The sequence below is a fragment of the Giraffa tippelskirchi genome, chromosome 4, assembly GCF_054371585.1.
Source record: "Giraffa tippelskirchi isolate mGirTip1 chromosome 4, T2T-mGirTip1v1.2.pri, whole genome shotgun sequence".
NCBI classification, from domain to species: Eukaryota; Metazoa; Chordata; class Mammalia; order Artiodactyla; family Giraffidae; genus Giraffa; species Giraffa tippelskirchi.
This window is the reverse complement of record NC_137278.1, coordinates 198,579,356-198,720,937: the sequence shown is the minus strand read 5'-3', so window position 1 is coordinate 198,720,937 and position 141,582 is coordinate 198,579,356. Positions and strand designations below refer to the sequence as shown.

Here is a 141,582-nt window from a genome sequence, read left to right as displayed (position 1 = left end):
ATTTTATCTATAATAGTATACACGTGTCCAGCTCTTTGCAACCCCATGGACTGTAGTCTGCCAGGCTCCTCTCTCCATGGAATTCTCCAGGCAAGAATACTGGAGTGGGTTGCCATTTCCTCCTCCAATAGAAAATCTCAAGAAATCTAAAAACAAACTGCTAAAACTAATACATGAATTTAGCAAGGTTATACTGGTCAATATACACAAATACTTACATTTACTTGGGTTATATTTATAAAAGTTATAACATATTTTAATATATAGCATTCAGATACAATCTAAATCAAATCCCTTATGATTATACAGTGGAAGTGACAAATAGATTTAAGGGATTAGATCTGATAGACAGAGTGCCTGAAGAACTATGGCGGAGGTTTGTGACATTGTACAGGAGGCAGTGATCAAGACCATCCCCAAGAAAAAGAAATGCAAAAGGCAAAATGGTTGTTTGAGGAGCCCTTACAAATAGCTGAGAAAAGAAGAGAAGTGAAAGGTAAAAGAGAAAAGGAAAGATATACCCATTTGAATGAAGAGTTCCAAAGAAGAGCAAGGAGAGGTAGAAAGCCTTCCTCAGTAATCAATGCAAAGAAATAGAGGAAAATAATAGAATGGGAAAGGCTAGAGATCTCGTCAAGAAAATTAGAGATACCAAGGGAACATTTCATGCAAAGATGGGCTCAATAAAGGACAGAAATGGTAGGGACCTAACAGAAGCAGAAGATATTAAGAAGAGGTGGCAAGAATACACAGAAGAACTGTACAAAAAAAGATCTTCATGACCCAGATAACCACAATGGTGTGATCACTCACCTTGAGCCAGACATCCTGGAAGGCAAAGTCAAGTTGGCCTTAGGAAGCATCACTAAGAACAAAGCTAATGGAGGTGATGGAATTTCAGTTGAGCTATTTCAAATCCTAAAAGATGATGCTATGACAGTGATGCATTAAATATGCCAGCAAATTTGGAAAACTCAGCAGTGGCCACAAGACTGGAAAATGTCAATATTCATTCCAATCCCAAAGAAAGGCAATGCCAAAGGATGTTCAAACTACCACACAATTGCACTCATCTCACATGCTAGCAAAGTAATGCTCAAAATTCTCCAAGCCAGGCTTCAACAGTACATGAACCATGAACTTCCAGATGTTCAAGCTGGATTTAGAGAAGGCAGAGGAAACAGAGAGAGTTCCAGGAAAACATCTACTTCTGCTTTATTGACTACACCAAAGCCTTTGACTGTGTGGATCACAACAAACTGTGGAAAATTCTTCAAGAGATGGGGATAGCAGACCACCTTACCTGGCTCCTGAGAAATCTGCATACAGGTCAAGAAGCAACAGTTAGAACTGGACATGGAACAACAGACTGGTTCCAAATAGGAAAAGGAGTACGTCAAGGCTGTATATTGTCACCCTGCTTATTTAACTTATATGCAGCGTACATCATGTGAAATGCCAGGCTGGATGAAGCATAAGCTGGAATCAAGATTGCCAGGGGAAATATCAATAACCCCAGATATGCAGATGACACCACCCTCATGGCAGAAAGTGAAGAATAACTAAAGAGCCTCGTGATGAAAGTGAAAGAGGAGAGTGAAAAAGTTGGCTTAAAGCTCAGCATTCAGAAAACTAAGATCATGGCATCCGGTCCCATCACTTTATGGCAAATAAATGGGAAACAATGGAAACAGTGACAGACTATTTTTTGGGGCTCCAAAATCACTGCAGCTGGTGACTGAAGCCATGAAATTAAAAAACGCTTGTTCCTTGGAAGAAAGCTATGACCAACCAAGACAGCATATTAAAAAGCAGAGACATTACTTTGCCAACAAAGGTTCATCTAGTCAAAGCTATGGTTTTTCCAGTAGTCAGGTATGGATGTGAGAGTTGGACCATAAAGAAAGCTGAGCACCAAAGAATTGATGCTTTTGAACTGTGGTGTTAGAGAAGACTCTTGAGAGTCCCTTGGACTGCAAGGAGACCTAACCAGTTCATCCTAAAGGAAATCAGTCCTAAATATTCATTGGAAGGACTGATGCTGAAACTGAAACTCCAATACTTTGGCCACGTGATGTGAAGAACTGACTCATTTGAAAAGACCCTGATGCTGGGAAAGATTGAAGGCAGGAGGAGAAGGGGACAACAGAGGATGAGATGGTTGAATGGCATCACCGACTTGATGGACATGAGTTTCAGTAAGCTCTGGGAGTTGGTGATGGACAGGGAAGCCTGGTGTGCTGCTGTCCATGGGGTGGCAAAGAGTCGAACATGACCATGCAACTGAACTGAACTGATAACATATAATATGTTATAGTTACATATTATGAAATATAAATATATTTTTATATATTTATAGTTATTTTAATTATATCTTATTCATAATGATATAAATAATACTTTATACATATTATATACTCTATTTCTATATTTTCCATGTACCAACAGTGAATAATCAGAAATTAAAACTACCATGGCATTAAAAAAAATCAAATTCCTCGGAGCAAATCTAACAAAATATGGAAAAGTGCTTGACACTGATAACTTTTTAATATTTCTGAAGAAAAAAGAAGACCTGAATAATTGTAGATATAGGCTAAGTTCATGGATTAGAGTGCTCACTATTGTTAAGACGTCAGCTTGTCCCAAATCAATCTATGGACCTCTAGAGTCAATGCAGTCCCGGTCAGAATTCCAGCAGTAGCCTTTTGGAAGAAACTGATATGCTCCTCCTAACATGGACATATATGACTGACTTCCTTGGCTAGCACGTCATTAATTTCTCATCATCATAAAGTTGTCAAGATAGTTCATCTGTAGATTTAATGTCATCCCAATAAAAACAGCAAAAGGGCATTTTTGGGGGGAACTAGACTAGCTGGTTTTAAATTTCATAAGGAAAATTACCAAGAACAGCCAGGAAAAGTTTGGAAAAATTAGAGTAATAAAGAGGATTGAGGCCGTCGTATATAAAAACTTATTCTGAGTGCTCAAAAATCAAAACAACATGAATGGAAACGAAGATCACTAACACCAAGTACAAAACTCTGAAACAGATTTAAGGTTTCATGAGAATTTTGCATAATAAATTAAAGTCTTGGCTCACAGGAAATCCATCTGAAATAAAAAATAAAGGTGATCTGACCTCACAGCTGATGCCAAAATAGATTCTGATAGATGAAAGATTTAAATGAAACCACAAATTGCTAAACATGAGAATAATTTTATAAGCTAATATGAGAGAAAGTGTGATGCAAAATCTAGAAGCATAAAAGACAAGAGAGATGAATTTTATCCTGGAGAAACTACTTACAACCTCCGTGAATCACAGATGCAATTATCAGAACAATAGTAACAACACCTCAGACAAACAAAAAGATAAACAACAAACTGTGACAAATATTTGAAACTCATATGACAGGCAAGTGCTACATTCCTTCATATAAATAAATAAAAGCAAGAGAAAATTTAGCAATCTAATGGAAAAATAAAGAATAGGAACATACAGGTCACAGAAAAAAAAAAAAAACATGGATAGTCCCCAACTTAGGGTGGTTTGACTTATGATTTTTTGACTTTATGATGGTGTGCTTTCAGTACAGTATTCAATTCATTATGTGAGATAGTCAACACTTCATTGCAAAGTAGGCTTGTGTCTGATGGTTTTGCCCATCTGTAGCTAATATAAGTGTTCTGAGCACTTTTAAGGTAAGCAGGGCTAAGCAATGGTGCTAAGTAGGTGAGATACATTTTAATTTCAGGAAATTTTCAACTTATACTGGGTTTAGGGGGATGTAGCCGCATCATGAGTCAAGGATCTGTAGCCTTTGAACATATGAAAAGATCTTCAACTCCATTCATTTTAAGAAAAATGCAAACTTAAGGTACAATGAAATTCCATCTTTTCACCTGTAAGGTTGGTAAATTTTTTTTTAACTTTTATTGAAGCACAGTTGATTTATAATGTTGTGTTAGTTTCAGATGTACAGTAAAGTGAACTAGTTACACATACACATATATACACTCCTTTTTAGATTCTTTTCTCATATAGGTCATTACAAAGTACTGAGTAGAGTTCCCTGTGCTCTACAGTAGGTCTTTATTAGTTATCTATTTTATGCGTAGTAGTTTGTGTAAACTCCGAGAGTTGGTGATGGACAGGGAGGCCTGACGTGCTGCGGTTCATGGGGTTGCAAAGAGTCGGACACGACTGAGCGACTGAACTGAACTGAGTGTGTATCTGTCAATCCCAATCTCCCAACTTATCCCTCCGCTGCTCCTTGCCACCTGGTAATCATAAGTCTGTTTTCTACACCTGTAACTTTATTTTTGTTTTGCAGGTAACTTCATTTGTACCCTTATACTTTAGGTTCCACATATAAGCAATATCATATGATATTTGCTTTTATCTAACTTATTTCACCCAGTGTGACAATCTCTAGGTCCATCCACGTTGCTGTAAAAGGAAGTAAAGATTTTCTTAATTTGATAACTGCTAATGAGAATGTGAGAAAACAGGCATTCACATATTGCTGATATTGGTCCATCTTCTATGCCACGACTTTTGCCAATTTCTGTCAATATTACAGATTCACGTACCTTTTGAATTAATTTCATCTCTAGGCATCTAACCTCTAAATATGCCTGCACATATGAAAAATGACTGTCAGGAACACTCACTGTTTGTAGCAAAAAGCTGTGATGTTAAGTTGGAAACAACATAAAGCCTTCACCATCAGTATCCATTTTGATATATCCATGTAATGAAATACTATGCATCAGTTAAAAAGTGGGTGGCAGCTATTTATCCTGATGCTAAGATACATTATCAAGTGAAGAAAACAAGACAAAGAACAATGTATACAATATGCTACCACTTGTATTAGCCTAAAATATATTCTGTGTCTGGCGTGTGTTTGTGTGTGTGTGTGTGTAGAGGCCGGTAACTGAGGGTACCTCTAACGAAAGGAACCAGGTAGATGGGGGCCAGGAATGGACAGAAAGACTTTCTTTTCAGGAAATATCTATCTTGTATACCATGAAAATACAGAAGCTATTCAATAAATAAATATATATTCACTGTAGAAAACAAAAACCTTGAGGAAGAAAACTAATACACTCACCACCAAAGATAACTTAACATGTTTGTGGGTACCCTCCAACCTCTTTTTGTTTTCTGAACATATAATTGTTTTTAGTAATGTGTGTGTTAACAGCATACCCTGTCTCCTCTTGGTTTTCTCCCTTTATTATTTTACAATGAACATTTTCCATTTTGAAATGTATTCTTCTAATACAGATTCATACAGATTTTCCTGTGTTCAAGCAGGGGCGGCATTTTTTTGACATCATCTTGTGTGTCAATACATACAGATCTGTCTTATTCATTTGAAACTGCTGTGTAATATTCCAAGATATGGAGCTGTCATGCTTTTTACATAACCGTGTACTGCGTTAAAGAGAGCTCTGTGCCATCCGTGTGCGGGAGCTGCCAGTCCTCCAGTCCATGTGCAGTGATGCAGTGCTCCAGGCTCATGGGCCTCCTAACAGGCTCCCCTCTCAGTCCACCAAGACCACTCAAGGGTTAAGAACCTCTCTCCTGGTACTGTGAACCCCTACACTACCGTTTCCTTCACTCCACTTGGTCTGGCCCAAGATTTCTTTTTCAGCTGAGGTCCATCTGATTAGAGCCAAGGTGCTAATAACTGGAATGAAGGCCAATTAAACAGTACCAGATACAATCTGCATTTAAATAGGGGCTCCCCAAGGGCCAGAGGTTGGAATGTCAAGCATCTGGGTAAGACCAGAAGAGTGAAGCTTGTAGAGGGGTCCCTTCCCTTAGGTAGCCTCCCCACATCTCTCTGGTGCTTCCTAGGTGGCTCAGTGGTAAAGAAAGGATCAGTCGCTTAGTCGTTGAGACCCCATGGACTGGAGCCCGCCAGGTTCCTCTGTCCATGGAATTCTCCAGGCAAGAAAACTGGAGTGGGTTAGCCATTCCCTTCTCTAGGGGATCCAGGGATCGAACCTGCATCTCCTGGGTCTTCTGCATTACAGGCGGGTTCTTTACCCACTGAGCCATCTTCAGGAGAGGCTAGGAAAAGTCATGTTCTAGGTGGGCCCATTAGTCCCTCCAACAAAACAGGGATTCAATGAGTCAAGATGGGAGGCTGGCTGCTGAGGGGCCAATCAGCAGCCTCAGCTACATAGAGAACTGTCTCCTTCCACAGAACTGCCCCTTTTCCATTGTAACACTTCCCCAAGTTCAAAGCTACACCCTCATTAGTTTGTTTGTGTCTTGTGTTAGTATCTGCCTTCCCACCTGGCTGTAAACTCCGTGAGAGCAGAGTCCACTTTTGATTTTGTTCACGATTGAATTGCCAGTGCCCAGCATAGCCCCGGCACCTGCTCTACAGATATTTTTGAAAAAAATGAATGAATGAAGAGCATTAAACAGAACAGAGGCATTTTCTTCCTGCAGGCATTTCTAGCTTGACTTTCCAAAGGTGACTCTGTAGGAATGAGAATAAGGTAATGGCTTAGTTCTTACATATTCAGGATTCTACTGGCAAATGGAAAGAAGCCTGGGACCAGAAAGCAGGTTATGGCCTCACCAGAAACTGCTGGCAGAGACAAAACATCAGTGGCCCCAGATGTTTGAATAGGTGACTAACTGGTCCCGGATGCTGGTCAGTCCTGTTGGCTCGCTGTGTGGTATTTTGTAGTCTGACGTAAGAGGCTAGAGGCGTGTGAATTCCTGATCTCGTCACCTCATTCCCATCCAAGGCTTAACTTGAAAGCAGCAAATTAATACTCCTGAGATGTACACCTTGTCCAGAAGCTTCGGCCACATGGAATCTACAGAAGAAAAAGTCTAAATGATAACTGTCCAAAAAGACTCTTTTCATAAATACGTACCATGGGAAGTAAATCCTAGACTGTCCTGTGAGAAACCTTAGCACTGAACTTGCCAATCGCTCTGTCTTACAGACAAGGACATGGAGGCTCATGAAGGGCTTCATCCCGCAAGTTCAAGGCAGCTTGATGCCAGGACCCCCGGTTTCACACTGAGCCACTCAGGACCCTCAGAGCCGTGATGCTGGGGGGCCCACTGTGAGAGCTGAGACTCCTCCCCTCCCCCCACATCTCTGCCCTCATCTCTCCAAGGATGTTAAAAAACCAAAACCAAAATAAAGCCAGAAGACAGAAGTGCCCAGCAGTTCCCTGGCAACCCTCTATTTTCAGCCCTGCAGACTCCCTAACAAGCGATATGATTCTATTGTCAGATCCAAGTACAGCACACCTGTGGCTCTGGGCTTGTCCACCCACACGTCAATAGACGAAGCAGCCTCTTCAGGCACGGACTCACAAGCAGAGGCTCCCCAGCTTCTGCTCTCAAGTAGCTTCAGTTCTATGGGGACTTCCGGGCTGGTCCACTGGTTAAGACTTCACCTCCCAATGCAGGCCGTGCTGGTTCAATCCCCAGTCGCGAAGCTAAGATTCCACACGTCTGGAGGCAAAACAACAACAACAACAACAACAAGAAAACAGAAACAATATTGTAACAAATCCAATAGGGACTTTAAAAATGGTCCACATCAAAAAATAAAATTAAAAGAAACTTCAGTTTTACCCCAGCGCACAAGACCCAGGGCCAAAACAGATGACGGTGGGTGGAGGCAGTGACCTGACCTGTGTTCAGAGAGGGCTCCCTTCAGCCCACCTCACTCTGGGATGCAAGGGAGACCCCCTTGGTGGAGGTCAACTGATTGCTGCAGAGTGTTTTCCTCTGAAATTCTAAGTCCAGGTGTCCTGACATAATTCTATACTTATTAATCTCATTAGTTAGTGTTAGTCGCTCAGTCTCGTCCAACTCTTTGTGACCCCATGGACTGTAGCCCACCAGGCTCCTCCGTCCATGGGGTTTTCCAGGCAAGAATACTGGAGTGGGTTGCCATTTCCTTCTCCAGGGGATCTTCCCAGTCCAGGGATCGAACCCGAGTCTCCTGCATTGCAGGCAGATTCTTTACCATCTGAGCCATGACTAATCTCATTACTGTCTAATAAACGCTTTTATAAGTCAGTATTTCTTGATGGACTGCCTGAATGGATTAATTAACAGCCCACATGTCATAACAACCTGTGAGGAGCTGTTGCAGAAAGCTTCAACCCAGATTGCTGTAATTATCGTGTATTTAGGTCACACTAGTTCCAGGCACTCTACATACATTAGCTTTAATCCTTACAACAAACACGCCAAGAAAGTATTTAAAGAGGAAATCATTTGCCCAAAGGCATGCAGCTTCCTAAGCCATCCAGATAGGATCTGAACTCAGTTCTGCCGGCTACAAAGTCTATACAGTCTTTGTTTTTCCAACACCTGCTTTCCAACTTCCAACTCTGCAGAACAAGCCTGTCCACATAGACATGGCTAGCCCCGTCTTTTCCACTTTGGAAGTCAGACAAAAGGTGCATTTATAGTGTTCAGTCTAGCATTGGAGTGTGTGCTCAGTCGTGTCTGACTCTTTATGACTCTTTATGACCCCAAGGACTGTAGCCCACCAGGCTCCTCTGTCCATGGGATTCTCCAGGCAAGAATACTGGAGTGGGTTGCCCTTTCCTTCTCCAGGGGACCTTCCCGAGCCAAAGATGGAACCCTCATCTCCTGTGTCTCCTGCATCGCAGGTGGATTCTTTACCCTCTAAGCCATTTGGTGCTCTGTTTTAGGGGCCAGTAGACAAGTGGTTATTTGCAAGAATGGACATTTAGGGGTTAGGGTAGGGTGTGGGAAGGATACTGACCTCTGCAAACAGATAGGCAGCAAGCTGTGGGCGTTTGGAATCTTCCCACCGGGGAGGTATGCTTAGAGTGATAGAACTGCTTTAAAAAAAAAAAAAAAAGGCCAAGATAAAAGGGATTTCTCATCCTCTTTACAGACCCTGATCTGTTAGGCTTCCTTAACTCGGAGGACAGAGGCCGATCTTTCATGTGACAGATTGTTTAGACAACCTTGCCTCTCTGGTGGAAAGGGTCCTGGGGTTAAACCTCCTGTAAGGACTCTCCCACCGTCTCATGTGGCTTGAATCACTGGAGAGGGACACAGAGATTGGTGTCAGTGTGGAGCCAAGGATGCACAGAACGGGGGAGTGGGAGGGAGAGGAGGGGAGGGGTGCAAGATTCCGCTCGAAACTGATGCAGAGTTATCCGTCAACCTCTGTCCTTTCTGACTCCAGGCTGTTTACAAAACCCTCACCCTAGTCCGGACCGGCTGCCTGATACAGTTTCATGCTCCCTCCTTGAGAAGCAGGCATGGGCTTCCCTGATGGCTCAGTGGCAAAGAATATGCCTGCCAAGACCAGAGATGCAGGATCGATCCCTGGGTGGGAAAGATCTCCTGGAGAAGGAAATGGCAACCTACTCCAGTATTCTTGCCTGGAAAATCCCATAGACAGAGGAGCCTGGAGGGCTATAGTCCATGGGATCGCAAAAGAGTTGGACATGACTGAGCGACTAAGCAACAACAAGAAAGCAGTGCTTTTGTTACAGCAAAAATAAAAAGCCTTCACAAAGCCTACACGCAGGACACACCCCTGAATGCGTCCTGGACCTGTGACGCTGGACCTGGGAAGATGTGAAAATTCAACATCCATGAAGATTGACTGCTTCCTCTAAATATCCTCAGACATTCTCTCTCCCATCTCCCTCTCTCCCTCTCCACTCTTTACGTGTTTATCTATGGGATGGGACCCCCTGAGTGTTGAGGAACTTACCGAGTTCAGAGCCCCTAATTCAAAAATACAAAGTGGAGAAGGACTAAGGTTGGCAAAAAAAAAAGAAACAGCATGGAGAAGGAAATGGCAGCCTACTCCAGGATTCTTGCCTGGGAAATCCCGTGGACAGAGGATCATGGTGGGCTGCAGTGAAAGTGAAAGAAAGTGAAAGTGTTAGTTGCTCAGTCATGTCTGACTCTTTGCGACCTCATGGACTATAGCCCACAAGGTTCCTCTGTTCATAGGATTCAGAAAAAAAAAAAAAAAGCGGATTCTAAGTCATTTCACAGAGACCTACATCCCTGTAGCGCTTCTTAGGCCGAAATGTAAGGGAAGGTCGGGGGAACTGCACTGAATAGCCACCAAGACCAGTAGCCCCAGGGCAGCACAGAAGCCTGCTCCCCTAAACCCTGTTCACATAAAGGGCCCAGGCACAAGTAAGCCAACTGGTCAACCCAAAGTCAGAAGCTGGGCATCTTACTCCATCACAGGATAAGTGGTCCCTGATGGCCTCAGCATCAGCCTCTAGCCCACGAACCAATCTCATCCCACCCCTCACACAATGAATGTGTGATCAGGGAATGAAGATTCATTTTAATATTTAATATGACCTCAAAGAAAGCAGCTGAGGGTAGGTCCACTGCCTATCTCCAGGGGAAAACTCAAAACTCTCAAATATTCTAAGGCTTTGATCAGGGATACGAGAGAATCTCAAGTGACCAGTGAACTGTTGGTAGAGTGTTTGGCATGTGTGTATTTAAAAGAATTCAGTTGTAAACTCTCTCGTACAAGGTGACCATCACCCCTTGCACCCTTGGCTCTGACAGCTGCGGGTGTGAGCCCCGGGAGGTGGCTGATGAGGCAACACCGGGCTCTCCTCCTGTTGCCCGCTGGCCCGCTGGCTCCTGCAGTGGGCGAGGAGGCCAGCAGGGCTCCAGGCTCAATGAAGCACCCCTCATGGATTTACTTTCTGCAGGAGCTTGAACTGGCAGAACCCCAAAAGGATTTTGCCCCCAGCATGTTCTCTGATTTTCATACCTTTCTGGATTTCAAGGGTAATGTAATTTGAGGGTGTCTTATTCAATGAAAATAGCTCAGCAAAGTCTGGTTTGTGAGAGCTATTTGATGACTAAGATGCTGAGATCCCTTTTTCTCCTCATGGTCTTCTGAGTCCATCTACTCCAAACCTTTATACTGGCTGGAATCTGGAGAGACACAACCCAAGTTATAGAGAAGAGTGTACCAAGGCATCGTGAGGAAGGGTATCTAATTCTTCAAAATCTTTCATGATTCTTTTTTCCTTTTTTCTGCCACACCACTCAACATGAAATATATTAGTTCCCCAACCAAGGACGCATGCCCTGCAGTGGAAGCATGGAGTCTTAACCACCAGACCACCAGGAAGTCCAGTTCCATGATTCATACGTCTATTTCACAGATGGGGACACTGAGACTCAGAAAGAGCCTTACAGTTTGTAGGTGAAAGAACAGAGCTATGAATAGGATCCACTTGACTCCAGAAACTGCCCTTCCCACTAGACCACCTCACATCCTTAGGAAGCAAGCTACCCAGCCCCAGTGATCCCAGCCAATATCTCATGTTTCCCCTGGTTCTGGCCTCTGATTGCTCATTTTAAAGCCCCTTACCATTAAGAATCTAGAAGAACCATCTCCCAGTTCCCAACAAAACAGCTCTGATGTATACTATACTTTTGGCATTGAAAGTTTTCGATGTCCTGGGACTTCCCTGGTGGTCCAGTGGTTGAAACTTCACCTTCCGATGCAGGGGGTACAGATTTGATCCCTGGTCAGGGGGCTAAGATCCCACGTGACTTGCTGCCAAAAATAAGTAAACAATAAATAACATAAAACTGAAACAATGTTGTAAAAAATTCAATAGAATTTTTTTTTAATGGTTCATATAAAAAAAAAATCTGAAAAAAAAATTTGCCATGTCCTTAGCCACTGATCCTAGCGGCTTAGGGAGTAAGTGTTGTACACGCTGTGTACAACAGTGCCATGAACATCTGATCGGGTCCCGGGAGGCCAGCCCTAACTGTGTCCACCATTGGGGGGCTATGTCATGCCAGGCCTCGGGTTCCCCACCTGTAAAACAAGAAGACAGGGCTGCTGATCTCAGAGAATCCAACCTACTGACAATCTGCCAGGGTACGTCAATATAACTACCTTGGTGCCATAGGACCACACTGAACTACAAAACGTGTCAAGACAGAACAAGAAGTGACAGAAGGCATTAGTCACTCAGTCGTGTCTGACTCTTTGCAACCCCATGGACTATAGCCCGCCAGTCTCCTCTGTCCAAGGAATTCTCCGGGAAAGAATACTAGAATGGGTTTCCATTTCCTCCTCCAGGCGATTTTCCTGACCCAGGGATAGAACCCAGGTCTCCTGCACTGCAGGTGGATTCTTTACCATTTGAGTCACCAGGGAAGCTCCAAGAAGACAGAGTGATCTGGATAAGAGAGACACCTGACACATCACTAGGCATGGTGGGAATTCCAATTTCTTTCCTGGAAAACATACACCCATCACCCTAGCTAGGAAGGACTTCCTTGGGATGACAAACCCAAACCTTTAGGGCTTTTTTTAGCCTGGAAAGACACAGCTGAGAACAGACATGAGTCTCATGCGGAGTTCTAGCTGGGAGAGCCAGCCAGAGCGGCCCCCTTGGCGGAGCTGCCAGCCTCCAGTAAGATAATATCTCTGAAAGCATTTTGTCAGCTGTTTGGTGCCAAGGCAAGGACAAGGGATTTGAATTGTGTACAGGAGCTGGAGTTCCTCTCTTGAGGCTTTACAGATAAATAAAGGCATTGTTACTTGACATGGAAGGGAGCAAACCACCCAACGGACAAGAGTATAGGCTGAGAAGTACCAGAGACTCCAAACAAAACTCTTAAGATGTTTCATGAACATCAAAGGCTTTGAATTTAAAATCCAGGGGCCCCTCTGTGGCTTACCCCAACAAAGAGCTCCTCTTCCTCTTTCTCATCATCAGTCTATAGGTGCAGCCCTGGTCTCATCCTCAGCACTAAGATGGGCATTTCAGGGAGGTATTACCCCCATCTTCCAAGTGAAGAAACAGATTCAGAACAGTTACAAGAGTTGTCAAAGCCACACATCTAGCAAGCGGTATAGCCTCTAACTCGAGCCAGAGGTCAAGGTCCTTTCTGCTATTAACTTAGCTCACTCCTGGGATTCGTTCTTCTTTCATTTATCTGTTCATTCAATTAATAGACGTCTAGTAAGTAGCTTCAAAACAGAAGAAACAGGAAATTGGAGGATGTTTTCTTTCCTATCTCCTGGCAAGATTGAGACATTTTCAATGAAAACAGTAACATTTTGTCTCTTTTCTAAAATCACTTCTGTCATCTCATTGTCTTCACTGATTCTCTTCGCAGCTGACAAGATCTTAAAGTTCCAACCGTCTCTCTGACTGGTCCCCTGCTTCTTCCCGGCTCCTTTCCTGGGTTCAAACTTCACTGACCTTTCAGTCCTTAATGATACCAGCCAAGCATATGCTTTCTCAGGGCCTGTATACAAGCCATTTCTCCCATGCACATGCATCCACATCCTTCCCATCATTCAGGTCTGGGCTCAACTGTCCCATCCTGGCTTCTGCTGTCTGACCCGTCACAGGCCCTCAGCACACACCAGCCCTGTCTACCACAGTGCCCTTTACTTTCTTCATCGCGCTTACCACTACCTAAGATTTTCTAATTTATCTTGTTTGCTGCCAGTCTCCCCCCACTCTCAGGAATGAGAACACCAGAAGAGTGAGGACCTTGTGTGTCTTGTTCACCAGAGATACCCCCTGTCCTGTGTTTAACACATAAGAAACTCGCGGTAAGTATTCATTGAATAAAATCGGTAATCACTGGTCACGGTGTCAATATTTACTCCACTGCATCCAACTGCACTGTTTATACCACAGTGTCATTGTTATAAGTTGGAGATGAGGGACCTCCCTGGTGGTCCAGTGGTTAAGACTCTGTGTTCCAATTGAGGAGGTGTGGGTTCCATCCCTGATAGGGGAGCTAGGATCCCGCAAGCCTCGAGGCCAAAAACCCAAAACATAAAACAGAACCAATATTGTAACGCATTCAATAAAGTCTTTAAAAATGATCGACATCAAAAAAAATTCTTTAAAAAAAGTAGGAGAAAAAGAAAAGCCTTCTTTGCACTGAAATCAGATAGGTTCCAGGGAAATCTAATCTCTTCTAAGGAAAAGTTTCAACAACCGTCAGATACACACACACACACACACACACACACACACACACAGTATGAACCTCAATTAGAAGACTCCCTTTGTCCTTTTGTTTTGGTTGGTTGTTTACACATGGCATCAATTTATGAACAGCTGTTTCAGCTTCCAGGCTTGGGAAAAGTATCAGTAGTAAGTTCAAGGCAGTGGACAGCACCTCTTCCGAGTCACCATGAAGCAAAAATTATGGACGGCTCACAGAGGGGGCTATGTTGTCCAGTCAGAGCTGAGACTTCCACCTCAGGCTCAGAACTAGACCCACAGGAAACAAAACTGGCATGTTTTTAGCTCCAGGGCCTCCTCTCTCTGCAGCCTTTCCCCTCACAAGCCACCTGCTTTCCTCAGTTACTTCTCATCCTTATTTCCCTCTTCCCTTATGTCACATGCTCTGATGAAAGGAGCTGAAGAATGCATTCACACTAAGGTGTAAATGATATAGATACATTTATATTCTTTTCCAGATTCTTTTTCCCTTATAGGTTATTACAAAATATTGAGTACATATAGTCGGTCCTTATTGGTTATCTCCTTTATGTTTAGTAGTGTGTATCTGTTCATCGCAACCTCCTGGTTTATCCCTCCCTCCACTTTCCCCTTTGGTAATCATTAGTTTGTTTTCTATGTCTGTGAGTTTATTTGTTTTACAAATAAGTTCATTAGTATCTTTTTTTTTAGATTCCACATATAACCAACACCTTATGATATTTGTCTTTCTCTGTCTGGCTTACTTCACTTAGGATGATCATCTGAAATGGACATCACTATTTTCATTTTTCAGAAGAGGAGAAAGCGAAGGCCCATAGACATAAACTAACCAGCCCCAGTTCAGATAGGTAGGAAACAGTAGAGCCAGGATTCCTTCTGATTCTGAAGATCTTGATTTTCCCTGTAGCTTCCTTCTTCACATGTGTAAGACAGGGTAGCCCACTGAGGTATGAGCTCATAATTCCCAATATAACATATGCACTTACATGTTTAACTTCCCAAGTTAGAAGTGAAGGTTCACACTAAGTGTTGTGTCATTTGCTTGAGCGTTAACAGGCTCATCTATGCACTTTTTCTAGATTCCACATATATGCATTCACGTACAGTTTGTTTTTCTCTTTCTGACTTACTTCACTCTATATGACAGACTCGAAATCCATACACGTCTCTCAATATTTTTAAATTTAAAAGCTGAGAGGGGTTCTCGTTTTTCACTCCAGTCTCTGAAATTACTTATGTACAAGCTGCATGACATCAGGATCTTTAGTGCACATTGCAGGATTTCTCCTTTGCCATCCCTGCTCCAGAACCGCTCAGAAAAGGGACAGCTTCACAAAAACAGGGTTCAGGTCCTTGCTCTACCACCTGGGGAGACTGGATGATTTTCTCTGGAACTGAATTTCTAAACTATGAATCAGGGCTAGGGGGTAGCATCCACATTACTGGGTTTGGAGAGACCGACCGTTGCAGGGAGAAGTCAGTTCTGACTCCATGTTGGAACTGTCTCTTTGACTTGCTTTCCCGTTGTTCTATTATTATAATCTTACATAAAGGCCTGCCTCAGAGAAGCCTGCCCCTCTGCCTGTTAAACTCAAGTGCTTTTGTTCAGAACCCTGTCCACCTGAGGATGGCAGGAAGGAAGAAATTAACACATCCTCCTGCCTGAGGCTTGCCATTCTAGGAGATATTTGCAAGACTAATTGCCTTTTTTCCTTTGTTTCCTCACTTTCCCCTATCTCTGATCCATAAAAGAACCTGGCATCCAGACTCTGACAAGATGGTTATTTATTTGGTTTTCTGAATGAAGTCGTATTCCTTGAGTCAACACCTCATCTCTTGGATTCACTGGCCTGTCAGTGTGGTGAGCAGATAGACACAAGGTATCGTCTGGGAAATTTCTCCTTGAAAGTGAGACCCAAGACATCTTACTTATGGTCATAAGCTGGGGTGTAGCCAGTTCTTGCTGGCAAGTGCCTGCGGGGACTCTGTGAAGTTGCTCCTACTTGGGCTTTGTGGCTGTTTGCTTTCTGCCATCTCCCTCGGCTGCGTATATTACAATTACTTTGCTGTTGTTGTTGTTCAGTCATTGTCCAACTCTTTGCGACTCCATGGACTGTAGCATGCCAGGCTTCCCTGTTCTTCACTGTCTCCTGGAGTTTGCTCAAACTCATGTCCATTGAGTTGGTGATGCCATCCAACCATCTCATCCTCTGCCGCCCTCTTCTCCTCCTGCCCTCAATCTTTCCCAACATCATGGTCTTTTCCAATGAGTCAACTTTTTGAATCAGGTGTCCAAAGTATTGGAGCTTCAACTTCAGTCCTTCCAATGAATATTCAGGGTTGATCTTCTTTAGGATTAACTGGTTTGATCTCCTTGCTGTCCAAGGGACTCTCAAGAGTCTTCTCCAGTACCACAGTTCAAAAACATCATTTTTTCAGCACCTAGCCTTCTTTATAGTTGAACTCTCACATCTGTACATGACTACTGGAAAAACCATAGCTTTAGCTAAATGGATCTTTGTCGGCAAAGTGATGTCTCTGTTTTTCAATACACTGCTTAAGTTTGTCGTAGTTTTTCTTCCAAGGAGCAAGTATCTTGTAATTTCATGACTGCAGTCACCATCTGCATTGATTTTGGAGCCCAAGAAAATAAAATTTGCCATTGTTTCCATTTCTTTCCCCATCTATTTGCTATGAAGCGATGGGACTGGATGCCGTGATCTCAGTTTTTTTAATGTTGAGTTTTAAGCCAGCTTTTCACGTGGGATCTTAGCTTCTTGACCACAGATTGAACCTGAACTACCTACATTGGAAGGTGACATCTTAACCACCAGACCGCCAGGGAAGTCCCTTAATAGTTATTTTAAAACTAAAGAACAAATCAAGAAAATCATGATTCTTTCATGAGAATTATGGGAAATAATTTTGGGGAATAAAGGGAGGAAGTGTAAAAACTATAGTCTATCCAAGGAGCTAAATACACTAAGGACACCGAAGAGTGTGTATCGTTCAACCAAACACTGAGTGAATTGAGCTGGACATATTTAGCTCTCAAGCTCTGTGTACTTCTGTGTTATTATTGTTGCAACTTTCAGGATAGTTTTAGCTGCTGGGAAGAAAGGGGATGATGATTACCTACAAGAATGCTGCCCTGATCCATTCATTCAAAAAGGCACTTATCAGACACTTTTACTGTGACTTCGGTTTATTCAGAGCACTGTACTTGACCCTGGAGAAAGTTCCAGGGCCGAGGAAGCCACGATTTCCCTATTAATTCCAAAACTGAGAAAAATAGATGGAGATGAAGGTTAAATATCTTGGTCTTTAAATGACTACAATTATGGTACCATTTCCAAAACACACTTATTAAAAAGGCAGGTTTATAGGAGGGAGACACACACTTAGAAAGTAGTTGATAAACAGAACGTCCGTTTATGCTATTATATATTTATAAAATGAGTCCCGACCTGCTGTGGAGAGACAAGTAATTGGAGAGGACCTCCCTTCTGTAGGAGCCCAGCGCAAGCTGTAACAGCAGCCCAGCGTTTAGAGCCTCTCGACGCGCCCCGGGAACATGTTATAAAGTGCATTTTCCTGATTTATTTAATAAAAGCAATTCTTACTCATTATTCCTCTTATTATCATTGGTAACAATAATAACAGGGTGTTTGAACTTGTTACTTTTTTTCGTGGATTGGCTGGAAGGTCAGGTTTATTACTCATCTAATGGTGAGCCTGGGATGGGGCAGATGCTGCCGGAAGGGCAGCGGGCAGTGGGGGTGGAAAGTGTGCAACCACCTGTGTTGCTACTCGGCATTATGATGCTGAGATGGTCCCTTTGGCTCCTCGGTCACTGTCTGGAGGCTGTCAAACACCACATGAGGAACAGGCTCCAAAACTGTCTGTGATCTTGGCTTTGGAAACCAGTCCTTGGTATCATGGAGGCAAGAGCCCAGGTGTATTCTGTGACATACATGAGCCATGGTGGCCTCCTTCATTAGACCCTTGAAGAGATGGGTTAACAGAAACAGTCACAACATATAAAGAAGATTGCTGTTGCTTCTTTAGTCGCAAAGTCATGTCTGATTCTTTTGTGGCCCCATGGACTGTAGCCCACTAGGCTCCTCTGTCCATGAAATTTTCCAGGCAAGAATACTGGAGTGGGTTGCCATTTCCTTCTTCACAGCATCTTCCCAACCCAGAGATCGAACCTGGGTCTCCTCCTCTGGCAGGCGGATTCTTTACCACTGTGTCACCTGGGAAGCCCCCATAGAGGGTTGTTGCTGTTGTTCAGTCACTAAATTGTGTCCGACTCTTTACTACCCTATGGACTACAGCATGCCAGGCTTCCCTGTCCTTCACTATCTCCCAGAGTTTGCTCAAACTCATGCCCATTGAGTTGGTGATGCCATCCAACCATCTCATTCTCTGTTGCCCCCTTCTCCTCCTGCCCTCAATCTTTCCCAGCATCAGAGTCTTTTCTAGTGAGTCAGCTCTTCACATCAGGCGGTCAAATATTGGAGCTTCAGCTTCAGCACCAGTCCTTCCCATCAATATTCAGTGTGATTTCCTTTAGAATTGACTGGTTTGATGTCCAAGGGACTCAAGAGTCTTCTCTAGCACCACAATTCAAAAGTATCAGTTCTTTGGCACTCAGCCTTCTTTATGGTCCAACTCTCACATCCGTACATGACTACTGGAAAAACCATAGCTTTGACTAGATGGACCTTTGTCAGCAAAGTGATGTCTCTGTTTTTTAATACTCTGTCTAGGTTTGTCACAACTTTCCTTCCAAGGAGTGGGTGTCTTTTAATTTCTTAAAAAGATACATATTTTAAAAAAGATAAATTTCTTTTAAAGATAAAGATGGAACCTCTTACTTTGGATACTGTTACCTGAAATACAGGGTGGCAAAAACCATCAGATGCTAAAGCCAACTTCGTCCTCGTAGGAGCAGGGGTGGAGATATTCTCCTTGGTGTGAACTTAACTATTAGCAGTTTCATCAGGTGCTAGAGGCTGGGACGGGCTCACCCACCTGCAATCTCACCTGGACCAGGTATCTCGACTTCCTGTCCACCATAGGTGCAGTTCTCCAGGCCTGCAAAGCAACTGGACACCAGGAAAGCAGGCTCCAGCACTGACTGGGGTTTGAAGTTTGCTCTTTCATTTCCTAGAAGTGGAACCTTTGAGAAGTTACTCGAACATTCTGAGCCAAATTTTCCTCATCTGGAGAGCATAAACCATAACACCAAGCCTGTAGGTCTATGATGTGACTGGTGCAAACTCTGTTAAAACCCAGTAGACACTGCACTTAATTAAAGGAAGTCATTCAATGGCTAAGTCAAAGAACTCTCTTGGTAAATGTTATTTTGCACTTGAAAACACATGGGTTATTTTCAAATATCTTTTAATATTGATTTCTAACATAATTCCACAGTGATAAGAGTTCAGACTCTGTATGATTTCAGTACCTTTAGACCATGAAATTTTTGCACCTTGTTTTATGTCCCTGGATATGTTCTAGCTTCTCCAGATTTATGGTCTCTGGGAACTTGAATTTGTATCCTGTTGTTGTGTGAAAATTGTATAAATCTCTATATTGAATTGGTTCATACTGCTTTTCAGGTCTACTGTATCCTTCTACTTCTCTGTCTATTCATTCTATTAATTTTTGAGAGTTTGATATATCAAAACTCCAACTAAAACTTCTGACTCTTTGGAAAAGACCCTGATGTGGGGAAAGATTGAGGGTCAGAGGAGAAGGGGGCAACAGAGGATGAGATGATTGGCTGGTATCACTGACTCAAAGGACATGAGTTTGAGCAAGCTCTGGGAGGTAGTGAAGGACAGGGAAGCCTGGCGTGCTGCATGGGGTTGCAAAGAGTCGGACATGACCTAGTGTCTGAACAATAACAACAAAGTAATAGTAATATATTGTGGAACTATATGTAACTTTGTTCTGTATTTTTTAAGTCTCGTTTGACTGTTATCATATTTTCATAATTAAAAAAATAAAAAAGAAAGAAAACGAATAATTAAAGGAAGCCATTTCTACATCACCCTACTACATCCCTGTTCCCATTCTTATCACAATCCAGCCCACATGGGGCTGTGGTTCCCAGGCTCCTGTCTGCTACTGAAAGTCGGAGAAACTCTCCTTTCTATATTTTGGTAAAGGTCAGAATAAGGATAGAGAATTGGAACATGTTCATTTATTTCCTCCCAAGGAACTAAAAGCTCAGTAATCAAAACATTGCTTCACTGCTGTTTAAAAACTGCACCATGGGCAGTTGTACACGGAGAAACTGAGGTTTGCAGGAGTGATGGGAATTGCTGAAGTTCATGAAATAAGCAGAGCTGTTATCTGGGGAGTCCCGGGGTTGTCTGTCTTCCTCTTAGGGCTCTTTTCACTCTCACTGTGTTCGTGAACAAGGAGATCCTTTTTGCAGTATGAGGAAAATGAACTGGAACCAGTATTGATTAAACAGAGCTTCTTACAAGGGGCTTTCACAAAACTATCTCCCGAATTTGGTGCAATAGGTATTACTGTTCGCATTCACAAATGAAACTGAAATTCTGTGATGCTACCGAACCTGTCCAGGGTCATGGTACCCAAATAAGCAGAACTCAGGTGGGTGTGGCCCCAAATGCCCATTCCCCAATTATACATTCTTATTATTCTTGAGCATGCAACATGAAAACTATACGAGTATTTTTTGGAAAGTATACTTTCCCACCTTCACATCCCTCACCACCTGTCCCCTGCATCTTTTCTCCCAGTCCACCCACTTTCTATTTTTCAAATCTTTGCTCCACCGTGAAGCTGTCATGATCAATACCTTTCTTTTGGATCCAAGGAATCCTGATTCTTCGCTTCCTCTACCTGCTCCTGACACTCATCTGAGAGCACGAGATGTGAGACGTGCACTTGTAGATTTCTATTTTATCATATGACGTTAAAACCTAATCCCCTATGAAGGATAACCCGAGGTTCATCAGCCTTGAAGCTTGTGTGGTTGAGGAGTCCTCTCTAGGAAAGAAAAAAAAAAAATTACAGAGCCTTAGAAGAAGCCCATGTAAGTGGGGGGGCGGGGGGTGGCACTAAAGTTCACGATCCACAGCCTCTTTGAAGTCCGTTTCCAGGTAAGATACAGTTCCCTCTGGCTACCCTTTGAGGAGTCTACTTTGAACCAAAGGCTGAGTTTGGAGGTTTAGCCCACTAAACATTCACAACAGTCAAGAAGGTGTGACATTTCTGTTTTATAATTCAACTCTTCTCATTCACTGTTTTCCACTCAAGCCCAAGTTTCTTAACCTCAGGGGTCCCAGCTTGCTATTTCTTGGTGGGACCATCCATCAAACCCAACACCATTCTGAGTTCATAAATAGTCTATGAATGAGTGGATATTTGAACAGACAAATGAATAAAAAGTACATGTTCAACAGCGACTCGTTGAATTTATAGCAGAAAATTTAATGATTATAATAATTGCCGTGTCTGTTATGATCCGGTGGGAATTATTATCTCAGATTTATAGCTGAGAAAATCAAGGTTTTTATGTGGCAAGTTGCTCACGCAAGGTCAGACAGGAAGTGGCAGAACCAGATCCAATTAGCCGCAAAGCCCAGTTCTTTCCACCACATGCTACAACTCGGAAGTCAGAACCAGGATGCTTCAGTCATGGGAACCGTCTGCCCTGGCTGGTGACTGCTCATCCTGTCTGCCTCACCTGTCAGTGAGGAGGTGACGAGAGACCGCTTCTTGCTTTTACTCACTTTTTCTTCTCCTGCCTCCCCTATACCCACAGTTCCTTGGACATGCTTGGCCTATGCAACATACAAGTCACATGAACTTAAACAGTGGGCAAAATTCTCTTAGTGGGTCTGCGGCAGGAAGTAGAATTCAATAAAACTCAGCTTGGCAAACAGAGTGAGCATGCCAAGGAGACCGGGGTGCTGAGGAATAAACTTGGGAACCAGAACCTGGGCCACAGGAGAGGGGAGGAGATGAGCAAGAACCACTGGGGCTTTTGCCTGGTGCCCCAGACTGCTCTGCAGATAAAGCCAGCAGAAAGATGCTCTTTGCGGTCTCTTTGGACCAAACAGAAGCTGTGATCATAGGGGAATGTGAGGGTGCATGCCAGATTCCCACCAAGCACTGAGAAGGAGGAGATCTCTCTTGGGCAATTTTTATGGGATGAAAATGTGGTGGTGCTTTTAAGAGGTTTCAAGAGCCGGAGGCAAAAGATGCTCTGATAACTTTGGAATGATATGCTCAAAAGCTCTCACCTCCATTATCTCATTGAAGTCTCTCTTATCCTTTAGGGCTGGAAGGGAGGCAGTCCTAGTCATTCCCATTTCAGAGAGGGGAATTTGGAAGTCCAAGATGAGAAAGCCCAGAAGTTCACTGTGTTTATTCTGTTTGGCTTGGCATGGGATGGCCCTGAATACTAAAAGCTTCTAGAAGACAGGACAAACTAGACTCTTTCTTTTTCATTATAGTATAGTTCAATCCAGCATTCTGATATTTGTTGTTATTTAGTCACTCAGTCATATCTGACTCTTTCGAGACCCCATGGACTGCAGCCCACCAGGCTCCTCTGTCCATGGGATTTCCCAGGCAAGAATATTGGAGTGGGTTGCCATTTCCTCCTCCAGGGGATCTTCCCAATCCAGGGACTGAACCTGCATCTCTTGCATTGGCAGGTGGATTCTTTACCGCTGAGCCATCTGGGAAGCCACATTATAGTATAGTTCAATCTGTTTAAAAATGCTGTCTGGGAACTTCTCTGGCAGGCCAGTGGTTAAGACTCCATGCTTCCTCTGCAGGGGGCATGGGTTCGATCCCTAGTCAGGAAACTAAGATCCCACATGTCTGGATGGATAGCCAAAAAGTAGGAAAAAAAAGCAATGTTGTCTGATGTTGGGGAAAATGGTTATAATGAGGATGGTGACAATGATGGTGACGCTGATAATGGCCATCACCTGAACTCATTCAGAAATCAGAGCACCAAGAACACCAGGGTAGCTGACCTGCTCCCAGGTCCCTGTGTACTGAGACCCAGAGACCTGGCAGAGTCCTCCCAGACTGGTGACAAACAACTCCTGACATGAGCTGCAAAAAACATAGGTGGAGAGGGGCAAGGAGACTGTAATTACCCAGCGCTACTGTGCATAGCCAGGTCTGTCACCTATGGTTCTGCAACTCCAGATGGTCTGTTTTGTTTTTTAGATTTTTGTTTGAAAATTCATGGCCTGAAGCTCTGCAGTCACTTTGTGACCATGAGGGGGAAATCCTAAGGGCAAAAATCAACATGCTTAGAATGGCAGAGAGGGCTTCCTTGGTGGCTCAGACTATAAAAGAATTCACCTGCCAATGCAGGAGACCCTGGTTCGACCCCCGGGTCAGAAAGATCCCTTGGAGAAAGAAATGGCACCCCACTCCAGTATTCTTGCCTGAAGAATCCCATGGACAGAGGAGCCCGGCAGGCTACAGTCCATGGGGTCGCAAAGAGCTGGACACGACTGAGCTTGCATGCACACATACACACACACACACACACACGCGCGTGTGCGCGCGCACACACACACACACACACACAAGGTGGCAGAGCAGAAAGATGGAGAGAAGCTGGCTCTCTGATGATACTGGGCCGTCAGACTGTCCAACCGCAGAAACAGGCTCAGGACTCCTCACTGTGTGATGATAAATGTCCTCTTTACTTACGCCCCTTGAGTCGAGGTCTCCGTCCTTGCTGTACTAAGTATTTCAACCAGTATACCACCTGTGCAGAGGAAGAGCTACATGACAAAGGGGTCAATAAAGCCAAGGAGTGTGCAGGGAGGAAAAAACAAAGGGGAGGCCAATGGTTAAGGAGTTAGAAGGGAAAGTGAGCAGTGAGACAGAGGAAGAGCATCACTGGGGGTGGGAGAGAATCAGAGCCTGTGTCCTGAGAGTCCACGGAATGGAAGGGTCCAGAAGAAGTACACAGGAGTGGACTGAAATCAATGACAGTAGAAGGCAGAAGTCTATGGGAAGAGGAGGGTGGGGTGGGTAGGGGGAATCACTCTTTGTCGGTTGACTATCTGTATGATAGATAGCTACCCCACAGAAGCTTAGATGCCCCGGGTGTCCAGGACTCAGGAAGCTCTGATCCTCAGGATGAGAGAGAAGTGTCATCGTGCAGATATGAACTCCCCAAGCCCAGGGCCTCCGGGGCAGAGGCTCTGCAGAATGCTGCCCATTGTCAGACCAGGAGCCCAGACACCTGGTCCCGACCTATCTTCTGTAGACAGAAAAGGCAACACAGAGTCGTGTTTATCGCCTGTAACTCCTGGGAAGTCACTTTGTTGCTTTCTTGTTTCCAGTGCCCACAGCTCCTCAGGTCCCTCCTCCCTCCCACTTTCTTCCTTCCTCCTTCATGCTTCCTGCCTTTAATCACAGGGTTCCCTCCACCCTGGTGTCCTTCCTCCCCATCCCATCTCTACTTGTTAAAGTTTCTCTTCCTGGCCTTCAAGGCCGCCACCTCCTCCAGGAAGCCCTCCAGCAAGTCCTCCCAGTTCTCCTGTATGAAAGTTATCCCGGGCTCTTAGGTACTCCCATTTCACCTGGCTTGAACCTTTGTTCTTCTAAGCTTGAGGGGGACGTATCTGGGGGCATCTGTGGTCTCCTGGGAGACAAGGTAATTCACCTGCACAAGTAAACGCAGGACCTACACACAGTCTGGCCCAAGTGTGAGCAGAATGTGGGTGACCCATCCTCTCCACCCACCTTCAAAGTTGCCCCTCCCCCTTGCCTTCTCAGATGACCTCCAGGGTGACGACCTTGGCAAAGCAGGATGTACACCACTCGCCTTCCCAACTCTGGAGGGTAGGTGACCGCACTGGCCCCCAGATAAAGGTCCACTTCCTCTGGGGCTACCTCTCTCCTCCTCGGCTGCCCTCTCCTGGGCTCCAGGCCCAATATCTAGGCTCTCTGTTTCTCCTTATCGCCCTCCGCCTTTATCTGGCATTGTTTCTTTCTCTGTCTGCCCACCTCTCTCAGACGCTGTCCTTGCCCTTCCCCACCCCTCCTCCTCACTCCCTCAGCCTCCTGGACTGGAAGGATCTTCCTAGGTTGGCTTCCGGTACACGAGGGGAGCTGGGATGAAGACCCAAAGGACAGGGGGCTTCGGGGTCTGAAACCGACCAGCAGAAACTTACACCGTGTTTACCAGACCTGACTGGACCTTGGCGCAAAGTCACTGGGCAGGGTCCCAGAAGCCGGGGCCAGAGCTGCACACTGTGGCCTCGCTAGCATCTTAGACGGTGACCTAAACAGTTTTGATTGCACACCCCAATCAGTTTTTAGAATTGAGCAGTGGTTAAACTAACACAACGTTGTGAAGTGACTATACTCCAATAAAAACTAATTTAGAAAATTGAGCAGCGGCCTCAATCTAAGTATATCTTAGTTCATTCGCTCAGACATGTCCGACTCTTTTGACCCCATGGCCAGGCTTCCCTGTGCATCACCAACTCCTAGAGCTTGCTCAAACTCATGTCCATCGAGTTGGTGATGCCATCCCACCATCTCATCCTCTGTCATCCCCTTTTCCTCCTGCCTTCAATCTTTCCCAGCATCAGGGTCTTTCCCGATGAGTCAGTTCTTTGTATCAGGTGGCCAAAGTATTGGAGTTTTTGCTTCAGCATCAGTCCCTCCAATGAATATTCAGGATTGATTTCCTTTAGGATGGACTGGTTTGATTTCCTTGCAGTCCAAGGGACTCTCAAGAGTCTTCTCCAACACCACAGTTCAAAAGCGTTAGTTCTTCGGTGCTCAGCCTTCTTTATGGTTCAACTCTCACATCCATACATGATTACTGGAAAAACCAGAGCTTTGACTAGAAGGACCTTTGTTGGCAAAGTAATGTCTCTGCTTTTTAATATGCTGTCTTGGTTGGTCATAGCTTTTCTTCCAAGGAGCAAGCATCTTTTAATTTCATGGCTGCAATCACCATCTGCAGTGATTTTGGAGCCCAAGAAAATAAAGTCTGTCACTGTTTCCACTGTTTGCCCATCTATTTGTCATGAAGTGATGGGACTGGATGCCATGATCTTAGTTTTTTGATTTGTTGAGTTTTAAGTCAGCTTTTTCACTCTACTCTTTCACCTTCGTAAGAGGCTCTTTAGTTCCTCTTCACTTTCTGCCATAAGGGTGGTGTCATCTGCATATCTGAGGTTATTGATATTTCTCCCAGCAATCTTGATTCCAGCTTGTGCTTCATCCAGCTTAGCATTTCGCATGATGTACTCTGCATGTAAGTTAAATAAGCAGGGTGACGAAATACCGCCTTAACGTACTCCTTTCCCGATTTGGAACCAGTCTATCTACCTACTTCTATATACTTCCAATACTTTGGCCACCTGATGCAAAGAGCCGACTCATTGGAAAAGACTCTGATGCTAGGAAAGATTGAAGGCAGGAGGAAACGGAGACAACAAAGGATAAGATGGTTGGATGGCATCACTGACTCAATGGACATGAGTTTGAGCAAATTCTGGGAGATGGTGAAGGACAGGGAAAACTGGCGTGCTGCAGTCCATGGGGTTGCAAAGAATTGCACAAGACTGAGCAACTGAACAACATTTCCTCCGTTATTAACATCTTCCATAGTAGTGGAATTGATGAACTAATGCTGATTTTGTTATGATTATTTTAAAGCCCCTGCTTTACTGTGTTTTGTTTTGTTGGGTTTTTTGGTCACACTGTGTGTGGCATACAGCAACTTAGTTCCCTGACCAGGGATTGAACCCACACCGCATGCAGTGGAAGTTCAGAGTCCTAACTACTGGACCACCAGGGACTTTCTCCACAGTGAAATTTTTTGAAATAAATAGAAGTGTATTATTTTTCTTCCTAACCCCATGCATCTGGCATACCCCCTGTGTCTGGTGCCCCCTGTGGTGACCATTGCTTTAGGAGGTCCCCTGTTAGTCCCCTCGCTCATCAGATAGCTCAGGAATGAGGCTGAGAGGAGAGACCAGGTGAAGGGAGGTCAAGAGTGTGAGTGCTGAGCAGATAATGCAGAGTTGGAGGGACTGGTGGCACCAAGGATCAGTCCAGAAAGCATCTTGGAAGCTCGGTTTAGCCGGGGAGGTCAGAGATTGCTAGAGAGAAGGGCCTGGGATTTCCAGGGTGGAGAGCAGCCCCAGTGCAGACCCCAGGGGAGGCAGGAGCGGAGGCAGAGGGGGTGGCAGTGAGGTGGAATCTGGTTTACATGAGGAGCGTGGCCTGGCAAGTGACACTTGGGTCTCGGGTACTTTCCTTCTCCAAGAGCCTGTCTGCATTATTTTTGAGCCCAAGGTTCTGTCTCTTCTGCTGAACTCTGTGTGTCCTGTGCTGTGTTGTGCTGTGCTTAGTTGCTCAGTCGTGTCCAACTCTTTGTGACCCCATGGACTGTAGCCCCCCAGGCTCCTCTGTTCACGGGATTTCCCAGGCAAGAATACTGGAGTGGGTTGCCATTCCTCCTTTGGGGATCTTCCCAGGGATCAAACCGACATCTCTTGCATTGGCAGGCAGATTCTTTACCACAGCACCATGTGGGAAGCCACTGTGTGAACTGTTTCCCCATTAAAACAGTGGGGTTTTCCTTGACCCTTGGGAGTCCATGTATTGGGTTGGCCAAAATGTTTGTTCTGGTTTCTATAACAGCTTACAGAAGAACTTGAACAAATGTTTTGGCCAACCCAATATCTGGAGGACAGCCACGATCTTGGAGAAGAAAATTGTAACAAGACCCCCACCCCTCTCTTCAGGTCAGGCCATGAGATAAGAGCTGTCTGGGGAAATCAAGGCCTTTCCTGGCATGTATACACAGAATGCACCCACGACATACAGTACTCACCCACTCACTGCTGGCTTCTGTTCACATTCTGATTCCCAGGTTTTCCATGACTATAGATTGAAGGAGGTCTGGAAGCAGAGCTCCTGGGGTCCTCTGCATCTGGACAGACATGAGCCCATGGACTTGTACCCAGTGGCCCAGCACCCTGGCCATCACATAGGCCTAGGGTGTAGCAACGGGCACAAACCAAGATCACAGGTAGGTAGGAACATAAGGATGACTGATGTGGTGCCGAAACGACTTCACCATCTGTGTGCATCCCTGGAGGTGGGACTGGGTCCCTCCCCTCTGCATTTCCGTGTCCAGCTCAGGGCCTGGTGTGCAGTCCGTGTGTCAGATAATTTGTCCATCCAAACACGCTTACCTCATTCACTGTAGAACCAGGAAAGGCCTGGGGACCCTGAGCCTTGGGTCTTGCTATTCCTTTCATGGTACCAAGTTACCAAATTGCTTCTGGACCTTGATGCGGCTGCATTTTGGTTCTGCCAGCCACCTTGCTCCTCCACCCCAAGTACGCCCACCCCCGTTCCTCTGCTGGTTCACCTGGGCTAAAGAGCACATGTGGTTCACAGAGACAGCTGTGACAACAGGGCCATTGAACACCCGGGCTGGTTAGCTTCAACCAGTCTCAGCCCTGGCTCTAGGCAGCCTTCTTGGAGAAGGGAAGGTGCACGTGGGGACAGACAGTGGTGCTCAAACCCTTAACACTCAGTGGGGCCACAGTGCCTGGAGGATAAAAATCCAAAGTTGTTAGGGTCAAGTTAGTCCTCCATCATTTTTCTGGAACCTTCTGTCTCTCCGCTACCAACTTCTACACTCTCACTCTAATCCTGACTCTACTCACCCAGCTCCCCAGACATCCATGGCTCAGTCACATTTAATATTTGCCATTCCTTATACGGGGCTTCCCTGGTTGGCTCAGATAGTAAAGAATCTGCCTGCAATGCAGGAGACGCAAGTTCGATCCCTGGGTTGGGAAGATCCCCTGGAGGAGGGCATGGCAACCCACTCCAGTATTCTTGCAGTCCAAAGGACTCTCAGGAGTCTTCTCCAGCACTACAGTTCGAAGGCATCAAATTCTTCAGTGCTCTGTCTTCTTTACAGTCCAGCTCTCACAACTGTACATGACCACTGAGAAGAGGCTGGCGGGCTACAGTCCATGGGGTAGCAAAGAGTTGGACACGACTGAGTGACTAACACTTTCATTCCTTATACGTATCCTTTGTTCACCATCTCCACTGGCACAGAGGATTGGTCCAGTGAATGTTTAAAACTGCTTCTTCTATGGAAGGGTCTCCCCACAGCAGGCCACGAGGATTCTGGTTTTGGCAGTTGTTCTGTCAGACAAGGCTTGGGGCACCACCTCCCCACTGTCTACCTCATCCCTCCTCAGAATTTCTCCAGAGAAGCACCCAGTGGCCCCCAGAAAGTCACGGAGCCCAGAGGCCAGCACAGCTGGTTCCCAGCAGCAACCTCTTCCAGTATCTGTCCTTCATGGCACCCCTCCCCCATTTCCTCTGTGCCTCTTGCAACCACACATGCCGCTGGGATCCTCGGATGGAAGGCCCTCTGCAGCTCCAAGTGTTCCCCAGGCTGCTGCTCCTCCTCTGGACTCTTGAGTGTTGGTGACCTTCATCCCGATGCAGCCATGACCCTTGGGCTTGGAACCAGAATCATCCAGTTCATCTTCCTCTAATCTTTCAAAGATGGGCAGGGCGCGTGGGCTTCTGGGAAGCCCCTGGACTACCCAGCATCCCATGCGATGCTCAGCCAAGAGCAAGGAAGTAGCGTGGGATTAAGTGCCCCCTGCTTTCCTAAGAAGGGCCAAACTCATGCCCGTGGACCATACAGCTTTTCGCCTATCACCCTTCATCAAAGTCCTGTAGCATCTCCGCCATCCTAAGGAAGAATGGGCTCCAGTGACATAAAATCATAAAGGATCTCAAGCTTTCCCCGTGGCTCAGTGGGAAAGAACCCACTTGCCAAGCAGGAAATGCGGGTTCGATTTCTGATTTGGGAAGACTCGCTGGAGAAGGAAGTGGCAACCCATTGCAGTATTCTTGCCTGGGAAATCCCATGAACACATGAGCCTGAGGAGGGAGGGGGGCTGCGGTCCATGGGGTCGCAGAGTTGGACATGGACTGAGCACAGCACACACGTGAGGGATCTCAGACCCGTTCTGTCCAGTTTGGGAGCACTAGTCGGTTCTTATCCTGCAGGTGACTTTCCCGAATCTATTGAATATTAAAATCCACGCGTCGCCTGGACAAGGCTGGAGGGAAACTGGCTTCTCATGGAGAGCTGGCCACGAGCAAGTCTGAGCGGTTGTTCTCCAAGAAATCTTTTAAAAATCACAGGAATCGCCGGAGAGTCTGAGTGCTGTGTGTGTGCAGTATCTTCTCCGCTTTGAAAACCAACCCACAGTCATAAATTAGCAACACTGGGAGGGGTCTTGAGACCACTGCCTGAGTCCCCGCTCCGGGTGAGGAAGCCAGAACCCACAGGGAGGTAGGGCCCGCCTAGTGGGACAGCCCGTCTCCTCCTCCTTCTCTTTAAAGCTTTGACTCATACGCCCTTTTACCCAGAAACCAACCCACTCGCCCAGCTCCCCTCACCCAACAGCAACTTTGCTCCACACTCTGATTTCTGCTCAGCTGCTATTTTTATGCACCTGCTGGGTGTGTCCTTTGTGTATGTGTCATTATGTACATTTTAATGACTTATTTCCCCTATTAACCTATAAGCTAGGAAACTACTGATTCATTTGGGTTTCTTCTTGTAAACTACATGCTAACACCTCATTACCAAGTGACACTCAACTAACGGCCCCCAGCACCCATCTTGAGGGTCTCTGGCTCCCACCAGATCCCGACTCGGCTACTTTCCAGCCACAGGACTCAGTCCATCTAGAGGTGGCACCAAGGGAAGGCTTTAGTCCTCACAATTGTCATGGGTATTTGTGTGCTCAGTCGCTAAGTCATGTCCGATTATTTTGCGACCCCATGGACTGTAGCCCGCCAGGCTCCTCCATCCACGGGATGTCCCAGGCAAGAGCACTGGAGTGGGTTGCTTTTTTTTCCTCCAGGGGATCTTCCCCACCCAGGAATCGAACCTGTGTCTCTTATGTTTCCTGCGTTGTCAGGCAGACTCTTTGTCACACACCCAAACACACAAGGTACAAAGTGAAAACAATGCATTTTGAAACCCAGCTTCAGGACTAATCTCCCGGTGCCCTGCATCCATAAATTAAAATGGATAAATTAAATTAAATGGATAAATTAAACTTCGGCAGCTCCCTCGTTCTGTTTCCATCATCTGCAAAAGGGAGGAAACGATATCCAATAAGGTCATTGGGTAAGTTCAGTAAGATAATCCATGCAAAGCACTCAGCACTTAGAAAACTTTAGTACATGTGCGTGCACATACTCACTGGGGTTAGAGGTCCAATGACCAGCAAACCCTGGTCCGCATCCTCAGATGCTCACAGAGGCAGAGAGGAGGCAGACAGGAGAATCAGTGATGACTCTGTGGGACTTCCCTGGTGGTCCAGTGGTTAGGACTTCTCGCTTCCAATGTAGGGCTCGTGGTTCGGCCCTTGGTCAAGGAATTAAGATCTCACATGCCACGTGGGGCAGCCAAAAATTGAAAAATGATGACTGTGTGATGAGATGGATGGAATAACAGAGGGGTGAAAGGAACAGTGTTAATCGCGGGCAGGGGGATAATACCTCCAACTGTGGAAAGTGGTCTGGGGAGATTTCACAGAGGAGAAGAGAAAATGCCTGAGCAAGAACGTGGAGCATGAATAGGAGTTTCCTGGGAAGACAGGTATCTCACTGGCCCCAAGGAACATCTTGTAAGAAACCAGAGGCTATAAATATCACAGTGCCTCCAAGGTGCATGAGTGACCAAGTGGGGGCAGGGAGAGGCAGTGGGCAACACGTCAGCGAGACGTGGCTTCCGCCCACAGCTCCATCCGTGACCAGCTGCACAAGCAAAAGCTTTCACCTCTCCGAGCCTTAGTTTCCTCGTCTGTAGAAAGGCAGGAGAACAGGACAACCACTCCCGATAATTACCACCCATCGTTTGGCAGTGGTACCTAGTTGGTAGCCTGGGCACGGGGCAGCTGCCAAGTTTTGGGGTGTGGAGAACACAGGCCTCAGAAAGAGCTATATGGGTGAAGGTCACCACGGTGGAGATGAGAATCCTCCAGGCAAACACCAGAAGCGCTGAACCACTAATGGCAAGGGTTGCTATTGTTCAGTCACTCAGCTGTGTTTGACTCTTTGCTACCCCATGGGCTGCAGCACACCAGGCTTCCCTGTCCTCCACTCTCTCCTGGAGTTTGTTCAAACTCATGTCCATTGAGTCAGTGATGCCATCCAACCATCTCATCCTCTGTGGGTGAGGCAGGGGGCGGGGATGCCAATGAAAGGAGCAAGTCAACAGATGAGAGGGGTTTGGAAGAGAAATGGAGAGTTTGTGAAACTTAAGATGAGTGATAGGAAGAGGCATTTAAGGTGAAGACTTTACCGACAAGAATCATACGTGTGTGTGTGTGTGTGTATTAAAGGAAAGAAATGCAGGGTACATGGCAAGCACAATGGACCTAGCATCATTATTCCTCTTATGGAAAACCAGCCCATCTCCCTCCTTTCCAGGTGAATAACCTGAGGCCCAGAGAAGCAAAGCCATCCTCCTCCTGTGACCCTGAGTGGGGCTGGGGTGGCCATGCCCAGTGGAGGGATTGAAACAAATACTGGGGACTCCTTGGGCCTGTGAAGCCAATGGCCTTGGTTCAATGGCTCCAAGTAGACGCTACCATACGTTTGGGTTTTTAAAACTATCTTGTTTTGTGAAAGTATTAGTTGCTTAGTCATGTCCGACTCTTTGTGACCCCATGGACTGTAGCCCTCCAGGCTCCTCTGTCCATGGGATTTTCCAGGCAAGAATTCTGGAGTGGGTTGCCATTTCCTCCTCCAGTGGATCTTCCTGACCCAGGGATCGAACCCACATCTCCTGCATCTCCTGTATTGAAGGCAGATTCTTTACCCTCTGAGCCACCAGGGAAGCCCTAAAAACCATGGTATGTGCCATTTAAATTACGAGAGGCCAGCTGATGTCAGGGACCAGGATCTAAACACTGCTCCCCAGTGCCTAGGCGGATAAAGCTGTGTCTGGACGGCTGGCCATGGAAGCCCAGAGTCCTGAGTGGCCGTGGTCACACCTCGGGTAGACATTTCTGTGGCCTCCATGTCACTGGCCTGCCCTGTGACGTGTGTCATTGGGACACAGGGAGGTTCCTGCTTGGCTGGGGGGTTAGGAAGGGGGTGCAGGGGAGAGAGAGAGCGAGCGTGCTTGTGTCCACCTGGCAAACTGGAAAGTCCTCTCCACTGGGTGTCCCCCAGACAATAGAGCCGTGGGAGAATGTGCACTGGGGAGGCAGGAGTGGGAGTGTGGGGGGATGTGTCTGGAGGGGGGGTCTTTAGACACCAGGAGCAGCAGGCAAGTGCACGGTCTTTCATGGGATTCTAGCCAAGTGAGAGGAGGAGGAAGTAACCAGGAGGGCCAGGCTGGACTCCACCGCCCCTTTGGTCTCCGCAGGCAGCACACACCTGGGGAGTCCCCAGATTGCTCCGACCTCCCCTACACAGGTTCCCGGAGCCCCACCATTCCCCGACCCGGGGTCCCTACACCCACGTGGGTTGTGCTGAGAGCAGGCGGCAGTGCCCGGGCCTGGCAGGACTGGCAGGGGAAGGGCTCCAACCCGCCCCCCCCAGCTCTCTACCCTCCAGCTGTCGCTCCCCCTCCAAGCCCACCATTTGGCAGAGCGCAGCCCCACCCCCAGCCCAGTCTGGTCCAGCAGGCACGGCTTAAGTTGCCACAGAAACTCTGACTTTCCTGGGGTTTGGAGCGGCCCCGGCAAGGAGGGTGGTGGGCGGTGTCTGCGGCCACTGTTCCAAAGGCTGCTGGCTTCGGGACCCCTCTCCTCCCACGGCTTCTGGCGGGCATGGTCACTGCCTGGACCGAGGCCTGGCAGATCCTGGCCCGAGGGGCGGGTGGCCTACTGTTGGTTCCTATTCCTCGCCCCCTGAAATTCCGAATAGCAAACATCACCCTTAAGGGTCCATTTCCACCTTTCAACGAACTTTCTAATTTTTTATTCCACATGGTCCCCATAGGTTCCCCAGGATAGTTAAGACTAATCTCGTTTGGCCAAAGGAGAAGCTAAGACCAGAGAGGATGAAATGACTTGCCCAAGGTCCCATGTTGGGGTCACTGGCATGGAACCCCTGGCGTCCTCCCCAGGCCACGTCGTTAGCTCCACACCCTCTCTGGGTGACAGAGCGTACTCCCAGAAGTCATGGCAAAAATGTCTTTGCACTTTTCACAGCCTCCCTTTTGCAGAAAAGACCCTGGAGGTGCCCCATGTAGGGAGCTGGTGGGGCGGCGAGGAAACAGTAATTCACTCCCTCTTGGGCAGCCTCACCACGTCTGGGCACCAGGACCCACCCCCGCCTCCCCCACTTGCTGGAAACACGTGTTCTGTGTCCTGGGCAAATCTCTTGATCGATGTGAAAAACCCCCAAAGAAAGATGCTTTGTCTGTGTTTTTCCATAGGAGGAATGGGAAGCTTCAGAGGGTAAAGGAAATTAAGAGAACTGGGGGAGGAAGAGGGCAGAGGAGGAAGAGATGTGCACTTCTGGGCCCGGAGACAGCAGTTGCGGGGGCTTGCTCCCGCGACGCGTCCACCTCTTAGCAGTTTTTTCGCGTGGACTTGTTAAGTTGACCCCAACTGGCTTGAGAAGAGACCCCTCCAAGGCAGCAGGCTCATTCCTGAATCCACAAGACTGAAGTCACTGGGCCCAACGCAGTCCTAAACTCCACCAGTGGTGAATCTGCACCTTGGTCTTGCACGTTTCCAGAGAAGGGGGTGCCTTGATCAATTCTCAGGTTCTACTTAGAGTCTAGCCTAAATCCTTCCTGCTGCATTTTTTTTTCTTTTTTTAAAAATATGGAACGCTTCACGAATTTGCGTGTCATCCTTGCGCAGGGGCCATGCTAATCTTCTCTGTATCGTTCCAATTTTAGTATATGTGCTGCCGAAGCGAGCACCCTGCTGCATTTTAAAAAGACCTTCGAATCTCAGTGGAGGAGAGAGCAGGCGGGATGCCAACAGGTAGGAAATGAAATCTGGAGGCTGATGGTTTCCCTCTTTTCTTTCCTCTCCCCTCTCCTCCTCCAAGTCCATCACCTCACTGTTGTCCACCCGTGGGGCCGTTTGTCAGATGCCCCCACTGTGATGAGCAGCGCCTATGTGGAGGGTGCCCTTATGAGTTACAGATTTTTGCCGTGAGCCTTCAGGCTCCTCCTTGCAGCCCGGACAAGGGAAATCCCATAATGAAGGATTTCATGGGGCTCAGAGGCTGGAGGCGGCTTTTCTTTCCATCTGTCATTTTACTTCATGCCTTGACCTTTCTGTTCCCATGTGGGGCAGTACCAGGAAGAAGCCTGGGCTGGGGAGTGAATGTCTGGGGTGGGCTGTGGACTAGGGAGCAAATGAAACTAAACAAGTAGACTGGGATCAGGTAACCTTGAAAGGGTGCGTTAAGGACCAGAGCACAGCCTTCAGGGCTGTGGATGGAGGCAGGTGGGGTGAAGAGAAGGATTTAAAGAGAGGAGAGGGGCTTTCCTGAGAGTCCAGTGGTTAAGAATCTGCCTACCACTGCAGGGGGACATGGGTTCGATCCCTGGGCCAGGAAGATCCCACGTGCCACAGGGCAACGGAGTCTGTGCACCACAACTACTGAAGCCCACGTGCCCTAGAGCCTTGCTCTGCAACAAGAAGCCACTGCAATGAGAAGCCTGCGATAAGAAATGGTGCTCGCTTGCCACAACTAGAAAGAAAACCTGTGCAAAGTAGCAAGGACTCAGTACAGACAAAAGTTTCTTTGAAAAATTAAATTTAAAAGAAAGGAGAGGATCCAGTGAGAAGGAGTCCTGTGTGGAAGTGGGATCACAGAACAGCCTAAGAAGCCCTGCCTGCCTAGCCGCCCTGGCTAGACACCCAGTGATGCCACTTTTATCAAAGAAGCCAAGGCTCTTTTGTTGTTGTTCAGTCCCTAAGTCGTGTCTGATTCTTTGTGATCCCATGGACTGCCGCATGCCAGGCTTCCCTGTCCATCCTGGGATCCCCCAAATCTGGGTTTTAAAGGCTGTCTTGACCCCTTGCTTGCTAGGACCTTGGGTCAGTCCCTGAACTTCCCCAAGCTTCACTTTCCACATTGGAAAGCCAAGGGTGGGGACTCAGATGTCACCAGCTGCTCCATGCTGATGGAACAGGCCACCGCCCAGGGCCCAGCCTGGTACCTACAGGTGGGCAGTATGTAACCAGGGATGCTGGGCGTGCTTCAGGGCAGGAAAGGACCCTAACACCTCCACCTGGAAGATCTCAGAAACCAGAAAGCCCAGCCGTGGCCTCGGTGCTCACAGAATACCTGGAACCTGCCCTACTCCACACCCAGTGGGGCCTTAGCCTCAGACAAGCAGCAGTGAGAAAGCAGCTGGGGGCTTTGATGCCAGTGAAAAGGCCACCTTCTGAGCAACTTTCCCATGTCGGGTCCAGACGGGGCTGAAAAAACTCCCAGTCTCCAAGTCTCCACTACCACATGCCCGGCTGGCCCTCAGCTTTGCAGAGGCCAAAGCCTCCGAGATGCACAAGGATTGTGATTGTTCGCAACGCTGGTAACATTTCATCTTCCCAAGGACCTTGTTCATTTATCAGGGTTCTTAAAACCCTTTTGTTCCTAGGCGCGCGGTGAGCACAGAAAACATTCTATCTAATATCAGAGCACAGCTGTTCCCTGACAGACAGACTTGGGGGGAAAGCCCTTAAAAAAAGGGAAAGGGAGGAGGGGTTTATCCTACCAGGGACAAAAACGTGGGAGAAGCAGCCAGGGCAGCTGCCTGACCAGAATAAGCTGTGGGGGGCCCCGCGAGAAAGTCACCCCAGCGACAGTGAGCCCCTGGGCGCTGAGCCCCGAGACAGAGGCTAGGCCCCAAGTCGGGGCTCCACCCCCTGTAGGGTTCTGGCAGTCGCACCCGAAGCCCCAGCCAAGGCCCCTAAAAATGTTTGAAGTAGGTGTGGAGTCTTGAGTAACATCTTCTTAAGGGCCAGTGTGGCTGGAAAAAAAAAAAAAAGGCCTAGTGGAAAACTCTGTCCATCCAAGGCCACAGACGACCAGGAAATATTTTCTAAAAAGGGCTTTGATTGCTCCTAAAGGCCCAGGACAGAGTAATCGGGGCCTGGCCATGGCGGGGACTCTGTGACGTTACCCACGGCTGCAGAAGGTGGGGGCAGATGGGTCCCCAGTCTAGGATTTATTTTCAGCTCTTGACGATTGAGTCGGGAGTTGTGCAAAACTTAACAGATTTGGATAAAGGAAAAATCACGTCCGCGTTGATGAAATGACCAAAGATTCGACGTCACTTTAAACGGCACTTTATTTCATAAATCAAAGCCACATTCTAAAAGGGAAAAAAGGACTTCTCTGGTGGTCCAGTGGCTAAGAATCCGCCTTGCAATGCAGAGGACATGGGTTCAATCCCTGGTCTGAGAACTAAGATCCCACATGCCGCGGGGCAACTGGGCCTGCAGGCTGCAACTACTAAGCCTGCATGCCACAACGAAAGATCTTCAAGATGCAACAAAGATCTCAACACAGCCAAATCAATCAATAAATCAATCCTGTTTTTATTTTTTAAAAAATAAAAGGGAAAAATGATAAAGTTCATTGAAGTGACTTTTCAACACTGAAAATTAACAGTTGCCTTATAATCAATCGAAAATAAAGTGAGTGTTAGTCACTCAGTTGTGTCTGACTCTTTGTGACCCCATGGACTGTCCACACAATTCTCCAGGCAAGAATACTGGAGTGGGTAACAATTCCTTTCTCCAGGAGATTTTCCCGATTCAGGGAACAAATCTGGGTCTCCTGCAGTTGCAGGCAGATTTTTTACCATCTGAGCCACGAGGGAAGCCCATACTAGTAAAGGACAGAAGTAGGTTTAAATGGTGGTGCTGTGTGACCTTGAGGAAATGTCTCAAGCTCTCTGTGCCTGGGATGCCTCAGCAGAATGAGAATGAAGGTCCCTATGTCAGAGGGTTGCTTCTCAATAAAATGTGTTTCAAAGAGGGTGAGGATCTCTTGAGCCTCCCCTTTTAAAAGTAGAGGCTCAAATTTTAATGAGAGGGAGGTGATCACAAGGCTTTGTTGTCATCAGGAAACAGGTAGTCTCAGCTTGACCACTAATTGGATCCTGAAGCATCTCCAGGCCTTGGTTACCTCTGCAGGAGGCAAATGACACCCATCTATTCCATCTGACACGAAGGTCAGGGGTCAGAGAAGCTTAAGAAATGTAAAGGCGTAGGTAACTGTTATCTATCATTATGACAAAGTATCTTTATTAAGGGCTTCCCAGGTGGCGCTAGTGGTAAAGAACCTGCCTGCCAATGCAGGAGATGTAAGAGATGTGAATTTGATCCCTGGGTTGGGAAGATCCCCTGGAGGAGGGCATGGCAACCCGCTCCAGTATTCTGGCCTGGAGAATCCCACGAACAGAGGAACCTGGCGGGCTGTAGTCTACAGGGTCGCACAGAGTCAGATATGACTAAAGCGACTTAGGACACAGTGCACATCTTTATTTTGTAATTTATTTCCTCCCGTTCAACAAACAACCTCATGCAAGAACTCTAAATGAGTACTGGGACCCAAATTTCCACTGCATCCTTATTCTAACAGATCAATTGCTAAAGAACGACAGGCAAACGGTGGGGGAAAATTGGATATTGAGTTACTGTTCATTTTATTAGTTATAATCATTGTATTGCAGATATGTAGGTAGGTACACCTGAGCGAGGTCTTCCCTGGGTGCACGTGGAGTGTTTACAGATGATTATCACATGATGTTTGGATTTGCTTTAAAAATCTTCGTTGCAGGAGTGGAATCTGGAGCTGGGTATAGATAAAAGAAGCTTGGCCATATGTTAATAATTGTAGAAGCTGGGTGAGGGCACATGGGAATTATTTATATTGTATTCTCTACCTTTATGTCTGAAAACTTTCCATAAAAACAATACCAAAAAAATCCAGAAGGGGATCAATGATTAAGCATCCATGAGGGCAGCTGAGGACCATGTAGAGAGTCCTAACTGGGACAGTCAGGTAGCTGGGATGCAAAGAAGGTGCCCAGTTATGGGAGGATGCTGGAAACTGGACAGCCTGCAGCGGACAAAGCTTTATGCTGCCATCATCACTTCATATCTCCAGGTTGCTGTGTCATTTCTCCTGTGAAGGGGGCAGATAAGACTGAAATGCCCCCTTCAGCTGGAACGTGATATGATCTTGGAAGATTCCAAAAACAAGTACACTTCACCAGGTTCTCTGAATGGAACACACAAACCTCACTTTCAAGTGAATGAAGCCATTTACAATGTATCCGAAATGCTCTCAATTTAAAGAATCACCATGGGAAAGTGTCTGGGTCAGTATAACAAATATTTTGGTGAAGGGTGTGCCTTCTGCCTCAATTTCTTACTGGCTTTTTGATCTGTTTGTTAAGGTCCATTGGCTAAAACCTACAGAGTCTGGAGAAGTTCTTCCAAACTCCATTTCCAAGAGCTTAAGGATAATTTGAAAAAAAAAAAAAATTCTTTAGGTTTCAAATCTCATTACAAAAAAAAAAAAAAACACTCAAAGCCAGGCATCTGCTTTCCTAGCTTAACCACCACGGAGGAACAAATACCACCTTCTTGGTGAGCTTGGCGAGAGGTTTCTTCTGGTTTCAGGTCACTGCTGGGCATCAGGTCTGAGTGCCTCGGACTGGAGATGTAGGCAAAGTGGGTAGAGATCAAGTCCAGTCTGCCGGGCATCTTCTGGAAGGTGAATGTTCAACATCAATCCTCATAGGAACCAGTTTCATCATATATCCTCCTACAAATGGAGGACAGGAGAGCAGTTAACACAATGTTCTGGTTTGGCTGAGTCTATCAATCAACTGACGTGGGCTGTCTTCCCATTTTTCTCTGCAATGATGGACTGTTCATTCACTGTACTTGTGACCCCAAATATGCGGGGCTTTATCCCCACGCCAACCAACTCTCCTGACACCAACTGGGAGTTAGACAAGTCAGTTCGGTTCTGACAGTGATCACGGGGTCTTAGCAGAGACCCTGAGGTGAAGAGCTCAGCCAACAAGACTTGTCCAGCTCAGATTGGGTGCCACCTGGACTCCTGACCAACTGGCTGTAAATTGAGGGGTTCCCACAGCGTCCTCCTGGAGTTTGATCATTGTGAGAACAGCTCACAGAACTCAGGAACAATTTACACACTATTACTGGTTTATTAATAAACCATACTGGGCTTCCCAGGTGGCACTAGTGGTAAAGAACCCAACTGCCAATGCGGGAGACATAAGAGATTTGGGATTGATCCCTGAGTGGGGAAGATCTCCTGCAGGAGGGCATAGCAACCCACTCCAGAATTCCTCCGTGGAGAACCCCATGGACAGAGGAGCTATGGGGTCGCAGAGTCGGACACCACCGAAGCGACTTAGCACGCACATAAAGGATATGATAAAGGATCCAAACAGACAACCAGATGAAGACGTACAGAGGGGGTGGTCTGGAAGGGTCCCAAGCATGGAACCATCTGTCCCTGTGGAGCTGGGTTGCATTGTCTTCCCAGGCGTGGTTGGTTAAGTCATCGGCCATGGGTGATGAACTGAATCCCCAGCCTCCTCCCCCAACAGGAGGAGGGGGGATGGGACCCAAAGTTCCAACCCTCTAACCTTGGTCTCTTTGGTGACTAGCCCCATCCTGAAGCTCTCTAGGGAACCCCTGAGAGTGGCCTCATGAGAACAAAAGACACTCCTATCGCTTGGGAAATTCCAAGGAAGTAAGAAGGTATGGGTTGGGAACTGGGGACAAAGACCAAATACATACATATATATATATTTTTTTTTTATTGTGTCACAGTTACCCTGAAGACTTGGAATAAAATGCCTGGAAGTCTCTCACTTCTCCCAAGGAGTACCTGGCTTTTGTCCAGCAAGGACTCAATGCTATTTTGTCCTCTCAAAAGCACCTGAACTCAGGAATTTCCCGGTGGTCCAGTGGTTAGGACTCCAGGCTATACTGCTAAGAGCGAGCACAAACCACACAGCATGGCCAAAAAAAAAGCACCCAAACTCACAGATCACTGGAAAAGCAGACTAGAAGAGTCTTTGAACAATCAGTAAGCCAATGTTTCTTGAGCAACTACTCTGTAGGGACATTTGCTAAGGGCTACAGGAAGTACAAAAGAACAAGAACATCCTTGACAATGTCTTATTGAGGATAAGATGGAGACAAATCCCAGACTCTGACACCTGCCCGGGGTTTCAACACTGTGGTCCATCCAGTACCAGTTGGGTCCTTAGCTGCCGAGGACTGGGGCCTCCAGTCCCTACTATGTAATGCGGCAGTAATACTAACACAGACTTGTAGGGTTGTTGGGAGGATTAAACTAGCTAATCAGAGTTGGACTATAAAGAAAGCTGAGCACCAAAGAATTAATGCTTTTGAACTGTGGTGTTGGAAAAGACTCTTGAGAATCCCTTGGACTGCAAGGAGATCCAACCAGTCCATCCTAAAGGAGATCGGTCCTGGCTGTTCATTGGAAGGACTGATGTTGAAGCTGAAACTCCAATACTTTGGCCACCTGATGCGAAGAGCTGACTCATTGGAAAAGACCCTGATGCTGGGAAAGATTGAGGGCAGGAGGAGAAGGGGACAACAGAGGATGAGATGGTTGGATGGCATCATCGACTCAATGGACATGGGTTTGGGTGGACTTTGGGAGTTGGTGATGGACAGGGAGGCCTGGCGTGCTGCGGTTCACAGGGTTGCAAAGAGTCGGACACAACTGAGCGACTGAACTGAACTGACTAAATCCCTGGAAACGGTGCCTGGTACGTGCCAAGTGTTTCATAAGTGCCTTGTGAACATCTGAGAGGTGCATTAGTGCAAAAAGCTGCTATGACCAGGAGATATCGCACCAACAAGACCTCCAATGGCCCAAGGCCAGATGGATGCTAAGGAGGGTATGTTTGCCATAAGAATGGGGTTACTGGGGAGACAGGTCACCGGACTGACTGGGCTGGCTTCCAGAGTGTCTGAGGCTTTTATCACCTCGTCTGAACCTCAGCCCTCTGGGGACCCCTGCCCTCAAGGAGTGTGGACTGGCCTGGACCTCAGAGAACCTAGGCTTTGTACCCTCAGAACAGAACCGTGAATTCTATGGGTGTGCGGGTGCTGGTCAGTCAGGAAGGGCTTCATGGAGGAGGTGGCAGTGGAACCAAGGCCTTAAAGAATGGATGAGGTTTCAGAAGGTTAGGGGCAGAGACAATGAAGAGGCCAGCGTTGGGGTGGCCCATCTCCTCTGTCTAGAGGCCCCTTCACTGGGGGAGGTCCAACAGCCACCCTCTGTCACGGTCAGGCATTGTACACCGTTGGGGATGTCTCTCTTTTTCCCTGAAATCCCACTGCTGCTGCCCAAACAGAAACCTACTTTTTCTTGCCTGGCTCTTGGGAGAGCCGCTTCCTACATCCTCTCATCCACAGAACAGCCCTTCTCAGATCTGAAGGCTGAGGTCATGCCAGCCCACCCCTGCTGGCTTTCTCGTCTCCCAAGGACCATGTTCGTCTGGTCCCCTCAAAGCCACACTTGGCGCTCAGCCCACCTCGGGGGTGCCAACCCGCCAGTGGGCTCTGAGGCCCTCCCTGGCCCAACCCCAGGCTTGCGGCTGCTGTCTCATCACCCTCCCCTCCACCCTCCCCATCTCTGGAGCTGCAGAGACACGGCTGTCCCTGGCACCCTGTCCCAGCTCAGCTCAGAGACTCTATTCTCAGAACCCTGGCATCCCATCCTGGGCCCTCACAGGAGATTTCCAGGGAGAAACAAAACCCAGACTGAGGAACGTCTTCCTATTGCATCACAAGACGTCAGGAGTGAAACACACATCCCGCCACTCACCAGTAGGGTGAGCCTGGGTGAGTGACACGCGCGTTCCGAGCCTTGGTTTCCCCATGTGTCAAAAAGGGATAACAGTGCCCCTGCACGGTATTGCTGTGAGGGCTGGGGAGTTACTGTAAAAGATGTATTGAATGATGCCTTGCGCAGAGTGAGGGCCCTGTTAGTGTAGGGTCTTGTTGGGATGGCGGTTAAGAGGGTGGGAGACTGAATCAGGAGTCCTGGAGACATCATTTAACCTCTCTGAGCCCCAGTTTCTTCATCTTCTTACAGTAGGAATAATCATAGCACCTACTTCCCTAAAGTGTTGGACGACCATAGGAGATGCTGCCTGCTAATGGGTCTGTGTTAGTGAGGTAGTGCCGTAATTGACATGTAGTAAGTCACATTAAAGTTTATAGCACTAAAAATAAAAGAAGAACCTTTTTCCTTTAGATATTTCTTATATGGATCATTTCTAAAGTCTTTGTTGAATTTGTTACAATATTGCTTCTGTCTTACGTTTTGGTTTTTTGGCCATGAGGCACGTGGGATCTTAGCCCCCCAACCAGGGATCAAATTCGCACCCTTGCATTGGATGGTGAAGTCTTAACCACTGGACTGCCAGCGAAGTCCCAAGAAGAAGAATCTTGAAAGGAAGAAAAAAAGAAAGGCTGATCAAGTCTGGATAGAAGAGTGATGACCAAACTCAAGAGAGATGTAAAATGTCTGCAACTCACCCCTCACCCCAGAAGTGGCCCCGTCCAGGGCACCCCTTGCCAGGCTGAGCCAGGGGTCCTGAAATAAACCAGGATTCAATGAGCAGCATATTTAAGCATGCCTGCTTGACCCCCAGGAAACCAGGGGAGGAAAAAGAATCCCTTGAAGGATTTTTCTCCACCCAATAAACACACAGACCTCCTCCATCGGGGAGGGTGGCTGCCATGGGTGCCACAGTATGTGTGGACTTGCCACATGGCTTTGGGTGCGAGGGTCAGGAGCTTGGGCTTTGCTTTTGAAAGACTGGTTCAAGTCCACAATTCTGCCAGTTACTAGTTATGGAATTTTGGTAAATTTCTTACTTCTTCCTAGTCTCAGTTTCCCCACTTTAGGTGGGATTATGCAAAGTATCTCACCATAGGCTTCCCTGGTGGCTCAGATGGTAAAGAATCTGCCTGCAATGCAAGAGACACGGGTTCGATCCCTGGGTAGGGAAGATCCCGTGGAGAAGGGAATGGCAACCCACTCCAGTATTTTTGCCTGGAGAATCTGATGAACAGAAGAACATGGGAGGCAACAGTCCATGGGGTTGCAGAGTTGGACACAACACATACACACACCCCTCACCACTGAGTGCATGCTCAGTCGTTCAGTTGTATCCCGACTCTTTATGACCACATGGACTGTAGCCTGCCAGGCTCCTCTGTCCATGGGATTTTCCAGGCAAGAATACTGGAGTGGGTTGTCATTTCCTCCTCCAGGGGACCTTTCCAACCCAGGGATCGAACCTGTCTCTTGTGTCTCCTGCATTGCAGGCAGACTCTTTACCAACCACGGAGTAAGGAGAAGTAAATGAATTATTTGTTAAATGCCCGACACACTGTCTGGTAGACATAAGTGCTGAATGAATTTGGGTCATTATTATCCATTCTGGATTTCTCAATCTCCTGAAGAGGGAAGGGCATTCCAGGCAGGAAGTATTTTTAGGGAATATCTGCTGTCTTCTTAACTGTTCTGGTTGGGGATCAGGAGAAGAAGGATGGGGCCATGACCTGAGCCCCGGAATGCTTCTGCCTCGTGCCAGCACCACTGACGTGTGTGTTCATCCTGCTTCGGGGTCACGGTCCCCCTCTGGCTGCAACTGTCAATCCCATCACCATCAACACCGCTCCTTCTGCAGAGATGTGAACACGCTGGCACTGTTTCCTCTGGCCAATGGCTTCTCTCTGGCCTGTGATTGGTACCCCCGAGATTCCACTGCAGTCCAGGCATGCCAGCTATGTCAGCGTGACTCCGGTTGTGTGCGTCTGACATCCACATGGCCCCGTAGAAGGCAGGCTGCAGCAAAAGGTTATTTGGAATGCTGCTGAATGTTTGATGGCTGTCGGGTTATCTTTTTGGGGTTAAGCCATTAAAGTCGCATCTCGTGTTTTACGGAACAAAAGAGATAAACTATATGTTGAAATTCATGGAGCACGGAGCGAATTTTTAAGGATACAGATCCAGCAGCAGCTAAAAGTTGGTATTTTTTTTCCCCCCTAAAACTGTGTAGTTTGTCTTCCACATGGCGATTTCACTTGAATTCAAAGCAGAGACACAGAGTGAAGCAGAGAGGTGTCACAGTAACAGACTCAGGAAACCTTGGGGCTCGGGGTCACCTATAAAGAACGTTGACCCATCTGTCTGGCTCCCATCGTCCCATCAGAGAGCTGTCTGTTCTGTCCTTACTCCTTCTGCCCGACCTGCAGCATGCATATTAAAGAAAAATCATTTTCCAGACAAATCAAAATGCCTCCTGGGTGTCTCTTAGTCAACACCCTCCCCCGCCCCCCGCAACAGCCTTCTATCTCCGTGCTGTTCAGAGGTGGCCTGTGCTCGGTGCTCTGGCCACAGAAGCCAGTTCTTGGCCCTCTGAGAAACGGGACACTTCATCACTTTAGGTCCAGGGCTGTGTCTCCTTTGCTCAAAGTATACTCCCCCTCCATCTTCACCGTTAGTCATCCAACCAAATGGCCTAAAAAAGAATCCAACCAAATGACAGGCACATTGCCAGGCCACGACAGGAAGATGGGCAGACCAAGCATCAGAGCCTTCCCATCCTCTGCACCTGCACTCAAGTGCCACCTCCTCCATGCAGCCTTCCCAGTTATCCACTCAACAGAGCCCCTCAGTCTCCTTCTTCCTGTACTCCTGTAACACTGAGGGGATTCCTATCTCCCTTGCTCTTATATTAAAGGGAAAGCCAGGTGTGAAAACATTTGCTCTCTATAGACTTGGAGGTTGTTGAAGATAGGGACCTCAAAGTGTTCGTTTTCTATCTTGGACCACTTTTGAAGTTGCAGCGTTAAGGTCTCAAGACTTCTCTCCTCCCATGGACACTTAAATGCACAAAGAAACAAAGTACAATGTTGGCACATCATTTATAAAATCAAAAGAAAAAGTGGTGCGGGAGGTCACCCACATGTCATTAATTGTAGGAAGTGATACATTTTTATGATACATTCTAACTGTGAATTCAGGAGATTCCGGTTTGATACCTGGGTTGGGAAGATTCCCCCTGCAGAAGGGAATGAAAACCCATTCCAGTACTCTTGCCTGGAAAATCCCCTAGACAGAGGAGCCTGGAGGGCTACAGTCCATGGTGTTGCAAAGAGTTGGACGTGACTGAGCGACCATTAAAAAACCTTCTGCACTTACAATGAATGAAGCAGAATTATACCAACTGTTCACTGAAAAAAATAAAGCTGCGGGACAGTATGTTTGGCATAGTCCTAGTTAGGGTTTTCACAATTCCAACGCTTGGAAAAAGAAAAAAGAAAAATCTCTCTGCTGTGATTGGGAAGGTGTTAGGTTATCTAAAAATGTCGGGGAAATGAGATATCATTTAAAAATGAACTATACATACCTAAACATTTATTTGAAGTGGATATACCTTTATTTATTAATCTTTTTTAAGTTTTTAGTGGTTTTGCTTGTTGTTGCTTTGTTTTGTTTTTTACTTTTGGCATGTGGGATCTTCCTCAACCAGGGAGCGAGCCCACATCCCCACATTGGAAGCGTGGAGTCTTAACCACTGGACCACCAGGGAAGTGCCTATTTACTAATCTCTTGATGTCAATCCAACGCCGATTTTTTAGTATGGGTCCATCATCTTTCCTGGTAAGCCACACCCATAAAGCACTGTCTGTGACTGCTAGTTTCATTTTCTGTAAAGTAGAGGGAGACCTTAGAGACAAGGATGCAGTCATTTGGGTGCAGGTCCCTAAATTATGGTACGTAGAAGCTGCGTGTCCAACACAAGTTGAATAAACTCTGTAAGCCTCTGTTTCTCTTCTGTAACAACAGGGCATGGTAATAGTAACCATCGGTAACCGAGAAAAAACACAAGATGATTCTCTGTTCAATGTCTTGTTCTCAAGGTTTAGCTGATCTATGAGGCATTTTACTTTCCTATTATCTTAGCACAGTAAGACGATGAAGAACCAGCAGGGGACCATCCTACCTGGGACTCTGGCTGTCTTCTCTCTCTGCCTCGAAGATACTCAAAGTCCAGAGATACCCAGGGGCAGTGAGGATTGTGGCATGAAGCACAGATGATGTGTGACAGAACCATGCTAGGGGGGAAGGCAACTCAGAGCTGAGCAAGTTAGTCTCTGCTCCAAGGGACATCTCAATCTAATAACAAAACATTGGATATGCATGGGAAGGCAATAATAATGAGGATGAAACTGTTAGCATAACTGACTCAGTGGACACGCGTGTCCAGGAGACAGTGGAGGACAGAGGAGCAGTGTGGCGTGGTGTGGTCCGTGGGTCACAAAGAGTCGGACATGACTTAGCGACTCAACGACAAATAAGTATGGATTAAGATATTTTCAGTTGCAAAGGATAAAATAAACCTAACAAAGTAGCTGAAATAGCAAACTTTCTAATTGACTTAAGCAATGGAAAATTCCAGAGGTTGGAGGGACTTCAGGAGATGTTTGACCAGACTTCTAGCTCTATCTCTCTTTGGTTTTTCTCAGTTCTGCCCTGCTCCCTGTGTCACTTTTGTTCTCAGGCTGGCTTCCTGCTAGTTTAAAAAAAAAAAAAAATGACTCTAGCAATCCTAGACCTCACATCTGAGACCGTGTTGTCAAACTGCACTGCTGAAGGTTGCCCTGGCCTAGTCAAGTTCATGTACCCAAGGCAAACTCAATCTCTCCAGCAAGAAGGACGGGATTACGTCAATCGGCTTAGGCCAATCAGGGATTACCCCTAGATCGGGTGATGGAATCGATTCACATTTATCTTTACAACAACCCTAAGAGGTAAGTACTAGTAGCCTCTCTAGTTTATAGTGGCAGAAACCCAGCCCAGAGAGGTTAAGTAGTTTTCTCAAGGTTGCACAGCCAAGAAGCAGTAGTGCCAGGATTCCTACTTTGGTTTTCTGACTCCAGGCCCCACATTCATAACCACTAAGCCCTAGAGTCTCCCAAGACACAAGCCCCAGGGTGGTGCCTGATGTGTACTGCAGACAACACTTGTTGGGTAAATTGAGAGGAATGACTGCTGTCTAAGCTCAGTTAGTGGAGAAGGCAGGGCTTGAGCTAGGTCTTAAACAAGGGCGGGAAAATCAGATCCAGTGAACCTTCAGAGATAAGAATCATGTTATACCAGGAATAACAGAGGTAATGCGGTCAGACAGCTGCCGTCTGCCATCTATATACAAGCTGAGTGAAATTTTTAAAATTATTTGACTCCTCTGAAGATCCCCTGGAGAAGGGAAAGGCAACCCATTCCAGTATTCTTGCCTAGAGAATCCCAGTCCATGAGGTTGCAAAGAGTTGGAGGTGACTGAGCGACTAACACTTTGCTTTTGACTCTCTGAGCCTACAGGTGAATCAAAGACCCACGGGGAGAAGCTCGAGAGAGAAGAGGGATGTCCTTGGTGGTCCAGTGGTTAAGAATCTGCCTGCCAGTGCAGGGGACACGGTTTGATCCCTGGTTTGGGAAGATTCCACACACTGTGAGGCAACTAAGCCCGTGCGCCACAGCTACTGAAGCCCATGTGCCCTAGAGACTGCTCTGCAACACGAGAAACCACCGCAGAAAAAGCCCAGGCGCTGCAACTAGAGAGTAGCCCCAGCTCAGCACAATGAGAGAAAGCCCACACACAGCAACAAGAACACAGCACAGCCAAAAATAAATACATAAATAAATTAAAAAAAAAAAAGAAGAGAACAAAGAATACAGTCCCAGAAACCCTGAAAGGAACCAGTAAGAGTCCAGCCAAATCATAAAATGGAAAGTCTCTTGGGAGGGCAAAGTATGATGGCATAACTCATGGGCTTGCTGTAGAGACAAGTCTAAAGCAATTATTCTACAGCAACCCCACCACTGCCAGCTAGGAAAAAGGAAAGTGAAAGTGTTAGTCGCTCAGTTTTGTCCAACTCTTTCAGATCCCATGGACTGTAGCCCACCAGGCTCCTCTCTCCATGGGATTTCCCAGGCAAGAACACTGGAGTGGGTAGCCATTCCCTTCTCCAGGGGATCTTCCCAATCCAGGCTTTGAACCAAGGTCTCCTGCATTGCAGGCAGATTCTTTACAGTCTGAGCTATCAGGGAAGCAGGAAATAGGAAGGAAGGGGATAAAGATGAACCCTCAGGAGCTATATATAAGAATATCCTAATAGATAGCTCCTTACAGTCACACAATTCTGGACCTTGATAGGACAACAGACAACATTTGGTACAATCCAATTATCTTATAGATAAGAAAGAAACACACCTGAACACATATTGAGGCTTGCAGGCAAACTGCCTAACACAGTGCCTGGTAAACAGTAGGTGTTCAATAGATATTAATAGTATTTCTCATTATTTTTTGAAGTGACTTATTCGAGGTGTCAGAAATCGGTTAGTGACCAAAAAAGATGAGACTCCATATCTCTTAATGCCCAGTGCAGTACTTTCCATTATTCTTAGCTTTTTTCTTCTATGGCAAATTCAAGATGTAGGATGCCAGGTATCGCTAAAAGAGCAGGGTTAGTCTCTTTCACCCAAAGCCAGCAGCCCTCCTTAGTACCCAAAGTAGGGGGAAGCTATCATAGAAAGAAAATGTAGGAACAAGCAGCAGACAAGGAGTTTGGAAACCAAGATTACGGATGTTGAGCTGCCCTTAACCAGCTCAGTGATCTAGCCAGTTGAGCCCCACTTGACTCATCTATCAAATTACAGATTTTGGAAAAAAATAAACTCAGTTTCCTTTCAACTCAGAGATTTTATGAAAGTAGGTTCTGCTCTTCACATTGCAAAGGATTTCTTTATACGAGAACATGATTGAGTTCTAGGGGAAAATTGTTATAAGGCAAAGTTCACATAAAAATTGAAAGTGAGAAAAGACACGAAAGTTGGCTTCAGATATTTGGAGAACTCTCTAGTCACATAGGGGTTAGGCTTACGTTGTGAGGCTCCAGGGGCAGAAATAAGCACAAAGAGTAAAAGCAACAGGGACAGACTCCTGCTCAATACAAAACAAGATTATGTTCGTATATTTGCAGGCTCATTTATTAGGGCCACATAATGTGTATAATTATTAAATCTTCCAAATGAATTAACCCTTTTATCCACTGTTCTTTTTGTCTCTAGTAACAGCTTTTGTCTTAAAAGTCTATTTTGTCTGGCGTTGGTATAGCCACGCTAGCTCTCTTTTGGTTAGTGTTTGCATGATACATATTTTTTCATTTTTTTGCTTTAAATTTATGTCTTTTAATCTAAAGTGTCTCTTGCAGATGGCATATAGTTGGATCATATTTTCTTTTATTCTGCCAACCACTTCCTTCGACTGAACTGTTTAGTTAATTTGTACTTAATGTAATTACTAAGGTAGAACTGACATCTGTCATTTTGTTATTTGTTTTCTGTATGTACTATGTCTTTTTGTTCTTCTGTTTTCCATTGATAGATTCTTTTGCCTTGAATAGTATTATTAAGTGTGCCACTTAAATTCTCCTGTTTCATTTCCTTAAAAAAATTTTTTTTTTTTCTTGGTAGGTGTCCTGGGGATTACAATTAAAACAATGCATTAACACCAACCTAATTTCAATAGTTTGCAAAAAATTTACTCCATTACAACACTGTTCCCTCTCACTCCTTTGTGCTATTATTGTCATGCACATTACATCTTTAAGCATTATAAGCCTATCAACAAATGCCTTGAACCAATGTCTCTTAGCTTTACCAAGAGACCCAGTGTGTGTGTTGGGAGAATCTGCCTTCAGCAAGTGGTAGACAGTTTTTAGCTCTTAACTATCACTTTCTGTTTGCACAGAGGCTCAGGGTCGGCTGGTGATGAGTAATTAGGGCTTTCTCAGGTCTTGCCTGTGTATATGAAAAGCCATGCACAAACAGTGAGACTTTCTAGATTCCCAAGAATATGTCAGAACTGTGCAAAGCGCATATGGACAGCACATTTTCCAGCGTTTCCTTTTATTTTTCTCAGCCAGCCTCTTGTTAGCTCCAATGGGTATCACCACCTCAGGTAGTTGAAATGTTAAACAATTACCGCTGATTGTTTTGGGCAAACACCCCTGGGGATCAGCTTGTTCAGAGAGCCAGCTCTGAGTCAGGTCAGATAATGACGAGCCCTGAGATAGAAGCTTTTCCAGAAAACTGATAGATAAGTCAAATAGTGACATTTCTCTACCCTTAAAAATGCAGATAAGTTTGGAAGGGCGACAGGACAAAAGGAAAACCTACTTAGACAGGCAAAAGTAACAGGCAGTGGTGGTCTGGTAAGAAAGCAAGGCACCTAGCCCAAAAGTTAAAGTAGGGAAAATCATTAAAACAGAAATGAACAATAAGAAGTATCTAAAGCCATTCAGAAAACAAAACCCATCTGTGAGTCACAATAAAATAATATTGACAGAAGAAACAAGCAGAATGGGTAAATTGTAACGATATAGTTTAAAGGAAAAGAAGCCATTAAATGAAAAGTTAATCCAAAGACTTAACTTCTTTATTTCAGAAGTGAAGTGTGCTATTTTAGTTCTAGACTACCACCAACGGGCTGTGAGATTATAGATGTAAGTGAGATGCTGTCCCTCAGTTTTCTAAGGAAGAATTAGAGTGTGTTTCCTAAATTTTAATAATTTGCATACAGCTTTCCAGATTTTTAAAAACCATATCTATGTATCACTGCTTCAACTTGATTAATTTTTTAAAAAATGGATCCTTTTTTAAAACTGAAATACCACTATAGTATTTTGTAACTATGAGTTCAATATGTTGCGTGTTTTTTCTGCTACTTATTAAAATAAACCTCAAAGCATTTAAATACAAAATGCTCCTCCATGTACCAACTACCTCACTTGGGTGAACAGTGGATTTGATATGTAAGGATCTCTCCACTCCTATGATTGTGTAAATGTGTTCTTTGTCCCTTTCACAAGGTGGAAGATTATGAAGGTTGGAGGATTATCTCTGAGTCCTTGTCTCTCTGAGGATGAAGTAACAGGATGTTTAGAACTGACTTGTTGGACATTAAACCATGTTGGCAGAAGCCACTGAGTAACTGACCCATAGTGGTGTAAACAGTGGGTAGAGACACCCCACTATATTATGGGGACTAGACCTCACCTCTCATAACCCCAAGTCTAGTGCTTTCTCCATGACACCATACACCATGTTTAAAAAAATTACAGGGGACTTCCCTGGCTGTCCAGTGGTTGAGACTCTGCGATTCCACTGCAGGGGGTGTGAGTTTGATCCCTGGTTGGGGAACTAGGATCCTGCATGCTCCATGGCACAGTTAACCAAATTAATTAATTAGTTAATTAAAAAATAAATCTTAAAATGATATAGAACCGTCCAGAAACTCTCCTAAATGTAATTGTTTATTGTTGTTGTTGCTCAGTTGCTAAGTCATGTCCGACTCTTTGCAACCCTATGGACTGCAGCACCCAGGCTTCCCTGTCCTTCACTGTCTCCTCGAGTTTGTTCAAATTCATGTCCATTGAGTCAGTGATGCTTTCTAGCCATCTCATCCTTTGCTGCCCTCTTCTCCTTTTGCCTTCAAATCTTAGCAAGCATCAGGACTACTAACTTCTCCTTCTCAGCAGTCAGGCTTTTTTTTTTAAAAAAAAAGACTTTTGTTGTTGTTGTGGACCATTTCAATTAAGACCAAGTCTTAATTTAATTTGTTACAGTATTGTTCCTGTTTTGTGTTTGTTTTTTTGGACTCAAGGAAGGTGGAATCTTAGCTCCCCAACCAGGGGTTGAACCTGCGCCCCTGCACTGAAAGACAGTGTCTTAATCACCGGACCACCAGGGGAACGTTCCCCAGTAGCCACACTTTTAAGAAGGAAATATGTCTACAAACATAATTTTATATGGTAAATAATTTACATTAAGTGGATTTTGTTCAATGAATGACGTTTCTCACATGTTCAAAGCAATGAAAAGTAGGACAGAGCAGAAAGCTCTCCTTGCTTACTCTTAGCTGTTAAGACGCAAGGAGGAATGTCCAGTCTAAAGACTGCAATGCTGGAAATCAAAGGAGTCACTTGATGCCTTGGGAGTTCCATGGAGTTTGGAATAAGCCTTGTTGAAAAGAGGCCCACAAGGCTCTGAGCCGTCACTTAGTCAGGCTACCTAAAGAAGGGTCTGGGAGTGAGGATCCAGTCGAAATTCTATGTCCACATGTGCTGTGATGGGGCTGTGTTTGGGACGCAGAAGTAAGCACTAGGTGAGTTTTTAAGTTTTGTGCTGGAATTTTCTTAAGCACCAGGACGCTCCTATATTCCATATATTTTTACATTCCGTGAAGTTTAAAGGCTACCATCTTCTTCTGTTGACTTGGGACAATGAAAGTAGTCTTTTCATCAGCTGACAACACACAGCAAATGCTCACCTATGTAACGTACCGAATTTAAAAGCTTTCAAGGGACTTCCCTGGAGGTCCAGTGGCTAACACTCTGTACTCCCAGTGTTAGGGGTCCTGGGTTCAATCCCTGGTCAGGGAACTAGATCCCACATGCCAAAACTAAGAGTTCTTGTGCTGCAATGAAGACCCAGTGCAGCCAAGTAAATAAATAGAAACAAATATTTCTTTAAGAAATAAAAAGTAAATAAATGATTTCAATCTATGAGGAGTTACTGTCTCCCAGATACCTAGGGAGTGAGAATACATCCACCCAAATTTACAATGTAAGATTTTTTAATGTTAAACATAAAATACATAAAAGATGCTATACAATATAATTCCTATTTTGATGATGATGATAAAGCCACAGGAACTTGAGAAATTTAGAACTGAAAGGGAACTTCATGATCCTTTACTCCAGCTAGCTAATTTTGTAGATGAGAAAGGAACATCAGAAATGGAAGCACTTAAGCTATCCCCACGTCAGACTGCTGGAACCAGAAGATGAGAATTCTGACTTGTAGGCTGGTGCCATCTCACCAACATGGTGCCAAGGACAAGATGTTTCCTTTATGTATTTTAGGAGACATATGAGCTCATAATAAGAGGTCTACACTCTGCTCTCTCAACATCTGGATGAATCAGGATGAGTATTAATAAATGATCCACTTTTGACCTCAAAGTCCCTAACCAAAGGAGTGAAACGCTAATCAATACTTTGTCTGATTCAGGGAAGGCTCAGTCAGACGAGAAACAGATGGTCTGGGAAAAACAGCTACTCCAAGAAAGGACTGCTTGCAGACTGATGGACCAAGAAAGGAGTCTGGGTACTTTAAAAGGACTGACCAAACCCCAGACATGTAACCCATATATCCAACCATCAAGTTCCAATAGATTATTATCAAATTAAGAACACAGTTCGAGAATTACTTTAAAAAATAACTTAAAAACACTATGCAGTCCAAGGAATAACTACTTGCGTAGACTGAATTTTAAAGAAAATATAAATCTCCATGCCCCTGCCTTCAGATGGGTGGCATAAGGTGGGTAAGACACAGATCTCATTCTATGCCTTCTGTTCTAGGTTTTATTACTTTCTTAAAGTGTTCATGTATGGGATGTTAATTCTTTCCCAGGCTTGATCCCTAGACAATGGGCTTATTAAGGACAGGGACTATACTATCCAATACTTTTTCCTCCCTGCCAATCTTACAAAACATTCATTTAGTGTCCAGTCTCATACCCACCACATCCCTGACTTCTAGCACATTGTTTGACACCTGGTGAGGACTCAGTTTGTATCAAATAAATGAAACAATAAAACACAAAAGTCAAAGGCAATTTCCTAAGCACAGAAACCTCTGCATATCTGACTCCTTCATTAAAACCACTTAAATTCTACCTTACAAATCTGAAGCGTGCCCTCCGACATGCTCTGCTGTACTTGAGCACAGACCTGCGATGTTATCAGTTTAACACATATGTGATCGCTCAGCATGAATAACCTTGATGAATACTATATAGAATTTCAGCTGCAGACTCCCAGACACAGAAGGCATATTCTGTGACTGGCCAAAATGTCATGAGGGTCCATCGTCCGTCCCCCTGTTTCTAAGCAAGAATGCATCTAATCTATAGCAGAGAGCCAGGTTTCTCAAATCTGAAAGAGCTCTACTGAGTGAAACATACACGTGGCCGAGGTACAGTCTTAAGTGTCTAAATGGAGGGTCAGACCTTGATTTCTCAAGGTAAAGTATGGTTTTCATCCCAAGTGTAGCAGATTTCACTGGAGTTCGATTACCGACTTACTTAAATCATTTGCTAGATGACATAAAATTGCTGGTAATCACACCACAAAGAGTAATTATCTGAACTCTCTTTGTACAAAGGCAAGTAAATTGAAGCCCTAGTCTATATTCTGTTAGGGAAATTTATAATTAGGTGTGCCACTTTATTTAAAAAAGAGAGACACATCATAAGAATATATGTTCAGAAGTAGGAGGTAAAAAAAAAATGGCTATTCACCAGTTTATTGAAATTATACAAAAGGGAGTTCATGGGCTGTTAGGTGAAAACAACTAAATTTCTTGAGTTTAGTAGATTTTAGGAAGACCCCATACACAAAATGGCCTGCCCACATGTGATACGTGATCTAGACTCCCCTCTCAAAATATTTTTTTAAAATAATATTTAATTATCCTGAAATAGTTGGTGCCTGTGAGATGCCAGATGTTAAGACATTTCATCCGAAACCTTCTGTAAACCCATACCATTCACTTTAGAACATCTTCCTTGACACCAGGAAAGACTTTAGGTCCTGAGTTTGTATTTGCCTAATGGATTGCCTGGCTGCTCTCAAAAATGGAAACATATGTGGGCACGATGAAGGAAAGGATTTGTAAATTAAGCAAAGGATTTTTCCTGTTCATTTTTAATCCTGTGCCTTTTTTCCCCTCTTCTTAAACAACATGACTACTAAATTTTGGTGACTTTTTATTTTCAAAAGCACAAAATCTAGTGCTTTTGGTGTTATTTCCCAGGGAAAAAACCTAACTTTGGGATCCATTTCTTTACAACGTGCTCACAATTTTTAAAGAAAAATAAAGTGCAGTCTCACACACATTCACTGGAAGAGAAGAAGACAGCTGGATTATTATTATCATTATTATTTATTATTACTATTATCATCATCATTATTAAACAGGGCTTGAAAGAACATACTCTGTATATCACAAAGAAAAAATTATTTGGTTTATAGCTGACAGAATCACAATGAAAGTGTGATTGGAGAGGGCTAACAGCAGAAATAAATTAGGACTTTCTGTTCTAATTTCACCTTCCACATGAAACCCTGTCCTCTGAATTTGTGCTTTTCAAAGTTGTTTATATAATGCATAGGCACAGACTTTGTTTCAAGTTCATATGAGAGCAAATGCCCTTACTTAAGTAGGAGTGTAAATCCATCCTAGCTGGGATTGTCCAGCATACTTCTGCAAACTGCTTGCTTTCAAGGCAATCCCAAAATAGAAAGAACATCTCTCTCCAGAGGTGCACCTTTTGAAGATTATAAAACTTAAAACATGCTCTATTTCACATTTCAAATTAAAAATGCCAACAAAAGACCACCAGGAAAATAATTTCTGAAAAAATTTCAACCTGCCTCCTGAATTTTGCCACCAGGGAAAAAATCTCCAAACAAGAACAACAATAAAACCTAAAACCTCAACAAGAAAACTATGTCTACAGTTTATATTAATTAGGTTTTTTTTTAAAGTTTGCAGAATGTGAATCCAAGGTGTTGTACAGCTATGCTATAAAGTAGACTAACAAATGCTGACAATCCTTGTGTTTAAAAATTGAAAAATAAAATATGAATTAAGGACTATTTGTTAGAAATATTTTATATTGCTTCAATTTGGTTGTAGCTAATACACAGCCAAATAGAGCCACAAAATCGAAAGAATATTCAATCATACTAGAAAAGTGGACATTTTCAAGGCAAATGAACGTTTGAACTTAGGCAATATTGAAGTGTTTATAAAACAAATAAAAATGACCATTGCTCCAAGAAAATTTCTGGTAGGGGTAGTCTTGATATTTCACTAAGGATTTAAATGTACAAAATGCTTACTCTGACCTCCCAGAACTTAAACGTCTAAAGTGAAGCAGGAGTAAAAGTTAAAAGACATTTGTCTTTTTTGGTTTCTTAAACACTTCTTTGGCTCCTTTCCTTTTTTTTATTCTTCAATAATTTATTCTATTTTTCTACCTTTGTACATACAAACCAAGTGCCCATCAAATCAGGCACCAAAAAGCAGGAACTCAAATACAGTTCACTCAGACTGACCTTTAACAGCAAGTATTGACATTTTTTATTAATTTTAACTCTTTTTCCCCCCCCAGAAGAAACAAAACAAAGTGTCTTGGGTCACATCAGCAACCATTAAACGAAAAAGAAAGAAATAATGAGTTAAAAATAGAGGGAATGTGTTCAAACGAAGGAAGAAGGCTCATAACCAAAGTCTGACATCTTCAAAAAGAAACAGTTCCACACTTCATATCTGATTCAAACAGAAAGCTTCTCCTTTACATTTGAAACAAATAATTTCACCTCCAATCCACATTTTCTAAGAAGCCCCTAGCTTTCTACATCTGATTCCTGCAACAGTCTCTATACCTCACTGAGGTTAAAAGCTAGTTCACATTTGACTATTTCTCTCCCAAACATTCCCACAAACTCCTTGTAAATTTCAGCAGAAACTCAGCATTGTCACCGTGGGTTTCAGGAATGGCACAGTTTAGATATCACCCCCCGCCCCCAGACGGAAAGATTAAAAAGACTTTGCCCAAATGTAGGGGAAAGGAAGGTACTTGGGCTCACTCTGCAGCTACCGTGTTTAGCTCTGGGAGTCTAGGAGGTTCTCCTGGAGCTCGGACACCATGGGGGTACCCAGCGGGTGGGAGGGGAGTCGCTCTAAACGTTTGCTCATCGATTTGTGAACTCTTTTTAAGAGTATATAGTTGTAGACGGATTTGCTCCTAACACAGTAAAATTCGTCCCAAGCTGCTTCTATGCAGATGTCACATGTCATGTTCAGAGCATCAGCCAGTCGGTATTGAAGTAGTGGATGGGGCGGGTGAGGGGGGTGGCAGGCAGGAAAAGTCACGCGTGAAAAACTCCTGGTGTCAAAATATGTGCCGAACTCCCTGCCAGGGAACAGAAAGCACACCCACGTCTCCATCACTGGAGAGGCGGAGGAGAGCCGGGTGGCGGCGCGTCGCGACCAGCAATCGCGATATTCAATCTGATGTCGCCAACGAGCGCAACTGGACCGCAACCCAAAGAAATCAGCTTTTCCCGGAGCTAGGAGCAGCTTGCGACTTCCAAAGACTGAAAATCAGCTCCTCAGGGTGGAGGATGCGGGGGCGGGGAGGGGAGGGCTGGGAGCCGGTCGCCGCTCGGCTCCGGGCGGGCGCTCACGGCGGGTCCCAGAGAGCGCGGCGGCCGGGGGCGCGCGGCAGGAGCGCCCCTCGCGAGGTGCCGGCCACGCCGCCGCCGTCGCCCGCCCCCTCCCCCGCCGCTTCCTCTCGCTCTCCCAGCCCCTTCCCCCACGTGTGGGTGACGTCAAAATTCCGCGAAAAAGCCGCGTGGTGCCTCCTCCAGCGGAGGCGCGATTCCGCCGCCCAGCGGGCCCCTCCCGGGCGCCTGCGGGGGGGAGGCGAGAGGGAGACGCAGTGAGCCGGCCGGTTCCCTTTCCTCCCGGAGGCCGGGCCCGCCGACGCCACGGGCCAGACGCCCCCCGCCCCAAATCTTAGTGGAAAAGTCACTTTTTTTTTATAAAGCGAATGCATTTCCAGGGCTATTTTGGGCCGCGTGAGGCGTGTCCAGCAGCTGAATCAGACAGGAAGAGGGGGAAAGTTCGGGTCTCTTTACTTTTTATTTTTTTTCCAAGGGAGAGGAGGAAGATGTGAGGTGGGCGAACGGATGGCAGGCGTTCCAGACCCATGCCTGTCACATCTGCCGCCCCAGGCACGCAGCTCGGGTTCGAGCTCGGACCCCGGCAGGGCGGCTGGAGAGCGCAGGCCCCCGCCCGACTCTGTCCCCGCAGGGTCCAGGCGCCCCGGAGCAGCCACGGGCAGGGGGCAGCCGTGCGAAGTCCCGGAAGCACCCTCGCACCTGGTGTCCCTGGTCCGGGCCTTGGGTGGGGGTGGGGGCTCCCGACGGCTCATCCCCACCCACTCACCCTCTGTCCCCGTGCGCTCCAGTTCCTGTCCTGTCTCTCTTCCTTGTGCACATTTTTCTAACTTGCTGCTACCCCCCCACTCGCCCACTCCAGCCCCTCCTTCTGCACCCCGTCCGGTTCCTCCCTGGCACCCCGGGCGCCCGGAGCCGGGACTCGGACCCTCGGCCATCTACTTTCAAGCGACCGTCGGGTTTTCGGTTTTGACTGCCTGTCCATCCCTAAATGGGAAAACCCCGACACAGCTCTGCTCTAGGGGGACAGTAAGGGGTGAAGGGGAGGGCCTGAGCCCAAGCTACCCTCCCCTCCCCCCACCCCGCCTGAGCGCCCCTCGGAGGACGCAGCTTCCCGTCGACGGCGGGATCACCTGGCTGGGCGGCGTCCGCCAGGTGAGCTGGGGCGTAAGTGTGCTCAGCGTTGCAGGTTCCTGCAGAAATGTGCCTATAAACACCCTACACCTACAGGGTTTTGTACACTTTCCAACCGAAACTCCACAACGCGCGGGGTGGTGAGCCGGCCAGGGAGGGAATAAAAGCCCCATAAAACTGACGTTCGCTAAAGGTTATCACTGATCCTTCGAAGGGTAGAATTTTTTTTTCCCCTTGAGGGATGGAAAAGGAATAAGGAAGAGCCAACCCCCCCCCGCCCGCCCCCAACAGTGACCAGTTTTGACTTAAAAGCCAGAGCACAAGTTTGGTTTTTTTTTTTCTTTCCCCTCTAAACCTACGTCTATACTAAAAGAAAATGTGCAGGTTTGCCCAGAAGGCAACGTGCATTTTCCCGCGTGCGAGACGGTGTGCTTTTTAACAAGCAAAATTAAGGTTTTAACACATGGTCGGAGTGGCGACCAAAAGGGAAAACTCAGTTTCCAGTCCAAGCCTCCCAGAGACATTCCTGCCAACCTCCGCACCCTCGCACGCCCCACCCCGAACCTCGGCGCCCGAACCACTGGGGGATGGCTTCGCCGCGAGGTTGCAGTTCGGGTCGAGTCCGTAATCGGAAGGGGAAGTCAACGGGGAACTGGAAGGGGCGAGCCTGCCGCGCGGGGAGCGCCCGCACTGGCGGCTCTGGGTGGACGGAGAGGGCGGCGGGGAGAGGGGCACCCGCCGGCGCCCCTCCCCTTCACAACCGCCTCCCCCCCGCCCCCGGCCCCGCTCCCCGCCGGAATTTCTCAGTAAAGCCAGACGGGTTTGGGGTTGGAGGGAGGAAAGGGGCGAGGGGGCCCCTCAGCTTGCTCCGGAGACTTGAGGCCCTGCCACCCAGGCTTTCTCCCCAGGGTGGGCGAGGCCCGGAGGACGACCACCCGCCTCTTCCCCGCCCCCCGCTGCCCCTCTTCAGGGGACCCCGAGCTCAGGATGCTTTCTCTGCAGGGAGGTGGAGAAAAGACCGTGCTGGGTTAGTTATCAAGTGATGTCAAGAGGCTGGGGGCCCTGGCCGGCTTCTGTCCTTGCCTGTCGGGGTAGATTTATACTTTAAAAATACCTCTCTCGCCCCCACTGCCCCACAGCCCATTCCACCCCCCACTCCTGCAGGCTTTCTTTGATCCCCTCAAAGGTGGCTGAGCTGAAGTTTGAGTAGGTCTTTTATGGGGTCTTAAAATGCAAGTTAACGTATTTATCCGGAGTGACTCAAGGCCTGAGTCGGGAAGTCCACGTTGACTGAAATCAATAGGTGATTGTTAGGGACCCGATCTTTTCCGAGGAACACGCTCCTGGGCCCCGGGTGTCACCCGCCGCGCGGGGCTGTTTCATTTTGAGTTTGCAACTTGGGTTTTTCAGCGAGCTTTTTTCTTCTTCCCGAAAGCTAATGGCTTCCACCGCAATTAGACATTCTCCTCGCCCGCCCCCTTCCCTCCCCTTTCTTTACGTACAGTCGATTGGATCCTAATTCCTGCGACTATTGATAAGGTCGCGGGCGCCCCGGCCTCTCCCCAGCCCCCGCCCGCCCCATCCCCGCTCTCCCTCCGCCCTCCCTTCCTTGGCTTCCTTTTGATGTAGTGGGGAACGCGTCCTACTAAAAAAAAAAAAAAAAAGTAATCTGCCCGGTAACAATCAGCGCGCAGTAGCAGGAGACCCAGAGCTATTGGCTATGCAAATAGAGGGAGGGGAGACGGCGCCCCAAACTCTTACTCACCCTTTTAAAGCGATAGCCCCCTCCACCCACCCACCCACCCACCCACCCACCCACCCCTTCCGCCCCACCCTCGTGGAAAGGGGCTGGCCCCGGGGCCGGAGTTAATCGCTCGCACCTCTGGTTTTCTGCGCGCTCCCCGCGCTCCCTTCCACCTCCCCCTCCTTTCAGGGAACCGCTCGCCCGGTTCACCCATCCCGCCCCCCCCCACCACGCTCGCCCTCCGCGCCCTGGTTCTGAGGACCCCCCCCTTGCTCCGCGAGGGAGGTGCTGGGCTGACCTCGGGGTGTCGCGAGAGCCCCGACCCACGCGGCGCTCGCCGCACGTGCCAGCTCGGCCAGCACCCGGGACGCAGGGCCGGCTCCTTTCCCCCTCGGAGTGAAATAGCATAGAGGGCAGGGTGGGGGGGGGTGGCGGGAGGAAGGAGGTGAGGAAACGCCCCCGGATCCCCTCCAAGAGCTGCTTTGACCGGAGGATGCGTCGGAGCACGTGTCGGAGCCGACCGCGTCTCCACCGCAGTCCAGCTCTCGGGGAGAAAGCTCTGGCTGCGATGGAGGCGTGAACCCGGAGGGTCCGCGAGGGTGCCGGCGAGGGACCCGGGCTGGGAGATCTTGGGCCTCGAAGGAAACGAAGGGGTGGTGTCGTTTGCGCTGGGGGAGAGACAGGGAGCCCAATCTACCCCCTCTCTCGCCCCCCTCCCCGCCCCCCCCGGGCTATTTCCTAGAAAGCTGTATCAGTGTGGCCACGCTCGGCGCAGACACCTCGGGCGGCTTGTCAGCAGATGCAGGGCGAGGAAGCGGGTTTTTCCTGCGTGGCCGCTGGCCACGGCGGAACCGCTGGTAGCCCTGCCCCCGGCCTGCGGTGGCTTGGGGCGCCTCCCCGCGTCTCCCAGTGGCGCCTGCGGCGCCCCAAGAACGGGAAGGTTTCTGCTCCTAGGTCACATTCTCCCACGTCGAAGAACCGCCCCCTCCCTCCGGACACCCACCCCTCCCCCTTCTTCCTCTCCCCACACATCTGCGGGGGGGGGGTGGCATGGGGCGGAGGGGGGGATGTATTCTGGTCCCTATAATCGGGTTTCGAAAACAGGCTGAAAATGATCAAGAACGTACATTTCAGGTCCATACATACCCTTTCCCTCTGGGTATGCAAAGTTAACTGTTTTCCAATATCACCCTCCTTCGGGCTCATAGAAGGGATCTTATTTCTCAATCGTCTGAGCCCACCTCATCTTCAGCTCACCCACCCGTCACTCCTGGATCTTAAATTCGTGGGCTGGAGTGTGGCGATCAGGTTTGAGGAAGCCAGAGTCCGAGGGTCGTATTTTTGGCGGGATGCACCTACAGAATGTGCTGCAATTACAGGGAATAAGTAGGGATCGGTGGGTTTTTTTTTTTTTTGTGGGTTCCCCTCTCCTGGGCCCCTGGCTTGGTGGAGGGAGAGGGCCTCGGAGAGCTAAGGGAGAGGGTGGGGGGCGGCGCGGGGGACCGCGTTTGAAGTTTGGTCGGGCCAGCTGCTGTTCTCCTTAATAACAAGAGGGGAAAGGAGGGAGAGACTGAAAGGAGGAGGGGAGGGCCAGGAGGGGAGGGAAGGGGAGGAGGAACCGGAGAGGGGGGTGAGGCGAGAGGGTGGAGAAGTAACTGCCCAGCCAGTTTGCGTCACTGCCTCGGCGAGCAGAGAGCCGAGCGAGCTGGGGAGAGCAGACAAGTTTGAAGGGGAGGGCAGAGAGAGTCAGCTGCCCCCGGGGCGCTCCTCTCCCACCGCCCATTCTATCCCTTTCCACTCTTCTTCCCCGGCTTCTCTCTCTCTGCCCTTAACTCTACCCCCCCACCAAACCCCCCTATTTAGCCAAAGGAAGGAGGTACGGGGAATCCTCTCCCCTCCCCCATCCCCAAAACCCCCCCAACTTTTCCAGTCCGGAGATCGCAGGGGCGCGAGCGAGTAGCCAGCTGGCCATGGAGCTGCTGTGCGGTGAGGTGGAGCCGGTCCGCAGGGCCGTGCCGGACGCCAACCTGCTCCACGACGACCGCGTGTTGCAGAACTTGCTGACCATCGAGGAGCGCTACCTGCCCCAGTGCTCCTACTTCAAGTGCGTGCAGAAGGACATTCAGCCCTACATGCGCAGGATGGTGGCCACCTGGATGCTGGAGGTAGGGCTGCAGGCAGGCGCTCCGTCGGCCCCCGCGCCGGGTCCCCGAACCTGGGCGAGGGCAGCCTCTGGAGCCCGCTTCCCCACTCCTGCGCCAGAGCTTACCCCCGCGCCCTCGGCGAGACGCGTGGCTTCCTCTCGGTTCCTTGCGGGGGGTGCAAGATTCCCGGGGGGAGGGGGAGAGCAGCGAGGTTGTCCCAGGGCGGGGGGTGGGGGAGCATCCCGAGCGCGTGTGCCTGCATGTGGCTGCCACCTCTTCCCACCGGCACCCACCCCCGCCGCGACCTTTTGCTAAGCCGAGGCTGCTTTCGGTGCCTTGAAGAAGAGAATAGGAGGGTGACCCCCGAAGTTAAAAAATCAGCTGCGCCCCCCGCTGCCTCCCCCAAAGGCCAGGGCAAATGGGTCTCAGCCTCGGGTCCCCGCATGTGGTCGGGACTCCGCGTTGGCACTTAAGGGGGGAGGGGGAGGGCGGAGGGAGAAGAGAAACGGGGAATTCAGGAGCCCCGGAAGTCACACTGAAGAAACGTGTGTTTTCGGGGAACCCAGAAGAAGCACTGCTTTCCCCTTGCTCCGAACCCTTGCCGTGTGCCCACGTCTGCACGGCTCCGGACCTGCCGTGGTTTCGCCATGTTGCTTTGTAAACTCGGGGGTGGAGAGGCTGGACGCGTCGCCTGCTCCCCCTCGCCCTCCACGACCCCGGTCCCCCCACTTCTGATGGCGCCCTCGCCCCCCCATCACCCACCCCGCCCCCTCGTGAAGGTTACTTACGGTTCGGCCTTCAGTTTCCTGGGTGCGGAGATCTGGGTGGGGTGGGAGGGGGAGGAGGTGTGTGCAGGGGGGATAGCGGGGCCACCCCGAGGGAGAGGCCGGAGCCCCCCGCGCCTCTCTCCGGCGGCTCCCCGTCCTCGAGCGTCCCCCAGCTCTTCGCCACCGTCCCCGGCCTCTGCCCTTGCGGGCCGCGGCCGGACACTCCCGCCGCCGCGCTCTCCCCTGCAAGTTTCCCCTCGGGATCCGAAGCCCCAGGGGTCGCGCTCCGGACCTTCCCGGCGCCCCAAACCTCCACTGCGGGAAGCCTGGGTCCTCTGCGGGGTTTTCACGGCGAAAGGGCTTTTCTGGGATATTTCCTCGATTTTTAATTATTTTTTGAACCCGTCTCCCCTGCTCCGACTCCGGCCGCCCAGGCTGCGCGGCGCTCGCTCCCTCCGCCCTCCCCCCGCTTCCCCACCTCTCCCCACCCACCCCCCCAAATGCGGCGCCTGGGCCGCGGGGACCCTTCCCGACAATTTTTTCAATTGTCGGGAATGATAGAGCAGGGTCTGGGGATCCGAATGAGACCAAGAACGAGACCCCCGGAGCCTCCAGAATATTTTTATTGATTTTTTGAAAAGATGACGAAATCCAAAAAAGAGAGTGAGTGAGTGCGAGCGCCCGGAGTAGTGAGCGGCCCACGGGGGCGGCGGGGCCGGCGCTGCTGCGCCCTCGGCTTCGGGGTCCTTAACCCCCCTCTCCTTTGAGATTTTAAGCTCCCGGGGAAGGAGCCCCGCGCAGATGGCCGTGTAGATTGCCCCCAATTTCCACCTCTTCATTCTTATCGCTTATTCTACTCCCCTCCCCTCCCCCCAAATTCAATACTTTGGTCATTTTCCTAGATTGTGCGATTTCCCTTTTTTCCTCCTTTCCTGATATTATGGTCTCCCCCGACCCCGACCCCTTCCCACTCGTGTCGTAGGTCTGTGAGGAGCAGAAGTGCGAAGAGGAGGTCTTTCCTCTCGCCATCAATTACCTGGACCGCTTCTTGGCCGGAGTCCCAACTCCGAAGACCCATCTGCAGCTACTGGGGGCCGTGTGCATGTTCCTGGCGTCCAAGCTCAAAGAGACCATCCCGCTGACCGCTGAGAAGTTGTGTATTTACACCGACAACTCCATCAAGCCTCAGGAGCTGCTGGTAATGACTGCCTCCTTCCTGCCTGCCTGCCTTTCTGCTGTACCCTGGCCTAATCCGCCTTGATCCACCGCTCCCAGAACAAACCCTTAGGACCCCAAATTACCCATCTGTGAAATGTCCACCCTTCGGGGAGCCCTGTCCTTTCCTATTGAGACTCCTTGTGTTCCTACTGTGTGCTGGGCTGTATATACGAAGTACTCAGGCTCCGCCCATGCATAAGATCCTCCTTCACAGAGGTTTGGGTTGGTGACACTCATTTGCAGAATATGTATATGTGTGTGTGTGTATGTGTGTGTGTGTGTGTGTGTGTGTGTAGCGGAGGTATAAAACACGGTGATAATATTTTAATTAAATTCCCAATTTTCAATCACTGACTTCTGAGACAGTCATCAACTTCTAACATGATCCAGACGTGTTGTGACGTATCTCCTAAGAACTAGGAGTTCAAAGGTACGGTCTAGGGAATCTCTCAGACTCTCCAGCACACCTGGACGTAGTAGCTGTTCACTAAACACAAACTCACTGGCTTTTGAGCAGAGTCAAGTTTGGCCCTTTGTGGGAGAATTCGGAGGCATGGATTCCCATCTCTGGTGGGGCTCTGTACAGACACGAGGGTCCTGTCCGGGCTCTGGTTTTCTGCCAGCAAACCTTTTTCCCACCCAGTAGGACCCGTTGCTTCTGCAGCTTCACGCTTAAGACATCCATGTAGCCGCAGTGTGGCACTGGTTGAGCGGCCCCAGAGGCCCATCTTCAGTGATCTGCACACCCATCTCCCACCTATTTGGAAGAGGGGCCCCCCAGTTCCTCCCCTCCTCCCTCCCTCTCTGCTGCCCAGGCCTGCACCGAAGTCCACAGGGCCGGGACTGGCTGCCTGAACTGAGTTCTTTGTGAGGGGCCTTCCTCCCTAAGGCTGTGCTGCCACCTAGCGGCAGACATGTGCAAGGACGGGGAGGAATCTCCGAGAATGCAGAGGGGCATGAATGACCTCACCTTTGAACAGCTGCCAGATTTCAGCTGCTTCTGGTTTGGTCGGAGAGGCCCAGAAAGGTGCTTTCTTCTGGGAGATCTGCTTCCTTTAATAATGGTACAAGTCGAGTGGTTTATACTCACATTCTCCCGTGAGAAGGAGAGCTGGAATTTCAAGCCATCTTGGATGACCCTGATATGTTTAGAAGACTATCTGTGTTTCTACCCCCAACCTCCTGAAAAAAGCAAAGGCCCAGGTTAAAGCCAGTAAAGACAAATAAATGGGTAGAATTAAGATCCAGTTATTTTTTTTCCCCAAGGGAGACCAGGAAAAATTATCTTCCTTTTGCTTCACTGTTTCATCATGATGGGGAGGGCTCAGATCTTTTTAGAGCACCCCAATTTTTTTTGGAGGGTCTGCCAAACTAATTCGTATTTCTGCAGACGCATCTGCATTTTCCCAGTCTCTTTATCCCAGAAGTTGAGATCTAGAGAAGTCCTATTTTACTAACGAGAAAGCAAAGACCAGGGAAGGGGAGGGCATTGGCCGAAACCACACAGCTGGTGGATGCCGTGGGCAGAATGGGGCTCTGGTGGCTAGGGGAACAGAGTCAGGTTCTTCGGGTGAATGTGGGAGTGAGCTGCACTGGCGGGCTGGTCTCAGCCTCTCGTTCTGATGATGATCCATCGATAGGCCTGTTTCCCCTCTGCACATATTTTTAAGGCGTCCTTTTTGGCTTGTTTCCCTTGAACACAATTCCCCCCGAAGTATCTCAATGAGGGAAAGAAATAAGGTTTTTTTCAGTAGGTGGGGTGCTGATGAGAGACCCACAGACAGCGGGTCTCCTTGTGCGAGCATTTGGGCTGCGTGCTTCTCTATGACCTTGAACCAGCACTTTCATCCTTCCCTGAATCCCCTCCAACCGCAAAATGGGGTGGCTAGTGACCCTCCACTCCTTCAGTCATAGTAACAAAAAATCTACAAAAACCTGTATGTGGAAGGGTCTGCTGTGTCTGGGTGTCATTTCCTGAGGTCTTCTGTGTTGTATGTCTGGTGGAAAGTCTTAGCAGCAGAGAGGAAAATGGCACTTTCTGGCACCGACGGCAGGCAACCTAATTGGCTGCCAAGGATTTGGGCCAAGAAACCTAAATTTGAGCTTCATTCTGTGTACATCGTTTTTCCAAGAGGATGAAAAAAGACTTATTAATCCAGTCACTGATAGATACAATAAATTCCTACCAAAGGGCCACCACGACCTTGGCAGTGTTTTACTGTGGATTCAACCTTCTGGGTGGGCGGGTAAGAGCATCCTCTGGAAGTCAGGGTTGGGTGGGGAGGGGGGTGTGCAGCTGGAGAGGCCAAGAAATAGCAGAAAGGAACATCGAGGCAGCGGCCACCTGGACGCTCGTTGGTTTCCCTCGAGCTTGACATTTGAACCCTTCAGAGCCATCACCCACTTGAAAGCTTTAGGGCTACTCTGATAAATGGTCCTGCCTTCCAATCTAGCCTCATCCTAATGAACATCCTTAAAAGACTGGTCTAGATCCCAAGCCTCCAGTCTGGGACACCGGGTCAGCCTGTGTGGGTTTTATACTCTTCTCCGCCTCCCTCCCTCCCCAGGAGTGGGAGCTGGTGGTGCTGGGCAAGTTGAAATGGAACCTGGCCGCTGTCACTCCCCACGACTTCATCGAACACATCCTTCGCAAGCTGCCTCAGCCCAGTGAGAAGCTGTCGCTGATTCGCAAGCATGCTCAGACCTTCATCGCTCTGTGCGCCACCGGTAGGAACCCCTGGAGCCTTGGGGAGGGGGGCGGCTGGGTGGGGAGGGGGGTGGCTGGGTGCCGAGGAGGGCTTTGGGGGGCTGCGAGGGGAGGCAGACCACAGCCCTAACTTCCGAGCGTTTACGGGAGGGTCCCAAGTAGTCTCTAGAGTCCAAGGTTTCCTTCCTGGGCAGTTTTTTCCTTCCTTTATCTCAGCTGGTATATTTTCTCTCTCTGCCAAACTCATAAATGGTTTACGAGGACAGGTGTGGTAAGGGGAAGAAAAAAAAAATAGCGCCTGTTAAAATATTTTTTATGGTGTCTAAAGTGCTCTTTTGAAGATTATATATACTGCTCTCTGGTCTTGTTTAAATCTTTCATCTTTGGAGGCAAAAGGATGGCTTGGAGATAAGCCCAAGAGGAAATTTGGGGGGTGGAGGCAAATACAGGTTAAGGAACCCTGTCAAGATAAATACCGCCTGCCCTGATATGTGGGAAGGGAAGAGGCCCCAGGATTTCTACTGGTTGCAGGGCATTGACTGCCTCCTGGCTGCTCCCTCTGGCAGGGTGGGGGTGGACCTGTGGGCTTTGCAGCCGGGAGTCACATCCGAAGCCTGGTCTCTGCTACCCTCCCTCCACGTGTTGAGGTTTTGATTGCAGCCTGTAACATCACAACTGCCTTTTCATGTTAAAGAGCGCTGCACCCACCCTGCTGATCCCACAATTGATACATAATCTTGTTGGCCCCTGTGCGATTAACTAATACGCTCAAGGCAGCGGTTTGATACAGTCTCATCACACTGAACCTTGGCTAGTTTCTATATTCCCCCCCCTCCCCGCCCCTCGACTGTAGTGGCTGTGGGAGAAACTCCGGACTCACAATCATCTAGGGTGGAGCATCAGGAGTTCATATTTTCACAAGCAGAAGTGTCAGGGAAAGAACTTGTTTGGGCAGATCTTTTCCCCCCGGGGGGTTGGTGGGGAGAGGGTGGGGTTCAAGGTTTCCAGGAGTCTACACTTGCATTGCAAAGGTGGGCCAGGGGGTAGACTTCTTTCAATATCTTGTTACATATTATATTGGAGCCCAAGGAGATGAACACATTGTTTGCAATAGCGTCTGTGCCCTGTTCCCGCAGTCAAAAGGTCAGGCTTTGCTACTTATCACAGGGTGACCTCCGGGCGCTTAAGTTTTGTCTGAACCTTAGTTTCTTCATCTGCAAAACACTGACACTTAACATTCCTACAACCCTTTCAGGGTGGTTAGGAAAACGGACGTCAGAAGAGAGATGATGGGCGAGGAGGCCCTTTGTCAACCAGGCAAGGTGTAGGCGATGGGCCCTGGTACTAACTGTGAAGGTGACTCTGATGCTGACTCTTCCAGCTAAGGCAGATACAGGGACTTTCAGGCTGACCCTGCTGCGCTGTCTGAGTCCAGCAAGACGCCACGCTTGGCCTTCGCTGGCTCAGATGCAGGGTCCAGCCCCCCACCGTGGATCCCAGGACAGTCCCCTCCCCAGGCTTCCCAGATGCAGTCTGTGCCCTTCCTGCGGCCCCGGGGGCCACTCTTAGCCGTTGATCCCTGCTGCCATGCAAGCCGTGGCCATTCTTAGCCGCTTCCCTTTCTGCTGTCTGGCCTGGGCCCTCGAGGTCAGCCCCTCATTGACTTGTCACTTTGTCTCCCAGGCCCCGCCTGTCCCTTCTTCTCTGTGGTCATGATTCACTGGGGGAGGGGGTCAGCCAGCCCTTTTCTCTCTCGGACAGCTGACCCCTGACCCTGCGCTCCCGCATTGCCCAGCTGTTGATGGCCAGAGCTCTGCTTTGACCATGTCTCTTAAATGATGAACCTTTGGGGGTCCGTCTGCCCACTCCTCGATGATCTCCGACTCGGGTAGGAGGGTGGGTGGAGTCACCCAGGCCTAGAGCAGGTCCCCACATTCTCTAAAGGCCCATTCTCTAAAATTGGGGATCCCATCCCCCACTCTGGGCCTTCTTGGCCAGATCCTTGGAGCAGCTGCCAAGTTTGGGGCCAGAGTAGGGAGCCTGGGATTCAGGGACTGAGGACAGAGGTCTGAGGGGAGGCGGAGGAAGTTGGGAAGACTGCCTTGCTAGTGTGGGGGCAGGGGGTGGGGAAGGATAGGAGAAAAGAGACTTCTGGCCAGGTACTCAGTAAGCCCCAGGTGTGGTCTGTTCAGCACAGGGAGGGTCTCCTGTGTCTCCTGAAGGAAGGAGCCTGTCTTTCCCCCATCTGCCCTTGAATGTGTCTGCAAGGCTATGTCACATGGCATCCCGCTGGCTGAGGCTTTAAGGCCATCACCTGATGGATCAAGAGCCCTGGGGCTGCTTTTCTTGGAGGAAACACCTTCCGGTTAGATGAGATGCCACACCCTGGGGCTGGATGTGTGTCTTGGACTGGTAGCAGGTGGGAAGTCCTGGAGCTCGGGTCCTGTTTCCCCACCCCCACCACACGTGGATCCCGCCGGTTCTGTCTCTGAGCTCTGGCACCCAGGGGCTCGGAGGCCCCTGCGGGTCTGGAGGCGGCAATAGGGACCCTGGGGCGCTGTGGCCAGTTGAGGGGGAAAGCTGCTTGTGAAAGAGCTGGCCTTGGTCCCGCTGTCTGCAGAGAGTGCCTGTGTGTGAAAGGGCAAGAGGCGGGAGGTGGGACGGGTAGGGGGTGTCGGTCTTCTTCCTGGGGCTTGAGACATAACGTGGTGAGACGGAGAGGTGCCCCCTTTCCTCCCCTCCTCAACCCCGGGGCCGAGACTCCCTCCGGCTGGTCCTGGTCCTGGTTGGTGGAGGCCACGGGGCTAGGGGAGCCCTTATAACCACTGGCTCCTGTGGAGGTTTAGCTGCCAGGCGGCAGGCGGGTCCTGATGGCAGAGCCCCCCCAGGTCTGCCAAGGGGGAAGGAGACCACTGGGATGACTCAGGATCGCACGCCGGCGTGGGGAGATTCTTGACACATGATATCATGCTCAACAGATGATTCCAGTTAGTCTGGAAGAGCCAATGGCATTGAGGTTGAACTTGGCGTGGGGGGTGGGGAGAGGAGGTGTTTAGTCTCCCTACCCATGGCACTCGGCCTCTGCTCTTTTTGCCTAGGTGCCCCCCACCCCAAGGTGCTGCCTTCAGCTCTCCTGCACACGAGTATCCCCCGCCAGACTTCCAGGCCTGGGCCCCAGTGATGGTGTCAACCCCCTGTGCTTCCAACTCTCTTCTTGGCTTTGCCTCCCCGTGTTCTTGTGACAGTCATCCCCAGGTTATAGCCAGATAGTGATGGCCCAGGTGGCTCCAATGGTAAAGAATCTGCCTGCCAGCGCAGGCAGAGGCAAGAGATGTGGGTTCGATCCCTTGGTGGGGAAGATTCCCTGGAGAAGGAAATGGTGGCAACCCACTCCAGTATTCTTTTTTCATTCATTTTGAATTGAAGGATAATTGCTTTGCAGTGTTGCGTTGGTTTCTACCCATGGACAGAGGAGCCCGGCAGGCTATGGTCCGTGGGGGTGCAAAGAGTTGGACATGACCGAGCGCGCGCATGCACACACATGCACGCACGCACACGCACGCACACACACACGCACGCACGCACACACGGCCCAGAGAGGATCTACCACTTGGCCCCTGAGCCAGGAAGGGAGGTTTGCCTGGGTGGTTGAAAAGTGGAATGAAGAATGGAAACCGGTTTCTGTCCTCCAAGAGCTGAGGTCACGGGGCCCAGGGGGAGTGGCCCGTTGACCTGGAGTCTCCCTTCTTCCCTACGTGGGGACAGGCAGCCTGGCAAGGCCGTCTCACTTCCCATCTTGCTGTGAGGAGCGGGCTGAGGGCCCTCCTCCCGCCACCTGCTCCCAGCCAGGCCTCTGGAGTTAATTTGGCATCGAGGCCCCCACAGGGACGGGGTGGGCTGAACCGGCTCTGGGGGCGGCCGATGACGTCATTCGGTGGCCAGTGAGCACCCCCATCCTGGCCTTGTAAACCCCCACCGGACTGACACCAGGTTGGAGGAGAGATGGAGGAGGGCGTCTCTGGTTGACACCTCACAGAGAGCATCTCTCGCCCCCCAGTGGTGAACAGAAGCACAGCAGTCACGCTAACCCGGTCAAGGCCTCAGCCGACGTAGTAGTCAAAACAACGGGGATAACGCGACCCGACAGGGCCCAGTAATCTGTGTTTGCAAACCTGCTTAGCTCAGAACGCTTCCTCCAGTGACATCTTCCTGGGTTGATGAACGTGGGTTAAGGGGCCCCCCCCAGAGGTCCTTGGGAGGCAGAGCGAGGATCTCTGCAGGGTCCCAGAGCAGAGTGGGATTGGGAGGGGGGGGGTGCTGCGGCCGAGGATGGAATGAGTTCCTGTCTCTGGGACGTTGAAGCCGAGGCTCCCTCTTCTGGGCATTTCTCCCGCTTCTGATGGGACAGATGACCCTATGTTCCTAGTGGGGCTGGAGGGGGGTTGGGAGTCCTTTGAGGCTCTCTTCACCTTCCGAGAAGCTCTCCAGCACACTGGATGCCGAGTCCAGGCGCCTGCAAACCCAGCACCAGATGCTGGACAAAGCTGCTTCACCTCTGGAGATTTTACCGATTCATCGATAAAAGCCAGTGTCCTGAAACAGGTGAATTTTACCTTGTTTTTCGCTAATACTTGGCCAAGTCAGCAAACTGGAGGAACGCTGTCAGGGCTGGTCGGTGGAGATGCACCCTTTGCCTGCCCTGCCTTACCGGGAGGGCGGAGGTCAGGTCGGGCCTGCAGGCGTGTGGACCTGTTCCTTGGCTCTGGGTGCCCCTCCTCTTGCAGGAATGAGTACTGTCCATCCAGCTTCCCTTTCATTGCTTGTATACTTGTGTCATCTTTCTGTCCCCCCACCCCCTTGTCCCCGTGGGGCCTCAGCTTGTCCTGCCCCTGACAAAGCAGCAGGAGATGGTGGGGATTCCATGAAGCCATGTTCCTGTCACACACACACACACACACACAATCGGAAAAGAGCCTCCAGGCCCAGAGCAGCATGCGTGCACACACACACGCATGCACGTGTGCACGCACACACACACACACACACACAATCGGGAAAGAGCCTCCAGGCCCAGAGCAGATCCCTCGTTCTCTCTGGGCTCCCCATGCACCTTCCCCTGAATCTCTGCAGATGCTGAACAGAATCTCTGACAGTCAGAACTGCCCACCCCAGGGGCTTCCCTGGCGGTCCAACGGTTAAGATTACATGTTTCCACAATGCAAGGGGTTACAGGTTCAAGCTCTGGTAGGGGAACTAAGATCCCACAAACCATGTGGTGCGGCCAAAAAAGTGCTGCCCGCCCCAATCCCGGAGCAAGTCCCAGTGTTAGAAATAGTGGGGATGATGGTGGTGGTGGTTGATGTGGACTGTTGACTGTGAGCAAGGCGCTGCTCTCTTGGTTGAAGCCTCAGAACTACCCTAGGAGGTGGGTATATCCTCATTTGCAGGTGATAAAATGGAGGCTCAGAGAGGTCGGGTGACTGGCCCGGGTGACCTTTAAGCAGCTGGTGGGCAGTCCATGGCCTCCACCTTCCAGTGCTTGGAGCTGCGTGGCCCAAACCCTTCCCACCAACTAGGGGAGGCCTGCGTGGCTCCACGTGGATGCTCCTATCCATGTGGGGGCATCTCCCTTCTTAGAGATGTATGTTTAGAATGAACCACGCTGCGTTGTGTTTTTATGTCCTATATTGTGGGGACAGGGGACCATCCCTGGTGCCTGGAACATGGGAGAACATGATCTGAATGGGTCCTTGCTCAGCTAACTACCTCTCACTTTGCTGAGGGTCGGGTTGCTCAGGAAATGACACACACCTTACCTTTCCAGGTAGGGAGCTGAGGGTGGAGGGAGACTCTCACCCCTGATCGTGCCTTCAGCACCAGAATACAACTTGTCAGCATTTCTGAGCAAGAGACTTAGAGATTCAGGGGAGATTGTTACGTGATATTTAATTTTTGCTAACGTTAAGTTTTCCCCACCTACTGGTGGGGAAGTTTGCATATATTTTTGTATCTTCTAGTTTCCCTATATGCATGCACATTTATGCTTTTCTATTTATGTATTTATGGGTGGTTGTAATCTTGGTCATAGCACACACTCATGTAGTTGTTTTTTTTTTTGCCCCCCTGCTCGCCCAGGTAGGTATTGTGAATATTTCTTCATCCAGTTCCATAGCTGAAAGTTTAAGGTTTCCAGAAATGGCTGAATGGGTTGGGTGGAACTTTCCACGGGTGAGTGTGGAGGTTAGTGAACAGGAGCTAGGACAAAGACGAGACCAGGTGTTTTATTAGATATTTTCCTCTCTGCCGTTTCCCCTATCAGCAGAGAGGGGAGTGTCTCTGGGTGTAGTCTTGGGGCAGCCCCTGAGGCCATGCAGAACTGCACGATGGAGAGACATGTCTTGTGACTTCGCTGCCTGGTGGAAGCCAGGGTGTCTGCTCTGTGATGACCTAGAGGGATGGGAGTGGGTGGGAGGGAGGCTCTCCATATATACATGGAGAGGGGAATCCTTGTATATTTACAGCTGATTTGCTACATTGTGCAGCAAAAACACAGTAAAGCAGTTACATTCTAATTTTTTTTTTTAAGTAAAAGTCAGTTAGACTTGGAGGGGCCCCTGGGAGATGAGCCAGTCTGCTACCTTCCAACTTTTTGACCTAAATCATAAAGGAAGAAATACATTTTATAACACCACTCCCAACGCCCAGTCAGTGTGCCTCAAATCGATACAAGAGTTTCTGCAGACAGTGTTGACTCTCCACCACATGCCCTCTTTCGTGATACTTTTATTTTGTTCAGCACAACAGCAACAACAGAACATGCAGGTCGCGACCCACAAGTGAACTTAGTGACCTGGTACTGAGTTGCAAGGGAAGTTAGAAAAACTAGTTACTTCAGGGCAGGAGCCAGGGCATGACTGGTCCAGGATCCCAGGGGGCTGAACCTGGCTTTGCAGTGCTCACGTTGCCTCCACTGGGCTAACCCAGAGGAGAGTGGGCAGCTGCTCAGACTTTCATAGGGGTCCCTGTCCTGCTGCTCAGCGGAGCCCGCCTGGCTTCCCTTGCTCCATAGTTGCAGCCGGGTCAGGGGATGGTGGGGAGGGGCAGGGGGACCATGTCTCTCAGCATTTTCCCCCCAAACAAGGGAGATGCAGTCCTCTGGGGACCCGCTGGACCATCCACCCGCACCCCCTGGCTTCCAGAAGTTGGTTAATTTGCTAGAAGTAGGGGTTGGGTGTGCAGGCAGTGGGATGCTTCTGGGCTGAGGCTTGGGCACTGGGGGAGGGAGAGGGGGCAGGGAGGTGGGGTCTCCTCCTGTCCCACCTTTCCCTGCCAGCTGCTCCCGCCCCAAGCCCCTGTGGGCCCAGGGCCTCGGGCTGGCTGCCTCCTCTGCGTTGTGAATGTCTGGTGGGGTGGGAGGAGCTAACGAGGTTTTTGGGCAGAGAAACACTGCTGTGACCCCATGTGAAGAGACCTACAGCAGAGAAGAGGGAGGGAGGCTGGCTTCGTCACCATCCAGGGGACAGCGGAGGCTCTGGACAAGTCAGCGCACAGCAGGCTTTGGGTGGGATGTTGTAATATACATCCCTCAAGAGGTGGAGTTGGTGCATGGGCTAAGAAAAGAAGGCCAAAGTGAAAGACAGCCAGGCCTGCCGTGTTCATGGGATTTGGCCAGGAGGGGTGGGGAGTGCGTGCCTCATCGAGCCACCCAGCACGGTTTCTAAGGGCGCCTCTGACTCGATGTAGGCTTTGGAGTCAGCGATAAAAGTGCCTCCATGGAAGACGCTGATATGCTAGCAAGAGGGAGAAGCCGTAGGTTAAACTGTTTCTGTGGGTTCAACCCAATGCTCAGGTTGGATTTTTTGTTTGTTTGTTTTTTTAATATTTATTTAGCTGCACTTGGTGTTCATTGTGGCACATAAACTCTTAGTTGCAGTAACGTGCAGTCTAGTTCCCCGACCAGGGATCGAACCCATGCCCCCTGCATTGGGAGTGCAGAGTCTTAGCCACTGGACCACCAGGAAAGTCCCCTGTGCTGGGATTTGAATTGGGACGCACGTCCTTCTTCCCCAGCAGCCCCCACCCCAACCTTCCACTTTTTGGGTGGTGAATCACACGGATTCTAATGCCTCCGTGGGACCAGGTGGCACTTGTGCGATCCGTCTACTGAGCGGGGAAGCACCTATCTCCACCTTGTCCCGACCTCCCCACCTCTCGTCCCCGCAGACTTCAAGTTCGCCATGTATCCGCCGTCGATGATTGCAACTGGAAGTGTGGGGGCTGCCATCTGTGGGCTTCAGCAGGACGAGGACGTGAGCTCACTCACCGGAGACGCCTTGGTGGATCTCCTGGCAAAGATCACCAACACCGACGTGGTAGGTGGCCCTCCTCCTGGCTGAGACCAGGCGTCTCGTCTGTCCGCTCAGGAAAAGAGACAGTTGGTGGGATGGTGATGTGTCAGAGGTTCTTTGTGGCGGCTGGCTTCTCTTTGCCGAGACCGTGGCCCTCCGACGTCATACAGAATTCAGCAGGTGAGGCCGCCTCTTCAGGTTTCAGCAGCCCGTGTGCCCTCAAGATAGAGGGGAGAACTTAGCAGGCAGGTCCAAGGCGGGAGGGAGGCCGCTGACTGCTTTCCTGTATGGCCCGGGCTTCCCCGCGGGTCTGATTTGTTGCTTGTTTCCATTTATGTACAATCCCCAGCCTGCCTCTCCTCCAGCATGGAGCCTTCTCGCCTGCTCACACACGCTGAGGCTGGCAGGCAGGGCTGGAGCGGGGGGCCCCCCTGCACCACAGGGCGTGGGAGAGGAGGGCCCCCCCACTCCCATGAGGAGGTGTCCGCCTCCACTGACCTCTCAAGCCCTCGCGCCTGCCTCTCATTTCCCTTTAGTTCATTGTGATGATGGATTAAAAAGCACTTTAAAAAGAGTTAAGTGCCATGCAAACGCAAGGAACTATTATTAGCTATAGATTTTTCCATTCTGGGTGCCCCGTGGACAGTTCAGAGGCTGTAACTCTGGTTGCCAGAATTTGAAGCTCCTTAGAAGAAAGAGAGGTTTGGGGGAGAAGCCAGGGTCCAGGGAGGCTCTGATTCAGCTGGTTGGAAATGACGGTCCTTAGAATGTCCAGGCCAGGGTGATTCTATGAGGTCAGAGAGGTGGAGAGGCCAGGGTCACCGGCCCAGGACCGGAACCCAGAGGCTCTGACGCCCAGGCCTGGGAACCCTGCATTCCTGCCTGGCTGCAGCTCCTGGGATCTTTTTGTTTGAAGAAGGCCTTTGGCTTAAAGCAACCCGGGAGAGGGGTGTCAGCTCCGAGGCCCTCTCGAGTTACCATGGAGAAGCTCAAGAATGCAAGGGACTTCGTGATGACCCCCTCTGGATGGTCAGGGGGATTCTGAGCGCCCTGCTGGGGGAATATATTGAGTTACAAGGGAGAATGTGGTTTACCGGTCCGAGGCTGGTGCCTCCTCTGACAATGCTGGGCAGAAGGGGTAAATGTCAGCTCGGCAGAGGCTGAAGTTCTCTTGCTTCCCCCCACCCCAGACCCCTCCGCAGATTTTGCTTCAACCATTATTACCATCTCATGGAAATGGCACAGAAAGATTCTTCTGGACTTGCTTTTCAGATGCTGCCTCCAAACAGGCTATTTTTTTTTTTTTTTAATATTTTGTTTATTTTTTAATTGAAGGATAGTTGCTTTACAGAATTGTGGTTTCTGCCAAAGTGGATAAAAGAATCCACCTGCAACGCAAGAGATGCGGGTTTGATCCCTGGGTCAGGAAAATCCCCTGGAGGAGGAAATGGCAAACAGGCTTTTGCAGCATGGTTTCCGAGGTGTAGATCGAAAAGACCCTCCCAGGCAGAATGCTTTTCGAATCCTCTAGAGGCAAATCTTGGACAGAATTTATTAGGATTTATAGAAATGATACACTTCCTTCCTTTTCTGTACATCTCCTATTAAGGCTGCCTTGCCGAAAGGACTCCCAACCAGCGTCAGACCAGCCCCTCCTCAACCCCCAGAGATAAAACATGTCAGTGACAAGAGTTTTGACCCCCCTTCAGGCATTGTAACCTCCTTCGGATATTTATAGATACGTCCTCATGGTCTGATGGCCCCACGGGGTCTCCAGCCTTCTCCCCCATCTCTCTGTCACCCCCTTAGTGGCTTCAGATGGACAGAGGTTGTTCCCAGGGTGTCACTGGAGCTCGTGGGCTGTACCTGGCTTTTCACGCCCGCGAACCAGTCTCTCTCACTTCATACTGGAGACACTGCTGGCCTCTTTCAGACACTATTTAGCCAAGGCCATTCAGACTAGGTCAACTGAATACAACCCTAGCTTTAAAGTTCCTTCTAAAAATTGCAGCTATTGATGGAGATGGCGCACACACGTGCTTCGTCCTCACCAGTGGGTCTGGGGTGTAACATTTTGATGTGAAATCCCGAGCATGCGTGGACCACGTTTTCAGAGAACAGATGGAGAGCTCGGGCATTTCCAGCTTCACCTCGGATCCCCAGCCCGGCTCCCGCTCCCCTAGGGCGTGCCTGTCCTCTGTGCCTCAGCTGTTGCCTGTGTTTGTCCTTGGGCACTGAGTCCTCTCTCCCATCAGTCTGGATTCTCTGGAGGGCTCTTGTTTAAAACAATATTTAACAGAGGATTATTTGACTTAATTTCAGTATTAAGTGTTCAAATGATAGTTGCTCAGTCGTGTTCAACTCTTTGCGACCCCATGGACTGTAGCCCACCAGGTTCCTATGTCCACAGAATTCTCCAGGCAAGAATACTGGGGTGGGTTGCCGTTTCCCTCTCTAGGGAATTTCATTGTCCAGTCGTTAAAAGAAATAGAAACAGCAGGGAGAAGGAACAGCAAATGCCTCTGCTAACTGGGCTGATACCCACCTCCAGACTTGAACAGCACTGGGAAGTCTCGCCTGACTGCAATCTGGAGTCCCAGTTGGGAAAGGGTCCCAGGTGGTGCCTGCACCCTCCGGATGAGACTTCAGATCGCAGCTCTCAGGGCTCCCGCTCACGATCCCAGGTCGCAAACTGAGATCATCAGCTCTGGGTTTTCTTTAACTTTTTTTTTTTTACAATGCTGTTTGTTTCACCTTGTGAGTCATAATCTGGAGAGCCCTCGGTACAGGCTGTCACCTCGTGAGCAAGGCAATACGAATGAGCAAGGCACAGACCCGAGGCAAGCGTGGGAGAAGTCTGGGGGTGGATGACACATGGAAAATAAAAGATGAGCTTCCTGTCTTCAAGGAACTCAACGAGTGTGTGGAGAATCAGCAGTAAAGCACCTAAACTCCCAGCAGATGAAGGGCAAATGAATGGATGCTAAGCAGGTGTGAGGAATTAGAGGCATAGTAGAAAACCAGCCTGCGGGCAGGACTTTCTGGGCCTAACGTGAAACTCAGGGAAAAGCATCATGTTTCATCACTTGATGATAGAAAATGTCCTGGGACGGAGAAAAAAAATACAGTCTGTACCTGCCATGGTCTATTGTTCATCCTTAAAAAGAAATGAAATTGCAACGTATGCTACAACGTGGATGTGCCTTGGACATGTTAAGCGAAATAAGCCAGATACCAAAAAGACCAAATATGATTCCACTTAACCTAGAGTAGTTGAATCCATAAGGACAGAAAGTGGGATAAGAGGTTCCCAGGGACCAGAGGGTGGGGGAGGGGGAGAGTGGTTGTTGATGTAAAGATCTGGAGAGGTCACACAACACAGCAAAGGAACTTAAAGCTTACACACTGCATTTAAAAGAGTTGAAGATGGTCTGTGTTAGGTGGTGTATACTGGGTTGGCCAAGAAAGGTCATTCAGGGTTTTCTGTAAGAGTGTATGGACAAACCCGAGTGAAATTCTTGGCCAATGTTTTGCCATCACAAAAAGTTGTAGCTGTAGATGTAGGACCCTCGGACCACAGTGAAGGGCCCAAGGGTTTGCATTGTGTCCTCCCACGGGGAAGTCAGGTGCTCCGACCACCTTGTGCCCCACGGGCCCTGATGCTCAGACAGCTAGGAAATCGGGGTGCGCTGGCCTGTGACTCCCAGAGTCCTCGAAGCTGTGTGTCAGCCCTGTGTACCTGGAGATCCTGGACCAGCTGGTGGTGTCCTTTCTCCGTGGATTGTCAAGGATCAGGCTGCGGAAAGAGGGTCCCCTCGACTCCCCTACCCCAGGACAGCCAGACCCACCTCTCCAGCTCCCTGGCTGGCGGCAGTGAGCTTTGATAGAAGGGACGCACCCGGCTGTAGAAAGCCGTGTTCTGTTGCTTGCTCTGGTTGCCAAAATAAACCGGAACGCTTCATTCCAAAGAGAAAGCTGAGTGAGAAGGCTGACAGTTTTACAGGGAATAAAAGTCTCAGAGGGTGGTGTATTTTAAGTAGTCTTTCCTTCCACTCATGAGGGTTGCTAAAAACAGACCCCAGCCAGAGAGGCCGTGCTGGCTTTGGGGGACCGTCCACCGGGGCTTCCGTTGCCAGGGGTCTGCTTGCGAAGGGAGAACCGACTGGGCCACTTCCCTGGCAGAATCGGGGTTCCTCTTCCGTCCCCTCGGCATCCTGCTCTGCTTGGCGCCCGCCTTTATGTCCTTGTTCACTTGTCTATAGACTCTTGAACGAAACCCAACTTTGACTCAGTCCTTTCTCTCCGTATCCCCTGGCAGAGTCGTAGGGGAATGATGCTGGGGTGGGGGGAGGAAGGGAAAGGGGACAAAGGGCCGGCAGGTGGATTTCAAGTGTGTTTCCCCTGCTCTGGTCTCCCCAGGTCTCTTGGAAAGCGAGAGAGGACTTAGCATGTCAGGGTCCTTCAAGTTTTACCTGACTTTCTCTTAGAGCGAGTCACTTCGCTGTCACGTGACACCAGTTTCCTAAATCACTAATGAGCAAGTAGAATGGGGCTCACAGGCCTTGAAGATGTGAAGTTATAGGAAGATAGTTAACAGAACAGGTATACACTCAAGTCATCCTGTCATTGTGTATATCCTTTTCTACCTAGATTATACCCAAAGTCTGTTGCATTCTTTTTTTAAGATTTTCTTTTTTAATGTGGACCAGTTTTAAAGTCTTTATTGAGTTTGTTACAACATTGCTTCTGTTTTATGTTTTGGTTTTTTGGCCGTGAGGCATGTGGAATCTTGGTTCCCCGACTAGGGATCGAACCCAGGTCCCCTGCATTGGAAGGCAAAGTCTCAGTCACTGGACCACCAGGGAAGCCCCTCTGTCTCAGTCTTAAATAGCTCCCAGAGAAGTTCCAGGACATCCCTCCCCTAGGGTCATCCTGGCATATTAGAATCCTGGTTGTCAGTGGGCTGTTAACAAAACAACCTGCAGTGCCGGGGGAGATGCGATGAAGACTGGGCTTCCCAGGTGGCTCGGTGTTAAAGAATCCCACTGCCAGTGCAGTCAACCAAGGAAATGTGGGTTCGATCCCTGGGTCATGAAGATTCCCCTGGAGGAGGAAATGGCTACCCCCTCCAGTATTCTTGCCTGGAAAATTCCATGGACAGAGGGGCCTGGCGGACTACAGTCCATGGGGTCGCACAGAGTTGGACACAACAGATGTCATCTTGGTCCCGGAGCCCTCACGAGCACACCTTCTCCTGGAGACCCCTGTGTTCCCGAGACCGGTCTTTCATGGAGGGGCCCGGGCCTGTGGTCAGGGGCCTCCCGAAGAGTGGCTGGAGGAAGGGAAGCCGGGGGCGGGGCGGCAGAGGAAGCAGAGTTGGAGCTGACGCTTCCCCCGCGCGCCTGCCTGATTTTCACTGCGGGCCTCATTTGGTATTCAAGGAAATAAGCCCAACAGGCTGCGAAGAAAGGAAGAATGAGATAGTTTCCTAAGTTGTCTGTGCCTGAGTTGGCCGCGGGTCTGGGGTTCATTCAGCCCTTTGTCCCCCTGTTGAGTGCAGTGCGTGTGTGGTGACAATGCCCTGATGCAGCCACACTGGGGGCCGATGGTAACAGTTCCGCAGCCCATTCACCGAGGCCAAGGAGGGTGCAGGGCGCGCGGGGCTGGAGCCAGCAAGCGGAGGAAGTCGGGGCCCGGGGGGACGGAGCCCAGCTTCACAAACGCGGCTGTCAGGGCTCTGGGGGCCGGGGCAGGCGGGGGGAGGGGGCTCAGCCTCGTGGGGCTGGAGGCCTGCCCGACCCCCAGCGCTGGGGAGTGCCACCTGTCCAGGCTGACAGACGAGCATTATGGCTCTCCTTCTAATCAGCTTAATTTGGGGCATCTCGACACAATGGCTGGTGCTCTTGGAGGCTGCTGAGGAGCAGAGGGCCCCGGGGCACCTTTTCATCCAAGGCGCTGTGGGGGTGGGGGGTGGCGGCAGGTTTCTAGGCCGCTCTCAGGCTGTCTGCCTTTCCTGGAGATGCTCTGGTCTGTCTTTCCTTAGAACCTGGAAGGAGCGGACAGGTGTACAGGGAAGAGGGTTCTGGAATAGGAAGCTTTCCCTCTGAAGGCCAGGGTTAACTTCTGACTACATATGACTGGGGGACGAGCCAGCTCCAGTTCGGTTCTCTAAGCTGGGAAGTGAGGGCCGCTGGCTGTTACAGCTCCCCCCTCCAGAGCCCTTAGTTCTCAGATTCTGTAAGAATCTACGTGTGTCACCCTAAGAACCCTGCCCGGAGACACACTGCTGTCACTGTTCTGCAGCTTTGCCTCTTGTTCCCTTCAGGCTCCGCAGCTTGTTCCCCCGTCTGTTTGTCTGTTTCCCTCTATAGGCTTGGGCTCCTTCTCCTTCTGGGTCACACCCTCCACCCTGGCCCCCGCTGGGGAGATTGAGAGCCCCCTGGGCAGGACTGGGGCTGGAGGGACTAGGTGGGAGTGCGGGTCTGCTGCAGGTAGGGGCACCAGCCCACCCTCCCTCCAGCTTCACTTTCCAGCAGCTCACAGGAAATTCACACAGTTTTAGGAAGTCCACAAAGGGGAAGGGCTCCTGTGATGCTGAAGGAGGGTGTTAAAATACAGGGAGTGGGGAATTCCCTGGAGGTCCAGTGGTTAAGATCCTGCATTTCCACTGTGGAGAGCACAGGTTCTCACCTTGATCTGGTAACTTAAGATCCCATGTGCTGCATGGCCCAAAAAAATTATAGGAAAAAAGTGCAGGGCATGAGCTCCATCTCCAGGAAGAGGTAGGCTGATTTCTTACCTTTGTGCCACTGTCAGAGTAGAACATGAGCATCCTTTATGCAAAATGAGGTCTTGCCCTCAGGTAGGTTTTCATCTCGCCAATAACTACAGGTCCCACAGTTGAAACTCGGATGCTGTCAGCAGTGGAACCAGAGGAGGGTTAGACTTAGACCTCAGAGCACTTCCCAGGAATGGGGGACACAACTGACCCCTGAGAGCCTTCGCTTCCTGCTCCATCCTCATTTCTGCAGCAACTGCTATGGTCCTTCCTTTTCTCTTGAAGTAAGAGGTATCAAAGAGGAAGCGCTGGCCACTGTCAAAAATGATTTACATTGACTGGAGGAAAGAGAGTGTGTTTTGTGTGAAATCCTTTTTTCATTTTATTCAGGAGAATGGTTTGGGGCTGCAAGTTACATAAATATGACATTCGATGCCTGTGTTATCTCGAAGTCCTGTAGAAGTGACTGCCTGGTGTACCAGCCCGCCCAGAAGGACTTTCTCAGAACTGTTCCTTTAGGATCTCAGGCTGCTGGGAGGGAAGCCTGAATACCAGGAAGAGCAGGCACCTGGGTGACCCCCAGGGAGACTGTCCATGGCCCCCTATCAAGCTGCTTAGCTCTCTGGAGCCCCATCTCCATGTTCAGAGGACCACCCGTCTCAGCTGCTGGTGTGGCTAATGCAGAAATGATCACGGCGTTGGGTTCATGTTGTTGGGTGCCAGTTGTGTTGACACAGAAATAGAGTCACAGAGGAAGGAAAGTCGACAGGGTTGGCGGGGAGCTTCCTAGGGGACCAGCCAGAGCAGTTTTGACTGTCGTCAGTTTTTGCCTTGTTAACCTGATGTGAAGAGTGAACTCATTGGAAAAGACCCTAATGCTGGGAAAGACTGAGGGCGGGAGGAGGGGGCAACAGAGGATGAGATGGTTGGATGGCATCACTGACTCAATGGACATGACTTTGAGCAGACTCCAGGAGATAGTGAAGGATGGGGAAGCCTGGCGTGCTGCAGTCCATGGGGTCGCAAAGAGTCAGCATCCCTGCTGGATGCTCCATCCCCGGGGACTGTCCTGCTGCCCCCCTCACCTGTCTTGAGCAAATGCTCATTCGTACCTCATTTCAGAGAAACCTCAGGAATTCTTTCAGATTCCAGGACTTCCTCTTTATAACAAACGATTAGTGCTTTATCTAGACATCTTGATTGATCCTCCCTCTGTGAGCATCTCCTGAGCCTTACTTTACAAATGGGGAAACCAAGAACAGAGAAGGAGAATAACTCAGTGGTGCCCACAAGTCTGGTCGTGGGGACAGCAAATAACACCTCCCTCTGTCACTTTTCACTCATTCTGAGTGGCATTTCATATCTGCTCTCAGCGCTCTGTCTGCTCTTGCTCCAGATGTTAATTTTCCTAAAAAGCTGTGGTTTAACAGCATATGATGGATGAGAGATACAAAAGGAAAATGTGGGGGCATGGAAACTTTCCTGGGATCTCCAACTTTATTTTAGATCTTTGGAAAATAGAGATAATGCTTGTGTGCTTGGCAGACTGCAACCTCTGGGCAGTGAAAATTGCATGGTGGAGCAAACACAGGGGGAACATACATGAAACTTGGAAAGACCCAGGCAGAGTGGAGTTCACATATTTTCCATACGTTTACAAGAGTGCCAGGAAACCAGCCTTGATGAGTAGAGAGGGCGGGAGATGCTGAGTTGGCCAAAAAGTCCATTCAGATTTTTCCATAACATTTTATGGGAAAAGCCGAACGAACCTTTTGGCCTACCCAGTATCTGCTACGAGCAGTTACTTCAGCTTACACCCCAGTTGCTAGTGCCAACCACCGTCCCACCCTGATGACACCCATGAATTGCTGCTGTGTCAATGTCACCCTGTTTAGAGGAGCTTCTGCATGGGGCTGACACACCCTGAATCTTCCCTACCAAATATAGACTAATCTTAAAGCAGTGCTGCAGTTTTTTCTTTTTGCTTTCTCCCAAATTAGACGGCTCAAGTGTCCAGAACTTTGTAAACACTCTGTGTTGTATTTTTTATGAGAGTTTAAGGGAATGGTAAATAAGTGGAGAGACAAATTGGCTTGTTTATAAGCATTGCTGCAGTGGCTATGAAGCTCAGCATAGTTTAGTCCATTCACTTATATCTGTCCCTCTGGTGGTCTAGTTCTGTCACACTGTCTGGAGGGCTCACCTTCCCCTTTTCCCTCTCAGCACACGGTGTCCCCAAGCAGGAAGCATCTCGCTGGTCCTTGAGTTACCAGGTGCTGCATGGCCACAAATGGCCCCTCTCCTTGGCCAGCGCTGCCCAGGCTTCTGCTAAAATGCAGATTCTGAGATGCGACTGGTTCGGAGAAGGCTGAGAGTTGCATTTCTAACTAGCTCCCAGGTGGTACTGATGCTACTGGCCTATGGACCCCACTTGGAGTGGTTCCCCACCAGGAGGAGGACGCATCTCCTGCACATATTGACTTTCTTTCTACTGGAAGTGGAGAAGGACACGGCAGCCCACTCCAGTATTCTTGCCTGGGAAATCCCATGGATAGAGGGGCCTGGCGGGCTGGAGTCCAGGGGGTCACAAGAGTCGGAAATGACTTAGTGACTAAACCACCACTACCTTCTGGAAAGTGTGGAGTTAGGTGGGCTTGAATCGTGTGTGTTCTCTTTGTTGATTTCCTTGTGTCCTGTTGCCCTTGCTAATGGCTCTGGTCTTGATGCTTCTCCCTTCCAGGATTGCCTCAAAGCCTGCCAGGAGCAGATTGAGGTGGTGCTGCTGAATAGCCTGCAGCAGTACCGTCAGGACCAGGGCGACGGATCCAAGTCGGAGGATGAGCTGGACCAAGCCAGCACCCCTACAGATGTTCGGGATATCGACCTGTGAGGATGTGGGGTGGGCCAAATGGGAGGGGTGCGTCCAATCCGCTCTCTCCTTCTCTCTGGTTGTATTTGGTTCTCTTATGTTTTAGGATGAAACTTAAAAAAAACATTCTGCCCCCACCTAGATCCTATTGAAAGATCTTTTAGAAGTGAGAGATAAAGGTCCTATAAAAACGAAATCATTACAAGCATTTGGTGCCTATTTGAAGTACAACAGAAAGGAATCCCTTATATATGCCAACAGTTATGTTTGATGATGTTAAAAGTCATAGTAACATGCTTACAGGAAAACTGCAGAGTAGCTAGAGAAAAATGTACGCCTGCACTATGGGAACAAATTAGAGACTTTTTTTTTTCATGTTATGAACTAGCACGTATATACCCCTGTTAGGATAATTTGGAAGAACTGCGGATGCCATGTATGGCAGGATTGGATTGCAAAGCAATGAACTTGAGAAGGAATTAGAAATAAAGGAGGGACAGAATGGGGAGGGAGTGACAAATAATCTCAGCACAATCGAACCATTTTGGATGGAGAAGCGCCTGACTCCCAACCACCTGTTGGTTGCTAAGTCTTGCTGTCTGCAGTAGCTGCTACCTAAAAGAGATGTTCTGTTTTGCCCGTTGGATACAGGTGATTGGATCCTGGGTTTCATGTTTTTCGACACCTTGCTTCTTCTTCCAAACTTGGTTCGTTGTGGACACCACCCCATTTTTATCTTAAAGGGGCAATCTAGCTATGGGCCATCCCCCAAACTCTGTGAAATGGATGCAGACGGAGCCCCAGGGTGGGATCTAGAACTTTTTTTTTTTCTCCTGAGGTGTTCAAGAGAGTAATGTGACCTTGGCATCCCTCATTAGGAAAAAAAAAAACCTTAATTTTTTTGGTGCTGATTGGCATGTCCAGTCCACAGGTGAGCATTGGTATAAACCATTCCATTCGAAAAGCACTTTGAAAAATTGTTCCCGAGGGGGTAGATGGATTGGTTTATGCAAATCATACAGAGTAGAGGCCTCCTTCCTCCTCCTGTGTCCCCTCCCCTCCTGCCCCGCAGTCGGGTTGCTGTCCTGTATCCGACACTCTGGGTTCCCCTCCGGGGACTCGAGACACATCCCCTTCCGCTGAAATCCCTATGACAACATTCCTAAAAGCAGAGATCTGTAACCATTTTGATGGCACACAAGGATCTTAATTCCCACCTCTATACTTCCCCTTTGGACATGGAAAGAAACATGATTGCTGGTGCAAAGACAGACAGCGGATCATCCGTGTGGCATTTTGTTCCCGTTTCCGTTTTGTTTCTTTTGTTGTTGATTTCATTGCAAAGTTGCATTCAGCGTACTTGAACTTTTTTTTTTCCTCTCCACGTCTTAGAGGCATTCAGTTAGCAGAGAGGTTGAAGCACCAACTTTTTTTTTTTTTTTGCACAATTATAATTGACAGGTAATGAAGCTATTAAAATATTTGCCTTTTTAAGTAAAAAAAAATAAGATCAGAACAGGGCTACTCTGAAGAATTATTTTATACGCAGATTCTGCCTTGTTTCATAGTATTGAGGGTTTAAGATGGAGAAAAATCTAAAGGTCTCTTATTTTTCATTTTATTATGTTCAGTTTTTTATAATTTTTTTTTTTTTGCGCTGCTAAGAAGCTAAGATCATTCATCGTTATCCACATTAACAGTACCTAGCTGTAATGTTTCACCGAGTGTGCTGCTATTATATAAACATTTTTATAATATATTATTTTACTGCTTAAATTTCCAAGTCCTGAAGTAGTTGGTTGAGATAGGAGTTCTTCGTACTGGAAAAGCCCTCTTCCATACATAGTGTGTTTTCTTCTGGTTGCATATTCATGGTTTTTTTTTTTTTCCCTCTCTGATCACATTCTTCAAAGACAGAGCATTCTTTACCTCAGGTTTACTGGACAAAATCAATAGCTACGAAAGAAAATGGTTCACATTTTTGTTCTCATTAATACCTCACAACCGTACAGTTTCTGCTTGGGAGCCCATCAGTTAGGGAAGGCGGAGGGGGGAAGGGGCCGCAGCCTCTCCCCAATGGAAGGTGAGGGGCTTGGCCCCAGGGTCTCATGCCCAGGGACCTCTTCAGTGGTGAAGGTCATCAGGCTTCCATTCTGACTCCGGTATCCTCATCATGATGGAAAAAATGCAATTGGACCAAGGGATTTCCCCTCCCTCGCAAGGCCGACACACAGCGCTGAGTGATGCAGTGTGCTGGGCACGCAGCATCTGCACTTGGGTACCAGACAGTTCAGCAGGCTGTTTGTTCAGAGAGCCTCATCGGGCGAGCCTTTCTAAAGCACACCTGCTTCCAGTTCTCCTTTCACCTGGGAAGTTTCCCTTCTTTCGGCATGTTTCTCTCTCGGGCAAGTTTCTCTCTCCTGGATGCTGGCAGCCCCGCGGGTTCCCCCTTCAGGACGATCTCAGAGGGTTTCCTAGGTCTGAACCTGCAGCAGGCAGGGTTGCCATGGGAACTGCTCCCACCTGTCAGGCCTGTGACAGGCAAAATGCTGGGGCAAGGGCGTGGTCCTCGCTGAGTGGCACTGAATGGTTTTCAGGTTTTAAATCGTGCGCTGAATTGGCATGATCGGGAAAACGGGTCAGGGTGAGTATGGGATCGGTGGTTGAAGGCAGGTGGGCAGGTTGCTTCTGTCCTGAGATGGAATCCCAGGTGAGTCAGGCTTCGTTGACGTGGGTTAGAAGGGTTCAGGACTCGGTGAGTTACGTGATCCTGAGATGCTCAGGATTCCTGGTGGGCCAGTGGGCGGTGAATTCTGAGGTTTGGGGGAGAAACGCTGAGCAGCCTGTGTTTTATCAAGAGGCTATCCTGCATAGGCTGCTTTTCCGGGCCCCGGGGTTGGGGGGAGTCTGCGTGGTGGAGGAAAGCACAGGCCCTAGAGTTCTTGAGAATCTTGGAACCTAAAGAGAAAGGGAGGTACAGATCCCTCTAACAGTGACCAGCTGCTCAGCTCAAACGGAAGCAGCGAGGGAGAGAAATAAAGAAGGAGACAGGCCAACAGACTCCCCCTGCAGCCTCTCTCTCTCTCCACTTACCCTGGAGCCCTAAGGGTCCCTGGGACCTTCTAGCTTTTTCTCCTTTTCCTCCTCATGCCTAGTGTGATGGGAGGTGCAGGGTTGCAGGTGGGAAGGGTGCTAGGTAGTTTCTGCTTTCCTGCCTGCTCCCTCCTTACACAGAAGATGGGCCTTGTGCCCTCTCCTCAGATCTTGGGTCTTGGTTTCCTCGGTAGGAGTTTCTGTCCCAGAGGAGTTCAGGTGCATTTTTTTTTTTTTCCTCTTTCCTCCCGTGAAGGAGGTTCCAAACCTATTCTGGTTTTTTTCCTACCTTGTTGTCATTGTATCTCTCCTTTACTTTGTTCTCTTTATGTTCTTCTTCTTCTTCTTCTTCTTTTTTTCTTTTTCTGGTTATTTGTTTTTCTCCATCAGTGGGGACTGATTGTTCCCCTCGCCGGCCAAATTTTTTTCCTTCCCCTATTTTGGCCAAATCCTAGGGGGTGAAAATCCTCGTATGCCAAAAATATATGCTGAGCATAAGTCAATTCCATGTGGGTGGTTCATCACAGCTGAGAAGCCTGCAGGTGGGGGCAGGAGATGGGTGCCTCAGCAGACTGCACCTCCGCCCTTCCAGGCTGAGAGAAGGGGCTTCTGTCCCTGCAGGCTGCCCTCTGGAACTGTCCCCACCCCACTGAGCAGCCAGTGTTCCCCAGCCAGGTCCCCCTTGGTCTGTGGGCTGTTCGGAGGCCCCATTTTGCCTCCTGTCCTCACCTGAGTCGGGCACGTGTGACTCCGGAGGGGTGGCCCTTGGCTGCGGGCATCGAGGTCTTCCCTTCCGAGGAGGCTGCCACCCACCCCCGAGGGTCCCAGGAGCCCTGGGACTGCCTGGTGAGGATGGCGGCAGGACTGGATGACTTTTTCTCAAAGAAGGCAGCAGACTGTTCTCCCCACGGGCCACAGGGGGGACAGGGCTGGGAGAAGAAATAGACGTGCACCTTATATCATGTAAATATACTGATTTTTCTAGTTCAAGAAGAGAGAATTATTGGTAGAGTGGGAACGGGAGATAAGAATGGCAGGAAATCTTGAGTAAGCCAGCTGGCTTCTAAGCCAAAAGGGTTCCTCCGTGTTTATCTTTGAGACAGTCCAACCCCAAGAATAGCTTTAAAAGGGAAATCAGTGTTGAGACGGTGAAGTCCCTTACCCAACATACACCCTGTAGCTTTAGAACGAACGCAGGCTCCTCAGCTGTGGGCTCAGCGTGGTTCCCGTCACCCGTTGGTGCGAAACAAGGCGGGAAATTCATTAGGATGTTTATGGCTTTTTCATCCTACCCAGCTTTTCCTGGTTCTGGATTCTAAACAACCCAGAACAGTCTCTTTCCTCCAGAACCACTGTTCTGCATCCCGGTGTCTGCTTCTAGACTTGCGTGGGCCCTCAGACCCGTTTCTTGGCTTAAGTTTCCGGAAGCCTTCGGCAGACGTATACACACACGCTCTTGCTGCCACATTTATTCCTTTGCCTGCAGCTTACTTTGGGGGGAAAAAAAGTGCCTTACTGACTGTAGCCATTACAGTAGCCAGTGTATTTTCACAGATGCCTATCCTTTTTTTTTTTTTTTAAAGTTCTCATTTTTTTTTTAGTTGGTTCTATTTCTTACTGCCCACCACCTCTGAAATCCCCAGCGTGTCATGAGGCCATTGGATTTTTTCCATTATGTTCATTACCCTTGTGCCATGTACCTCAGATCTCTCTCTCTCAGTTACAGTTTCTTGTCTTGGACTTTCTTTTATTATTATTATAATTTTTTTTTTTTTTTTGCTTTAAACGAGTGTGATGCCATATCGAGTCAATGTTAATCTCTCACCATGTACTCTATAAGAGGTGTGGGTGTTTATTTGGTTGGCGTGCGAGCAAGTGCTAAAGTAGCATGATCAGTATACACAGAAGGTTTTTAGGAAGTATGGGGAAAAAAAAATGTTGTATTGGCTATGAAGGTGACATGGTATAGTCAAGCTGCCTTTTCTGAGGTCCTATCTTTTCAGTGTTAAGTGATTTTTAAAAATAATAACCTGTTTTTCTGACTAGCTTAAAGATGGATTTGAAAATGGTTCTGGATGCAATTAGATTATGCTATTTGGACAATAAACTCACCTTGACCTAAGGTCTCTGGCTCTTTGATTTATTTTTTAGACCAGCAGTCCTCAGTGTGGAACACAACCTTCTCAGGTCAGAACTGTTGGCCATAGTTGGTGTTGGGGTAAAATGTGGATACTAACCCCTGAAGGGTCATTTAGATGTGTCACTTGGGTGCAAGCCATTGATGGCCTTTTTTTTTAAAAAAAAAAAACAAGGATCACCCAGGCAACCCTCTTGTAAAAAACTGGAGCCTCAGATCACTTTGAAGAGGTGCGTCAGTCACTGCTGTCATGACTGACGTCAGATGCTATCCCCTGATTATTGCCAGCTCTTCACTCCTGGGTCTGAGTGAGCATCTTCTGGCTTCTGAGGTGCCATCTCAAGAGTGTATGTGTGTGTATGTGTGTGTATGCTCAGACTCTTAGTGACCCCATGGACTGTAGTCCACCTGGCTCCTCCATCCAAGGAATTCTCCAGGTAAGAATACTGGAGTGGTAGCCATTCCTGTCTCCAGGGGATCATCCCAACACGGAGATGGAACCCAGGTCTCCCGCATTGCAGGCGGATTCTTCACCGACTGAGCCACTAGGGAAGCCCCATCTCTAGATTGGGTGGGGCGTGTCCATGGAGAACCAGACCGCTGCAGCTTTTCCTTTTGCCTCCTGCTCTTCGTGGCTCCTACCTGATTCCTGATTCTCTCTCTCTCTATCCCTTCCTTGAGGGCTGAACCGCCACTGCCTTGGAGGAAAGGGTGGTGAGGCAGAGCCTCGGAAAAGGGTGGGAATGCTGCTGCTGCTAAGTTGCTTCAGTCATGTCCGACTCTGTGCGACCCCGTAGATGGCAGCCCACCAGGCTCCGCCGTCCCTGGGATCCTCCAGGCAAGAATACTGGAGTGGGGTGCCATTGCCTTCTCCGATGGCCACTCTTAAATGAATTGCCAGTTGCTCCATGACCTCAGAAACTCATACTAGCCTCTTTCCCAAGAGTGATGGGTCATGCCTGTTTGCTGTTGCTATGAAAATTCATTTTCTCTAGTTCCCTGTCTCTTTCAAAGTCACTGAATGGATAAAGAAGATGTAGTGCATATATACAATGGAATATTACTCAGCCATGAAAAAGAAGGAAATGATACCATCTGCAGCAACATGGTTGCACCTAGAGATGATCATACTAAGTGAAGTAAACCAGACAGAGAAAGACAAATACTATATGATACCACTTACATGTGGATTCTTAAAAAAAGGAAATGAACTTGTTCACAAAACAGAAACAGACTGAGATTTAGAAAACAAAGTTATGGTTACCAAAGGGGAAAGGTGGTAGGTAGAGATAAAGTAGGAGGTTGGAATTAATGTACAGATACATGTCTGTATGTTATAAAACAATGAACAAGGCCCTATTGTATGGTACAGTGAGCTCTACTCAATACTCTGTAATAACCTATATGGGAAGAGAATCTGAAAAAGATAAATGTATAACTGAATCACTTTGCTATATACCTGAAACTAACACAACATTGTAAATCAATTACATTCCAACATAAAAATTTTTAATGTGAAAATTAAAAAATGTGAATTTCTATGAGAGTTAAACAAAATATTAAAGGAAATAGAGACAAAATAATAACCTAGTCTCTAAGGGGAAAAAAGTCACTGTAGGCTGTTTTCCAGTTTAATTCTGACCTCAGTTGCAAGCAGGAAGGGGAATGGTAGTCATGGAGGGACAGTCCAGATGAAGACATTTCCCTGTTATCCCCTAGTAAGTCCACTCAATAGGATGCTTCATCTTACAAGGACTCAAGAAATTCCCCTTTGTTTCCATCCCCTGTGGACTTCCAGTGTTCTTGGAGGAAAGCAGGCATAACTTTTTTCTTGGGTTTCTGCCTAGTGGCGTCCGCTGGGCCTCTCGGGAGTTTCCAAGGCCTCTTTCGTTGGTCGCTGCTCTTAACCATCCTTGGAATCCTCTTCTGCACGACCGACAGTGCAGCCAGGTCCCTCCCTCCCCTCCGCTCCCCGATCTGTGCCCCGCAGTGCTTGTGCCCTGTCTGTTAATAACACTCCAGCACCTCTCCTCCCAAATACCGTCCAGTGCGGCTGGCTTCTCCCGTCCAGGGCTCTGGGTGTTGAAGGTGGGAAGGAAGCTGAAGCCTCACCCTGCACAGCTGGCTTGGGATCCATCCACCAGCCCCTTCACACACATTCTCAGACTCACTTCATCTTACACTTGGAAAATCTCAGACTTTAAACACCATAAACACAGATGCTACCCTCATAAAAAGGATGCAAGGATCCTTTCTGCAAGTGGAAGATAGTAGTGGAGCAGAGATGTCAAAATCCCAGGTCTTTTGTTTCTGCTCTAGGGACTTTGCTGGTGGTCTAGTGGCAATGGCACCCCACTCCAGTACTCTTGCCTGGAAAATCCCATGGACGGAGGAGCCTGGTAGGCTGCAGTCCATGGGGTCGTGAAGAGTCGCACTCGACTGAGTGACTTCACTTTCATTTTTCACTTTCGTGCATTGGAGAAGGAAATGGCAACCCACTCCAGTGTTCTTGCCTGGAGAATCCCAGGGACGGGGGGAGCCTGGTGGGCTGCTGTCTATGGGGTCGCACAGAGTTGGACACGACTGAAGCGACTTAGCAGCAGTAGCAACAGTGGCTTAAGAATCCACACTCCCAAGGAGGGGGCCCGGGTTCAATCCAGGTGCTCCCTCTAAGACCCGATGTTTTGGTCTTCCCGGGTGGCTCAAACAGTAAAGACTCTGCCTGCAATCCAGGAGACCCAGGTTTAATCCCCTGGAGAAGGAAATGTCTACCCACTCCAGTATTCTTGCCTAGAAATATCCCACGGACAGAGGAGCCTGGCAGACTACAGGCAATGGAGTCACAAAGAGTCAGACTTGACTCAGTGACTAACACTTACACTTTGTTTCTGCTCTAGGGAGAACTTTTCTAACAACTTTGCAGAGATCTGAGGCTTTGAGTTGGGATACAGAGGTCACACCAAAATGAAAAGTTCCAGTTGCCCGAGTAACACGCTCAGCCTGCTGCTGTGAGGATAGCTGGGTGTGACACCGGATCATTTCTGCCCTGTCCTTACAGCAACGACGGCAGCAAGAACGGAGGTGACAGTGAAGGTTGAGCGTGTCACAAAGAGCTGACCGGCCGTGGCCAGCGCGTGTGTGCGGGGCCAACTACACTTGGCCGTCAAGGAAAAGCAGAGCAGACAGAACCCATGCTCCACGGTTTAGGAGGTTTTCCATGAGACACAAAATACACAGACTCCTGAGATGGCACTGAGCTCTGATGGCAAATGCGGATGCCCTGGGTGGCTCCGGCTGCTTTCTGACAAGGTGGATGCATTTGCTCAAGCAAATGAGTTTTAGGAAAATACATTTGGAAACACGCAGTAGAGCCTGCAAACAGAGCTTGACTTTCTCCAGAAATAAGGGGCTGGGAAGTGATTTTAAAAACGAAGGGAAAATAGATTTTTTTTTTTTTGAGACACTAGTCCTCTGTCTGCTAGCTTTCTGATCAAAATTGTTATTCCTTACTCAAAAAAAGTGAAGGGAAGATATTCCTAGCTTGAAGAGCACACACAATATAATGGATTTTAAACACTGAATACCGATGTTACTCTCATGAAAAGGATGAACTCCACCACAGACGTCAATATGAGATTCCCATATACCTAATTCCTTCTGAGAAATACAGCCAGCCTTTCTGAGCTGATGGCTTGGGCTCAGGGATATACGTCTGCTGTTGAGGGGCAGATTCCATCAGGATCTCATCAGGCAGGCACACAGAATTGGGCAGCCTGAGAACACAGCAAGACAGTCCCAGGGCCCTGCCTCAGCATCCCACGGGAACTTGGCGTCTATGTTTTTCCAAATCACAGCTTCTGTTTCACTGGTGGTGACTTGCTCTGGCCTTTGCTCCAGGAGGCTCAGTGGGTGAGGAGTCCACCTGGAGAGACACAGGTTCAATCCCTGGGTCGGGAAGATCCCCTGGAGGAGGGCATGGCAACCCACTCCAGTATTCTTGCCTGGAGAATCCCATGGACAGACAAGCCTGGTGGGCTACAGTCCATGGGGTCGCAAAGGAGTCAGACACGACTGAGCACGCAAGCTGGGCCCCCGCCATCCTCTGGCCTTGGTGGGTATCAACTTCCTGGGAAGTCCACTAGGTGGCACTAATGCCATGGGCGGGAGCAACTTGCAGAGAGAACCTTGGCAGACAGGTGTAAGGCGGCACCTCCCTCCCACAGGTGAGCAGAACTGGCAGCTGCCTCCCCAGCATCTCTCAGCACTGCTGCCGCCTTCTGACTTTTCCTGGGATGGGCTGGTGCTGTTCATGACTTCTTGCTGTTCTTTTCAGTGTCTAATTTGGAGATGCAAAAAGTAATTTATGGACCAAATCCAGCCCTTGGGCATGTTTAGCTTGACTCCCGTCACGACTTATATTCATTGGAAGTACTGATGCTGAAGCTCCAATTCTTTGGTCACCTGATGCGATGAGCTGACTCACTGGAAAAGACTCTGATGCTGAGAAAGATTGAAGGCACAAGGAGAAGGGGTCCACAGATGGTTGGATGGCATCACCAACTCAGTGGACATGAATTTGAGCAAGCTCCGGGAGATGGTGAAGGACAGGGAAGCCTGGTGTTCTGTAGTCCATGGGGACACAAAGAGTCGGACATGACTTAGCGACTGAACAATGACAACTCAGCCCAGAGAATCTTTCTGATCCAGAGCACAGGGAAGACCTCCTCACAGTCTCCCAAGCCCTTGCTTACGGCAGGATTATTTTCTTTATCCTTCAAGGAGAGATGATCATTTCCCTGGCTCTCTGGCACCTCTCCTTCCCTGAAAAGGGGACATGGGATAAAGGGCCAAAAAATGCAAAGGAAAAATGCTGGAGGAAAAGCACTGATTACTACTCAGAAGTATCCTACCGTGGGTATGATGACCTGAGCCCTGCAAGGGCTCATGCTGTTCTCAGTGTAGGGTCCTCAGCAGTGGAGGCCTGGACATAGGGAAAGTGCTCTCAGCTCGTGTGGGTTTCCGTTTGTGGCTGGGCTCAATGAGTCTGGACACCTCGGTCAGTAACCTTCCTGGAAAGTCTTGATGCCTCCGATGTTTTGACAGCAATCATTCACTTCTATCGGAGAAGGCAGTGGCACCCCACTCCAGTACTTTTGCCTGGAGAATCCCATGGACGGAGGAGCCTGGTGGGCTGCAGTCCACGGGGTCTCGAAGATCCAGACACAACTGAGTGACTTCACTTTCACTTTTCACTTTCATGCATTGGAGAAGGAAATGGCAACCCACTCCGGTGTTCTTACCTGGAGAATTCCGGGGACGGCGGAGCCTGGTGGGCTGCTGTCTATGGGGTCGCACAGAGTCGGACACCACTGAAGCGACTTAGCAGCAGCAGCAGCAGCAGCATTCACTTCTGTCTCCCATGTGGCCCTGTAGAATCAGAATGAAGAGTCTATGGGGGACTTCCCTGGTGGTCCCTAGGTTAAGATTCTGTCCTCCAATGCAAGGGGAGAGGATTGATCCCTGGTCTGGGAACTAAGGTCCCACAAGCCTTGGAGTGTGACCGAAAATTAAAAAACAAAACCAGAAAAGAGGGTAGGGAAGATCTGCTTCAATATGGTACTTCCTATGGCCTTACCCACTCCACATCCTAAATCTTTCCAGAAACTAGGACCAGGAGAACAAGATTCTAGGGTCTTCCTGAGCGCTCTTCCTGGCTCTAGGGGAACCTTCCCAATCAAGACCCAACAGTGCTTGCTGTCTGCCTGGAGTGTTGCTGACAGTGTTGTACATTTATTCATTTCATGCAGATTGTCACAGTGACAGGAAAAATCAGGATGGTGTAGCAGAGAGGGCATTTCACTTAAGCAAGAGGACCTATATTTGAATCCCAGGGTGGTTGCTTGTTAACTGTAAGATGCTGGATTATTAAAGGGATTACATGAAGTAGTGTAGGTACAATGCCTAATACTGGAACTTCAAGCAGTGTCTGACCTTTCCACATCCACAGGTTCAACCAAAGATTGAAAATGTTTGAGAAAAAAATTCCACCAAGTTCCCTAATGGCTCAGACAGAGAAGAATCTGCTAGTAATGCAGGAGAACCGTGTTTGATCCCTGGGTGGGGAAGATCCCCTGGAGAAGGGAATGGCAACCCACTCCAGTATTCTTGCCTGGAGAATCCCACGAACAGAGGAGCCTGGTGGGCTGCAGTCCATGTGGTTGCAAAGAGTCGGAAACGACTGAGTGACTTACACTCCCAAAAAGCAAAGTTTGAATCTGCAGAGTGCTGACAGCTATTCATAGAGCTTTTACATTCTAGGTATCCTGAGTAACCTAGAGATGACTGAAAGTGTCTGGGAAGATTTGCACAGGTTACCTGCCAATACCACACCATCGTATATAAGGGACTTGGGCATTCACAGATGGTGGTACCCGAGGAAGGTCCTGGAACCAGTTTCCAGTGGGTAGTGACTGTATATGCAAACACATCAAGTACCTTGTCAACTATTTTTAAAGGTGTTATGAATGCAAATGTTAACTTTCCAAAAGGGCAGGGATGACAAGAGGTATCGCTTTCCTGTAGATCGTGATGGAAGAGACTGCTCTGATCCACGGCAGTGAAACCATAAGCGTATAATCTGGCCACAGTATCCCCTTCATTCTGCTGCCCTTGTCCCAAACAGCAATGAACTTGGGCTTAGGCAAAGTTCTCTCCCCCACTAAGTGACAGGCTATTAGGCGAGGCATGAAAAGGGATTACTGGATACATGTATTCAAATAAAGGGGAGTTCCCCAGAAGCAGGCTGAGAAGGCCTCCTTCCACCATCCATCAGCAGAAAAGATGTTTGACTGGCAGATATGATTTTTTGGAAGCAGCAGTAATGGCGAACTCTGGGTGACAGATGTCAGATGTTGGCAGAGTGACTGCCAAAACAAATCTCCTTGCACCTTCAGACATCAAGCTGTTGGAGGACTGGGCACAGTTGGACTGGCAGCCCCTTCCTTCTTGGATCACTGCTCACATTATTATTTCTCAGTCGCCGGACAAAGCAGATGGTTTACCATGTATTTGTGACTTTTTATTGGCCTTGAAGTTCTGTTCTTCCATCAGGGTACAGCATGTAATCAATTATGACAGTGGGTGGTGTAAAAAAAAAATCCCTGCCAATAAAAGTCCAAGACTTTCTCTTTTATTACATTTGCATAAACCCCGACAATTTCCAACTTAAAAGCCAGGGGATCAAGAAGCAAAGTCGTGGTGTTAAAAGTACAGTAACTGGGGTAATTGAAAAAGCACCAAATCTTAGTTGGTCCTGAAGACTCTTGTTAGTTTAGACTAACATCTGATGTCAGCCTTGTCCATTTTGAGTCTTCAACTCAAAATCTTCTCATCTCTATTTTGGTGAGTCTTTGAAAACATTTTTTTTTTCTTTCTTTATTTTTTAGTTGCTCTGGGTCCTCGTTGCTGATCGTGGGCTTTCTCTAGTTGGGGCGAGTGGGGGCTCCTTTTCGTTGCAGTACATGGGCTTCTCATAGCAGTGGCTTGTCATGTTGCCGAGCATGAGCTCCAGGCATGCAGGCTCAGGAGTTGTGGTGCACGGGCTCAGTTGCTCAGGAGCATGTGGGATCTTCCCGGACCACAGTGAAGAGTTTTCTATCTTATGTTTTTTTCCTTTTTTTTTTCTTTATTTTTTAGGAACATGATTTTTGGATGACAAATGTTGATTGGGCTTCTGCAACGTGACTGTCACCATTCCAGGTACATGTAAGAGAACAAGAGAGTCCCTTCCTTAAAAAAAAAAAAAAAAACACCTACATTCCAGCATATAACAAAACAGAAATGGATTTATACATACAGAGGGCAAACAGGTGGCAAAATTGGGGTAGTGGGAGGAAAGAAATAGGTGAGAAAGATTAGGAGGTACAGACTTCCAGTTGCAAAATAAATGAGTCAGCGGGTATTAAAGGTTCATTGAGGGGAATACAGGTGACATGTTGTAACCACTTATCTTGGTGATGATTTTGAAATGTGTCAAGCCACTGTGTTGTAACAGGAACTAACATAGAGTTTTAGGTCAATTATACTTCAACAACAAACCCATGGAGGGAGTGGAGATCAGATTTGTAGATACTGGGGGCTGAGGAGTGGGGAAATTGGATGAAGGCAGTCAAAAGGTACACACTTCCAGTTACAAGATAAATAAATTTTTGTCTCTAAGTCATGTCCGACTCTTTTTTGACCCCATAGGCTGTAGCCCACCAGGCTTCTCTGTCCACGGGATTTCCCAGGAGAGAATACTGAAATGGGTTACCATTTCCTCCTCCAGGGGATCTTCCTGACCCACGGGTCGAATGGGTGTCTCCTGCAATGGCAGGTGGATTCTTTACCACTGAGCCACCCAGGGAGCCCTAAGATAAATAAATACTAGAGATGTAATGTACAACATGATAAAGATAATAAACATAGCTGCAGAGAGTAAATCCTAAGAGTTCTCATCAAGAGAAAAGCCTTTTTTTTTTACTATAATTTTGTGTCTCTAAGATGATTCTTTCAGGAAAAGAAACGATTTCAAACTTGATTGATAATCACTAGAGTTTTCCTGGACTTCTCTGGTGATTCAGATGGTAAAGAAGCTGCCTGCAATGCGGGAGACTCAGGTTTGATCCCTGGGTTGGGAAGATCCGCTGAAGTAGGAAATGGCAACCCACTCCAATACTCTTGCCTGGAAAATCCCATGGACAGAGGAGCCTGGAGGGCTACAGTCCAGAGGTCACAAAGAGTCAGACATGACTGAGCAACTAACACAGGACATGACAAGATGAGGGATATTCACTAAACTTTTCATGACAGTCATTCCGTGATGGGTATAAGTTACATCATTATGTTGTACACCTTAAACTTACAGAGTGCTGTATGTCCATTATATCTCAGTAAAACTGGGAGAAAAAGTAAACGAATGAGGAGAAGGCGGAGGCGAGGGCTGCAGGCTGTAGACACAAATCATATCTATACACTGGGTAGGATCACTGAAGAGACTGCATGGTGGAGAATAGAAGGGGACCAAGGCATAACCCACGGAGGCTTGGACACTGACCGTATGGATGGCATTGTCCACACACTGAACACTCACATGTTCCTCACTTTTCCTGTCACCTTTGCAGTTAAGGAGGGTCATGTGAGTAGCTTTGGACACTGAATGAAGTCTCTAAAAACTGGTTCAACACCCTCAATTGTTCTCACTTCCTGCCCTAGTTACTGTGAATCCATGTAAGGAGGTCATTGATAACTGTTAAGTTAGGACTTTGTGGAGTAAAGCCCCTTCCTGATCCATGTCAGACGTGTAGCATGAGAGAGAAATAAAACTTTTATGTAGTAAGCCATGGAAATTCCAGGATTAATTTGTTACCATAATTTGGCCTATCCTGACTAATTCAGAATTCTATGAGTTGCCACAACCAAGCATCCTTTTTTATAAAAAAACAAAACAGCATATGTTATTTTATATGTTGTCAACAAAAGTTTATCAGTGGTCATTTCCAGCTTATATCTAACAAAGCTTAAATGAATTCCCTGTTCATTTTATAAACTGTAGGGTCATCTCCAAACTCTTGAACGAATAATGCAGAATAATGTCTATTCTTTCAAAGATTCTCATTTTTCTACTGTTTTTTTTCCCCCTGATTCTCAGTTTATGAAAACATACATGGTTTCTATAGGTAGTTCTTGGATAATTAAAAATTTCATATTATTTTAATTTTTTCAATTTTTCCAAAACAATTCTCTCTCCTTATATTATAAAGCTAATTTTTTTAGATGTTTGATTTATTTGACAAATGAATGCAACTCTGAACACAACAAGGACAAATGGAAATTTATAGCCAAGGGTGGGCTACCCGGAGGCTCAGCGGAAAAGAATCTGCCTGCAATGCAAAAGCTGCAGGTTCAATCCCTGGGTCGGGAAGCTGCTGCTGCAATGGCACCCCACTCCCGGTACTCTTGCCTGGAGAATCCCATGGACGGCGGAGTCTGGTGGGCTGCGGTCCATGGGGTCGCTAAGAGCCGGACACGACTGAGCGACTTCACTTTCACTTTTCACTTGCATGCATTGGAGAAGGAAATGGCAACCCACTCCAGTGTTCTTGCCTGGAGAATCCCAGGGACAGGGGAGCCTGGTGGGCTGCCGTCTATGGGGTCGCACAGAGTCGGACACGACTGAAGCCACTTAGCAGCAGTAGCAACTCCAGTATTTCTTGCCTGGAAAATTCCATGGACCGAGGAGCCTGACGGGCTACAGTGCATAGGATCACAAAGAGTCACACACAACTGAGCACATATGCATAGCCAAGGGTGCAGGGTGAAGGACAGAATAGAAAATGAGGTAAAGAACGGAAAATATGACCATGAAGAACTAGGTGAGATATTGGGGGAATAGGGACGGAGAGGAACGTGATTTTATTAACAGAAGGGAGGAAAAGGAGTTTGATTAGACATCAAGGGTGGAAGGATTCTCCAGCAAGTGGCTTCGCAGGATTTTTGGTAAAAATCGGGCCCTGCAGGCGAAGAAGGAGGCCTAGTCCAGATAAGGGCTGCCGGGGTCAAGCCTAGACTGTGCCCGGAGCAGGTCAGTCTAGGCGGGGTTGGGGGCTGAAGCCGTGTGAGTCTAAGTACGCTGCTGACCCCACGCCCCCAGTGCCAGCGGTTAACATAAACCCTAGGACCGAACGTGTCTGGAGCTGTACATCCATGAAGCAGGACTGCTGGCCGCACTCCAGCCTCAAATGAGGCTAACCTCAATTGGAGCTGCGGCAGCCTTATCACCGCAGAGCCTCCAGCCCTGGGTTTGCCCCGGCGCGACCCGCCTGCCGGGCCCGGGGCGGGGCCGCCGCACCTGCCGCGCTCCAATCACGGGCCTGCGCGCAGCGGCGCACGCGCCACGGCCCTGGACGGGACCTGGCCGCCCATCAGTCTTCGCGACCAGCCAGGCCCCCGCCTCTCTGATTGGCTGGTCAGGGAGTGACGTAGAGGCCACCTCCACCTATAGCTGCGGAGCCGGCTGGCGGCGCGGTGCGGAAGCGGCGGGCGTAGTGCGGGGCAGCTGGTGCGGATTCTGGCGGCGCTGCCGTCCTTGCTCCACTGGCTCCGGGCGTGGGCGGGATGACGCGCTTCGCTCTGACCGTGGTCCGGCAGTGAGTATGGCCGTCGCGGGCTGTCCTTTCCCTTCCGTGGCGTGCTGCGGGGCTGGGCCGGGGGCACCGAGGATTCGCACCCGCCCCGTCAGTCCTGTCCCGTGTGTTTCCCCGTGGCTCGGCCTGGCGATTTCTGGGTGTTCCCTGTGAGTTACCCCCTTCCGGCCCTCCTGGCCCAGCGACGCCGAGCTGGAGGCCAGGGGCCAGATGTCATCGGTCCTCCAGTACGTGGGGACAGGGACGTCGGCCGGAGTGAGGTCTAGGTCCCCCCCACTCCCCCGCCCAGCTGTGGGGCGGCTGAATCGGAAGACAGTCGAGTCCCCGCACCTCCCGCGGGGGCCTCGCGTTTGCCCCCAGCTGAACCCCCAGGTTCTGCAGCGTGGACCGGCCCGGGACTGACCTTTCCCCTGCAGGCTCTGCGCCCACTCTGTCCCCTCGGTCCCCCAGGCTCGGGTCTGAGATTCTCTTCTTCCCCGCAGAGCTTCAGTCGCTGGGGGAGGAGCTGGGGGCGGAGGGGGGGCCTCGCCCCGCCCTCAACAAATATTTTTAACATACAACGTTACAGAGAACCAAATGCTGAGATGTCTTGCCATGCCTTCCTTTTCCTTTTCGACTCTATATTTGCCCGGTGTTAACTGAGTTCAGGAGAAGGCAATGGCACCCCACTCCAGTACTCTTGCCTGGAAAATCCCATGGATGGAGGAGCCTGGTAGGCTACAGTCCATGGGGTCGCTAAGAGTCGGACACGACTGAGCGACTTCACTTTCACTTTTCCCTTTTATGCACTGGAGAAGGAAATGGCAACCCACTCCAGTATTCTTGCCTGGAGAATCCTAGGGATGGCGGAGCCTGGTGAGCTGCCGTCCATGGGGTCGCACAGAGTCGGACACGACTGAAGCAACTTAGCAACTGAGTTCAGGGCGGTCAGGAGCACAGATTTTTCAAGCAAGGGCGACATAGATTGGAATCTGGGCTCCACCTGGGAGCCTTGTAACCTGGGCTTCCTTTAACCGACTTAATTTCCACGACCTCAGTTTCCTGATTTATAAAATGGGGATAGTGATAGGCCCCACTCCACTGGGTTAGTGTGATCATTAAATGTTAGAAAGGTAAAGTGCATAGCACTGCAGGGGTGGGGAGCATGTATGAGAATTAATGAACTTTTGTTTCTGTAAGGACAACTCGGATAAAAATGTAGCGAATCCTCCAGTATGTGTGTGTGGTTAATGGGACCAGCATTCTGAGTGGGTTCTGTGTATCAGAGGACTGGGTTGCAGGTAACTGAGATTCCATTTTTGAATTCTTGGAGCTTGCAGGGAACATCAGAATGATCTAACCTTGTCAAGCTGCCTTTAGTTGCTGCCTTTTTTTGGTCCTGTTCTTCCTTAATAGGAAGGTTATCTCAGCTGTCATCTGAAGTTGTCCCTTTAGGACTCACAGGATTTTAATGGACAAGCTAGAAATGGAGATCCTTTCTCCACCCCATTCCTCTGCATTTTATAGAATGGTTTATGACCATCATGTGACCTTCGAAGGTCTTATAGCTAGACCCTAGCAGAACAGGAACTAGTCTTGATTGCACTTTCCTCTTAACTTGGAGCACTTTCTAGATGCCTGACCCAGTGCCTGACATAAAATTGAAGCCCAGAAGCCGTAGAAAATCTAGGCTAAACCACCCCTTGAAAAACAACCTGATCCCTATTTAGATGCTTAATAGACAATTGTTACATGAATGTGTATTTTATCCCCTCCTCCCTTCTTAAAAAGGCCTTGAAAGGTGTAAAAATCCAAAGAAATCCTGTGAGGAATTAATTTAAAAATAAGTCTTAATGAATTAGTATTTGCCAGGTACTGTTGTAATTAAATTCTGACTACTATCCAGTGAGGTAAAGAGGGCCTCTCAATTCGCAGGTGAGGAAACAGACACAGAGGTCATGTGGCAGTGCTGTAGCCCATCCTTTTAACTGCTTTGCCCTTCTGCCTCCTATTTTAGAATCAAAACCTAGTGTTTGTGGGTTGCTTGGCTATCACTAGCCATTTCAGAAGCTACTTTTTACTTCTTGTGATCTGACTGTGAAGAGTGATAAGAACAGTTTGCTTTGTTCTGTTCTGTTCATGGGAAAGGGCTTCTCTGCTGGTTCAGTGATAAAGAATCCACCTGTAATGCAGGAGATGCAGGTTTGATCCCTGGGTCGGGAAGATCCACTGGAGGAGGAAATGGCAACCCACTCCAGTAATCTTGCCTGGAAAATCCCATAAACAGAGGAACCTGGCGGGCCGCAGTCCATGGGGTCAAAAAGAGTCAGACACGACTTAGCCAGTGAGCACACATGCATCCATAAGAAATTGCAGAGAAAGTGTTGAAATAATTGATAGGGTATAGTTAGTTTCCTCCTTCAGAATTCTCAAAGCTAAAAATTGATGATTCTTTCAGGAAAAGAAAAAATTTTGAACTGGATTGATAATCACCAGAGTTTTACTGGATTTCCCTGGTGACTCAGATGGTAAAGAATCTGCCTGCAACGTGGGACACCCAGGTGGACAGAGGAGCCTGGTGGGCTACGTCCAGGGGTCGAGAAGAATCAGACACGACTGAGCGACTAACACATGACATGAGAGTTTTACTGGAATCAGCAGGATTCAATCATTCAGCATAGTATTGGGAGTTTACGTTGAATTTTCTATTACCTGATTTGGTCAAATGCTGAAAATGGATAGCATGATGAGTATTTTTAAGAGTTGGCTAATTTATGAAACACCAGCTGGAATCAGGATTGCTGGGAGAAATATCAATAACCTCAGATATACAGATGACACCACCCTTATGGCAGAAAGTGAAGAAGAACTAAAGAGCCTCTTGATGAAAGTGAAACAGGAGAGTGAAAAAGTTGGCTTAAAGCTCAACATTCAGAAAACTAAGATCATGGCATCTGGTCCCATCACTTCATGACAAGTAGATGGGGAAACAGTGGCTGACTTTATTTTTTGGGGCTCCAAAATCACTGCAGATTGTAATTACAGCCATGAAATTAGAAGACACTTACTCCTTGGAAGGAAAGTTATGACCAACCTAGACAGCATATTAAAAAACAGAGGCATTACTTTGTCAATAAAGGTCCGTCTAGTCAAGGCTATGGTTTTTCCAGTAGTCATGCATGGATGTGAGAGTTGGACTATAAAGAAAGCTGAGTGCCGAAGAATTGATGCTTTTGAACTGTGGTGTTGGAGAAGACTCTTGAGAGTCCCTTGGACTGCAAGAAGATCCAACCAGTCCATCCTAGGGGAGCTCACTCCTGAATGTCCATTGGAAGGACTGATGTTGAAGCTGAAACTCCAATACTTTGGCCACCTGATGCGAAGAGCTGACTCACTGGAAAGACCCTGATGCTGGGAAAGATTGAAGGCAGGAGGAGAAGGGGACGACAGAGGATGAGACAGTTGGATGGCATCACAGACTCAATGGGCATGAGTTTGGGTAGACTCTGGGAGTTGGTGATGGACAGGGAGGCCTGGCATGCTGCGGTCCATGGGGTCGCAAAGGGTTGGTCACGACTGAGCGACTGAACTGAACTAAATTTTATAGAACAGTGACTCTTCTAATAATGGAAGACAACTTTTTAATTGCAGTTTAAGCTCAGCCAGACCCTTTATGAATCTTGTGCTGTTACTGTCAGCATGTTGATCTTCATCAACATCCTTGAACGTGAGAGTGCCAGTGGGTATCATTGTTGGAACAGAATACCCCAGATTTCAGGCTTCAAGTCTACTAATCTGATTGAGCTGTAGTTTCTCATGGTCTTAGAGCAGCATTGTTGAAAACCCCAATAAATGCAGAAAGGCCTCTGGTTCCCTTGAAATGTTCTTGTAGGTGTTTGCAATTAGTTGCCTGCAAAACCATCCCATTTCATTTCCATTTTTAGCTAGTTCTTTAAACATTTTTACAGGCTAAATTTAATTTACTTTTAATTCCTGAAAGATGATGAATTAGTATAGGTGTTGACAGCAACACTGATTTTTTTTTTTTTAAATTCTGCCTCTTTTGGCAGTTACTTAGTTTTCATTGAATGCTAATTATTGTTCTGCTCTAATAGAGCAGGCAAGTTGAATATTGGATCACCTGTAAACTCTTATAAAGATACATGTAATTATTATGTTCCTGCTATGTGTGTTTTCTGGGAGTAGGATTGATTAATTGGAAGAGCCTGTGCAGCTAGGACTAATCTAATACAGACACAAATGTATCATGTATTGAGTATTTTACATTCCCTAACTCCCACCCAACCGTCCAGTGAAAGCCCTCACATTCCTAGCCCTTGCAAACTTCTCTATTTTCAAATGAATTTATTGGTGTAGAGGAATCACTGTAAGGCTGTATATTCATGGTTGAAGAGCGGGAGAGTACACTCCATTCTCGTGTATACCAGAGCATATCTACTTTGACAGCTCGCCCCAGTTGTACACTAATATCCCATGATTTGTCTCTCCTGTGGCAAACCCAAGTACTTATCTGCTGAATTTGAATTATTTAAAAGGATGTGATTAGGAAATTAAGCTATCTTATATGGCTTCTAGAGAAGCGCTATCAAGCATAAACCAGAACTAACAAAATAAAATGCCTTTTAAAGTGAAGAACAGCGTGATAATCCCCCAAACGAACGGTGCGTATTTGAGGGCCTATAAATGGCCGGTCATCATCAGACTTGGCTTCTTGTCATAAGGCTTGGGATTCTTGCAGAGTCGGATGTCTGTCTTGGAAGTGAATCACACTGCAGATTTTGAAAATGAGTGCTATTACTCCTGACTCCTTCAAAATATATTCCTCTGACCTTTCCGCTCCCCTGACCTTCCCTGTGGCTGCTACAAGCCAAGCTTTGGTTAGGGAAGTGGATTAATAGTAAACCTATTCTAGTCACCCAATTTTCTTTCCCACTCCCCAAATAAGCTAGCTGTAACCAGTTGCTTCAAGGATTTGTACAAACCCCTCGAGAAATGTTTGGTTTGTAACAAACATTTACAAAGCTGTGAAACTAAATATTTGTGTACAATTTGGGGGGGGGGAATTCTATTGCTAGATTGCTCCTCTATGATGTTTATGAGGTGATTTGAAAGCAAAATATGCCCCATAGAACGCCAGTGCTCCCCCGCCCTCCCCTGACCGGCCTCAGTCAGGTTATTTTGTGACAGTATTTCTCATCCTGTGACTCTTACGGTTGCTTCAGAATGGGCTGGGCTTGGTTTTGTAATTCCTTAGCTTCGCAGAGCGGAGCAGCTGGAGCGGCTCAAGGGCTCAGGAGCCGGGGTGAGGGCTGCGGGTCCCTGTACCCCTTCCCGCTCCGCTCATGGTCCCCTGGACCTGCTCGCTCAGCCCAGCAGATGAGTGGATGGACTGGCTGTCCTATTTGGTCCTGATGCCTGGGGGAAGTAGTTTTGGTCAACATATTTAAGAAGATGATTTAACAAAAATTTTCTGTCCGTGCATACACTTTTTTTTTTTTTAATTGGGGTATAATTGCTTGACTGTGTTGTACAACAGTATGAGTCAGATACATGTATGCATACATTGCCTCCCTACCATCCCTCCCCTCTAGGCTGTCACAGAGCACTGAGCTGAGCTCCCTGCACTGTAAGCAGCTTCCCTCGGCTATGTGTTGTACACGTGGTAGTGTGTATATCTCAGTGCTACTCGATTCGTCTACCCACCCCCCATCCCCCACCTCCATGTCCACAGATGTGTTTTCTACGTCTGTGTCTCTATTCTTACCCTGCAAGGAGGGGCATCAGTACTTTTTTCTAGATTCCATATATATGTGTTAATGTACAATATTTGCTTTTCTCTTTCCGACTTACTTCACTCGGTACAACAGGCTCTAAGTTTATCCACATCACTTACAACTGAGTCAATTTCATTCCTTTTTGTGGCTGAGTGATATTCCATTGTATATCTGTACATATACTTTGAAAAATAGCATTCTCTGCCTTCAATTCACTTGAGATTTATCTATACATTTTAATTTGGAAGTTTGAAATTTTTAGCTCATCAATTCGGTACATAGAATAGACAACTGCAGATAGTTTAGAATAAATGTCATTTTTACAGGTTAGATTCTCCCGTATGTACAATATGCTGTCTTTGCAAATATCATGACCTTTCAATGTCAGGTGTTTTTTTCCTCATTTCAAATGTAACCTAATTTGATAATAAAGGCTTTCTCCCCGTTTTTCTATTTTAGTGGAGAAACAAGACTTAACAAGGAGAAAATAATTCAAGGTTGGTATTCTCTGACTTTTATTTAAGCTCTCTCTGTTTGTGTTCATGTGAAATGCAGGTTAAAGAGATCCGATAGGGTAGGATGGACCGAGGACAGGTCTCGACTGTGACCTGGGATTACATAATTAAAGCACATGGTCACAGAAATATGATCAGAGTAGATGGTACTCAAGAGGAGAAAGTCTCTTGAGTGAATTGGATGTGAAGACCAGTGCTCCAAGTTGTTTGTGGGCAGCTTTGAAGCGACCTGTCAGCTGATTAAGGAGTAATTGTCTTCAAATATATCTGCTAGGGTTTAAAATGACTTCATATTTGGAAACCATAATTTACTGGCTGGTGTTAATGGTATTTTTCCTGCTAAGATGTATTATTTTTAATAGTAACAAAGAAATAGTTTAAAAAGAGAGAATTTCTGTTCTCACATGGGGTTGTTACTTTATTCTGAATATACCCCCCACCCCCTCACCCCAGCTTGTTCTGTTAATTTGGGTTCAGATCTTTTAATCTCCCTGTGATCCAGCTGGTCTGGCTTCTAAAGAATATCTTTCAGCTAGACATGCTATTTCTGTGCTCCGATGATACAAGCGTTGAGTTTTATATTTGGGGGCTAGGGACATCTGGTGTTTGCAGGAGCTGATTTTTAATACCCCACGTGCCTGCCTCCTTCTGCTGGAAACCAGTCTCTGTTTGCCGCTGACCTGGGCCCCACCCAGAGCATCCTCAGGACTCATTACCCATACCTCGTGGGCCCTGCTCACTGGTCTCATTTCATTTGAAGCTGACAGCAGAAACATGAATAAAAGTTTTGATGTTCATGACCTGTTTTTTAGATTTGTTTCGTTTTTTTCCCCTAACTTTGGAAGTTAGATGCTTAGTTTCTTCAGTTACAGCCACTTTCTTTTTCTTGTAATTTTTGTAAGCATTCAAGCTTATATGGTTATAAGTACCGTTTTTGTTGCATGCCTACAGTTTTGATTTATAGTAATCTAGTAAGTATTCAGTACCAAATATCTTAAATTTCCATTATGATTTCTTCATTGACCTGTAAGTTATTTCGAATTGTTTTTTAAATTTCCAAATGAGTGGGCTCTTTGGTTTTGTTCTTCATCTTTTGTGACTGACTTACAGTGTGACTGCTTTCTGTTTGGACAATACAGTTTATTTGGTAATATGTCTTTGAAATTGGTTACATGGTCAATTTTTATAAATCTACTATATGTTTGAGAAAAATCTTTGTTTTCTAATTGTTGGGTTTGGAATTTTATATCAAATCATTAACCTTGATTTTGTCGTTCAAATCTTCCCATACTTCACTAGTTTTATAAATTTACTCATGTACCTATTTGACCTAAGGGTCAGTTTATGCATGAGATATATTGAATTTCCCACTGTGATAGCCAATTCATCCTTAAATACCTTCAATTTTATCAATTTGTGCTTTATATATTCTGCTTTTATATACTTCGAGGCTATTTTATTAGGCACATACAAGTTTAAAGATTGCTTTTTCTTTCTGGTGAATTGAACATTGTTTATAGTGATCTTCACAATCCTTAGTAAGACTTCTGTCACAATGTCGTGCATTTCTGAGAGTGATATGGCAGCTCCAGCTGTGTGGGGTTGGAATTTTCCTGGTGTGTATTTTCCCATCCCTTTCTTTTCAGCCTTGCTGGGTACTGGTGTCCTAAGTGTTACCTTGTAAATGGTAGGCAGCTGATTTTGGTTCTCTTAAAAAAAAAAAAAAAAGCAGTCTTTTTGTTAACTGATGAGAGTGAGTTGTCTATGTTGACTCTGGTTTCTCGTGTGTTTGGATTTTTCCTTTGTGGTTCTCTTTTTTCCTTCTTTTTCTAATCTTTTCCTTCTCATTCACCTTTACTTCTTAGGTGCCTGCTTTTCTTTTCCTTATCCAACCCACTGTTATCTTGCCTTCTGGCCTTGAAATAAGCCGTGTCTTTTAATAGTCTTTATGTCTTTACCAGTCATACCTAATAAAGTATAAGATAAACATCCTCTCTCCTGAAAAATGCAATGGCATGTGCTGTTGTTTTAGTCTCCTGTCCTTTTTCACCTATGCAACCTAGGCATTATTATTTTACTTAGTGTTTGTTTCAGAGAAGGCAATGGCAACCCACTCCAGTACCCTTGCCTGGAAAATCCCATGGACGGAGGAGCCTGGTGGGCTGCAGTCCATGGGGCTGTGAAGAGTCCGACATGACTGAGCGGCTTCACTTTCACTTTTCCCTTTCATGCATTGGAGAAGGAAATGGCAACCCACTCCAGTGGTCTTGCCTAGAGAATCCCAGGGCCAGGGGAGCCTGGTGGGCTGCTGTCTATGGGGTCACACAGAGTCGGACACGACTGAAGCAACTTAGCAGCAGCAGCAGCAGTGTTTGTTTAAATTTACAGTTGTACTTGCCAGTTTCTCCTGTCACCATTTCTTTTGCATCTTGGGCCTTCATTACTGGAGCATCTTTTCTGAGAAGTGCTCTCGTGTAAGTCGGTTGGTGGTAAAGATAGTTTCAATCAGTTCTATTCCAGGCAGTTCTGTTTTTATTCTCTTTAGTCTTTTTTAGTCCAGTTCTAGACTGATGGTTCTTTTGGAAACTATTACTCTGCTGGGTGTTTTTTTGGCTTCCGTTGCTCCTGTCCAGAGATCTTCTCTCAGCCAAATGGTGTCCCATGGTGGGTATCCCATCATGTCCATGATGTCCCATCATATCCCATGGTGTCCCATCTGTCTTTCTCTGTTGCTGCTGCTGCTGCTAAGTCGTGTCAGTCGTGTCCGACTCTGTGCGACCCCATAGACGGCAGCCCACCAGGCTCCGCCGTCCCTGGGATTCTCCAGGGAAGAATACTGGAGTGGGTTGCCATTTCCTCCTCCAGTGCTTGATTTCTCTGTAGCTGTTTTTAAAGTCTTTTTATTTTGGTTTTCCACAGTTTCTATTACTAAATCTGTTAGGGTATTTTTTTTTTTTTAATAAGTTATCCTTCTTGGTGTACATCATGTTTCCTTCATCTGTAGTTTTATGTCTTTCCTGATTTCTGTTCTCCATTTCACATTTCCTGTTCTCCCATTTCACACTTCCTATTGTTTCATACTTCCTGTTCTCCATTTCACACTTCCTGTTCTCCATTTCACACTTCCTGTTCTGTCTCATAGTTCCTGTTCTCCATTTCACATTTCCTCGTCTCCATTTTGCACTTCCTGTTCTGTCTCATACTTCCTGTTCTCCATTTCCTCTCTTTCTGGAGTTCCCACTAGCTGTAGTTAGGAATCCTTGTCCTTCCTCCGAGTCTCTAACACATCTGAGATGTGCTCTTATCACCTCGTATCTGTGGGGAAGGGGCATGGGGGACGACTTCAACCTTACCTGTGGGTTCATGAAGCTTCTCAGCTTAATGAATTTCCTTTTATCCACTGAGGGATATTTTTCCCTCCACAGCAATTCCGTTTTTCATTGTTAAAAGATTTGTTTAGTTCTTTTAGAAACCTGTCTGATTTTTGAGGACTTGCTGTTGCTTGTTTTTGTGATTCAGCGTGTAGTCTCTGCTGATTTCCATGTCTGAAGTATTGGTGGTTCCAAATCTGTTACCCGTTGTTTCTGCTGACCCTCATTCACGATGAATTATTGTCCTGTGTGTGATGTCACAGGCCGAACTGATAATTGCTCTAAGTTGGTAGAAGCCTTGTCGGCCTTTATTGAGAATGATTTGCAGTACTATGTTATTGAATTTGAACAGTGGAGATAAAGAGGGAAAACTTCTCTAGGCGATGATCCAACCACCTAAATACAGCTGCTGAGCTGAGAAGGTAGATCAGAGGCAGCACTAATGAAATAGGCTGGTAAAGTGGTGGGCGGTGCAAGGCAGGGGAGCTGAAGACAGTCTCATCACCCACCAGTTCCCATCAGGCAGACATTCTTCTGGAAAACACTTGGATACCTGAACCTCTAGGGATTATAGCTTAATTTTGCTTGCTTTTAGTTTTCTGAAAAGTTATGTGGAAAGTATTCAAGGAAGTCTTTTAATAAAATGTAGGTAAATGCTCTTTATATTCTCTTAGGTGTGATTTTTATTTGCATCCTTTATATATTTGAACATTACCATTCCTTCTCTTAATACTGCAGGACAAGGAATAGATGAGCCTCTTTCAGAAACTGGATTTAAACAAGCAGCTGCTGCTGGTATATTTCTTAAAGATGTGAAGTTTACTCATGTTTTCTCCAGTGACCTTATAAGGACGAAACAGGTAAGTTTAGTCAAGGATGAGGCTCATGGATCAAAAGGTTCAACAGTTGTAACCTTGAAAAATTTCCTCCCAGAGTTCATAGAGAATTAAATTGCACACAAACATCATCCTCAATCCCTTTTCCCCACTGACAGAAGTTCTTTTTATTTCACTTTTATACTTTATTTTATTTTGGTAATTTAATCACAGCAGCTTGGGGGGAAATGTCTAACAAAATGCCAAAAAAAGGCAGAGGGTGTTGTGAGAGAAATCCAGTGGAAACACCACAGAGATTTAACCACAGAGACATCAGATATTGGAACCTTAGATAGAGTTTAAAAAGCAGTTATGTTGCTATAAAGAAACAAAAGATGTGTGAAATATCTTTAGGGAACAGATTACTATAAAAACAATCCCAGAGGTTTGAAAAAACCAAGTCAACTTCTGAAAGCTAAGGGAAGGAGACTTTAGTGACAACCATGGGGGAATAACAGGGCTGGAATGTAGCCTCCCCCAACAAACAACCAGAAAACAAGACAAAACCTGTGAGACAACTGTTTTTAGGTAGTGGACTCCAGGAAGTCTGGGCTGCAATCTCAGATGGAGTGAAACAAAGGGATGAGCCCTCAGTTGTGGTTTTCTGACTGAAGTGATCCCCAGACTTCTGCAAAAGCAGCCAACTAGAGGTTAGTGGTCTCCAAGTTGAGGGGACAAAGCTTAGAATTTGGAAGGCTTAAGTAACTAAAATCTGTGGGGCAGAGCGCTGGAGAGAGAAATGCACAGAGAAGACTCTAGATGTGTGTAGAAGTCCTTATCAGTCTCTGGTGCACGTTAGTCTGCACAGGTGTGGCTGGAACCGCACAAGGGCAGAAAACAGAACTCCGGGGGAGAACAGTCGCTGGGGTGCGGTTGTCCAGTCGAAGCTGGGGCCCACACAAAGTGGGGAGGCATTAGAGCTCCCACAGCACAAGTGGAGGCTTTGCTGAATACAGAGAGCGTGTCACCCCTTCACAGTGAGCCTAAATTGCCCTCAGAGGAGCATCATGAGCAGGAGAAGTAGGGGACGGCAGAAGCAACTCCATCTGCTGCTGCTGCTAAGTCGCATCAGTCGTGTCCAACTCTGTGCGACCCCACAGATGGCAGCCCACCAGGCTCTGCCGTCCCTGGGATTCTCCAGGCAAGAATACTGGAGTGGGTTGCCATTTCCTCCCCCAGTGCGTGCAAGTGAAGTCGCTCAGTCATGTCTGTAGAGATGAAAAATGCAGTGTTCTGAAATGAAAATTTCACAGGGTGGGATTACCAGTAGGTTAGACACGGTAGAAGAAGAGGTCAGTGAACGTGAAGACATGGAAACTGAACATTCCAAAATTAACTGTGGAAGTAAAAAAGGCTGGAAAAGGAAAAATGAAGAGTCTCAGTGAACTGTGGGACAGTACCAAGCAGTGCAGTATTACATATAGTTGAAGTCTCAAAAGGGAAACAGGAAAGTGAGGTGAGGTGAGTGTGAAGGTAAAAGATATTTTGAACAAATGACAACTCAAAAGTGCTTTCGAAAATTAAGGTGAAATAAAGACTTCCTCTTTCAAGCCCAAGTTGAGGGACCCACACTTACATGTTCAGTTGTTTTTGTAAGTGTTTTTGGTCAGTTGGACTTTGACAAAGATGCCAAGATAATTCTGTGGTTGAAAGAGTGGTCTTTTCAATAAAAGGTGTTGAAACAATGGGCCAGCCATCTGGAAAAACATGACATGTGACTCTTATCTCACACAGTACACAAAAACTAACTTGCAGCCGATCGTAGAACAAGTCTAGAAGTTGAAGCTATGGTACTTGTATAAGAAAACACAAGAGAAAAGTCTTTATAAAAGTTTTTTGGGACAAAGCATAAATAAGACACAGGGAGGGAGAAAATTGTAAGTGTGTGTTATATATGTGTGTGTATATCTGACACATTCATGTATTTGTCAGTAAATAACTTTTATAAATGATCTACAACCTTTATTATATTAATATATATACCTTTTCCAGTAAGATTTTTGCTTTCATGTATTCTTGCTATTAATCATTGCCATTTCTTTTCAGCTTAAAGAAGCCCCATAAATATTTCTTGTAGGGCTGTTTTCGTGGTGATGAACTCCTTTAGCTTTTGTTTATCTGGAAAACTCTTGATCTTGTCTTCAATTCTGAGCAACCTTGCTGGGTAGAGTATTGTTAGCTGGAATTCTCAGCACTTTGAATATGTCACACCACTACCTCTGACCTGTAAGATTTCTCACTCGAAAATCTGTTAGCCTTTTGGGGTTTTCCTTGTCCTTCAGAGGAGGTGAGTTGAGGGTCTTCCTATGATACCATCCTGAGCCCTCCCAGAATGATTTTTTTTGGGGGGGGCGGGGTGCGTGTCATGCAGAACCGTAGTTCCCCAACCAAGGATCTGAACAGTGCCCCCTGCAATGGAGGCGTGGAACTCTGACCATTGGCATGCTAGGGAGTTCCCCAGTAATGATTATTTTTATGAGGAAAGAAATGGTTGTCTTTTGATTTGCAGACTGTGCAGGGAATTTTGGAGAAGAGCAAATTTTGCAAAGATATGACAATAAAGTATGATTCAAGACTTCGAGAAAGGGTAAGTATTAATAGCTTACTTATATGTTGTTCTTCTACCATAAAGTATCAGTACACCAACTCAGTTTATCCCATGGCTAGAAATCAAATGCCTTCCTGTTTGTGATGTGAAATTGGCTATTACATGAAGAATCTACTGTGTGGCAGTTACTCTTACTTACTCTTGTGAGTACTGTCTTATTTAATCATTAAAATCGTAGGCAAGAGGCATCTTAAATTATAAAAGCAAGGCATACTTCTGAGGACTTAGTACAGAAGAGTTTAAAAGTGAAAAGTTCTCTTCCCAGCCTCCAATCCTCCTACATCAACACTGGCTGTTAGTGGTCTCTTTGGTCTTCTAATTTAATGACGTATGAAACGTGTCATTTTAATCTTTCTTACTATGGATCCTGAGAAGGTAGATTTCCCATGTTTCTTGGTCATTGGTATTCCCTCTGTAACTTGTGCGTTTTGCTCAGGCTTGATTTTTAAAAGCCTAAACAGCTAACAAGCTCTGAAGTCACGTGGATCTGGGTTTGGATCTTTTCAGAGGAGATAGGATAAAGTAAGCTGAAAGTGTGAAGTAAACATGTACTTAATTGTCTGTGTATTGCGAATTCCCCTGAAGGCACTTTTGTCTGTTGGATCATTGCAGAAATATGGGGCCGCGGAAGGCAGGCCACTGAGCGAGCTGAGGGCGATGGCCAAAGCGGCGGGGGAGGAGTGCCCAGCGTTCACACCACCCGGAGGAGAGACCTTGGACCAGGTACGCAGCCCTGGGGAAAGTGGTCGTGTCCACGAGCTGGTCGACATCCGAGGAGCTGAAACCTGACTCGTCGTGTGAGCGAGATGTTTCTGAATTTTAGCTGAGCAGTTTCCAAGTTGTCTGCATGATACCGTTTTCCCCCCTTTAACCTGTCCTGTCTATCTCATTTATTAATTTGGCATCATTACTGATCATGGATTTGAGGAAATGGGTTATTAGATGGTCTCGTTAAGAATGGGGAGCAGCAGTCTTCCAAGTGATGGGGGTCAGTGAAGCAGGTGTGTGCCGCTCAGGAGGGCGGGCTGGCAGCTGATAGACTTGGGCGCAAGGCTGTCACGCCTCCCTTGCCCCCACCCCTCCAGGTGACATCGTAGCCCCTGGAGTGTTCTGCTGCTGAGTTGTGTTTTGGGTGATCATCTTCCTCCTTATTTTTAATTTTCATAGTTTCCTTGTAAGGACTTTGCGTGAGTTTAGCGAGGGACGGCTTTTCATCCTTGCTGTCATTGAACGTTAGAAGTGTTGGATGCAGTTTCCTAGGTGATGCTGTTTCATGACCTTCTGTTTGCTTGAAGTCAGGAGTTAAGCATTGTATCTTACTCACCTTTGCCCACAAAGTACTCTCATGGTTCCAGAAATATATTGAGCACTTACTTACCAGTGTCGGTGGAAGTACTGATTGAATGAATAGAAATAGAGTTTCATATTACTTACAGAAAAATCAGTTCTGTTTATATCCTAAGTGTTACTCAGTCAGTTGTGTCCAACTCTTTTCAACCCCATGGACGGTAGCCTGCCAGGCTCCTCTGTCTATAGAATTCTTCAGGCAAGAATACTGGAGTGGGTTGCCATTCCCTTCCTCAGGGGATCTTCCCGACCCAGGGATTGAACTCTGGTCTCCTGCACTGCAGGCAGATTCTTTACCATCTGAGCCACCAGGGAAGCCTGTTCATGTCTTAAGATAGTCATTCAGTTCAGTTGAGTTCAGTCGCTCAGTCGTGTCTAACTCTTTGTGACCCCATAAGTAGCAGCACGCCAGGCCTCCCTGTCCATCACCAACTCCTGGAGTCCACCCAAACCCATGTCCATCGAGTCGGTGATGCCATCCTGCCATTTCATCCTCTGTTGTCCCCTTCTCCTCCTGCCCCCAATCCTTCCCAGCATGAGGGTCTTTTCCAATGAGTCAACTCTTCGCATGAGGTGGCCAAAGTATTGAAGTTTCAGCTTCAACATCAGTCCTTCCAATGAATACTCAGGACTGATCTCCCCTAGGATGGACTGGTTGGATCTCCTTGCAGTCCAAGGGACTCTCAAGAGTCTTCTCCAACACCACAGTTCAAAAGCATCAGTTCTTCAGCGCTCAGCTTTCTTCACAGTCCAACTCTCACATCCATACATGACTACTGGAAAAACCATAGCCTTGACTAGACAGACCTTTGTTGGCAAAGTAATGTCTCTGCTTTTTAATATGCTATCTAGCTTGGTCATAACTTTTCTTCCAAGGAGTAAGTGTCTTTTAGTTTCATGGCTGTAATCACCATCTGCAGTGATTTTGGAGCCCCCCAAAATAAAGTCTGACACTGTTTCCACTGTTTCCCCATCTATTTGCCATGAAATGATGGGACCAGATGCCATGATCTTAGTTTTCTGAATGTTGAGCTTTAAGCCAACTTTTTCACTCTCCTCTTTCACTTTCATCAAGAGGCTTTTTAGTTCTTCTCTTTCTGCCATAAGGGTGGTATCATCTGCATATCTGAGGTTATTGATATATCTCCCAGCAATCTTGATTCCAGCTTGTGTTTCTTCCAGCCCAGCGTTTCTCATGATGTACTCTGCATAGAAGTTAAATAAGCAGGGTGACAATATACAGCCTTGACGTACTCCTTTTCCTATTTGGAACCAGTCTGTTGTTCCATGTCCAGTTCTAACTATTGCTTCCTGACCTGCATTCAGGTTTCTCAAGAGACAGGTCAGATGGTCTGGTATTCCCATCTCTTTCAGAATTGTCCACACTTTATTGTGATCCACACAGTCAAAGGCTTTGGCATAGTCAATAAAGCAGAAACAGATGTTTTTCTGGAACTCTCTTGCTTTTTCGATGATCCATCGGATGTTGGCGATTTGATCTCTGGTTCCTCTGCCTTTTCTAAAACCAGCTTGAACATCTGGAAGTTCACGGTTCACGTATTGCTGAAGCCTGGCTTGGAGAATTTTGAGCATTACTTTACTAGCGTGAGAGATGAGTGCAATTGTGCGGTAGTTTGAGCATTCTTTGGCATTGCCTTTCTTTGGGATTGGAATGAAAACTGACCTTTTCCAGTCCTGTGGCCACTGCTGAGTTTTCCAAATTTGCTGGCATATCGAGTGCAGCACTTTCACAGCATCATCTTTTAGGATTTGAAATAGCTCAACTGGAATTCCATCACCTCCACTAGCTTTGTTCGTACTGATGCTTTCTAAGGCCCACTTGACTTCACATTCCAAGATGTCTGGCTCTAGGTGAGTTATCACACCTTCGTGATCATCTGGATCGTGAAGATATATTTTGTACAGTTCTTCTGTGTATTCTTGCCACCTCTTCTTAATATCTTCTGCTTCTGTTAGGTCCATACCATTTCTGTCCTTTATGGAGCCCATCTTTGCATGAAATGTTCCCTTGGTATCTCTAATTTATTAATGTCACTTTATTTCACCTTTTTTTTCTTTCATTGCAGCTGAAAATGCGTGGAAAAGACTTTTTTGAATTTCTTTGTCAACTGATCCTGAAGGAAGTCGGTCAGAACGAACAGTTTTCCCAGGAAGCCCCAAGCAGCTGTCTGGAAAGTTCCCTGGCAGAGATATTTCCTTTAGGAAAAAACTGTGCCTCCACGTTTAACTCGGACAGTGGCACCCCGGGCCTAGCGGCCAGTGTCTTAGTTGTGAGTCACGGCGCCTACATGCGAAGCCTGTTGGATTACTTTCTGACCGACCTCAAGTGCTCGTTCCCAGCGACTCTGAGCAGGTCCGAGCTCACGTCAGTCAGCCCTAACACAGGGATGACTGTCTTCATCCTAAACTTTGAGAAAGGAGGCAAAGGGAAACCAACCGGGCAGTGTGTGTGTGTGAACCTGCAGGGCCACCTGGCCGGGGTGAGCAAAACTCCCTAAATCTAAATCATCTGCATGGAAATCTTAACAAATGTGAGCCTCTGAGGGAGTGCCTCTGACTTTACTTCCATCCTCTGCTAATGCAGACTTGGAAACAGTTAAAAAGCTGTCCGTTATAGCAGGTTATAAAACTCGAGTGGAATCAGAGCCATGTGAAACACTAATGGAAAACCATCAAAAATTGACTTCTTTGGTGCAAGTACAGTTGGAATTTTCCAGGGTCATTTTACCACCCTGCTCAGCGACCTCTCTGTATTGTAAATGGATGAGGGAACTCAGTATTGTGAATTGGGGCATGAATAACCCTGTTACTATGGTTTTGGGGTCTTTTGGGTTTTTTTTTCTTTTTTTGCTTTTTTAATGTCTTTTTGTTTTTTAATGTTTTTCTGTAATGTCTGAAAAATCTAATCTGTTTTCTTGGCTCTTGGTAAGATACTGTATTTTTTTTTTCTTTTGCTGTCTTCATGCAGTGCTTGGAAGAGGGAAGTTGTAATTTCCACTCCATATTTGTATGATAGTATGTTATATTCAAAAAGTCCTTAGAGGAAACCTGCCATCATAGTTTACGTAAAAGCAAACGACACTAAATGTTTACTATGGAAATCAACTGTTGTAACTGTGAACTCTGGAGGGTTTGAGATGTAGATGAACGTGGTTTGTAGTTGCAGAACAGTATAGTGAAGAAGAAACATCATCTATTACAGAATTTTCAAAGAGGGAATCTAAGAAGGAGAAACAAAAAGAGCAGACCTTTCATATCTAACCTGTGGGCTGAAGAATTTAGTTTGAACATGGTGCTTAAGAAAGCACACAGTTGCCAACTTGCTTTACAACAGTGGGATTTTGTTAAAGATGAGGTTTCCTCTCTTTTCCACCAGATGGTGCTAGAGAAAAGGGATTTGGGTTATCATCGCTGACTTCATGGACCTGAGTTTGAGCAAGCTCAGGAAGTTGGTGATGGACAGGGAAGCCTGGCATGCTGCCGTCCTTGGGGTCTCAAAGAGTCAGACACGACTGAGCAACTGAACTGAACTGAAATTCTGTGCAACAGATGGGTCCCTCTGAAGTCCTCGTCTCCACGGAGAAAGTGTTTTCCATACAGTTCTGCTTATAAATAGTCATGTTGATGAATGCTGTGAGCCTCGGCTCAGAAGAGGGTGGGACTTGAGTCTGTCTGTCGCTTAAAGCTAAAGTCACACTCAGACATACATCAGGTTTAGGATCATGCGGTCCTCAGTGTGTCCAGTGCCGCCCGTGGTCCTGGAACGGAGGACGTGGTTGCATGCACAGGAAGCTCACTGCGGACAGACAGCTGGAAAGTAATCAGAAAAGGACAAATAATAAACGCCCACTTCCCGACCCTCCAGAAGTAGTAACTACCCCCCTCCTTTGTTTTTTTTTTTTTAATAATGCACTGAGATGGAACTAAAGTTCCTCTAAGCAGCCATCACTACCCCGTTACCTCCTGTTCTCTGCAGAGGCGGCCAGCACCACGGGTCCGCATGGCCGCCTGCTATCATCAGGGAACAGTACTGTTCTGGCGTTTTACAAATGGACGCAGCATCGGTCTAGTCTGTCTTCTCACTTACTGTGTGTATCTTGGGGCTCTATACTGGTATGTACAGATTTGGTTACTTCTCTAACCACTGTATTCTGCAGAATAAACACAGTACGTTTTATTTCTTTATTCTCCTGTTGCTATATGTTTTGGTTTATTCACTGTTTTCTTATAGAAACAGTGCTTCAGGGAGTGGCCTTGTGCTGTGTCCGAGAAAGCGTGCATCACTGGTCTGACAGGAGCCAGTATTCTCCAGAACAGCGGTTTTTCAGTCTCGAAGTATTCAAAAGCTCCTAGTCTCCACATCTTTGGCAACACTTGGTTTTGTCTGGTGAAATTGTGTTAATCTGATGAGTGAAGGATATGTCTCTGTGTTAATGAGATTTTCTGTGACTGCTGGAGTCTTGGCATTTTTTGTGTGTGTGCATCTTGACCATGGGGTTCCCTCTCTGGCAGGTCATCAGTCAGCATGCACCCTTGGTCTGGCTTTCTGTTTGGCTGTGTAGCTTTTTCTTAATGAGTTACAGGAGACCTTGAAGATGTCCTCTAGTTCACCCGTCTCTTGTGTATGCCGTCATACACCTTTTGCATATGTGTGTATTTTTTTATTTTGAAGTCAAAAGGATATACCCTATTGTTTATGGTTTTGGGGAGTTGGGGTGTTTTTAAGAAGCTTTTCCTACCATGAGGTCATATCCTAATCTCCTTTTTCTTACAGTGTAAAGGATTTTTTGAATGTTTCCTCTCTAAATCATCTGGAATTTGTTTTTGAATGCTGTAAGGTCAGAATTCAGTTTTAGATATTTTTTTCCATGTGGTGAACGGTTACCAAGTCTTTTCCCAGTTGGCTCCTGATTCTCAGTCAAATCCCCACACACCCACATTTGCTAGAGGGAGTAGACTTTGCCCCATTTTAGGGCACTCTGGGTTCCTATGCAGGCTTCCCAGGTGGTTCAGCGGTAAAGAACCCACCTGCAATGCAGGAGACGTGAGTTAGTCCCTGGGTTGGCAAGATCCCCTCCTGAAGGAAATGGCAACCCAGTAAAGCACTCTAGTATACTTGCCTGGGAAATCCCACAGACAGAGGAACCTGGTGGGCTACAGTCCATGGGGTCGCAAACAGTCGGACATGACTTAGCCACTAAACAACAACAACTGGGTTCCCATAAGACTGTCATTCTCAGTTACTGCAGCTTCACAGCTGAGTACCTTGTACGGTGAGCACCTCTATTCTGTACACATGTTGGAATCAGTTCATTAATTTCCAGAAAAATTCTGTTGCAATTATAACTGGAGTCGCATGCTTGTGTTCAATTAGTCATTCGGTAAATGTATTTTGAGCATGGTACATACATGCCAGGCTGTTACAAGAACTATTAGAGCTATTCTAAGAACTGCGAATATATAGCAATGAACAAAAAAATAGACTGTCCTTGTGGAAGCTGTACTCTGTCCAGGAAGATGAATACAGGACCTGTGAGTGGACTTTGCGCAGTGGAGGGAAATGAGGTGGGAAGACCCAAGGGAGTTGTGCTGCTTTATTTGGGGGATGCTGGGAGAGCTTCTGTGGGTGGGAGCAGAAGGTGGGATCCAAAGACAAGCCAAGAGTGAGTTCTGCTTGTCTCCCGGACGAGCAACCCAGATGGAGATGGGGGCGCAGGGGCAGAGGAGGAGGGGCCAAGCTCTGTGTGGGACCCACACTGAGGTGGGGGGGGGCGGGTGCTGGGAAGTCTGGGTGGGCGACAGGAGAGGGAGGCAGAAAGCAGAAGGGATGAGGGAGGGAGGCCTGCCTTTGTGGCCTGTTGTAAGGGCTGGGGCTCATCTGTTACTGGGTTAATGTCTCGTGGGGCCAGGCAGTAAGACGGGGAAGGTTTGCGGTCAGTAGACTTGCATTCAGCTTCTAGTAGTCTTGTGGCTGAGTGAGTCTCTTTGTGTCCCCGAGCTGCTATTTCCTCATATTAAATGGAGAATAATTATAGTAAAGTGTGTGTGTGTGTGTTTTGGTAACCTTTTGCTTTTGATATGTCAGACCTACAGCAAAGTGGCAAGAATAATACAAGAAACTCATATTAATCTCTTTCCCCAGATTTGCCACTTGCTTACATTTTGAGCCATTTGTCTTGTCCTGCAGGCTCCTGTGTATGTTTTCCCCTGAAACACTGGAGCAATCTGGAGATCCATGCCCTTTCCCCTGCAAAGTTTCAGTGTGTTGAGATGAAAGTGTTAGTCACTCAGTCGTGTCCGACTCTTTGCCACCACATGGACTGTAGGCCACCAGGCTGCTCTGTCCATGGGATTCTCCAGGCAAGAATACTGGAGTGGGTTGTCATTTCCTCCTCCAGGGGGTCTTCCCGACCCAGGGATCCAACCCAGGTCTCCTGTGTCTCCTGTATTGCAGGTGGATTCTTTACCCACTGAGCCATCCCCAAATCACAGTTCGTGATTACCTTTGTTATTTTTCTTGAGGTTTGATGAACTGCATGTATCAGTGCATTCATTTCTCATCAATTTTGGGGAAATTTCAGCCATTATATCTTCAAATAATATTTCTCAACTTTTTCTGTTCCTTTCCTGGAACTCCACTTATACATATTTTGGACAGTTTGATATTATCACACAAATCATTGAGACACCGATCATGATGGGTTTTTTTAATGTATTTTTTATTTCTTCAGATTAGAGTATATGTTGACTTTATTATCTTCAATGGCTGTTCTTTCATCTTCAAGCTACTGTTAAACCTGTTTAATAAATTATTTCAGATATTATATCTTTCAATTCTTGATTTCTACTTGGTTCTTTATTATTATTTCTTTTCTCTTCTCTGTTTATTCCTTAGTACCATTCTTTCCTTTTAAATCCTTAAATATATTTATCATAACTGCTTCAAAGTTCCTGTCACTGATGCCAGGATCTGGCTCATCTAAGGGCTGGTTTCCAGTGATTGCATTTTCTCTCCACTGTGGACCTTTTCCCCTTATTTTGTCCAGAGCCTGGGATGTGTCATCTTCCTTCGGAGGGTTACTGGGATCTTGATGTTGTTGTGTCTGTGGGTATTTTTCAAATAAAAAATGTTCCCTCTCTGAAGGAAACAACAAGCTAGAATGATCAGAAATATAATCACAATTAAAATTTTTTCTTTGTTTTCCAGAATTCTGTCTGAATTAGTCAAAATTACTGAGTTCGTTTGTGTATGGGAAAGACCCGGAATACTTTAAAGTTCTGATTTTCGACTTTGCTTTCTCTACATTTTCCCAGTGCTCCTCTACCATAATTCCTTTTATTCTCATATTTTTATATACTTTTATGTACTCATAAAAAAAAAACACTCAGAGAAGCTGAGATAAATTTTATTTTTTTAACAGAAGAAACGAAAAGGGTGGGGTTACATTTTTATAAATATCTATAAATATAGAGCGAGAGGCAAAAATCTTCCAAATAAATAAATAAATATTGCCATGTGCTAAGGGACAAAAGACAGGGGCTCCCTCGGCTCTGCCAAAGAGAAAGCCCCAATGAACCAGTTTTCTGCCAAGGTCCTTTCCATGGAGTTCTCCAGTAGCTCTTATACAGTATAATAGTATCTACGATCGGGAATGAAGACTATAGAGGAAATAGTTGTCATGTACTGCTATATAGTGTCATACACAGTCTGAGTGTTTCGAAATAGAAACCGGTCCTTCAGCCTAAAACCATCAGAAGAGGACAGTGGATCAATTTCTAAGACTGGGTGCATGATGAGAAGGGGGGGTGGCAAGGAGGGTGGCGAGGTGACTGGGAGGAAGCTGCTATTCAGATCTGCCCTGTTTGCCCACATTCTCCTCTTCAGGTGCCCATTTAAACAGGTAGGAACGGGGCCCCCTGAGAACACCTAAGTCATCAGTTCCCTGCCTGGTGCTCCATCGTCTGTAAGTGAGAGTCGGTATTCCTCAGGGTGGCGCTGGGGCTTCTGGGACTGAAAACTGTCTTCGTTTGGTGCCCCCAGAACTTCCAAACGGAGCAAGACCCAGACACGCCAGCCTAGGAGAGTGTTAGCTAAGCCTCTGGCCACGGCTGCAGGGCAGGTAGGGTCATGATGAAGAGCCGACGGTGCTGGCTTGTCCTAACTCCTACACTGGGGTCCCCAGTCCTGGATTTATTTCCCCAGGATCCTCAATGCCACTTCGTGAAAGGGCACAATTGCCACAAAGACCCCAAACCCACAGCAGTGGTCTCAAGGCCCCTCCCTGCAACAGTTGTGTAGTTAGTATTGCCACTCAAGGGAAGCAGAGACTTAGCTAAACACCTCTTAGGAGAGTTTGAATTTTTTTCCACTTGGAAAAACAAATCCTAGCAAGGTAGATTCTCTGGAGCCAAGACTGGATCCCCTCCTCAGGCTCAATTCACTCAAGCCAGAGGCAGGGCCGCAGGGGTCACTCTGGGCCCCTGGCTTTGGCTGCAGAGAGGGAGAGAGCAGGGCAGGGGGACCACCCAGTAGGGAGGGGATGTTTCCACCTTGATCCCTTGCCTCCCGTCTCTGAGCAGTCATTCTGTCTAAGTTTTGACCAGCCTATGGCCAATCTTGTGGACAGGCTTCTCCAGGGATGCTTAAGGATGTTTGCGAGAAGGACCGCCCAGTCCATTTGTTAATGTCCTCCCAGGTCAGGTCAAGCAGGGTCCAGGCAGATGACACAAAGTAGGGGGTAGTGGAGAAGCTGCTGGCTTGGGCTCTCCCCTTCACCTCCGCGGACGAGGGGTGGAGGGGTTGGGGGATCAACTCCCTAAACCTTTGTTGCTTTAAAAAAAAATTTTTTTTTTGGCTCTCAAGGCATGTGGGGTCTCATTTCCTCCACCAGGGATCGAACCCATGTGTCCTGCCTTGGCATGACTGAATTTTAACCACTGGACCACCAGGGAAGTCTCTAAGCCTTTGTTCTTAACGACTGGGCTGATGGAGAGGACAGGAGAGGGAAGAGGAGGGTGGGCGGGGACCCCTACTCTCCCAGGGCTCGTGGAGAGGTGGGATGAGGAAGGTGAGGAGTTCCATCCCGAAGGCCTCAAAGGGCGATTTCCCCTGGGGCGGGGGGCGGGGGAGAGCGGTGCCGGACCTCCCGGGGAGGGAGCCGCCACCCCACCCCACCTCCCCTTCTGGGTGTGGCAGGGGAGCCGGTCCCCCCAGGAGACGATGTGGCTTTCCCAAGTCGGGCACCCTAGGGGAAGCCGGGGAAGGGCCGGCAGCGCTCGGCGCCCGCGGAGCCGGCGCGCACGTCCAGCCGGTGTCCGCGGAGCACCCCGAGCGGGTCGCTGGCGGCGGGGCCGGCGTCCTCGGCGCTGGGCAGCTCCTGGGAGCAGGCGGCGGGCATGGGCGTGGCGCGGGAGCGCGGCTTGAGCACGCTGAGCGGGTCCCCGCCGTCGTGCGCACTGCGCGTGTGGCGCCGGGGGCGCGCGGTGGCGGCGAAGTGCGGCAGCGGGATCTCGTTCCTGCGCGACAGGAACTGCGCGTATGGGGGCGGGTTGGTGCCCGGCAGGAAGGCGCGCTTGGCCCGGCCCAGGCTGACGAGGAAGCGGTGCTGCGGCGAGTGATACACGTCGTAGCCGTTCTCCAGCGTCCGCTGCCGGAACCGGCAGCTCTCCGGGCTGAAGTGATGCTGCAAGCGGGGCGGGGCGACTGGGGTGAGCCCGGAGCCTCCTGGGACTGGACGCGACCAGCCGCACCCCGGGGACCCCATCCCTCCCGCGCACTCTGCTAGGGCCGTGCCTTTAAAACCCCTTCGTGCCCTGCTGGGCAAAAGGGAGTTCTACTCATTTCGGCCCGCCTGAGGACTCACTGGCGGCATGTACCTGCCTGGAGCCCTGTTGGACAGAATTAGCTTTCTGGAGGGAGGCCGACTTCCTTGCGGCCTCGTCCTGCCCTTTCTCTGCCTTTTAAACCCTTTTTGGGCTCAGAGGCGACTTGGGTCAGCCTTCTCACCTGGACAGAGGTGGGTTGGGGTTTGTGGGGCCCCACATAAGTGAGGGTGCTCCCAGCGAAGACAGAACAGAGCGTGGGAATTCAGGAAATGAACTTCATCACCAGATGACCTAGGCAAGCGCTCACTCAGCCACTCACTGGGGCTGGGTTTTGCCCAGTGCCCGCTGGGATCTTTGCAGAGTATGACATTTAATCCTCAAAGTCCAGGAAAGAGTTAGGCACTCAGTCAAGTCTGACTCTTTGTGACCCCATGGATTGTAGCCTGCCAGTCTCCTCTGCCCAAGGAATTTTCCAGGCAAGAATACTAGACTGGGTAGCCTTTCCCTTCTCCAGGGGATCTTCCCAACACAGGGATCCAACCCAGGTCTCCCACATTGCAGTCAGATTCTTTACCAGCTGAGCCGCAAGGGAAGCCCAAGAATACTGGAGTAGATAGTCTATCCCTTCTCCAGCAGATCTTCCTGACCCAGGAATCTAACACCGGCCTCCTGCATCGCAGGCGGATTCTTTACTGACTGAGCCACCGGGGAAGCCCGAGTCCAGGAAGTCAGTATTTTAAAGATGAGGACTCTCTGTATGCCTGCATATGGTCAACAGGTATTTTCATGTCTATTTTTGTGTATTTGTTCAACAGATACTTATCTGCTCTGGGTCAGATTCTGTGGTGGGTGCTAGGACACAGCAAGCAAAACAGAAAGTAATGGCTGTCTTGGAATTTCTGATGGGAGGAGCTCCGGAGCTCCACCTTCCTGCTCCCGTTCTATGGCATGATGCTTGGAATGCACTGCTGCCCTGTAGTTGGGGACAGCCCTTGTTCTCCAGCACAGAAGACCAGCCATCACAGCTGGGACGGAGAGAATCCTTTACAGACCTTGAATTGGGGGAAGCCCACAGGGCATATGATCCACATCCCCGCCCTTGACTTCTTCCAGGTGAGGAAATTGAAGGTGACAGAAATAGGGGACTTGCCCAAGGTCACGGACATCTAGGAACAACATGATGAAGCCAGTGGCTTCTCACCCTTTCTTTCTAATGGACTTTACGGCATGAACGGATGTAACTTGAGGACCTGGGCTGCAGACAATGTGCTGTGCCATGTACAGAAATGGGGACCACGGTGGGCAGGTCAGACTAGAAGCTGAGAGCCCAGGTACCCTAGAGCTGGGCATCCAGGGTTCAGACCCCATCTGTATAAACCTGAGGATCTGATACTTAGATGGAAAAAAGTCCTCAGTGAAAACATCACCAAGATACACTGCAAGTGGAAATCTTTAAGCTGTAAGGTTCTACGTTTTGCCAGAGCTGTGCGATAACTATTTACAAATAATAACCCAGCACAAAAGGAAACTCACAGATCCAAAAATGTTGCCTGTGAAGTCCATGCAGAGGTACCGCCTGCTCATCACACCTGTTATCACCACGAAGCCCGCATCCTCCGATCTAATCATCAGGGCACCTGTGGAGAAAACTGTTCAGGTCCAAACCTGGCTTCGCATGTCATCCCCACCTCCAAGAAGCCTGCCTTGATTGATCTGAAGGGGGCAGGGTGATGACTTCACAGAACTCTCCTCACAGTTGTCCTTGTTCAGCCTCTTTCTTCTGACTCCCACTTCCCCACACCTCTCCCCTCCTCCGCCTTACCTCCTGTTTCTCCCCCTGCCTGTAGGGAGCACCCCGAGCTCTCAGTGTTCTTCTACCTGTGCCAACACGTTTCTCTCTCCCTGGACTCTGTTGTCCCCTTTGCTTGGCCCCTTCCCTGCATTGGAAGTGCAGAATCTTAACCATTGGACCACCAGGGAAGTCCTTGGTTCATACTGCTTAATGTTTGCCATGGTGGTCACATTCTCCCAAGTTTTGTAATTTTGAAATCTATGCCCAGATGTCTTTTAGGAATCCAGATTGTACTTGGAGCCTGATCCTCCACCGAGATAGCTGTGTGGAGTCGGCGATGCAGCAGTCAGCACCCTTTCTCTGTCAAAAACTGTGTTTGAGTGAATCTTCTCCTCTCCTTTCTGTATATCCAGGTCACTCATGCTCCAAGGCCAGGCTCATATGTCACCATTTTATGGAGACTTTTCTAATCTCCCTCATCTGCATGGACTGTTCTTTCTTCTCAGCCCCTCCAAACAATGCCTCACCTCTGTCCGAGCATGTACCTCATCACCTGTGTTAATAAGTTTACTCCTCTCTAGGGTGGAGAAGCAGGTGGTTTATCTGTCCATGTTGAATGGATGCAGGGAGTTACTTCTTGCTTCTTCATCACTATTCTTTTTCTTTTTCTCACTTGCTGGTGCCCCCCTCCCCCAGGGGCAGCCTCTCTCAAAACAGCCCTGAGGCTTCCCTGGTGGTCCAGTGGTTGAGAATTCACCTGCCAATGCAGGGGACACGGGTTCAATCCCTGGTTTGGGAGATTCCACATGCCGCGGGACAGCTAAGCCTGGGCACCACAACTACTGAAGCCTGCATGCTCTAGAGCCTCTATTCCTCAGCAAGAGACGCCACTGCAATGAGAAGCCCTTGCACTCACTGCAACTAGAGAAAGTCACACTCGGCAGTGAAGACCCAGCACAGCCAAAAATAACAAATGAATAACCCCCTAGCCCTGGACAAAAGTCTGACAGCTATTCATACTACTTACACCCTGAGTAAGTGACAACAGCTTTAAGTGTGACCCCCCACTCCCTTGCCCGGACCCATGGAGACTTGCAGTTTTAAGAAGTACCAGTGATTAGTTAAATAAAGTCTAAAGTTTCTGTTTTGTAGCAAGGGTAAAATTAGACCATAAAAGGTGTGATGTGAGTGATCAACTGAGCAAGACTTCCTCCCCAAATGCTGTTTAATTACCTGACATTTTCTACTAGGATTATTTTTTTAAGTCTCAGGGTCTCTTCCCTTTGCCGACCAGAGAATTGTTCCCCGCACGTCTCATTTGGCCTCAGAGTCCCTAGGGAGGTAATTCAGGCTGAGGTCTTCTAGAAAGGTAGCCTGGAGAGCTGTGAACGCCAGGCATGTGTGTCCAGTAAGTGGTGGCCCCTTGTGGGTGAGTTACACCCCAGATCTACCCACTGTGGGCTCCGTGCAGAGCCCTTCAAGGACAGTGGCAGGTAGTACTCAGACCCTAGGTGAGCTCAGAGCAGTCAGAATGATGACAGGCAGAGGCTGTGAGGCTGAGAGCGAGCCCAGAAAGAGGCCCAAGGGGAGTGGTCATTGGTTTCCAAGTGTGGCTAAGGATTGGCCTTGACAGAAGCTTCTGAAAGTGGGATGGGTTATGGGAGGTGCAGAGGATATGAAATTCTCCATAGTGGGTCTGTCGGGGTGTCTCAGATCTACAGTTACTGTCGAGGGAAGACCTGAAACATAAGGAACAAGAAGCTGTTTCTAGCCTGATAATTTTTTAGTCTAGCTGGAAAAAAAAAATTACACTTCATAACTGGTTTTGAGAGGTTGTACTCTGAGTACTTGACATATTTTAAGTTCTCAAAACAGCTACTATGGGATTTCCCTAGTGGTCCAGCGATTAAGACCCTAAGTTTCCATGGCAGGGAGGCTCAGGTTCAATCCCTGGTTAGAGAACTAAGATCCCACACGCCTTGGGCACTAAAAATAAAGAAATAAAAAATAATTTTTAAAAACCCCAGCTGCTATGTTATTAATGTCACTACTATTAATGTTGAAAGTAGCAACCTCCCAATTTAAATGATGAGGAACCTATGGCAATATTCAAACTCTGGTCCATGACCCTGACATCCTCCGCCCATGGCCCAGGAGCTCATCTCCAACTGAGGTCACGACAAGCCTCAGAAGATGCGATCAGGTGCCAAAATCCAGGCCATCGCTATGAGGCTTCCAGGTCGTGGTACCCTGGAGGGACCAGGGGAGAGGTTCTGAGCCAGCAACCCAGAACACAGACACTAAGATTCCGTTCCCTGTTATGCCTCTTACTAATGTTGTACCCTCAGCAAGTCATAGCTTTCGTCTTACAGCTGTGCTGCCTGCTCCCCAGGGCTGCGGCAGGGTCAAAAGGGATGATGCTGTAAAAGTCCTTGAAAACGTTTAGCAGATGGAAGGGTCCATGGATGGTGGCTGGCCTGCCCTTGACGACAAGCCATCACTCGGGCCGTCGCTGGCGGATGCCTGTATCCCTCTGGGCGGTGTGTGTGGCGTCCAGGGCCACTGCGGACAGAAGGCAGCCTGCAGAGGGACAGGGAGCCGCTGCTGTGAGGGTGCGCAGGCTCGAACCAAATCCACGGAAGCCGATGCAAAAGTCCAGCAAAGGCAAGAGCCGCTTTCCCTCCCTAGTGCAGGGGCCCAAGGCAGGTCTGCACAGACGCCCGGGCAGAATTTGGCAGAAAGAAGACATCAACCAACCCCTGGCTGCTGGGGCTGCATCTGTTGGAGCCTGGCAGGTGTGAAGGACATTTCCTTTTATGATGCCATGTCTGTGTACCTGACCCCAGAAGAAGTGTGGGACCCGGTCCAGGTGTTCTTTAGGTCACTTACCATATGTGACCACAAGCCAGTTATCTGTGTTCTTGAATCTCTGTTTTCTCATTTGGAGCACAGTCATTTACTCCATTTGATCGACTTCAGGATGTAAGGAAATAATATTTTTATCCACTATAAACACACTTTCTAAATACCAGTGATTGTTACTATGACCATTTTGCCTCAACCTCTGCGGTAAAAGTAGAAAATTTTCTGCCCTATTCTCATCTCATGGCCAGTAAGTGATAAATAAGATGATGGGTGTAAACAGCTTTGTGTTGTGTGTTAGTTGCTCAGTCGTGTCCGACTCTTTGCGACCCCATGGAGTGTAGACCGCCAGGCTTCTCTGTCCATGGGATTCTCCAGGCAAGAATACAGGAGTGGGTTGCCATTTCCTTCTCCAAAACAGCTTTGAAGTCCCCAAAAGAAAGATATTATTTTGAAAGATTAAAAAGCCCAAGGATGGTTCAGCTTCAAGTAAAGAAAGTGACACTGGGGAAGGTGAAGGAAGTAAAAAGTTTAGGATCTAGAGAGAAGTATTAACTGGGAGTAGTAAGCATCTTGTTGCTACTCTTGTCACAAAGTGGGGCTCATGGGGTTCAAGAGGGTGACCTTGTTTACAGTAGGGAGGAGACACAGGCTTCAGAGAGGTTCCCTGTTATCAGCTATGAGTCCTGAAGGTCTAGCATCCTGTAGGCAGATAAATTTAATGATGATCAACAAACCAAAGATGGGCTGAACACTCAAATGATTAATCAAAATAAAATTCCTCACTTATAAAAGTTAAAAAAAAGAATTTAGTAAAGCACATTAATCAAGTGAACTGCATTTTACTGGAAATGCATAATTAATTAGGAGGCAAAACACACCCCACATCTTTCCATCAATGTAAAACCATCATTGGTTTTACAAAAATTCCAGCATTGTTTTGCGTTCATTGGGGAGGTCATTACAGATTTCTTCTTCAGCCTGTTACTTGCCCCCTAGTTACTTGTATCAGCGTTTTGGGTAACTTTTTATCTTAGTCTACCTATCTCTCTCTCTCTCATCTATTTCTTTATCTATATGTATATAATCCTTATGATAACTGATCTGAATAATATAAAAGGTTATACAAACTAGGAGAAGTGTCTCCCTTCCACCCCTGACTCTGTCCCTTCCCAGGTTTCTTAATTGCCAGAGACACAGGCTTAGTTAGGGTCTATATATGACAAAACAAAAGCACATTTCTGTAAAAAAAAAAAAATCTGAAATCAGTTCATTTCACTTTGCTTCCTCTCAGTCATTTTCATTCATTCCAACTAGCGCTCTGTGCCTTTTTGGGGCCTGAGGTCGGTGGCTGCAAGAGGAAAGTTTCTCTGATTCATTCAGCAAACTCAGTAGTCGAAGCCCCACCCCCTTCTGGCACCACTCACAGCCCTCCCCCCATCCCCACCAGGATGCATCTTTGGGGGCTTCCTTTCATCAAAGGAAGATAAGTTTTAGAAGCAGTCTCTAACTGTCTGCAGCCCTTTCCATCTAGGGGAATCACAGTAATGTACCGTAATCTACTATCCTGCATTCAAAATCATCTCTCATCTTGAAGGGAGGGTGACCCTCCACGAGAGGTGCAAAACCATGTTTCCTAACAGTCGCTTCACAGAGGGAAGACATGAAGGGTTGGAAGCCTGGAGGTTCTTGAAGGGCTGGGTCTTCTTTTGAAGTCACCTTAGCTTTGGGGAATGTCGGACACATTGCAGATGCTGCTAAGTATCCATTGAATAAAACACGTGCTCTGTTGGCGGCAACAACTGTATCCTAATTTAGTTCAGGTTTTTGTCATGTGGCTTGAACTTGGCTTCCAAGATGTTGACATCTGAATCCTACCATATTCCCCTGAGTTCTGGAAACCATTTGGTATTTGGGAGACCTTCTTCCTATCTCCTGTCACCATCTGCTGAAAATTTGAGGAGGTCTGAACTCTCGGCTTTGCATGTTCATCTGTCTTGCTACCACGGCAAGGCCATTGCAAAATTACTGAATCATTCCGTGCAGCAATAAAGGACAAGTCATTCCTACAATACATTTTTTAAAATTAAACAGAGATTGTGATTACTCTTTCACTCCTCTGATTGAATTTTCAGTCAGTTGGCATTTTTCTGTATCCTTAGAGCAATTTTTACTAGTTCTCTTAAAAGAGAAGACCATGTCTTTTAAAATATCCATCCTCTTCCCACCCTGTTTTCCCTTCTGGGGACATCTGAAGCACAGCTAGTTGGCTGACTATTGTAGACTGTGGTCCAATTTTCCACAAACATGATCTTTAAAAACATTCTGATGATCTTACGTTTTCAGTGTGTTCCCAAGCAGCTCAATTTGCTACTAGGTAGACCTTTCAGCTCCACAGAGAAGACTTACTGGCTCATAGCATCCTGGGTACCACTGAAGCCCTCAGTAAGGTTGTTGGATAGATGAGTGCATGGATGGGTGTGTGGATTCACTGGGTCAGACTCATCAAGACAGTGAATGCTGTCTAGTCTAGTCTTTGATACATTTTTCCTGAGAACTTTTACAATGCCAGAATACTAGAAGCCCCGATTTGGAAAGAGCCCCTGGATTCATCTATCCCAAGCCTTGGTCTGGCACAAGAATCCTCTTTACAACCTCCAAGGCTAACCCAATCCAAAGTTCATGAGCATAACTCAGTGTCTACTGACTGGTCTGGCTTCTCTTCCTCCCAGCCTCCTTGTCTATCATTTGTACATTTTTATGACTCTTTGGACAGGGCAAAGGGGAAGAGGTTGCTTTTTGTGGGAAGACAGATTTTAGTTAAGATGGAAATTATTCCTGTTGGGAGAAACCAATAAACACTAATTGGGGAGGTGACAGAATATTCTCCTGAGGTCTAAACACACACAGGTGTATGCGCGCGCACACACACACACACACACACACACACTTTCTGGACAAGGATCTAGGAGGCTGCATTAGCCCTCTGGTCCAGCTAAGACCTCCCCATGTCCCTGCAGGTGGATGCTCAGAGCAGTCTCCCTTCCTTCCCAGCGTGGATGGAGCCCCCACTTACTGTAGATGGTCTGCTGCGGGGAGCCGTCCACATGGCCATCCCCATGGATCTGCAGGTGGTAGCTGTTCCTGGCTGTGGCCGTGTACAGGTGGGTGAGGCCGCCCCAGCTGGAGCCCAGCAGTGGGGAGCTGTTGGGATAGGCTTGGACTGCACAGCTCAGGGTGCAGACCCAGAGCCCCAGGCAGGCCCCCAGCATCGCGGATCCCTGAATGACCGGGTGCTGAGTCTGAAACCCGACCCTGCCTCCCTGACTCTGCCGGCCTCTTGCTACTCTTCCTTGCTGGTTTCTGGCCCAAGGCTTCTCAGCTGCATTCCCTCCTTTTTTCCCCTCGTACTTTTAAAGGGTAGCAGTGTGACATCAAACAGGAAAAACTCCGCCGTCCACATCCTCTGTGTTGTAATCACATTTGAAGAGAATACAGGGATCTCTGAGGCTCACGGAAGGCACGTCGGTTCCAGACACACACACACACACATAAACACACACACCCCTTAATTTCAAGCCGACGCTCCCAAAAGTGAATGATGTGTGGGCAAAAGTTATCTACGACTCTGGGCTGTCTGCTGACCTGCCCCACTTCCACCAGGAAATGTGAAGGCAGCCAGCAGTCCTGAAAAAATCCAGCTTCAGCCATGCAGTCGACAGACACTTGTGCAATTAATCTCCCATCAAGTCTACTCATTTTGCTTCTCTCCCAAATGAGTCTTTTGAATTCCAGTCAGGAGCTGTGCATCCAGAACGTTCTCTGTGCACAATGCTAGGTGGGTGTCTGGAGGGATGCAGAAATAACCCAGGTCAGCATCAGGCCATGGCATCCTCCAAGACTCCATCCTCATGAAGATTTGGGAGCCAGAGGCTGAGGCACCCAAAGCCAAAGTTGCCACCTTGGGAAGGATTCGAGAAGGGAAGGAAGGAGAAAGACCCAAAGTCACTGCTCCTTTATGAAATGCTGAGGTTCGATCGCTTGGTTTCCCTGATGTGGACTGCCCAGGGCCACTCCACCAGTAATAGTGGTCTCCCCGGCAGCGTGGAGTTGAATTCAGAGAGCTCGTGAAGACGGGACATCTGCCAGCTATGCCCAAGGAGCAGCGCCCAGGAGGGTCCCTGGAGCAGAGCTGCAGGCCAAGGGTCCCCACAGTTAGTCCTTGGGGGGCCTGGCTCCTGGGACTGGATGTGTCCTCTGATGGGAGAGGAGAGAGATGTGATGCCTGCCCCAGGAGCCCTCAGCTAACACAGGAGGCAGAGAGAACCATTACACAAGGCATCACGGGATGCGAGGTCACAAAGATGCAGGCACAGGGAGGTGGTGTTTGTTATTTTGCATATGTACATGTTTTCATAGTTTATGAAGCGTTTTTCACGTGTATTTGCTCATCTGATCTCACAGCCATCCTGTGAAGTAGACACACCAGGCATTAACAATAGTTTAATTTTATACATGAAGAAAAGGAGCTCTTGCGGTTTATATGTCTGGAGTCACAAAGCAGATGAACAGGAGAGCAGGGACAGCGTCTTAGTTTCCCCAGGCTGCTGACCCCATAATAATCATGGTGACACGTGGCACTTACGGAGAGCTTACTAAGCGCTTTACATGTAACTCATTTATTCTTCATAGTAACTCTCCGGGGGAGGAGCTGTTACCTCCTCTGTGTAGATGAGGAGACTGGTGCAGACAGTTTAAATACTGTGCAGCTTATACTGGGAGCGGTCGAATTTGAAGCTGCATGTCCTGAGCCCACCGCGGGTTGGGTCTGAAGTCATGAGAGCAGGAGAGGAAGGGCAGGAGCAAAGGTGCATAGTGCTCCTCACCTGGACCCAGGATGTGTCTCTTAGACACAGGGTGCTGGTGCCCTGGGTTAGAGAGAAGATTTAGGACGGTTCAATGCTGTATGTGGGGCTTCCCTGGTGGCTCAGCTGGTAAAGAATCCTCCTGCCAATGCAGGAGACCTGGGTTCCACCCCTGGGTCGGGAAGATCCCCTGGAGGAGGGAAAGGCTACCCAATGCAGTATTCTTGCCTGGAGAATGGACAGAGGAGCCTGGTGGGCTACAGTCCATGGGGTCACAAAGAGTCAGACACGACTGAGCGACTAAACCACCCCCACCGATGCTATGTGTCAGACAGCCTTCTTTAGGAACAGTCACAGAATGGTTCATACAAAGAACCGCATACCTCAGCTAACTGAAGAAACAGCTTTGAGGATTGAAGTGCAAATCTTTCAGGAGCATCTGATGGTGGGTAGCACTGTGAAGCCGGCCGCAGGTACTGAGAGCCTTCCCTGTGCCAGAGGGGGCGGGGGAGGAGTTACAGAATACAATGCAAACTTATCTTCAAGGGATGCAAGATGTGATCCTGTGATTTGACTGAGTGGATAAGACATTTTTTCCCTACAAGTTGCCTCATGAGAGGGGCTGGATGGCCAGGATGGGTGGGTGGGGCTTACCAGGGCATCTGGAGGAAGGACAGACCTCTGGGTGGACGCAGTGGTCAAGGATGACTTGAGGGCAAGAGAGGCTTGAGGGAGACTCACAGAGTGGACGGGGAGGGGTGTCCCAGCACCTCCAAGGCACGGTGGGACGCAGGGCAGGTGTCTTGGGAGGAGGATGTGGGCATTGGCTCCAGTCCCAGACTGGTTGGAAGGCAAACCTCCCTGGCCCCTTCCCTCGTGGGGAGGTGATCTCAGGGTGGGTCAGGGTTTTCTCTGCTTTGTGGGACTGTGAAGCCCCTGTCTGCAGAGGAAGGTCTCTGCTCCCTACCTGTACCTCTTCATGGTATATCATTTCAGCAGTGATTTTCCCTCGCCATCTTGCTCATCCAGTCCCTGGAGTCAGGGAGATCAATGTCTAAGCCTCCAGAGGGGATGGTCATCTGGGGAGGTGTCTCAGCCTTCCTGAAAACATCACCCTGTGGGTTGTTCTGCCGACAATTAAAGCACGTTTCCTAATATCCAATCAGATTCTCTGTTCCTCTAGTGCAGCCACTCAATCTGCATGTAAGTGTTTATAGGAAGCCTATCTTATGGCCAGTGCTTTGTAGGAAGTCTTTAGGGAAGACTAGGAATGAAAAAGAACAGTCTTTTGGACTCTATGGGAGAGGGCGAGGGCGGGATGATATGGGAGAATGACACTGAAGCTTGTGAATTATCATATGGGAAACGAATAGCCAGTCCAGGTTCGACGCATGATGCAGGCTGCTCGGGGCTGGTGCACCATGATGACCCAGAGGGATGGGATGGGGAGGGAGGTGGGAGGGTGGTTCTGGAAGGGGAACACATGTACACCCATGGCGGATTCATGTCAATGTATGGCAAAACCAATGCAATATTGTAAAGTAAAAAAAAAATAAATAAATAAACAAATTAATTTAAAAAAAAAAGAAAAAGGACAGTCCTGCTCTTCAAGGAGCTGATGACATACGGGGCAGGAGATGGCTAGCTTCTATCTGGCTCTTCCCAACCTATAATCTGCATCCACACCCAGCATCCCATCTGATGCTCTGACAGTCCTGTGAGATGGGCTGTTAGGTTACTTCAAGAACTTCACATTTCAAAACTACAATGAAGTACCACCTCACACTGGTCAGAATAGCCATCATACAAAAAATCTACAAATGATAAATTCTGGAGAAAAAAGAACCCCTTACTCTGTTGATGGGAATGTAAATTGGTACAGCCATTATGGATGGAAGTTCCTCAAAAAACTAAAAATAAAATTGCCATATGATCTAACAATCCCACTCCTGGGCATATATCTGGAGAAAACTATAATTTGAGAAGATACATGAACCCTATGTTCATAGCAACACTGTTTACAATAGCCAAGACATGGAAGCAACTTAAATATCCATCAACAGATGAATGGATAAAGAAGATGTGGTAGATATATGTGCAATGGAATACTACTCAGTCATAAAAAGAATGAAATAATGCCATTTGTAGCAACATGGATGGACCTAGAGATTATCATAATAAGTGAAGTAAATCAGGCAAAGACAAATATCACACAATATCACTTCTATATCAGTTCAGTTCAGTTCAGTCACTCAGTCGTGTCCGACTCTTTGCGACCCCATGAATTGCAGCACACCAGGCCTCCCTGTCCATCACCAACTCCCGGAGTCTACGCAAACCCATGTCCATCGAGTCAGTGATGCCATCTAACCATCTCATCCTCTGTCGTCCCCTTCTCCTCCCGCCCCCAATCCTACCCAGCATTAGGGTCTTTTCCAATGAGTCAACCCTTCGCATGAGGTGGCCAAAGTATTGGAGTTTCAGCTTCAACATCAGTCCTTCCAATGAACACCCAGGACTGATCTCCTCTAGGATAGACTGGTTGGATCTCCTTGCAGTCCAAGGGACTCTCTAGAGTCTTCTCCAACACCACAGTTCAAAAGCATCAATTCTTCGGCGCTCAGCTTTCTTCACCGTCCAACTCTCACATCCATACATGACCACTGGAAAAACCATAGCCTTGACTAGACGGACTTTTGTTGGCAAAGTAATGTCTCTGCTTTTAAATATGCTATCTAGGTTGGCCATAACCTTCCTTCCAAGGAGTAAGTGTCTTTTAATTTCATGGCTGCAGTCACCATCAGCAATGACATTGTACAGGAAACAGGGATCAAGAAAATCCCCTTGGAAAAGAAATGCAAAAAAGCAAAATGGCTGTCTGAGGAGGCCTTACAGATAGCTGGGAAGAGAAGAGAAGTGAAAAGCAAAGGAGAAAAGGAAAGATATTCCCATCTGAATGCAGAGTTCCAAAGAATAGCAAGGAGAGATAAGAAAGCCTTCCTCAGCGATCAGTGCAAAGAAATAAAGGAAAACACCAGACTGGGAAAGACTAGAGATCTCTTCAAGAAAATTAGAGATACAAAAGGAACATTTCATGCAAAGATAGGCTCGATAAAGGACAGAAATGGTATGGACCTAACAGAAGCAGAAGATATTAAGAAGAGGTGGCAAGAATACACAGAAAAGCTGTACAAAAAGGATCTTCACGACCCAGATAATCACGATGGTGTGATCACTCACCTAGAGCCAGACATCCTGGAATGTGAAGTCAAGTGGGCCTTAGAAAGCATCACTACAAACAAAGCTAGTGGAGGTGATGGAATTCCAGTTGAGCTATTTCAAATCCTCAAAGGTGATGCTATGAAAGTGCTGCACTCGATATGCCAGCAAATTTGGAAAACTCAGCAGTGGCCACAGGACTGGAAAAGGTCAGTTTTCGTTCCAATCCCAAAGAAAGGCAATGCCAAAGAATGCTCAAACACTTCTATATGGAATCCCACATATGAAAAAAATGGACTTATTTACAAAACAGAAACAGACTCACAGACATAGAGAACAGACTTGTGGTTGCCAAAGTGGAGGCAGGTTGGAGGAAGGATGGATTGGGAGTTTGGGATTAACAAATGCATATATATATATAAACAATATATATATTAACTTATATAAATGTATGTATAACTGAATCACTTTGCTATACACCAGACACTAACGCACATTGTAAATCAACTGTAGTTCAATAAAATACACTTAAAAAGCTTATCACCCCTCAGTCAAGAATCAATACCTCCCAAGGTGTCCTCCAAGTCTTCCCAAGGGCCTTTGTTTTGGGAAGGCTACCATGACCAAGTCTGCCCTGATAGCTCAGTTGGTAAAGAATCTGCCTGCAATGCAGGAGACCTGGGTTCGACCCCTGGGTTGGGAAGATCCCTTGCAGAAGGGAAAAGCTACCGGCTCCAGTATTCTGGCCTGGAGAATTCCATGGACTGTATAGTCCATGGGGTTACAAAGAGTCGGACATGACTGAGTGACTTTCACTTACCATGGCCAGAAAAATAAGCTGAAATGTCTGCCTTGGGAAGGAGAAATTGAAACATCTCTTTTGAGAGGGAAAGGACAGAAGAGGAGGCGAGTGACCCCATGGGAGGTTTTGATATTTGACTGAGAGGTGATGACGTTCTTAAAAAACTTTCCAAAATAAAGGCCCTTGGGAGGACTTGTCTTCTGGGCCCGCCTTTCTCCAACAGCCTGGGAGAGGGACCCTTGAACCCAGGCAGAGTGGATGCACCATCAAGGCCTGGAAAGAGGTTCAAATCCATCTAAAACATTGAGGTGAGAATTGTTTCCACACCTGCTGCTCCTGCCAGTGAACCCCCAAGCTTCCAGTGACCTCGGAAATCTGTAATTACTGACACTGACGGGTCGGCAATGGCTGTGGATGAGAAGGATAGGCATCTGGGTGTTATTTACTTGACTTTTTGAAAAATAAGCTTTGACTTTCAAATGCATACCATTCAACTTTGCCACCTAGTATCAACTTACTACAGAGTTTGAAGGGCTTCCCTGGTGGCTCAGCTGGTAAAGAATCTGCTTGCCAGGTTCACCAGAATTGAAAGAGACGCGTGTACCCCAATGTTCATCGCAGCACTGTTTACAATAGCCAGGACATGGAAGCAACCTAGATGTCCATCAGCAGACGAATGGATAAGGAAGCTGTGGTACATATACACAATGGAATATTACTCAGCCATTAAAAAAAATACATTTGAATCGGTTCTACTGAGATGGATGAAACTGGAGCCCATTATACAGAGTGAAGTAAGCCAGAAAGAAAAACAACAATACAGTATACTAATGCATATATATGGAATTTGAAAGATGGTAACGATAACCCTATATGCGAGACAGAATAAGAGACACAGATGCATGGAACAATTTTATGGACTCTGAGGGAGAAGGTGAGGGTGGGACGTTCTGGGAGAATAGCATTGAAACATGTATATTATCATATGTGAAACAGAACACCATTCCATG

The 141,582-nt window shown here is 47.7% G+C and overlaps 3 protein-coding genes, 2 long non-coding RNA genes and 1 other non-coding gene across 10 annotated transcripts; 3 read left to right on the top strand and 3 right to left on the bottom strand.

The window, feature by feature from the left end:
* Positions 1-34,934: 34,934 nt before the first annotated feature.
* On the bottom strand, positions 34,935-35,041 carry LOC145504162 (U6 spliceosomal RNA). The gene has a single exon (XR_014052138.1). It is a non-coding gene; the product is annotated as a U6 spliceosomal RNA (small nuclear RNA).
* Positions 35,042-37,411: 2,370 nt separating this feature from the next.
* Positions 37,412-64,827, bottom strand: LOC145503620 (uncharacterized). Of its 2 annotated transcripts, none has more exons than XR_014051598.1 (3): positions 64,385-64,827; positions 38,678-39,918; positions 37,412-37,855 (listed from the first exon to the last, which is right to left on the bottom strand). It is a non-coding gene; the product is annotated as an uncharacterized LOC145503620 (long non-coding RNA). The 2 variants fall into 2 exon arrangements; XR_014051597.1 differs by having other exon boundaries at positions 37,656-37,855; positions 38,554-39,918.
* CCND2 (cyclin D2) lies at positions 63,128-99,321 on the top strand. Of its 2 annotated transcripts, none has more exons than XR_014051596.1 (5): positions 63,128-63,617; positions 65,346-65,561; positions 68,149-68,308; positions 76,512-76,816; positions 99,209-99,321. XR_014051596.1 is itself a non-coding variant. In XM_081483524.1 (5 exons), exons 1-5 carry the CDS (start codon positions 63,423-63,425, stop codon positions 86,302-86,304), a joined length of 870 nt encoding a protein of 289 aa, XP_081339650.1. In that variant the 5' UTR covers positions 63,128-63,422; the 3' UTR covers positions 86,305-91,498. The 2 variants fall into 2 exon arrangements, 1 of the variants encoding a protein (XP_081339650.1); XM_081483524.1 differs by lacking the exon at positions 99,209-99,321 and adding an exon at positions 86,155-91,498 and having other exon boundaries at positions 76,512-76,660.
* A 3,258-nt stretch (positions 99,322-102,579) lies between these two features.
* Positions 102,580-121,392, top strand: TIGAR (TP53 induced glycolysis regulatory phosphatase). 3 transcript variants are annotated; one of them, XM_081483521.1, is made up of 7 exons: positions 102,580-102,699; positions 108,930-108,967; positions 113,095-113,216; positions 115,741-115,818; positions 116,452-116,562; positions 119,274-119,687; positions 120,584-121,392. In XM_081483521.1, exons 1-7 carry the CDS (start codon positions 102,668-102,670, stop codon positions 120,620-120,622), a joined length of 834 nt encoding a protein of 277 aa, XP_081339647.1. In that variant the 5' UTR covers positions 102,580-102,667; the 3' UTR covers positions 120,623-121,392. The 3 variants fall into 3 exon arrangements, with proteins under 3 accessions (XP_081339647.1, XP_081339648.1, XP_081339646.1); XM_081483522.1 differs by lacking the exon at positions 120,584-121,392 and having other exon boundaries at positions 116,452-116,636; positions 119,274-119,578; XM_081483520.1 differs by lacking the exon at positions 120,584-121,392 and having other exon boundaries at positions 102,646-102,845; positions 119,274-119,786.
* Positions 121,393-124,597: 3,205 nt separating this feature from the next.
* FGF23 (fibroblast growth factor 23) lies at positions 124,598-134,958 on the bottom strand. Its single transcript, XM_081483523.1, has 3 exons — positions 134,763-134,958; positions 128,566-128,669; positions 124,598-126,890 (listed from the first exon to the last, which is right to left on the bottom strand). The coding sequence occupies exons 1-3, from the start codon at positions 134,956-134,958 to the stop codon at positions 126,453-126,455; spliced, it is 738 nt and encodes a 245-aa protein (XP_081339649.1). The 3' UTR covers positions 124,598-126,452.
* Positions 126,913-130,848, top strand: LOC145503618 (uncharacterized). The gene is made up of 2 exons (XR_014051595.1): positions 126,913-127,223; positions 127,848-130,848. It is a non-coding gene; the product is annotated as an uncharacterized LOC145503618 (long non-coding RNA).
* Positions 134,959-141,582: the final 6,624 nt, after the last annotated feature.

What these genes read in the sequence shown, in the direction of transcription:
- FGF23 (XM_081483523.1), bottom strand. Translation starts at nt 134,958, where the DNA reads ATGCTGGGGGCCTGCCTGGGGCTCTGGGTCTGCACCCTGAGCTGTGCA. An exon ending in CCCGCAGCAGACCATCTACA is followed by an intron (nt 128,670 to 134,762) that starts GTAAGTGGGGGC and finishes TTTTCTCCACAG; the next exon opens with GTGCCCTGATGATTAGATCG. An exon ending in CAGGCAACATTTTTGGATCT is followed by an intron (nt 126,891 to 128,565) that starts GTGAGTTTCCTT and finishes CCCCGCTTGCAG; the next exon opens with CATCACTTCAGCCCGGAGAG.
- TIGAR (XM_081483520.1), top strand. Translation starts at nt 102,706, where the DNA reads ATGGCCGTCGCGGGCTGTCCTTTCCCTTCCGTGGCGTGCTGCGGGGCT. An exon ending in CAAGGAGAAAATAATTCAAG is followed by an intron (nt 108,968 to 113,094) that starts GTTGGTATTCTC and finishes TTAATACTGCAG; the next exon opens with GACAAGGAATAGATGAGCCT. An exon ending in ATTCAAGACTTCGAGAAAGG is followed by an intron (nt 115,819 to 116,451) that starts GTAAGTATTAAT and finishes GGATCATTGCAG; the next exon opens with AAATATGGGGCCGCGGAAGG.
- CCND2 (XM_081483524.1), top strand. Translation starts at nt 63,423, where the DNA reads ATGGAGCTGCTGTGCGGTGAGGTGGAGCCGGTCCGCAGGGCCGTGCCG. An exon ending in TCAAGCCTCAGGAGCTGCTG is followed by an intron (nt 65,562 to 68,148) that starts GTAATGACTGCC and finishes CTCCCTCCCCAG; the next exon opens with GAGTGGGAGCTGGTGGTGCT. An exon ending in AGATCACCAACACCGACGTG is followed by an intron (nt 76,661 to 86,154) that starts GTAGGTGGCCCT and finishes TCTCCCTTCCAG; the next exon opens with GATTGCCTCAAAGCCTGCCA.